A 144,179-nucleotide genomic window follows, 5' to 3' on the forward strand; every position below is an offset into this window, starting at 1 on the left:
ATAGTTGAACATTAAAGTCAAGAACACCTGCCACTCCAAATGATTATACTCAATCTATGCCATGGAGAAGCCAAGGCTCTTCACAATACTCCTAAGCTCCTTCTAAGCCTAAGCCTAGCCAAAAGATTGGCTCCCAAAATCCCTTTTACATGAGTTATGAGGTCCTATTTATAACAAGAGGGAGTGACTCTTCAACTCCCCTTTGTGACCTTTGGACTACCCTCATGTTGAAGCCTCAGAATTCTACTACTCCAACATGGGGGATAACCACCCTGTCTGGACCTTGAAGGAAGCTCCTTTTCCGTTTGATGTGGTGGCTCTAACTGAGGATGATGGGACCAGTTTCCCACAATGGGTTTGAAAATGAGAATTGGTGGTTTTCAAAGGATTGAAATAAGAATAATGATAACTAAATGACCTATTATGATATGTAAATATCTAATTAACGTAATCTAATATAAACCTGGGGTATTTTGTGTGATATGCGATCTAAAAATATATATGTTTGGTATGTGATAATAAAGATCATTCACATGTTAAACAAAGATGAAAATGTCTAAAGATAAATTCTTTGACTAGATAGTTAGTTAAAGAAATGCGTAAATTATATCACATATATTTAATGATCATATATGAAAATAAATGCTTTCAGCTAAGTATCATACAATAGTGCAATTAACACGTAACAGAAAGAACATAATCCATATATAATTCATGAAACGAAATGTCATCACTAATTTGATAAAACAGAGTTGATCATACAAGATAAAAGTACCATATGTGTGAGGTTCTGCTCATTTGACTACTGACATAGATCAACTCCTTTCTTCAACCAAATTATTCTCCAAGCATACAGTAGTGCATCAACAAAGGAAAGTAGTTTGATATTCAAAAGTAATGACCATGTTCCATAATTTCACCAAGGCATTCAAAAACTTACAAAAGTGCATTCTTTGCAAATTTTTTTAATAAAATCATGGACCCTTCTCTAAATGGATGAGAAGGGTATCAATACTATCAAACTAAAGTTCAAAAATAGATTATACAAAATATTTGAGGAGGTTTCAAACAACCTTCATCTTAACTAGAAGCTAACTCTAAAAATAAAAGTGATTTGATGACTAGAGGTTATGAAGATGTCTTGATGTCTTCCAGCTTTTCCTTGAGGTCACACATGTCGGACATTGGTTTTACTTGAGGAGGTGCCCCGAATTGCGTTCTGACTTGTCCTGTGAAGACATAATCTATAAGAGGTGGAAACATCCTTTGCATTGAATTGAGTAAACAATTCGTCGTCATGATTTGGCTGTGAGGTTTGACAAGAAATTTCCAATATGCCTATGAGTCGTTCTTTGATAATTTTGTGATCACCTCCCTTTGTATTTTCATCTTTTCTTTCCAGTTTTTATCCAAGTCATTCAAATCTGGTAGTGACTTTAGATTACCTTCTTTTATCGAGTTGGTGGTGAGCAAAGTGTGACTGACTGCTTTTATTATATTCTTTGCCACTCCCACTGCTCTTGCTACTGCCAATTCTGCTTGCTTGATACGTGCATCCCAATCCGTGAATAATATGTCTTTGTGTGTTTCTTCAATATTTGGTAGATTAGCGTTTCTTCCTTCTACATATTCTTTCCATTCAATATAGTTAGATATCTTAGTATTTAAGTCATTAAACTCAGTTCTCTAATCAATTGCCTTATCTGTTAATTGATCACAAGTATTCAAATAAGGGGTGATATGGAACATTTTCTGGCAGAATAGATTTTTTTGTTTTGATAGAGTGGAGTTTAGCTCCAATGCCTCTTTGATGAACTCATCAATAGTGGGGACATCTTTATATTTCATCATAGCCTCTTGCAACTCTTGGATTTGCATATTATTTGCAGAGATTTCTTTTTCGTGGCTTATCCTAAGTAATTCCATACTTTGCTGCAATTGGACTATTTGTTCTATGGCTTGCTTGTTCACATTTGATTTCTCAATTTCCATTTGTTGCTCAAGTTTTGATATACTTTCTTCCCTTTCCCTTAACAAAACAGATAATTCAGTGGCTTTGTCCATGATGGCAGTAGCATATGCCCCCTTAAATTGTGAAATCCTGGTTAAATTTTCAGCTGGATTTGAAGGAATATCCCTCCAGAGTATATCCATTGGTTCACTCCCTGGTGGAATTTCAAGTGTTTCTACTATCCTTATTTTCCTCTATCTTCTTACTACATCCTTATGAAGTGGGTTGAAGAATACATCTAAAGGAGGTATTTCTGTAACCTTTACTCAGATGTCAGAAATGTAGTAATGATTTATGTATTCTGTGAACTTGTCCCTTGCTCATTCATTGGCTCTGACTTTGAAATTTTCTGAGTTTGTTGTGGAGTATGATATCCTGTAGTTTCTTGGACATCTGTTGGTTTGGGAGTATCTTGGATTTTTTTATTAAAATGGTCCCATTCCTTCTCTAAATCATTGCTTTTGCCTTTGGGATTGATATTCTCAGTTAGATCACTTTTGACCTATTTCTCAGCTAACCCTCTACTAGATTCCACTATAGCCTCTGTTTCATGTGTCTTCCCTATGTTCTGGGTTGTATTCACCTGAGATTCTATGTGATAATTTGGTCCTTCGCTGTTAATAGTTACATTGGGCGTATGTTTATCATCAGTTCCTAACAAATGCAATGGGATTGTTTTGAGCCTCTGATTTCTAAATTCCTAAAACCTTTTGAAATAATTAGGATTCAAATTCACCTATGCCTAATCGAATGCTTGTTTGAATGATTCAACTGATTGTAAAAAATATTCAAATTCATGAGCTTCATGGATAAAGGGTTTGACCTTTAGTGTCGTAGTAACATTTTGTGCTACTTTCTCTGGGTCGAATTGCCTTTTTGGTAGAATATGCAGCTTGAGGCTCTATATGTTTAGTAATCCTTTATTTGCATGGTTGAAGTTTGCCAATGAAAAATAAGCACACCAGATGGGAAAGGGTGGCCATAGTGATTTTTTGCTATCTTTCAAGGTCTTGGTTAAGCCTTTTCCAATAGTTTGGTGAGATATTTCTCTCGCTAACAGCTTGTCAAAGACATACAAAGGGAGCACATGTGGTTCTCTTGTATTGCCGTAAACTCCAATATATTAATAGTACAAAATGGCTAATTAGTTACTAAAAAAATGACTAAAATTTGCATATAAATGACCAATTTTCATTTGGTGACCAACAATAGCTAATTTACAGTATCTTATAACGCGACCAACTTTTAGTCGTTTTTAGCTTAGTCATTAATTGGTTATCTCAATTTTATTATCTAGTAGTATATTTAGTCATTAATTTGGTCATTGATTTAGTCATTGATTTAGTCATTATGTTGCAATTAATGACCAGATATACAAAAAAATATATTACCATATGATTACCCGACAAAACCAATTAATGAACAAAGAAATATGACCAAAATGTTGGTCGTGTTATAAGATACTGTAAATTAGCTACTAATAGTCATATATAAGCAAATTTTAGTCATGAAACCACTTAACGACCAAAGAAATATGACTGAATTTTAGTCATCCTTTGAAACCAATTAACGACCAAAGAAATATGAATTAATTTTAGTCGTGTTATAAGATATTGTAAATTAACTACTAATAGTCGCATATATGCAAATTTTAGTCATCATTTGTAATAAAAAAAATTCATTGGCAATAGTCATTTATATTTTTTTGGTAGTTTCATATTCATTATATAAACGACTCATTTAGCAGTTTTTATTTATTTCATTTAACTTCAGTTATAATCATTATAAATGACTAATCTAGTCATATATTCATTTTATTTGTGTTCATCATTAATCAATATAAAATACTAATTTAGTAGTTTTAGATTGATTTTATGTGTTCATTATTAATCAACATAAATTCATTAGTATGTTTTTGCAACTAAATTAACAACAACAACAACAGCAACAAAAAATCATACAACATGCATGTTCATCATATAACACAAAGTTACATATGTTAATTACAAGACTAAATAATATCAAGTGCAAATAAAAGTGATTTCAACCACATAAATTTTATTATATAAAACATCAAGTATTACAATATGAGTTTCCAACTTAATATTGGTTGGACTAGAATTTACAAATGAAATATTGTTCCATCGGAATTTCAGAACATTATCACTGTGTTAACAAGGCATTGCAAGTGAATTCACCAACTCTAAAGATTTAACCATTAGTCTTTATGTGTGTGTCTTATGCAAGATATATTTGGCTCTAAGGGTATCACTAGACCAGTTCTATTCTCTCTCTCATTTTTCATTTGTCACTCCAATGTTATTGTTCTCCTCCTTATTCAATTCCTGCTTCTTACCATCAATATTGAGTTCCTCCCTTGAAAATGAAAGAAGTTACAATGCAAAGTATAAGACATGAAAGACAATGAATACTTGAATATAAACTAAAGTAGACTATAAAATATCTATACGACATATACCTCAACATCGACAATGTTAATGCCATTTTCCTCGATAAAAGAAAGAAAATCAAACAAGTTATGTTCAGTTTGGGATAGTGGCCATTATGTAGCCATATGACCTGTATAAACAAAGAAAATAAAACATCACGATAGAAACTAACACCTTAGTAACTTAGTTATATTCAACCTTCAGAGAAGGATTAGGCACAATCATGGAAACTAAATTACATGGTAAAAAGCCCAGATTGTAGATAACTTGTTAAAACAAATAATATGAGGTGTGATGTTTAACCCTTGTCTTTTCATTCACAACAACATTTCATTCTCTAACAAGTGAACTTGGTCAAGTATATAGACAACATGTGCTCAAATAACAACATCAAAGTAAAATTTTTTAATAGTCATGAAAATATTTTAACACAAAACAACTAGAAAGTTTTCAATTAATTCATGTAATACTAAACTCAACTTCAAGATTTGGATGTTTTTTAAATGGACATGATACCAAGTATTTTCAATTTCATAGTTAAAAGACAACAAAATCAAAATACACATTCAAAATACAAGAAAACGATAAAGAAAGGATGTCATGGAATGAACATTGCAATTATAAGAAATTTGTTTACCTATCCACCAGTGTCTTGTCTAACATTCCTAAAACATTTGCTTGCCCAAAATAACCATGAAGAATTAATCATAACATTAAAAATCATAGGAATCCCCACTAGAAACATTTGCAAATTCGATGGCTTAGGTTCCTGAAGGATCTCCAACAATAAATGAATTATATCCAAGACAAGATCTACATTATCTCCTCGTACTTTTTCCAATCCCATTTCCTGTAACCTGCCCACACCAGAGTCAAGTAACAAACAAGCAGAGGCATTGACAATTTTTTTTATATCGTTTATATCTATAAAACTTGAATCTGATTTGTTTCGGGAACATATTAATTCACATTTAAAGCCTTCCTCTCATGAGAAGGTGTTAATCTTGAAATAGGACATAAGAAAAATTGACCTTAATGAGGTCCTCAAACAATTCCTATAATATCAATATTTTTCTTATTATGATATCTTGGGTAGAAAAAATAACATATCTACAAAAGATAAATCCATATATTACTTGTATTCAAACTTTATATATGGTGTATTTGTAGGCATCTTTTTAAGATGTTATTCTACGTTTACCAAATCAGACTGTAGCTTGGTTAAACTCTATATCCTTTAATTCAATTTTTGCAAGATAAATGTCACACATTTATCTTTTCCATTTCTCACCATGCTAGAAATAATAAATTGAAAGCCGCATAAAACCAAGAGCAAACCCATTCTCTAACCAAAAAATACAAACAAATAGTTTCTCTAATAAAACTTCACACTTGGTAAAATATAATCTTTTTAAGGGATCTACATTGGCATACAGATAAAATAAGAAATGCAATTTAGATGGATGGAGAATGACATGGTATTGACTCTCTCTAGGAAAATTTATACTAACCACTACAGACTATAAAACCTCCTTCAATATACATTGTAGAATAATAAATTGTGCTGCATATCATATAACAATGGGCAATACAAATTCCTTTTGTATGTATCTTCTATCTTGCTAAGGAGCTATGGTGGTTAAAATAGAGTTTTATGTCTCCCTATCAATTGTAACAGTGAAAGAAATACATGAGATCATGTTGATGTGTTTTTAAGGCATTATTAAGAAAATGCACACAAAGGGGTCCAAAACATCTGCATGTATCTACTCTAAATCAAGAACTCATCACTATGATGAATAGATCACAATACTGGGCAATCTGGTGTCCTCTATGGAATCCCACAAAACCTCAAAATAGAATGATATGTCATCTACCTTTGTTGTACAATGACCTAGCTTCAAGAAGTATAGTGTCACACCTCAAATTATATGTGCAATTTGAGACAATTATGCCAATGGTAAAATGCTGAAGATGTGCATTCTTCTAAACTCAGTATTTAATCTATATGGAGTAGTTATTATTTCAACATAGGAGGTGATGCTACAAATCTGATTGGTCATTCCCATTGAGAAAGAATTCAAAGGTTCATTTAGCATATGAAACAAAAAAAAAACAAAAAACTGTCATCATTAAATTCCAACGTGAGAAGCTTCTAGCAGCTAAATCAGGATGGTTGATGAGGTGGGGAGCATGTTGTTTTCACGTAGAGTTGGTATGAGAGGAAGATATGTTTGTGTCAACGATTCAATCTTGTGGCTTGTTGCAAATTATATGAATGTCCATGCTATTCAACCTAGCCATCCCAATATTAATTATCACTATTTTGTTGCAAGTAGAGATGTTATTGTTGTGAAATGTGAACCAAACTTGAGTAATGATCAGAAAATATCTCTTCAATGCCTTCTAATAATGAGCAATAGTAGATTGGGCATGAATTGCTACTTGAATTCTAGGTTTAGTAGTAAGTGTTTTTCAAGGCATTGTAAAATTTTCAAAGGATTTTTTGGACCTAATTGGTGCTATAGATGCAACTGGTCAAGATGAAGGTATGAAGTGTGGGCATGTGATTAAAAATGAGGAAAAGTATAAGCAAAGTCATGTTGTTTCTTTCTGAACATGCACACTAAAACATACAAATTTGCAAGGCATGGAGGTTAATTATGAGTTTTTTATGAGTTAATATGAAAAAGGGAATTTTTAGTTCAAAACTGTTAATAATCCTGAATTGAATCCAAAACTAATGATTTAAAAACCTATTTTTGAGTGAAAAACTTAAATAAAGGTTTGCAGCTCAAGAGATTTGATTCTCATTTGGTAGATCCATAGTTAATATGGATCTATGTTGGTTTTATATCAGTTTACGCATGTGAATGTCTCCTTCAACAAAGTTCGACACTAAGAATACTAAGATGTCCATTTTTTTAATCAAAAACTTCACAATCTTATGTTTGGTTATGAGTCATCAAAAGCTTCAGTTATGCCCCAAGTTGAAGGCTCTAGTGTAGGTGAAGGGGGCTCTTCTTGTGACATAAATATAATGAAAAACAAGGTCTTTAAATTAATAATAATAACATAAATCTATAATGTGCAAACCAAGGAACATGTAGAGGATGTAACTAGGGTGTATCATGTGGCTAATGGCATTGCTTCCAATGCCACCCATTCTTCTTCAAGCTTATTATATTAAGATGTTTAGAAAATTAATAATTTTTGACCCCATATTTTTACCCCCAAGTGACCCCAAACTAAGGACCCTGATACTTGACGGAGAGGTGTCCAAGATGGGGAAGATGGTACAAATTTTAGGAAAACTTAAATAAGGACAAAAGGCCTCATTATTATGTGATGGACTATGATGTATGGGGATCACCAAATTTACCTAGGAAGGGTGTTGAATCATCTAACCATTTCAGAATCACCATTTTGGGATTTTTTTTTAAATATTGGAACTATTTCCTTCTACAAACGAATATTTTGGAAACATTTATAGCATAGGAAAATGGTTTGGCATGTGATGGATTTGTTTCCAAGAAGACGAAATGAATATTTTGTCAAAAAATGCCAATAAGAATGTATAAAAACAAAGCCACATGGTAAAATTAAGGGCTATGATGAAAAATAGGATGCGTGAGGAGCTCACAACCACATGAAGTGAACCTAAACTCTATAAAACCAAAACCTCCACAACATGAGTTCCCACTTTCATTTGGGAACTCTAAGAGGTTGAAACCTAAGAGAACAAAGAGTAATAGGTGATTGGAGAGCATTAGCACAACCCCAGAGACAACATAGAAACATTTGAAGAGAAAATTTGGCACAACAACACTCTCATTTCGTGAGTTTGGAGTGCATCATCACAAAAATCTTCCCTTTTCAGGAAGAAATCCCTCCCTTGTATGATTATGATTATTATTTATGAACCTATGATGTAATTTCCCAGTGTTAGTTTTGATATATCTAAAATGAAAAACTAAAATTATAATTTGAAAAAGAGAAAATTGTTTCTATATGGAATCTATATTTTTGTTAACAGTTTTAAAATTTATTATTCAGAAACCAAAAATATTAAATCAGAATTTTTTATGTATTATTCTATGATTGTTTACCCAAATATCAAGACCTGATTACGAAAACAATAAAAATGATGATAAAATATCATAATTGATGATGGTTTTGGTTTCTTCTTGAAAGTGGGGGAAACATTCACTTTCTTTATAAGACCAAAAACTTCTCTTGAAGTTTCATCATCTATTGGACTTAGAAATACTTCTTGCTGCTCCTAATTCAAATGTGTAAGAGAAAAATCTGCTTTCAGTAAAATCAGACATGGAATTTGAATCGTTAAATTGCAGTTTCAAAGCAATAAATTCACTAGATTGGAGAGGAGGAAGATTTGTGAAAGTTAAGTCTTAAATTTACCAATTATTGAGACAAAAAAGCTTAGGATGTTGTCCATACATTGAGGCATGAGAAGTTACTACAGATTCCTTAAGCACTCGCTAACGCATGAGTCTTTCTTCCAATTCTTCATCATATGATGACTCATAAACATAATCCTCCTCTATAGTTGGTTTCATAGGTTTTGCTTCCATGTTAGAGTCATCATCACCATGTTCAGACTCCTGAGAAACAAGGCTATGGAGGTCTAGCTTATCATCACATTCAACAATGTCATCTTCATCATCATCAAAAGCAACATCATCTTCCTCACCATGGAGTGTTGGCTTCCTAGCCGCTTTTTGTCTCTAACCATATCCAAGCCTTTGCAAAATATCACTAGTTTTGGTAGCATCTTGTTCTTCAAGCCATTTCCGATGAATTTTATCTCATTTCCATTGATCTACTGGTTGTTCTTCTTCAGCAGTTGCCACAAAATCCTTTAAGTCTTCATTTTCATCTTCCTCATCATGCCTCACTAGAATATCCCCATCTTCATCTTCAGCTTCATCATCAACATATGCCTTTACAAAAGCACCTTTACTATATACAGATGTTTCACCTGACTTGCTTGAGGAAGGATCAACATTTCCCTTGTTTTCATCTTCTCAAACAATCTGTTAAGTAAAAAAATATAAATCAAGTTACATTATCCCAAAAAAAAAAAGTGCCTAAAAAGTTTTCAACATGATTTTCAAAATTCCATGACAGGAATAAAGGCATAAAGGTCAAATTTTCTCCTTTCACCATAAGAAAATCATACATAAGCATGCTTGTGATGGTTGCATCTCTTATTAGGAACAATTCTGAAATATATTGATCACTTGAGTTTTATATTCTTCAAAATTCCATGACATGTATAAACGGAGAAGTCAAATATGCTCCCATTTACTATCAGAGAAAAGCATATAGAAGCATGTTTCTGACAAGTTACTTTTATTGAGGATTGTTAACTTTCAAATTTTATTCCAAAAGTGTTTATCCCATGTTTGGGGGTACTTCATTAGACTTGGGGTGCATGGTGTGTGGCTGATCCCTGGTGTTGCATGATGGCATACTTGACTTTTTGAGTTGCAGACCTTGTATGGATGCTTGTATGACATTCTTCCTTGGAGTGTAGGAGACCTATGGAGCTTGGTCACTTCATGTAAGCAACATATGAAGGGAGATTGCTTTCCTTTGAGGACACCTTGCATTGGAGGACTATTAGGCATTCCAAAGGAGAGAATTGAGCCTTAAAAAGCTTGGGGTTGCATGGTTGCTTGCATGGAGGCTTATGTTGAAAATGTAACTGGTATCGGTCTTAATAATATAAAAATAATTATTTATGTATTTATTATTATTTTATTTTTTATCATGCATGTTCTTCATGCTCAATAAGAGTCATATAAATTTGTATTCAAGACATGTCCTATTTGGACATTTGTAAAAGAAAGAAAATCATTTTTCTTGTTGAAGTCTTAAGTATACAAGAAATTGACCAAGACAGCCTTCAAGTCGGCCTCAATGATAGTTGTTCAACCTCCAGTCAGGTATATATATGAAGATGGTTCGACCTCCTTAAGATTCAATTCGTCCATCGAATAGAGTGATCTGAAACTAGTAAAAGGAGTTGAAATTAAAAGAAAAACGAAGCAACAAACTACAAGTATACTTCAAAAGGTTGAGTGAAATATATTTAAAGCAAAGCTCACATTTTTCTATGTATAAGATCGTGTAATGTTCCAAACATAAATAAACAATGACATGCAAAGCAAAAACGATTTACAGGACATAAATTTTAAACAACCAGAAAATGCTCATAAAAACTCCAGAACTAATAACTAGCCAAGCCATTTTATTAATCAATGGAGCAAGTACAATAGTATGGACGAATGAACCTAGGCTTGCCTCAATGCCAAGAATGACAGAACCCAGGTGATAATACAATGATCTCAAATGATGGAAATCACTACTCCTCTAATGTTATGCGCTACATAGAAAACTAAATTGTTGGCTGAAAAGGGAGTTCAAGAAATTGTTGAAAATAATACTGACAGGGGGGGTGAATCATTATTTACAAATCAATAAGTTTTTCATCTCCATAATCAGATTTATATATGCTACTTCAGTGAAACGAACTCGTGTGTGCACGCAACTGTTCTTAAGGTAACCAATGTATATCCAATGAACTTATGATTCAATTAATTCATCATATTTTGATCTTTAATCAGTTTATCAATACTTTATTAAACATTAAATAGTAACCATGTGCAGTAGTCATAGAATAAACCATCACACATAAGCAACACACATGAACACCAAGATTTAACGTGGAAACCCAATGTGGGTGAAAACTACCTGCTACTGTCATCTCTGTCTTCTTTTAATAATAAGAAAATCTATTTACAATCTTGTACTGGTGTAGACTCATACCAATACACAGGCTTCTATCTACAGAATGTTACAACCTTCTCTCATTCTCCAGCTTCTACTAGAAGGGAGCTACAACCCCCTAGATCTTGTACTAGCCAATATGTTTACTAGTACGTAGGTGCTAGCCTACAGAAAACTCCACTCTTCCACCAGGGACCAGGTTTCATGAATTTTCATACTGGATGCTCCTGGGACATATCAAGACATATGAAGACCTTGACTCATCAATAACCCATCAGAAATTTAGAAACTCAAACTTCATCAACCAACATGCAGTTAATATGAAATAATCAAATCACTGTCATCAAAACAATGTGTTGAACCCAAAAACTTGTATCAACATTCAGAACCAACTGAAACCTCAAAAATTCATGAGTCAGACTATATACACTACTTCAATGAAGAAAACCTGCATGTATACACTACTTCCTTTAGCCCAACCTGCGTATACCTCTAAATATTCTGAATCCTAAAATTTCTGAATCACAAACAATACCAGCAGTGTACTGAACATCTACTATCAATTTACAAAACTTTACACAGGAAAGCAATAGAAAACACTTCTTCTCATTTATACAATCACTCAAATATCAACCTCCTTATGCATTCAGATTTACATTCAAATCTAAGAGACTTCATTGAAAGACAACAATAAAATAATAGCAACAATAAATCAACAATATTGATCTGATAGATTATTCATCTCTGAACATCAAGCCTTTCTTTTGTATACACTACTTGAAAGAACAGAACCTACGTGTATACGCTCTTTTGCCTAGACAAACCTGCATACAGATTTGCAAATATGACTTAGAACTTTACTGCAATTCCAGACTTCAGACAAACCCAGATCATGATAGATAACGAATAAAACAGATGCAAAACATCAGATCTAGCCTCAACCAATATCAAATCATTCAAGAATAAGTCATTTCAGGTCTCATGATCCTGATCCAATATTGAAATCAAGGTGCACATAAATATTTTAGATCTAGTCCCAAAAATAACCCTACAATATAAAATATACTTCAGATAGAAGTATTCCTTAGAATCTTATTCACTTGCCCATCTGGCCTTATGACCCTCTCTTCTTTATATATTTTTTGGCCTTTCTCAATACCATGGACCGAATCCACTTAGGACCAACACCTTGGATCAAATACCACAGACCGAATACCTCGGACTAAATACCTAGGGTCAATATCATGGTCCAAAGATACCTCAGACGAAATACCTCGGACCAAAACCATGGTTTTCAACATGTACATGATTTTCCTTCTTTGGGTGTGTGTGTGTACGTTGTATGCTATTTCTATTCTGAGTACCTGCGTGTATACACTGCTTGGACTAAGTGAACTTGCGCATATCTCTTAAACTGCTCTTAGATCATATTCTTCCTTCAACTTATTTATTTTGATCAATAGACCTTAGTTCCATCTTCCTGATCCTCTGTACCACTGCCCTATTGCCTTTGAATATTCCTGTTAGCCTCTTATCAAAACTGAGTTAACCTGTAGAGTTGCCATCAAGGACAATACTTGTATCATAATGCCAACAATCTGCCCCTTTGGACTTGATGGCAGCCATGATGGTGTTGACTACTGCAAGTTGTAAATACTGTTAGAGATACCATACAACACCAAAATGCCAAAATACTCTCCCCTTTTGATATCAAGGGAAAAGGGTGGACCACTCTACTCTCCTCCTTTGCATGATGCTATCCATACTCCCCCTGAGTACATGCTGAGTCTGCAGAGAGATGATTCAATATAATAACATGACACTATAACTCAACAAAGTGAGTATGACCTCCCTATGACCACGAACTGATACATACATCAACCACCCAACCTAGTGGGGATACACCATATTTGACTCATTTGCCCAACCAAGTGGGGATATACCAAAGTTTATAAATACAACAATTATTACATCATATGACCAATAGAAATCATTAAAATATATATCATGACAGAAGAAGTTATATCGCACTAATGACTGATGCAACTAAGAAATAGTTGAGTTTAGCAACCATAATTCCAACAATGTGGAATGTGAATGCTCCCCCTGAACCTTTGCTACCACTGGTTTTTTTTTTTTTTTTTTTTTTTTTTTTTTAGAAAAAACATATATGCGCTTTCAGCCAAGGCAACCCGCGTGTACTCGTGCATATACTTCATGAAACCATCGTGTAGTAAACTTCCTCTGAAAAACTGGATTTAACAGCACGATGATGCAACAACAACTCACAACTTTTGTCTGAGATATTCAAATGTTTCTCTGGGCAGTGGGTTTAGTGAATATACCATCAACCTATTCTTTGGAGGGGACATACTCCAATTTGACCTTTTTTTCAAGCACGTGTTCTCGTAGAAAATGGTACTTGATGGGTATGTGCTTGGTCTTGGAGTGCATGACTATATTCCTTGAAATACTGATGGCACTTGTATTATCACATAGAATGGAGATGGGTGGAGTACATGTGATCTGAATGTCTTGCAAAGTTTGCATCATCCAAAGTAGTTGTGTGCAGTAAGATGCAACAGCCACATATTCTGCTTCATCTGTAGATAAAGCAATTGAACTTCATTTCTTGTTGAACCAAGACACTAACCTGGAACCCATATAGAATGCACCACCACTAGTGCTTTTTCTATCATCAACACTTCCTTCCCAATCTACATCTGTATATGCATGAAGAGTAAGATCTGCATCTCTAGGATACCATAGTCCAAAGTCCTAAGTTCCTTGACGATATTTGAAAATTCTTTTGACTGCCTGAAGGTGTGATTCCTTTGGATTTGCTTGGAATCTTCCAACTATTCCTACTGCATGCATGATGTCAGGTTGGGTACCTATTAGATAAAGTAGATTGCTAATCATGGATCTATAAGTTGGTTGATGTACTGCTGTTGATTCATCATTTGAGCTGAGACTGAATCCTGTTACCATTGGAGTACATATAGGTTTAGAATTTTCCATTCTGTACTTTTTCAAGATCTGCAAGAGATATTTGGTTTGTGAATGACAAATACCATCTTTAGTTTTCTGAACTTGTAGACCAAGAAAATAGGTAAGTTCACCAAGCAAGGACATTTCAAATTCTTGCTGCATCACTGAAGCAAAATTCTGACTCATATATTCTTCATTGCTACCAACAATGATATCATCAACATAAACAATAATAGTTAGCAATTTATCTTTTTCAATCTTTGTATATAAATTTCTATCTGCAGAACCTTTTGTAAAACCTTGTTGATGTAGATATTTGTTAGGGCAGTAATACCAAGCCCTTGGAGCCTATTTTAGACCATAGAGAGCCTTTTTGAGTCTGCATACAAATTTTGCATCATTTCCAAGATTGGATCCTTCTGGCTGTTCAATATAAACTTCTTCTTCTAAATATCCATTAAGGAAGGTTGATTTTACATCCATTTGGTATACTTTGAATGTCCAAAAACTGGAAAGAGCAAGAAAAATTCTTATGGCTTCAAGTCTAGCAACAGGTGCAAAATTTTCTTCAAAATCTATACATTCTTGTTGAGCATACCCTTTACAAACAAGTCTGGCCTTGTTTCTAGTGACTTCTCCATTTTCATTCAGCTTGTTCTTGAATATCCATTTAGTTCCTATAATATTTTTATCATGAGGACTAGGAACTAATTCCCAAGTGTCATTCTTTTCAATTTGCTCAAGTTCTTCATACATGGCCTTGACCCAACATTCATATTTGCATGCTTCATTTACATTTTGAGGTTTGGTGGAGGATAGTAATGCTAGATAGCTTGAGGTCCCTGTAATAGTTCTTCTTGTCTGTACACCAGCCTCCCTTTCTCCTAAAATTTGAGTTTCGGGATGATTTTTCTGAACATACCTGGACGAAGTCTTTTCTTCTACCATTATATATTCTTCTGGTGATTCATTGGTTTGTTCTTCAATATAATTTTGATTTTATGTGGGAAAGTAATCCCCATATTCCTCATTGTCATAATCTTCTGTTGATTTTATCTATTTTGGATTTCTGCATGCTTCATCAACTACAACATCAATGCTTTCAACAATTTTCCCAAGTCTTTTATTATAACATTTATATCCTTTACTTCTGGAAGAATAACCAAGAAGAATCCCTTCATCTACTCTGGGTTCAAATTTACCAAGTTTTTCATCAATCCTTTTGATAAAACATTTTCTTCCAAAAATTTTAAAGTATTTAACAGTAGGAATCTTACCATACCAAAGTTCTTGTGGAGATTGAGTGCTATTTACCCGAACATTTGCTTTGTTGAGAATATTCACGACAGTGAATGCAGCTTCACGCCAGAAGGTTGCAGGAGTTCCAGATTCATCCAGCATACTCGAGCGATTTGTTGAACTATTATGTTCATCCTTTCTATTACACCATTTTGCTGAGGTGTTCTTGCAGTGGAGAATTCCCTTTTTATTCCATGTTGTTGACAAAAGTCAAAGAATTCATCCGATATAAATTCCCCTCCTCGATCAGATCTAAGCCATTTGATTTTTCGATCTAATTCATTTTCAAACAAAGCTTTGAAGGCTTAGAACTTTTCAAAATCTTGATCTTTATGCTTTAGAAGACCTATCCAACACATTTTGGAAAAATCATCAATGAAAAAAATAAAGTATTCTTCTCCACGAGGTGACTTTTTCCTTGTTGGTCCACATAAATCAGTATGGATAAGTTCAAGAGGCTTACTAGCTGACCCTTCTTTTTCCATGAAGTGAACTCTGGTTTGCTTACCGATTTGACATGGTTTAGATATTGTATTTTATGGGATGCTGATATCTGGAAGGTCACGAACAACCTTGAGTCTGCATGCTTTTCTTATTTCAGAAAAGCTTAGATGTCCCAATCTTCTATGCCACAGCCAGTTTTCATCATTTTTTCTTAGATAACACTGTTGTTGTCCTCCTTTGAGTATGTATAAGTTGTTTCGAGTTATTTTACCTTTGACCATGGTCTCTCCTGTATCAAGCTCACGAACAACACATCTGTTTGATCGAAACACCACTTCATTTCCTTGATCACACTTTTGACTGACACTGAACAGGTTATGCTTTAAACCATCTACATACATAACATTTCTTGCTTTAACCTTTTTTTTCAAGAAAATAGAACCTTTACCTTTTATTACACCTAGAGTGTCATTTCCAAATGAGACATTCTTTTCCCTTTCTAAGGCATTATATGAGTGAAGTTTCTCTTTGTCACCTGTCATATGTTTGGAACATCCATTGTTGATGTACCACTGATTTTCTTGTCGTTCTACATAGAAGGCTATACCACATCTTTCTGTTTGAGATTCTTTCCTTCTCCATATCTTGGGATTTAATGGCGTTTGCTCCTTTTGAGGTGTTTTCCAAAATTTGCTCCTGCATTCAAATTATTCATGACCAAAGTTGTTACAAATTGAGCATTCTATTTCATTTTCAAGAGGAGAAAAGTTATTATAGGAACTTCTCTTGATCCCTGTTACATTCCTTTGATTTCGTGCTTCTCTATTCATGATGGTTTTGTAAGCAACACATTGAGCAGCTTTGTGCCCAAAGTTATGACATGAAAAACATTGCCCATTAAAGAAGTTTATGTGACTATCAAATCTATTTACCTGTTGATTGTAGCTTCTATTGATATTCATATTTGGAGCAAATTGAGTATGATTTTCCTAAGTTTGGTTGTGTCTTCTATTGATATTCATCCTTGGAGAAAATTGAGTATGATTTACCTGGTGATCATCTTTATGCCTTTGCTAACAATTGTCATACTTTTCGCTAGGCTTTGCTGCATCAAGATAGCTTTTGGTGGAGGTTGATGACTTTTGTGATTGAGATGCTTCTTCAGTATATCCAAGACCTGTCTTTATCAGAGGAGAAAGTTGAACTTGATAATTTCATTTAAAGTTTATGTTCCTTTAGAAAATCTAATATTGAGAGATTTTGTTTTCTCAAGATGTTTTCTTAGACCCACAATTTCACATTCTAGTTTTTCATTGTGTTTTTCTTTTTCGGCAAGTTGGCATGTCAAGGTATCTATGATCATATTGTTTTCTTCTAAACAGATTTTGATTTTAGAGATTTCTTCATGAAAGTTTTCCTCTTCTAAAGCATCCCAAAAATCATCATTGTCATAAGCCATGAGAAGTCTATAATCATCACTATTAGATAAACCATCACTATCCTCTTCTAAACTATCCCAAAAATCATCGCTATCATAAGCCATGAGAAGTTCGTAATCTTGACCAGTTTCATCTCCATCACTATTAGATGAACCATCACTATCCTCATGAGTATAGTAACTCCTTCTATTCACAACTTGTTTCATATTCCGTTTTGCATATTCCTTTCCTTTTTCATATTTATCTTTATGAGGACATCTGGCAGCATAATGACAGACTCTACCACAAGCAAAGCATTTGAAAGGTAGCTTACCTTTGAACCTTCTACAACCCCGTTGAAGCTTCTTGACAAAATTTACCTCATCTTCTTCTTCTTAAATGTGTCCTGATTCATTGTGTTCTTCCTTTTCTTTTCCTTTTGCTGAAGCTTTAAATGTGGCTTCTCTCATATCTAATGGACCTCCTTTTATCATATCAAAAGCAGTTAGGATTCCGTGAAGCTGTGGGATAGTGATATTCTGCAGATCCTGTTTTTCTTCTATGGCAGACACTTTTGATTCAAATTTAGCAGACAAAGATCTCAAAATTTTCTCAACTAAGGTAACTTCCTTTATTTCTTCACCCAGATTCTTCATACAATTAATAAGCTCATCTATACATAAGAAGTAACTAGATATACTCTCATCACTATGCATCTTAAGATTTTCATACTAAATTCTGAGAGTTTGAAGGTTAGCAGATTTTACCTGAGAGTCTCCTTCGTAGCTCTAAATGATTTTGTCCCATATCTCTTTGGATGATTTGAGCTGCATGACTTTGACAAACTCTGATTATGACAAACTTCCCAATAAAGTATTGACAAATTTGGCATTGGTTTCATATTGCCTTTTACCTGCCGTGTCTGTAGGAATTGTTGTTGGAAATTTATCCTCCTTCCACAATTTGTGAGACATCTATTCCAAGAGATTGTAGATAGAATGTGGTTCTTATTTTCCAATAAAAAAAGTTGCTCCCATCGAAGATTGGTTGTCTGATGGATCACATGCTTTCGTGATTATTCATCTTGATGGATCTTCCTTCAAGTGACCAAGATTCTTCTGAAGGACTTGCTCTGATACCAATTTTTGGAAATAATAGTGAGAGGGGGGTGAATTAGTGTTTACAAATCAATAACTTTTTCATTTCCATAATCAGATTTATATACGCTACTTCAGTGAAGGGAACTCGCGTGTGCATGCAACTGTTCTTAAGGCAACCAACATATATCTAATGAATTTATGATTCAGTTAATTCATCATATGTTGATCTTTAATCAGTGCATCAGTAGTTTATTAAACATTAAATAGTAACCATGTGCAGTAATAATAGAATAAACCATCACACATAAGCAACACACATGAATGCCAAGATTTAAGGTGGAAACCCAATGTGGCTGAAAACAACCTATTGTTGTCGTCTCTGTCTTCTTTTAATAATAAGAAAATCTATTTATAATCTTGTACTGGTCCAGACTCATACTAGTATGTAGGCTTCTACCCGCAAAAGGTTACAACCTTCTCTCATTCTCCAGCTTCTACTGGAAGGGAGCTACAACCCCCTAGCTCTTGTACTAGCCAATATGTTTACTAGTACGTAGGTGCCAACCTATAAAAAACTCCACTCTTCCACCAGGGACTAGGTTTCATGAATTTTTAGACTGGATGCTCCTGAGACATATCAATACATATGAAGACCTTGACTCATCAATAACCCATCAGAAATTTAGAAACTCAAACTTCATCAACCAACATGCAGTTAATCTGAAACAATCAGATCATTATCATCAAAACACTGTGCTGAAACTAGAAACCTGTATCAACATTCACAACCAACTGAAACCTCAAAAATTCATGTGTTAGATTGTATACACTACTTCAATGAAGAAAACCTGCATGTATACGCTACTTCCTTCAGCCCAAACTGCGTATACCTCTAAAGATTCTGAATCATAAAATCTCTTAATCACAACCTGTACCAACTAGAAGTGTACTGAACATCTACTGTCAACTTACAAAACTTTACACAGACAGACAACAAAAAACACTTCTTCTTACTTATACAATCAATCAAATATCAACCTCCTTATGCATTCAGATTTACATTCAGATCTAAGAATACTTAATTGACAGACAACAGTAAAAAATCAACAATACTGATCTGATAGATTAGTCATCTTTGAACATCAAGCCTTTATTTTGTATACACTACTTGAAAGAACAAAACCTACACGTATATGCTCTTTTGCCGAGACGAACCTGCATACAGATCTGCAAATATTGACTCAAAACTTTGCTGCAATTCCAGACTTGAAACAAACCCAGATCATGATAGATAATGAATAAAACGAATGCAAAACATCACATCTAGCCTTACCCAATATCAGATCATTCAAGAATAAGTCATTTAAGGTCTTGCGATCCTGATCCAATATTGAAGTCAAGGTGCACATAAATATTTCAGATCTAGTCCCAAACATAACCCTACAACATAAAATATACTTCAGATAGAAGTATTCCTTAGAATATTATTCACTTTCCCATCTGGCCTTATGATCCTCTCTTCTTTATATAGTTTTTGGCCTTTCTCAATAACATGGACCGAATCCACTTAGGACCAATACCTTGGATCAAATACCACTGACCGAATACCTTGGACTAAATACCTAGGGTCAATATCATGGTCCAAAGATGCCTTGGACCAAATACCTCAGACCAAAACCATGGTTTTCAACAAGTACGCGCTTTGCCTTCTGTGGAAGTGCGTGTGTATGTTATACGTTATTTTTATTCTGAGTACTTGCGTGTATACGCTACTTGGACTAAGTGAACCTGCGTGTATCTCTTAAACGTCTCTTACATCATCTTCTTCCTTCAAATTCTTTATTCTGATCAATAGACCTTAGTTCCATCTTCCTGATCCTCTATACCACTGCCCTATTGCCCCTGAATATTCCTGTTAGCCTCTTATAAAACTGAGTTGACCTATAGAGTTGCCATTAATGACAATACTTGTTTCATAATGCCAACAGAAACTCCACCTTCGATGCTCAAAAAATGTTGCATATTGGACCTCAAGCGCCTTGACCAAAACACACAAAAACCCAGAAAGGGTTTGGCCTATCTCCGAGCCAAAGTTGAACCCACAAAATGGTGTGAATTCCCTACCTAACTGGTAATTCGCCCTATTATAAGAATTAGGATTTCAATCCCGAATAGCATCTAAAAAATTCTGAAACTTTAACCACATACTCCTCTTAGAAAACCCAGAAAAAACGCAAAGGAATTTGGCTAGTTTAGACTTTTGAAATTCAACCCCCTTGGAGCCTAGCTTCAGCTACAACTGCAAAACTCGGCCTGTTGGAATCTGCCTGTAAATCCTCCCAGAAATAGACCCAAAGTGCTGGTTTGACCTCTATTATCAATCCACTGACTTCCTGGATGGGCTTCCGGCCCATGGCACTTACTACTTAGCTCCACGAAATTGTTGGAATGGCCCTCTGTGCTATCCGCAAGCCCAGTAATTCGAACTGTTGGGATGCTGGCTCTCCTAGATCCAAAACTCACAAGAAAGGCTGGCACTTTGCTACCCTCCCAATCCTCTAACTGTCCTGGCAATTCCTTGATCACTGATAGCTCCAAATGCCCCCTTGTGTATTCTACATCTAGCAAGAAATACAAACTCCCTGTTGTGGTTGAATGGTAGTGCTGTAACGCACTCCTGGAACTCATAAAATACTTATGGAATTGCCTCTCTAGGGTGGGTACAAATGGTCCCCCGAAGTAGAGGTTGAATCTCTCGTTTGAGAGATTCATAGCTAAACAACTAGTTGACTCAGCTAAATAGCAAAGCGGACAGTCAAGTAATTTTGATTGCAAGCACTTCAAATTCCCTCCAAGCCATTTGAATGGCCTAGTTCAAATTCCCACGTAGGTGGCCCCCACCTTCCACTAGCAACCAAATTAAGTCGAATTTAATCCTAATTCCCTAAGTCGAAAATGTTGGGTTCTTTCCCTTAGCCAAAATTGTGCAAAAACGTGTGGAAAAACCATATTACAAATGTGTTCGGGAAGGGACATGACAGTCCTCCCATCCAAATGTTGTTTTACCTCAAGCGACCTCAAATTTGGGTGATCCAAAATGTGCTCACCCTCCCAGGTGGTACCCTCATCTAACAATCTCCTCCAACGCACCAAAAATGGCTTGTCCTCAAGCAATGCATATGCAAGCATCCTCTCTAATTGTTGGTCGCCACTGTCATTGCAAAATGTGCCAGGGTCCCAGATGTGCCACTTGATCGTGCCTGGACTTTGCACTGTCCTGATATGAAATAATCCTTCAATACCGGGATCCCAGGCAATCCTGTCCAACATGAAGCTCCCCTCACTCCACTCACTATCCAGCCCGGTGAAAGTTCCAGAAGTCTCATGCTCCATTAGTGACTCGCTAAAGCCCAATGGAAGATTTGTATGATCTCCCCTTGTAGTAGCCAACGCATCCCTAAAGGTTATTGAGTTGTGAAGAGCTGTGATGCTCCAATTCCCTGGTAGTCCCAAGGTGGTTCCACCATTCTGATGCTGCGCTACTCTGACTATGTCATACTCCCCATCGTGCGCAATCAGTATCCTCTTCTCCTAGAACTCGATGGTGGAATACTAAAAGTGGCGAGACACATCCTGCCTGGGCATCTCCATGGCACGAAGGCATACCCATCCAAATCTAACTATGAACTTGTGCAAAAACAAACAATATTTGCCTCCCCATATGATGAAACCCTCTGTGAACATCCATGTATCATCCCAAGAGAAAAGTATATCACTCTCTGCCACGACTCCGCTCATCACGAGTGATCTATCGATCAACTGAATCCTTGCATCCCATCACAGACCTGTTGTGACTTAGCCTTGTCAACCGATGGAAGCTCTCTGTCCCTCGTCTCTAGTCCCTGCATGTGATCACTATATAGGCTCCATATATCATGGGCCAATCTGATGCATGCTAATCTACCATGTGACTACCACTGTATAGTACTGATGATCGCTGGAAGCCACGTGTGCCAAAGAGCTACCCCCTGAATGCAAGCAAAATATGGGCATCTGATACTCGTAATCGACTCAGGGTATGTGAATCCCTCATGTCCCGGCCAACCATCTCCCCTAGTTGCCATCTGTCCTCTCGATAATGTGCCAATATAAGGTCTGGAGCCCAGACACATACTGGGAAACTACCTCAGTCATACCTGCTATCCTTTACTCATGCTTGACCTGGACATGCCTAAGAAAAGAGTGACACATGTCTCCCTTGGGACTAGCTCCCTAGACGTAGGCTAGTGATGAATAATATGCTACCCTTGCAGATGATCACCTCATTCCCCAACCTGTGGCTGTCAACTGACGCACCAATCCAATGTTACTGCTGAAAAGTCTCCCCCTAGTGCACTGAGTGTCACCCAAATATCTCGGGTGAGCTCCTCATCCCTCGATGCTCATGCCCAGAGTGCAAAAAATTGACAGCAAAATCAACTGCACCTGGGAGGGATGTAGAAGAGATTCAAGCATGTGAGTCCTCGCGGATACCATCAAGTGTCACTCATCTCTATCCCCGTTGATGATGGGTGAACTATCCCCAAAGGTATGCCTGGTGTTTTCATCCAAGGGTCTTCCTGGAGGCAACACTCCAAGACCTCATTGTACAGTACTATACATCCATGCATACTCTCGATCATCCCTAGTACTCCTGGACATGCCACTGTACACCAGGGCCTACCCCTGTACACTCTTGGATACCCTCGACTACGGCTATGCCATTCTGTACCATTGTGTCTCATGCCTATGTCATTGTAGTTGTCACCCCCCACGTGTAGTCAATGCGATGTGAGGCACTCCCACTCCACAGCGTAGTCCAACATACTACGGCACACCCTGTTGGCTTGAGGGGGCTTGACCTAGGTTCGAAGTTAATTAGCCAAAAAAATCCCTACACTACTGTCCCTTTCGACAACGGCCCATGAAGTGCGGACTGAGGTCTTACCTGAAGCAGTATGGGTGGATGCTGGAACCAATGTTCCGAACCCTTGAGATGTCTGAGGGGTCGGTTTAGTCCAATTGTGAATACCTTTGAGTAGGTTACTTCGTGCACTACCCTGACCTACGAGACCTCTGTGATCTGTTATAATCACCTTCGTGCAGCCCTAACCAGGGGCTGAGATGCTTCCGCACTGCTAAGGCAATGATCTGCACTATTTCCTCAAGTTACCGAAGATCTTACTTATCTTCTTCTAACAGTTAGTTATCTTCGCGTAAACAAATACTTTGTCTTATATTCACTTTATCAACACATTCATATAAGTTCACGCATCATATAAACAATAGAAATGGAAACTATATCTGATACATTCAATGCACAAAATAGGAAAAAGATACACATAAATGATATGGAACTTCTTCTTTATTACTTCTTCAATCGGTTACAGACTCGACTCACCTTGCGCACTCAGCTGCAGGGGTCTGCGCACTCAGCTGCGGATTACTAGGCCTCTGCACACTCAACTGTAGAGCCTTCTCCTACTTTATGACCCAAGACTCAACTCTACACTTAGATAAGACTCAATTATTCATCATTCATTCATTGATTCCTTCTTTGATTGATTTACAACTTAGAGCCTCGCTCTATTTATACAATCCCATGGTCCGTGGACCATGGGTGGATCTCTAAAGCTCACATTACATTTACAAAACTGAGGGCGGAAAACCATATGACTCATTTACAAGTTCACGCTCCATGCCCATAAAACGTGGAGTCTTTACATCAGACTTGGTCAAAATTTGGGCTTTAAGCCCCACAACTTCCCTTGGGGGATCTGGCGCCCAAAAGGCACCCAACATAAACATCATGACTCACGCTCGAGTCTTTCTGTCAGTGCGGATATCTTTGCGCGAAGAACTCCCAACTCTACCTGAACTACTGCAAGGTTGGAAGCGCACTGAGCAGCTGCCTGTTGTACCTCTTGCATGTGTTGTTCATAGACCGCGGTATCTAAACTACTTCCTTGCATCTAATCTTCCATTCCCTGCATCTGCACGAGCTTGGCTTCGATTGAGGCTATAATGATGAATGCCTCATCGATCGAAGGTTGGATGTGTGCCTTCAATACCACTCCTTTGTGTCGCGCCGCGTCTACCTGCTCCTTAAGCACTTTTGCTTGTTGTATCCACGCGAGCCTCTGTGTATGGGCCACCATCTGCACTATCCCTTTTATATCATCATATTGTTGATGCATCTCACACGCCTCTATTTCTAGGCATTGTATGTTCGGGTCCTCCTACAGAGTCATGAGGACCTCGAACGACTCTTCCAACATTTTGGTGGAGTCCTTCACTGCACTGCTGATCTCCTCCATCCCCGATGTAATGGTGTTGGCATGCTATTCCCTCACCTCTAGAGGAGTTGAAGGTTGCACCTTCAATCACAGCTTTGCTATCTAAAGGTTCAGCTCCAGCTGAACCTTAACAATTTCTTCTCGTGCTTCGCGCACCCCTGCTGCTAACCTTTGGATGCACGCCTACGTTGGTGCCTCTGCTGTGATGGCCAACTCAGGGATCATCTGGCAGGCCTCCTCTACCACCTGCATCATCTGTCGGTTCTGTGCCACTACCTCATTGCGCTCCAGGCTCAGTTGTTCCATATTAATTTTCTTCTCTCTCAACAACTATAGAGCACAACCCTCCCTAGCATGTAGCTCTGCAGTCACTCCATCCTGCAGGACATAGAGTGTCTCCCGAGGGAGCGCAACCATGCTGATGACTACTCCTTTCAACACACTAACCTTAGTCCTATTGGCCCCATTCTATGTAACCAGTGCCCCCTCTGGTAGCACTATGGTGTCGGTCATGTGGGCGCGCAGTATTTCCTCAGCTGCGGCTGTTCCTACTGCAAGGTTGGTCGAGAGAGTACCAACCTGAGGAGTGCGCACTTGCAACTCTTGTATCTGTGCCCGAAGGGCCCCCAACAAAATTTGATTCTCCTCCGCGAACTACTAGAGGGCCTCCACGGTGACGTCACACACCATCTCCCCTATATCATGGAGATATCCTTCTGTGAGGATGATCAGGTTGAAAGAAGTCTTAGAAGCTTTTGACTTATTTTGTGGCCCCACCTGCTCTCTCAGCGCTGGAGCTTCAACTGTGTATATGCTATTTCTGGGTCCGCGCCACCTTCATCTATCTCGGGCTCATCCTTAGGTTAGGGCAACTTATGGCCTTCGCGCTCCTCTGCTACCTATTGCTATTGCTTTCTGCTATTCTGCTCCTACCTTCGTGGCGTTCTGTGCCTCCTGTTCCTTTGCTGTTGCTGCCTCTTTTCTTCTTTTCTCTGCTAACTACACCATTAGTAGTTTTGCCTCCTCCTTCTTCCATTATGTAGCAGACTTTTTTGTTTCCAACGTGGAAATGGCTGGAGTGTGCCACTCTGGTGGCCACGACTCAAGTACGATGAATATGACATCGTCTGTGGCCAGGTACGGGAGCTCATTCCACTTCTTCGTGGGGTCCTTGCATGCCCTGACATACACGTGGTGGAAGTCCGCCTTGAACTCTGTGAAGCTTTGTAGACTATTATAGACAGTGGGCGATCACCGCAGCTTGTGGTTAATCCCCATCCTGATGTTCATCTCCATGAACATCCATAATATCTTACTGTCTCGGATCCTCTTTGCATCTTTAGTGGCCCACACTGAAGCATGCTTTGCTACCTCCAGAAGATCCCATGCAATTGTGGGGAACTTGCTATCCTTAGGCAATTCCCAAGCCACCAACATTATGGATACCAGAAGCCATGCATAGTGGAAGGTCTTCCCCTGTTCATGCGCCTCACGGAAATTCTCCAGGAACTCCTTGCACCAGTACTCAGACCAGTTAAACTGGACCCCCTTCGTGCACTGCGTGACAAGTGCTATCACTAGTGCAGGCACCTCATCCACGTGACGCTTTTCCATAACCTTGCCAGCCTGTATCTGGGTGGAAACTCTAACTTCCTTATTGGTTATACTAGAGATCGCATACACTCTCTTCTTTTTCTCCAAATTGAATTTTTCCTTCATGGCCTCCGTGATGGCGAAATCGTTGCTCTTACCCTCCAAAATGTCCAATGGGTCCTCCCCTTTACAAGGAAGTCAGGTAATTCTATGAATTAGGTGGTGCATGATGGGGATGGGCTCCTCTAGCCACAAACACCCATCATGCAACAGGAAAAGCAGCTGCCTGATGACAAAGATAGTTACTGGGGCACGATGGTAATGCGGCACCCAGAGCAGGTTTAACAATCCTTATTTCTCGACTCAGCGCAACCACTTGTGTGAATCCAACTCTATGAGTCCCGCCAAAGTGTTTTTCTTCGGCCTCATGAGCTGTGAGGTTTCCAAGTATGGGAATTTCTCGTGGTCCACCAGATCCCAATATTCAAACTTTAGACTCAGTACCCGTCCCAAGTGCACTCCCTCAAAAATGATATCGTCAGGTAGTAACGGAGTCTGCAGAGAGCTCTTGCTCTCGTCTAGGTCCTTATGTACCCTTTCTTTCCCTTTTCATGGAGGAAAATACGCTAGCAGCCTGGTCAGAGGGTCCACCTTGCGTTTCTTCCTCCATTTCTTCATCCTCCATCTCTTTGACCAAGATTTCCTCAAGGTCTTCCTCCTCCTCATCGGTTTCCATATTAACCACTTTCCCCTTTTCTTCCATGGTCAATTTAGTTCGTAGTGGGTTTCTATGGGACATGCTTACCAGGACCATGGACTGCTTATCTTTCTTGGGTCTCGACGTGCGTGATGATTTAGGGATTTCCATGACTATCCCGGTGCTCTCAGGGGCATCTCCTATTGTCATGGCCTGCGCGGCCTCTTCAACGGTCATTTCACCGATATCCATGGCTTCCTCTGGTGTGGTCATACTGTTGTTCCACAAATCTCTCAACAGTTGAGGAAAGTGCTCAAACAACGCCTTTGACTTCAAAAAAATCAAACATATTTGGGTTCATAGATCTCTGGGCGCGCAATAGCTCAATTCTCAAATGGCCAAGTGTTGTTTATTGGGCAACCCTTTATAATTTATAGCACCTTTTGAATTTGAATTCTACCGTTCCCCCGAATTTCGGTTCATTAATGCTCCCTTTGTGGCAGATTTTCCCAAATCTACCCCATAAATCCCACCTTAAATGCCTGTCGCCCACTCCATTTGGTCTCAAACCAAGCATCACATCGTGAATAGTGACTATAAAGGTCACTTTCCAGCCAACTCGCATGGAATCGCAACCACCCTTGTGCTGCTGCGGGCCTTGTGATACTTCACTCCTACGCGCAGTCTCGTCATCGCGCGGCTCTTGAGCAGGGTAGTTTATAGTCCCCCGCCTCCTTTCAACTACCTAGAGTGCTAAGACTGTGCTTCCTACGGCTAGTCAGGTGGCTGGGCCACCTGTATACGACTTCAACCAACCATCACTTACTTTTCCTGGGAAAAGTCCACCTTTTAACTTTACTATATGCATCGCGCGCTTTACCATCTGCATCATTCCACCATCTATGATCCCCTTAGTAACATATGGTCCAATCTAAGGCATTAAAGTGATCAACTGTCAGTGGTAGTCCCCAAATTTGTCAACGTAATCATGCGCATCCTGTTTTATCACCATGGTTTTCTTATCAAGGAAGTCCTTCTGTATCCCTTCCTCAAGCTTCTTGACATCTGCTTCCGCCATGGCGGTTTTCTCCCTCAACCGAACTCCTTCATTCATGAGTTCTTGGAGCCTATGATTACCCTATTGGATCTCTTCCTCAGGTCCCCAGTGTTCTTCTTTGAGCTCTTCCAAATGCACAATCCCTTCTTCTAAGGCTCCGCGAACCGTCATATCCGGAGGTGCTGATATGCGCGCACTAGGTATGATATACTCCATCAGCATTACAGTGTTCTCTCCATAGGTTAGCCTAGAAGGCGTTTGTTCCATCAGTTTCTTGCACGTTGTCCTATAAGCCCATAAGACTATGGATTACATACCTTGTTCAGTGCTTCACACACTTCGTTAAATGCTTCCACATGGATAACCTTCTGTGCGCTCATTCTCTCCATAGTCTGTTGTTCCAACTTGAGGATCCGTTTGCACATTCCCCCCCCCCAGCACATGCTTATTGACTGTATTTCCCAATGTGCAGTTCATGTGTATCCACGTAGGTTGTTTACCATATGCCTGTACCCACCTACACAAATGCGCGCGTGAACCATCCCGTCCATTGTATTTATCTGCAAATCGCACTGTAGGTTTCCCAAACCATGTGCGCAACATTTTTCTACATGCACGCCAGTATTCAAATCTTCCTTTGTGTTTACCCCATCACCCTGCGAGCGTAGCGCGCTGGAAATGTTGCTTTTTTGGCACCTCCCTTTCGAATATGTCCAAGAAAGCATCTACCTCACCTAATCCATCATAAGTAGGGATATCTCCCACTTCTATTGATACGTAGCACAGTGACCTTGTCATCATGGTACAATTAAGCATGGTTACCTCGTGTAACTAGTTCTTCCATTGTTCTATCTCCTCATCCGAATCTGAAGTGCAGGAGCTTTCGCACTCCCATGATATTTGTCCATTTGGGGTGGGATTTACCCAATATTTCTCTCATATGGTTATCTTGTAGATGCATTTGAAATCGTCGTCGCTTTCATAGTCACGCACCAGCTCTGTATAGCACGATCCCTCAGCAGGGTCCAAGGGTATAACTACACGAAGAGACTTCTTCTCAAAAATCATCTTGTGCTTCTTCAGATTAATCACCCCATTCATGTCAGTGTCCCAATCAATTCCTAAGAGCACAGGGTAGGGATTGTTGTCATCAAAAATCTCTATCACCTCAAAGTGTTGGAAATAATACTAAGAGGGGGGGTGAATTAGTATTATCAGATCAATAATTTAATTTTCAAAACTGATTTATATATGCTACTTTAGCTTAGTGAACTAGCATGTATATGCAACTGTACTTAATGCAACCAACATATATGCAGAGATCTTTTGATTTACCCAAATTATCATACATTGAACTTTAACCAGTATATCAGGAATTCATTAGATAGTGCAGTAAAAGCAGAATAAAGCATCACACACAAGCAACACACATGAACACCAAGATTTAAGGTGGAAACCCAATGTGGGTGAAAACCACCTGCTGTTGTCATCTCTATCTTCTTTTAATAATAAGAAAATTCTATTTACAACTTTGTATTGGTGCAGTCTTATACCAGTACGTAAGATTCTACCTGCAAAAGGCTATAACCTTCTCTCATTCTCCATCTTCTACTGGAAGGGAGCTACTACCCCTTAGCTCTTGTACTAGCCGATATATTTACTTGTACATAGGTGCCGACCTACAGAAGGCTACGACCTTCCTTCATCCAGGGACCACGTTTCATAAATTTTCAGACTGGATCCATCAACAACGTCATTCAATCATCAAATAAATTTGCCTCAACCAATCACCTTTTGAACCAAACACAACCGAATCAATCATTCACTTAGACAACCCATCAATCTGATCATTCAGAACACTATCACTAGAATAGAGTAATCAGAACCCAAACCAGAACCCAGAAATCTGCAACAGTGAAGAGAAATAACTTAAGCATATTTTATATGGTATACGCTATTTCCATGTGTCGAACCTGCGTGTACACACACTTTTCTCAAAGCCAACCAGCATATACATCTGCAAATATAAATTAAGAGTTCTGCAGCTATTCCAGACTGTAGTTATACCCAGATCATATCATTTTTATAATAATATATGCGTCAGTATTCAGGTCTAGAATATACATAAAATATAATTCATTTTACACCTTAAGATCCCAATTCATCATTAGATCTGATTCCTCATCGTCAGCTAAGGTTCATCCTTGGTTCAGATCTAGCTATGGACCATATCCCAATAGGTTGCATACTAGATCTCACACTTCATCAAATTTTCGATACTTGCACACCTTAGCCTAATGATCTTCTCCTCCTTTTATAGTTTGTAGGTATTTCTCAATACCATGGACCAAAACCACTTAGGACTTATAACTTGGACCAAATACCTAGGGTCCATACCTTGGACCCAATACCTTGGACCAATACCATGGATCAGAATACCATAGACCAAATACTTCGGACCAAAAACCTAGTTTTCCAAGGCATACATGCTTTTCCTTTTGTGAAAGTGTGTGTGTACGTATACGCGACTTGTATACAGTGAACCTGTGTCTATACGTAGCTTGGTCAATGATGAACATGTGTATACCTCTCTTTCTTCATTTTGTGAAGACTAATATGTAATTCTTTGTTGTTTTCCTGCTATACTTTGATATTTCATCTGAGTGAGTTGCCATCAAGGACAACACCTGAATCATAATACCAACAATCTCCCCCTTCGGACTTGATGGCAACACCAAGTCACTCTCCCACTTTGACATCAAGAGCAAAGGGTCATGATCCCCCTGAGTACATGCTAAAATCTCTGATATGTTGGACTGTGTTGATTAAGCTCCCATGATCGAGTCCATGCTCCCCCTGAGCACAAGCAAAGTCTGCAAAAAGATGTTCTAAAATAATAACATGACTTTATACATACATCTCCAATGGCCTTCCTATCACCAACGACTCATACATACATCCATCTCCCAACCAAGTGGGGATATACCGAATTTTACTCATCCACCCAACCAAGTGGGGATATACCAATTGTTTACACATGATAAAAATAAGAAACATTACATCATCCATCCCATGCATAGTGGGGTTACAAATTAGGTCTTTTCATGACCTTTACATTAAATGATATACATGACATATATAATAGAGACCCAATATCTAAAACAAGACCATGATAGTCATCAACAACTATCATACACCATGTATGATCTGTTCCAACAACATCCAGACCAACAACCTGTATATGTCCATCAAAAGAATCACTTGAATAAAAAAAAACTATGTGGATACCAAATGCCAACAATGCATTATTAGAAGCATATGCTCCCCCTGAACCTGTGCCAGATGTTCACTGTCAGATCTGATCATTGCATATATCAGAAGAGTTATCAAGGCATCATCATCAATTAGATATACATCAAGTTATTAACAACTTATGAGAGCCAACATATTTCCACATGTCATCAATAGATATTAACCATCATCAAGCAGAGCAGATAATTCAGTGAACCATATCATACTCCTTACTCCTGAGTCTGGCCCACTTCTTTTCTTCAAACCAACATATACGTGACTGTACCCACAAAAACCAACATATGTACGCGACTACGCTTCATGAAACTCATGTATAACCACCTTTCTTTGAAGAAAGTAGGATTTAACAGTAGGATGATGCAACAACTACTCCCAGCTTTTGTCTGAGATATTCAAATGTTTCTCTGGGCAGTGATTTAGTGAATATATCAGCAACCTATTCTTTGGAGGGAACATACTCAAATTTGACCTTTTGTTCAAGCACTTTTTCACATAGAAAATGAAATTTGATGGGTATGTGCTTGGTCTTGGAGTGCATGACTGGATTCTTTGAAATACTAATGGCACTTGTATTATCACATAGTATGGAGATGGGTGGAGTACATGTAATATGAATGTCTTGCAAGGTTTGCATCATCCAAAGCAGTTGTGTGCAACATGATGCAGCAGCCACGTATTCTGCTTCAGCTGTAGATAATGCAATTGAACTTTGTTTCTTGCTGAACCAAGACACTAACCTGGAACCCATATAGAATGCACCACCACTAGTGCTTTTTCTATCATCAACACTTCCTACTCAATCTGCATCTATATAAGCATGAAGTGTAAGTTCTCTATCTCTAGGATACCATAAACCAAAGTTTTGTGTTCCTTGAAGGTATTTGAAAATCCTTTTGACTGCCTGAATGTGTGATTCCTTTGGATTTGCATGGAATCTTCCAACTATTCCTACTACATGCATGATGTCAGGTTGGGTACCTGTTAGATAAAGCATACTGCCAATCATGGATTTGTAAGTTGGTTGATGTACTGCTATTGATTCATCATTTGAGCTAAGACTGCATCCTGTTACCATTGGGGTACACACTGGTTTAGAATCTTCCGTGTACTTTTTTAGGATCTGTTTGAGATATTTGGTTTGTGAGAGAAAAATACCATTTTTATTTTGCTGAACTTGTAGGTAATCTCACCAAGCAAGGACATTTCAAATTCTTGTTGCATTACTAAAGCAAAATTCTGACTCATGGATTCTTCATTGCTGCCAAAAATGATATCATCAACATAAACAACAATTATTAGAAATTTACCAATGTCAATGTTTGTATATAGATTGCTATCTACTGACCGCTTTGAAAAACCATGTTGGTGGAGATATTTGTCAAGACGGTAATACCAGGCCCTTGGAGCCTGTTTTAGACCAGAGAGAGCGTTTCTGAGTTTGCATACAAGTTTTGCATCATTTCCAAGAATGAATCCTTCTAGTTGTTCAATATAGACTTCTTCTTCTAAGTCTCCATTAAGAAAGGCATATTTTACATCCATTTGTTATACTTTGAATTTCTGAAAACTAGAAAGAGCAAGAAACATTCTTATGGCTTGAAGTCTAGCAACAAGTGCAAAGGTTTCTTCAAAATCTATACCTTCTTGTTGAGCGTATCCTTTGCAAACAAGTCTGGCATTTTTTCTAATAACTTCTCCATTTTCATTCAGCTTGTTTCTAAATATCCATTTAGTTCCTATGATATTCTTATCATGAGGTCTAGGAACTAATTCCCAAGTATTATTCTTTTCAACTTTCTCAAGTTCTTCATTCGTGGCCTTGACCTAACATTCATCTCTGCATGGTTCATTTACATTTTGAGGTTCAGTGGAAGATAGTAATGCTAGATAGATTGAGGCTTCGGCAATAGTTCTTCTTGTCTGCACACCTGCCCCTTTTCCCCTAAAATTTGAGTTTCTGGATGATTTTTATGAACATACCTGGACAGAGTCTTTTCTTCTATCGTTATCTCTTCTTTTGTGCTTCATTGGTTTCTTCTTCAAAATTAGTGTGATTTGATGTGGGAAAATGATCCTCATCTTCTTCATTGTCATAATCTTCGGTTTTTATCTGTTTTGGATTTTTTCATGCTTCATCAATCAAAACATCAATACTTTCAGTAATTTTCCAAAGTCTTTTATTATAACATTTATATCCTTTACTTCGGGAAGAGTAACCAAGAAGAATACCTTCATCTGCTCTGGGTTCAAACTTACCAAGTTTTTCATCAGTCCTTTTGATGTAACATTTTCTTCCAAAAACTTTGAAGTACTTTACAGTAGGAGCCTTACCATACCAAAGTTCATGTTGATCAAGTGATCATGTTCTAAGTGAAGAAAATGCTCAAAATTTGAACTGATCAGAATTGGTTGAAACTAGAATGACCAGATAGATCTCGTCGTCCTGGTTTTGGCACCGTGAACGGTTTGAAAAACTGACACCATATGGAGGAGTTATCGCATTTTAAAAATTCCCAGTTAACTGCAAATTTTTGAATTTTGGAAAAATTAAAAAAAAAATATTTCAAGGAATATTCCTTGGAATATTCCCTGGAATATTCTCCAAAATATTCACTGGAATATTCTGTTTGGTTGGACCAATCAGAGGTCGACACGTGGCAAGCCTGGAGGCTGCCACATGGCCCTAAATTGGCATTGTAAAAATTTTATGGGGTCGACTGGGATCGAACCTGTGACCTCACGCGAGCAAACCTACAGTCTTGAGCATCCGTGCTACACATTAGTTCTTAACAAATTATGCACGCAAGTAATATTTATTATGTAACAATTTTTGGTTTGGGGGCAACCGCCAGCGGTCCCGGAGAGTGATCACATGTCGATAAAACTGTAGCGGAAACAGTCAATCGCCCATAAACGTTAATAAACCTTACCCGCCCAGATTAACTGCTCACATGCGTGCGGTTTAAGCCAATGGCTACAAACAGCTATCTGGCGATCAGCCTGGTGGAACTCCAAATTTAGCGCCAATTTCCAAAATTAATGCTAGTTAACTCCAGTTTCCGGATTTGGTGGAGTTTCCTTAGGCCAACTTGGACAAAACTTCAGTTGGTCATAACTTTCACTAGACAGAATGTTTTGGGGTGAAATGTTTTTTTATTTCGAGTATTTTGAGCATTCCAGAGCCAATGGTATAGGTTGCAGAGTCAACAGCACTGATCTTTAGGTAATTTTTCAGCAGAGAAGCTTGGAGAGCCATGAGGGCCTAGGGAGTGTTGGAGCTGTATTGGGCTATGGTTAACCATTGGAGGTGAAACAAAAGCCAATCTTTACTTTTTTCTTTGTTCTGAACTCATTTCCACAGCTTATTTTGCCTGTTTAGTCTTTCTTATCACTGTATAACCAATTTGAGCATCTAATAAGAGCAAGGACATACCCATTTGGGGACCTTGGGCCCGATAGATGTAGCCCAGGAAGGGTGAACTGCCTCATCAGCTGCTGTGTTATATTATGTGACTTTATCTTGCTGTGTTTTTTCAGATTTATTATGCTAAGAAGTAAAATGAAATAATACTCCTTCACACATAGGATTAAGAAATTTACCAAAAACACTTTGTTTCAATTGCAAGACATGAGTAACAGTTTGTACATGTAATTTGATGGAAATGAATACCTTGAACAGAAAATACAAGTAGTTTCATTTTCAGATCAGATGGTATCGGAGCTCAAGTTTTGAGTATTAGTTTTGTGCAAAGATATTTGACTGTTTTGCAAGTTTTAATGCTTACTAGGCTTAAACTTCAAAGAGGGAAAGGACAATTGGTTAGAGCACAAGATAATCCTTAACCAAGGAGGGCCAGGGTGCCATTATCTCCACCTTCTACTTCACCGTCAATAGCCTTAGAAGAAGCTTCAAGTATGTCTTAAAGGGAAGGAGAAGTTCCTCAAGAGATGGATCCAAAAGAAGAAGAACGGGTATTCAGAAAAGCTTTTTTGGACATGACTAAGATGGTAAGAATATTATACCAGGAAAGGAATGATAGGTTGGTTGGAGAAGGGTCTAAACATCAGAAAGAAGGAGAGGTCTCTTCAGGAGGAAAGAAAGGTGATGATAATTCAAAGAAAGGACATCGAGGAAATGGTGATCCACCATCCCCATCGTCATCTTCTTCCTCTACATCGTCATCCTCTACCTCGGTAAATCAATCTCATAGGCTTAAATCTTCTAGAAAAAGTCCATTTTTAAAGCTAGATGTTAAATTTGAATTACCCATGTTTAATAGTGAAGTCAATGCAAAGAAACTTGACAACTAGATAAGACAGTTGGAAGTTTATTTAAGGATACAGAACTTACAGGATGACGACACCAAGATTCAGTTAGCCTCTTTAATAATGGATGGAGCAGCATTGGTATGGTGGGAAGCCAAGAACAAGGATGAAATTAAGAAACTTGGTAAGATTAATTTAACATGGGTTGAATTTATTTCCGCAATTAAGAAGCAATTTTATCCTCTTGCACATTTACAAAAGGCTATAATGAACTGGCAAAACTTTAGACAACTAAAGGGACAAAATGTTCAAGAATACTCCCAAGGGTTTAGGAGAAGATCACTCTTATTAGGGGTATACTTACAAATTCAAGACACTTTGCTGAAATATATAGGTGGTTTGCACAGCTACCTTAAACATACTATCCTTATGTTCAATCCTACTAGTCTAGACGAAGTTTGTGTACAAGCTACGCATTTAGAGACTAGAGGGAAAAACACTTTTGATGAGGGTAGAAACAAGCCTTTTAAGGGGAAAAACAAAGAGAAAACCTTTAAGGGAAAAGGCAAAAAGAATGCATCTGTCAAAAAGGAGGGTGAGAAAGTGATATGTAAACATTGTTCAAGAGAAGGCCATGAAGAGAAAAATTGTTGGAAACTTTATCTTGAAAAAAGAAATCAGTTTAACAAAAACAAAGGAAAGAAGAAAACTACAACTACTACAACTACACCTCAAGATTTAGGTGATGATTCAGGGGATGAAACCAAAATTGCAGCCATGGGTTTGAAAAGTATGAAGGGAAAGGAAACTGAAACTAAAGCAAGCACTAGTACTTCAAACTGTCATGTACAAGCTCCTAATGAGGAAGAAACAATTGAATTGTTCCATGAGAGGGTAGTCTCAAAACATACAAAAATTGACACACTGTTTGACAGTGGTGTTGGCATTATGGTTCAGGAATGGCTATATGTTACAGGTGTTGTCCTTGATGGCAACCCATTCAGGTGATAGATCACTGTACTTCAAGTCAGCAGCAGAGGTTGATGATCAGCTATCAATTATTAAAGAAAATAAGGGGTACGCAGGTACAACTTACAGAAAGTGCGTACCCGCAGGTAAACCATGCAGCAACCGCGTCCCGAGATGCAGGCCAGCCGTTCAGGAGGTGCGTCCACCCAGTGCACACATTTCAAGGCAGAGAAAAGCACACGTGGGGGTTTCTTGTGTTTTACTCCTGGTATCTAGCCGACGGTATTGTGTTATTATGGTGTCGGCTCGTGGTATTGTTCCATGATTTGAGGAGGAGCTTGCCTATATAAAGCAAAGGAGATCACTTGGCTAAGTATCTTTTGCAATTGAATATCTTTAGATCTGAAATATTGGGTTATGGTCTTAAAAGCTTGATCTATATGAAAAGGAAGTTGAAGGCGAATCTGTGAAGGGTGATCTTTCGAGCGCATGATCAGATCTGAGTATCTGTGCCACTCTAGTGGACTGTCTATTCAGCCCTAATCAGAAGGTCGCAGGTGTTTAACAGGAGATCTGCGTGGGGACGCAGTGCAGTAACTGGAGACCTGCGTGGGGACGCAGTACAGTAACAGGAGACCTGCGTGGGGGACGCAGTGCAGTAACAGGAGACCGGCGTGGGGACGCAGAGCGACTAAGGTTTAGGTGCGTCCCTGCAGCAAAAGGACGCGGCGCGATAGTATTTCTGGGTGCGTCCCTGCAGCAAAGTACGCGGCGCGATAGTACTTTTGGGTGCGTCCCTGAAGCAACAGTACGCAGTGCAGTTGAAGGAACAGTGCGTGGGCACGCAGTGCAGCAGAAGGATCTCTGCGGGTGTACGCAGGAAAGCAGAAGGTGAACTGCGTCACGACGCAGGCCACAGAAGGGAAAACTGTGTCTCTGTCTTAAGAAGTTCTGTTGATTGAATTTTTCTATTGATAAGGTGTTCTGGGTTAGTTCTGTTATTGCTGATCTGATAACTGTAGTGGTCTGTAACTTTCATGTACTTGATGTTCAATTGATGCTTTATGAAAAGAAGTAGGGGGTTGTAGCTCCCTTCCAGGAGAGACTGGAAAATGAGAGAGAGAGAGTTGTAGCTCTCTGCAGGTTGCAGCCTGCGTACTGGTAAAGGACTGCACCAGTACAAAACCATTGTAAAAGAAGTTTCTAATTTGAAAGAAGATAGAGACATATTGCAGCAGGTGGTTTCCACCCACATTGGGTTTCCACCTTACATCTTGTGTTCTTTGGTGTGACTATCTATTTTCTTTGTTCATGCTCATTATTTTATGGTACTGACATGCAAAAATAATTCAAGGATCAAATAAGGAAGAATTGTTTTAAAAGACTTAGATAATACTGATTCACCCCCCCTCTCAGTATTATTTCCAACAATTGGTATCAGAGCAGGTCCTTCAGAGAAGCTTGATCGCTTGAAGGTAGATCGTTCATCATGAGCAACTACGAGAGAGAAGCATCAATCAGGCCACCGGTTTTTGATGGGACAAACTTCAATTATTGGAAGGTAAGAGTTACTGCCTATCTTCAATCTCTTGGTACAGAAGTTTGGGACATTGTAGAAACAGGCTACGCTTTTCCTTCAGCTACTCCTACAGATGCAGCTGAGAAAAAGAAGTATGAAACAAATGTGAAAGCAGTCAGTACTCTATTGGGATGTATATCCCAAACGGAATTCATGAAGGTAATGCACTACAAATCCGCAAAAGAGATATGGGACAAAATTGTCACGAGCTATGAAGGAGATGAACAGGTAAAGCGTGCTAAACTTCAAACTCTCAGGATTCAGTATGAGACTCTCAAGATGTATAATGATGAAAGTGTGGCTAACTATTTTCTTCGGGTAGATGAGATTGTTAATTGTATGAAAAATTTGGGTGAAGAAATAAAAGAGGCTATAGTAGTTGAAAAGGTTCTAAGATCATTGTCCACCAAGTTTGAATCTAAAGTATCTGCAATAGAAGAAAAGGAAAATCTACGAATTCTCACTATGTCTCAGCTACATGGAATTCTAACTGCTTATGAAATGAGAAAGGGAGGTCCATCAGACAGAAGGGAAGCTGCTTTCAAGGCATCAGGTAAAGAAAGTTATTATGAAGCAAGTCACGTCCCAGAAGAAGAGGAAGAAGAATCAAATTTTGTCAGAAATCTTCAAAGGGGTTCTGGAAGGTTTAGAGGTAAGTTACCTTTTAAATGCTTTGCTTGTGGAAGAGTAGGTCATTATGCTGCAAAATGTGCTTATAAGGATAAAGGAAAGGAACCTGCTAGATGGAACAAGAAACAAAGTGCAAATAAGAAAAGCTACTACACCCATGAAGATAGTGATGGTCTATCGAACAGTGATGAAGATGAACGAGGTAATGAATATAAGTTGTTAATGGCATTTGAAGATGATGATTATATGGATGCTGTAGATGTGGATAACCTTTATGAGGAAATTACTAGACTCAAGAGATGTATAGAAGAAAAGAATGTGATCATTGATACTCTACAATTTCAAATTGATGAAAAAGAAAAACATCTTGAAAAACTAGAAGGTGAAATTGTTGGTCTTAGAAAAGAGATTGAGAAAACAAAAGCTATTAATCTTAAGTTTGTCAAAGGATCTGAAACTTTGGATGAGATTATCAATGTGCAGCGGTCTCCTCTAAATAAGACAGGTCTGGGCTATAATGGAGAAACCTCTCAAGCATCCACCTCAAAGAGTTATCTTGATGCGGCAAGAAGAAATGGGCAAAAGAACAATGAAGATCATCAGTTAAAGCAGGGACGAATTACAAACAGAAACTATCAGGGGCAATCCATCTTAAGGGTGAACAAAAGCTACAACCAGCCACAGGTAAAATCTTCTCAATTTGGTTCAAAAATAGATGAAAATAGAAATTACAATCAGTTGGCTGGTAGATTCGATAACCGCAGAAGTTTCTTCAATGGACAATGCTTTTCTTGCCATAACTTTGGTCACAAAGCAGCTCAATGTGTTGCATATAAAACGATCATGACTAGGGAAGCTCAAAAACAAAGAAGTATGACAGGGATTACAAAAAGGACCTATAACAACTTTTCGGTTCTTGAAAATGAAGTTGAATGTTCTATTAGCAATAATTTTGGTCATGAAGACTCTGAATGCAGGAGCAGGTTTCAGCAGAAAAAGGAACAAGCCTCAAGCACCAAAACATGGAGAATAAAGGAACCTCAAACAGAAAGATGCGGGATAGCTTTTTATGCGGAGGGACAGGAAAATCTATGGTACATTGACAGTGGATGTTCGAAGCATATGACAGGTGATAAAGAAAAACTTGAATCTTATTCTGCTCTAGAAAAGGGAAAGAAAGTCTCTTTTGGAAATGATACTCCTGCAACTATAAAAGGAAAAGGCATTGCTCAGTTAAAAGAAAAGGTCAAGGCTGGAAATGTCTTGTATGTTGATGGATTGAAGCATAATCTTCTAAGTGTCAGCCAGATGTGTGATCAAAGAACCGAGGTTATATTCAGATCGAATGGATGTCTTGTTCGTGATCTTGATACAGGTAAAACAGTGCTCAAAGGCAAAAGAACTCCAAATAATCTGTACATATTTGAAGAAGGACAACAACAATGCTATCTGAGCAAGGATGAAGAGCATTGGTTATGGCATCGAAGGTTGGGACATCTAAGCTTCTCACAAATAAGGAAAGCATGCAAATATCAGGCAGTTCGCGATCTTCCAGATATCAAAATTCCTGACAACACCATATGCAAATCATGTCAGTTTGGAAAACAAACCAGAACTAACTTTCCAGAGAAAGAAGGATCAGCTAGCATGCCTCTTGAGCTAGTACATACAGATACATGCGGTCCCTTCAGAAAAAGAACACCTCGAGGAGAAGAATACTTGATATTATTTATTGACGATTTCTCCAGGTTTGTCTGGTTAGGACTTATGAAGCACAAAGATGAAGCATTCGAAAAATTCAAATCCTTCAAAGCCTTGGTTGAAAATGAATCAGGTCACAAAATTAAGTGCCTCAGATCCGACAGAGGTGGGGAATTTACTTCAAATGAATTTTTCGATTTCTGTGAAGAACATGGAATAAGAAGAGAACTCTCTATAGCAAGAACTCCCCAGCAAAATGGAGTTGTGGAAAGAATGAACAGAACAATCCAACAAATGGCTCGTGCTATGCTTGATGAATCAGGAACTCCCGCAACTTTCTGGGGTGAAGCTGCACATGCTGCGGTTGTTATTCTCAACAAAACAAATGTCCGGGTGAACAACACTCAAACTCCTCATGATCTTTGGAGTGGTAGGACTCCTTCGGTAAAGCACTTCAAAATCTTTGGGAGCAAATGCTATATCAAGAATACTGATGAGCAGCTTGGCAAACTTGAACCTAGAGCAGATGAAGGCATTCTTCTTGGTTACTCTCCATATAGCAAAGCATACAAATGCTACAATAAAAGACTTGGCAGAATTGTTGACAGCATTGATGTAGTGGTTGATGAGAAGGGATACATTCCTATGCAAGTACATCGTGAAGACATCGAAGAAGATGAAGGCTACCCTCAAAGACAGAATGATGAAGAAGAAGAATCTCAAGAAGAACCTCAAGAAGAACCAGAGGAGCAAACAAGAATAGAAGAAAAGACTCCATCCAGATATGTTCAGAAGAACCATCCAGAATCTCAGATTATGGGACAAAAAGAAGCAGGTGTACAAACTAGAAGAACAGTTGCAGAAGCTTCAAGCTATTTGGCATTACTCTCCTCAACGGAACCACAAAATGTGAAAGAGGCATGCAAAGATGAATGTTGGGTGAAAGCAATGGATGAAGAACTTGAGCAGATCGAAAAGAACAACACTTGGGAGCTGGTTCCTAGACCAAAAGATAAGAATGTTATCGGGACAAAATGGGTCTTCAAAAACAAATTGAATGAAAATGGAGAAGTAATTAGAAACAAAGCCAGACTTGTTTGTAAAGGGTATGCGCAGCAAGAAGGAATAGACTTCGAAGAAACCTTTGCTCCTGTTGCAAGACTTGAGGCCATCCGAATGTTTCTTGCTCTCTCAAGTTTTCAAAACTTCAAAGTATTTCAAATGGACGTGAAATCAGCCTTTCTGAATGGAGACTTGGAAGAAGAAGTATACATTGAACAGCCAGATGGGTTCATTCTTGGAAATGATCCAAACCTCGTATGCAGATTGAAAAAGGCCCTCTATGGTCTCAAACAAGCTCCAAGGGCTTGGTACTACCGCTTGGACAAATATATTCATCAACAAGGTTTCTCAAAAGGTTCAGCAGATAGCAATCTTTATATAAAAGTTGAAAATGACAAATTGCTAATACTTGTTGTGTATGTAGATGACATTATTTTTGGGAGCAATGAAGAAGCTATGAGTCAAAATTTTGCCTTAGTCATGCAGAAAGAATTTGAAATGTCCTTGCTAGGAGAACTGACATATTTCCTTGGTTTGCAAATCCAACAAAAAGAAGGTGGAATCTTTCTATCTCAAACCAAGTATCTCAAACAGATTTTGAAGAAATATGGTATGGAAGATGCAAAACCAGTATGTACACCCATGGTCACAGGATGTAGCCTCAGTGCAAATGATGAATCTGCAGCAGTACATCAACCAACCTACAGATCTATGATTGGAAGTTTACTTTATTTGACAGGTACCCGACCGGACATCATGCATGCAGTTGGAATAGTTGGAAGATTTCAGGCAAATCCGAAGGAGACTCATCTTCAGGCAGTAAAGAGAATTTTCAAATATCTTCAAGGGACTCAAAATTATGGCTTATGGTATCCTAGAGATACAGATCTTACACTTCATGCTTATACAGATGCAGATTGGGCCGGAAGCGTGGATGACAGGAAAAGCACAAGTGGTGGTGCGTTCTTTATGGGTTCCAGACTGGTATCTTGGTTCAGCAAGAAACAGAGTTCAATTGCCTTGTCTACAGCTGAAGCGGAATATGTTACTGCTGCATCTTGTTGCACCCAACTCCTTTGGATGATGCAGACTTTGCAGGATTTTCAAATCACTTGTACTCCACCAATACCCATCTTATGTGATAACACAAGTGCAATCAGCATCTCCAAGAATCCTGTTATGCATTCAAAAACCAAGCACATACCAATCAAGTACCATTTTCTCCGGGAACAAGTACTTGAACAGAAGGTCAAGTTGGAGTATGTTCCTTCTAAAGAACAAGTTGCGGATATTCTCACCAAACCATTGCCCAGGGACACTTTTGAGTACCTCAGGCAAAAGCTGGGGGTTGTTGATGCATCATCTTATTGTTGAACCTTTTCTGATTGATGGTACAGGTTCAGGGGGAGCATATAATGCATTGTTGGCATTATGGAGGATGGTGAGAAGAAGATCTTGGAAATTAGCTGCAATATGTCTCTATCTCTTTCATGGTGGATTATGGTTCTTTGTTGCAGATCTGGGGGAGCATGAGCTTAGGGGGAGCATACCCCTTTGCCCTTGATGTCAAAGGGGGAGAATGAAGCTGAAGTTTGTGAGGTTGCCATCAAGTCCAAAGGGGGAGATTGTTGGCATTATGGTTCAGGAATGGCTATATGTTACAGGTGTTGTCCTTGATGGCAACCCATTCAGGTGATAGATCACTGTACTTCAAGTCAGCAGCAGAGGTTGATGATCAGCTATCAATTATTGAAGAAAATAAGGGGTACGCAGGTACAACTTACAGAAAGTGCGTACCCGCAGGTAAACCATGCAGCAACCGCGTCCCGAGACGCAGGCCAGCCGTTCAGGAGGTGCGTCCACCCAGTGCACACATTTCAAGGCAGAGAAAAGCACACGTGGGGGTTTCTTGTGTTTTACTCCTGGTATCTAGCCGACGGTATTGTGTTATTATGGTGTCAGCTCGTGGTATTGTTCCATGATTTAAGGAGGAGCTTGCCTATATAAAGCAAAGGAGATCACTTGGCTAAGTATCTTTTGCAAAATTGAATATCTTTAGATATGAAATATTGGGTTATGGTCTTAAAAGCTTGATCTATATGAAAAGGAAGTTGAAGGCGAATCTGTGAAGGGTGATCTTTCGAGCGCATGATCAGATCTGAGTATCTGTGCCACTCTAGTGGACTGTCTATTCAGCCCTAATCAGAAGGTCGCAGGCGTTTAACAGGAGATCTGCGTGGGGACGCAGTGCAGTAACTGGAGACCTGTGTGGGGACGCAGTACAGTAACATGAGACCTGCGTGGGGGACACAGTGCAGTAACAGGAGACCTGCATGGGGACGCAGAGCGACTAAGGTTTAGGTGCGTCCCTGCAGCAAAAGGACGCGGCGCGATAGTATTTATGGGTGCGTCCCTGCAGCAAAGTACGCAGCGTGATAGTAATTTTGGGTGCGTCCCTGAAGCAACAGTACGCAGTGCAGTTGAAGGAACAGTGCGTGGGCACGCAGTGCAGCAGAAGGATCTCTGCGGGTGTATGCAGGAAAGCAGAAGGTGAACTGCGTCGCGACGCAGGCCACAGAAGGGAAAACTGCGTCTCTATCTTAAGAAGTTCTGTTGATTGAATTTTTCTGTTGATAAGGTGTTCTGGGTTAGTTCTGTTATTGCTGATCTGATAACTGTAGTGGTCTGTAACTTTCATGTACTTGATGTTCAATTGATGCTTTATGAAAAGAAGTAGGGGGTTGTAGCTCCCTTCCAGGAGAGACTGGAAAATGAGAGAGAGAGAGTTGTAGCTCTCTGCAGGTTGCAGCCTGCGTACTGGTAAAGGACTGCACCAGTACAAAACCATTGTAAAAGAAGTTTCTAAGTTGAAAGAAGATAGAGACATATTGCAGCAGGTGGTTTTCACCCACATTGGGTTTCCACCTTACATCTTGTGTTCTTTGGTGTGACTATCTATTTTCTTTGTTCATGCTCATTATTTTATGGTACTGACATGCAAAAATAATTCAAGGATCAAATAAGGAAGAATTGTTTTAAAAGACTTAGATAATACTGATTAACCCCCCCTCTCAGTATTATTTCCAACAAGTGGGTCATGAGAAAATCTCATATTAGAAGACTTGGTCAAACAGCTTAAACTTGAGACCATTCCACATCCAAAGACTTATCCACTTGGGTGGATATGCAAGGATGCAAACTTACAAGTCTCAAGAAAGTGCATATTGTGCTTTGCAATTACTGCACACTTTATTGACACAGTTGAACTTGATGTAGTACCGCTTGATATATCAGTAATTGTTTTGGGAAGTCCTTACATATTTGACAGGAAAGAAATCTTCCATCGCCATGAAAATAAATATCATATTTTCAAATATTGCAAGGAGTACATTGTCAGGGCACATCAGAAGAAGGCAAATATAGCGATGGTAAATGCGGGATAGGTAAAAAGGCTAGTTAATTCAAGTAAGAGTTGTGTACTTATTATGATCAAGCCTAAGGTTGACGTGAATCATGAGTCATTTGAAAATTGTGATTCCACCCTTAAATTATATTTATATGATGTAGTTGATGCACATCATGAGATGTTTCAAGAACCAACAGGTTTGCCTCCTAAAAGGGAGATTCAACATGAAATCATTTGCATCCAGATTGTCCTCTTCCTAACATAGGCATGTACCGCATGTCTATCATGGAGAATGCTGAAATAAAGAAGAAAATTAAAGACTTGTTGGAAAAAGGTTTCATAAGACCAAGCACTTTGCCATGTGGGTCACTGATAGTGTTGATTCCAAAGAAAGATGGAACTTGGCGCATGTGTGTGGACTTCAGGGCATTGAACAAAATAACGGTAAAGAATCGTTACCCACTCCCAAGGATAGATGATTTGTTAGGTTAGATGAAAGATGCCAAATATTTCACTAAGTTAGACTTACGTAGTGGTTATCATCAAGTTAGAATTGAAGAAAGTGAAATTTGGAAGACGGCTTTTAAAACCAAACAAGGACTCTTTGAGTGGTTTGTTATGCCGTTTGGTTAATGCAATGCACTTGCAACTTTCATGCAGGTAATGGATGATGTCTTACATCTTTTTCTTGATGATTTTGTTATTTTCTACTTAGATGACATCTTAATTTTCAGCAAGACTAGAGAATAGCATGTCATGCAAGTTAAGAAAGTACTTGATATTTTGAAGAAAAATTAGTTATTTCTTAAAATGTCAAAGTGTGAATTTGGAAAGACTTCTTTGGTTTATTTGGGACACATAGTAGGAGGAGGTGCTTTGAGAATTGATCATTCTAAGGTAAAAGCTATTGTGAATTGGCCTACTCCCAAATCCATTACAGAGGTAAGAAGTTTTTTGGGTGCAGCTCAGTATTGGAGGAAGTTTATTTCTAACTTCTCTGCCATAGCAGCTCCTATGCATCGTGAAGCATGCTTTCCAATGGGGAGGAAAGCAACAGAAACCTTTCGAGTCTTTGAAAGAAAAGATAGGTTCAGCTCCAGTTCTTGCATTACCGAACTTGAGATAGCCATTCGAGATTCAGACCAATGCTAGTGATTACACCATGGGTGCAGTTCTCTTACAGCATGGTAAGCCTATCGCATTTCATTCTGATACATTTAATGGTGCTGTTGTGAATTATCCTACATATGATAAGGATTGTATGTGTTGGTACAAAGCATCAAAAAGTGGAAACACTATTTGATGGGCAAAGAAACAGTTGTCCATATTGACCATCAACCTTTACAGTACTTGCAGTCACAAAGTAAATTGCAGCAGTCACGACATTTTAGATGGATGGGCTTCCTACAACAATTTCACTTGGTAATAAGGTACAAGAAAGGTATTTTCAATAAATTTGCTGATATGCTTTCAAGGCCTATTATTAGTGCTACTACTTTACTTAAGAAAGATTCTATTGTACATGAGAGCTATATAGAACAGTATGCATCAGATGTTGATTTTAAGGATGTGTATGCTAACTTGAGTGAAGGGAATCGTGTTGAAGAGAATGATTATCATTTGCATAATAATTTGCTATTTCATATGGGCAAGTTATGTATACCACAGGGAGAGAGACTAAGTATCATGAGAGAAGCTAGCGGTCCTCAAGAGTGGTCTACCTGCCAGGGTCCCGAAGAGTGCTCACATGCCGATAAAACTACAGCGAAAACAGTCAACCACCCATTAAACGTTAACAAACCTTACCCGCCCGGATTAACCACTCAGATGCGCATGGTTTAAGCCAATGGTTTCGGATAGCTATTCGGTGGTCAGCCTGGCAGAGCTCCAAATTTAGCGCCAAGCCAAAATTAATGCCAGTTAACTCCAGTTTCCGGATTTGGTGGAGTTTCCTTAGGCCAACTTGGACAAAACTTCAGTTGGTCATAAGTTTCACTAGACATAACCTTTTGGGGTGAAATTTTGTTTGATTTCGAGTATTCTGAGAATTCCAGAGCCAATGGTATAAGTTTTAGAGTCAATAAATCTGATCTTCAGGTACTTTTTCAGAAGATAAACTTGGAGAGCCATCAGGGCCTAGGGAGTGTTGGAGCTGTATTGGGCTATGGTTAACCATTGGAGGTGAAACAAAAACCAATCTTTACTGTTTATTGTGTTCTAAATTCATTTCCACAACTTATTTTGCATATTTAGGCTTTCTTATCACTGTATAACCAATTTGAGCATCTAATAAGAGCAAGGACATGCCCATTTGGGGGCCTTGGACCCGACAGATGTAGCCCAAGAGGGGTGAACTACCTCATCAATTGCTATGTTATATTATGTAATTATATCTTGCTATGCTTTTTCAGATTTATTATGCTAAGCAGTAAAATGAAATAATACTCCTTCACACATAAGGCTCAGAAATTTACCAAAGACACTTTGTTTCAATTGCAAGACATGAGTAACAGTTTGCACATGTAATTTAATGGAAATTAATACCTTGAATAGAAAATACAAGTAGTTTCATTTTCAGATCACAAGTGGAGTTTGAGTGTTGTTTACCCGAACATTTTCTTGGTTGAGAATAGTGACGGCGACGAATGCGGCTTGACCCCAGAAGGTTGCAGGAGTTCCAGATTCATCTAGCATAGCTCGAGCCATTTGTTGAATAGTTATGTTCATCCTTTCTACCACTCCATTTTGCTGAGGAGTCCTTGCGATGGAGAATTGCCTTTTTATTCCATGTTGTTAACAAAAGTCAAAGAATTCATCCGAGGTAAATTCCCCTCCTCAATCAGATCTGATGCATTTGATTTTGCGATCTGATTCATTTTCAACCAAAGCCTTGAAGGCTTTGAACTTTTCAAATGCTTCATCTTTATGCTTTAGAATACCTATCCAACACATTCTGGAAAAATCATCAATGAACAACATAAAGTATTCTTCTCCATGAGGTGACTTTTTCCTTGATGGTCCACATAAATTAGTATGAACAAGTTCAAGAGGCTTACTAGCTTACCCTTCCTTTTCGATGAATTGAGATCTGGTTTGCTTACCGAATTGACATGATTTTCATATAGTATTTTCAGGAATGTTGATATCTGGAAGATCATGAACAGCCTGGAATCTGCATGCTTTTCTTATTTGAGAAAAGCTTAGATGTCCCAATCTTCTGTGCCATAGCTAGTTTTCATCATTTTTGCTTAGATAGCACTATTGTTGTCCTCCCTTGAGTATGTATAGGTTGTTTGGAGTTCTTGTACCTTTAATCGTGGTTTCTCTTGTATCAAGCTCACGAACAACACATCCATTTGATCGAAACACTACTTCATTTCCTTGATGACACATTTGACTCACACTCAACAAGTTATGCTTTAAGCCATCAACATACATAACATTCCCAGCTTTAACATTTTCTTTCAAGAAAATAGATACTTTACCTTTTATGATAGCAGGAGTTTCATTTCCAAATGAGACACTCTTTTCCTTTTCTAAGGCATTATATTAGTGTAGCTTTTCTTTGTCACCTGTCATATGTTTTGAGCATCCACTGTCGATCTACCACTAGTTTTCTTGTCCTTCTACATACAAGGCTATACCACATCCTTCTATTTTCGGTTCTTTCTTTCTCCATATTTTGGGATTTAATGGAGTTTTCTCCTTTTGAGATATTTGCTGAAATTTACTCCTGCATTCAGATTCTTCATCGCCAAAGTTGTTACAGATTGAGCATTCTATTTCATTTTGAAGAGGAGAAAAGTTATTATAGGAACTTTTCTTGATCCCTATCATATTCCTTTGATTTCATGTTTCTGTAGTCATGATGATTTTGTAAGCAACACATTGAGTAGCTTTGTGTTCAAAATTATGACATGAGAAACATTGACCATTAAAGAAGTTTCTGCGATTATCAAATCTACTGACCTAGTGATTGTAGTTTCTATTGATATTCATCTTTGAAACAAATTGAGTACGATTTACCTGAGGTTGGTTGTGGCTTATGTTCATCCTTGAAGTAAATTGAGCCTGATTTACCTAGTGATCTGCTTTACGCCTTTGCTGATGATTGTCAAACTGTTCACTGCTCTTTGCTGCATCAAGATAGCTTTTAGTGGAGGTTGACAACTTCTGTGCTTGAGATGCTTCTTCAGTATATCCAAGACCTATCTTTATCAGAGGAGAACGTTACACTTTGATAATTTCATTTAAGGTTTTTGATCCTTTAGCAAATCTAAGATTGAGAACTTTTGTTTGCTCGGATCCTTTCTTAGACCCACAATTTCACATTGTAGATTTTCATTGTGTTTTTCTCTTTCAGCAAGTTGGTATGTCAAGGTCTCTATAATCATATTCTTTTCTTCTAAATAGATTTGAGTTTAGAGATTTCTTCATAAAGGTCATCTTCATTTAAAGCATCCAAAAAATCATCATCTTCATAAGCCATTAGAAGTCTATATTCATTACTATTTTCATCTTCATCACTATTTGATAAACCATCGCTATCTTCAGGAGTATAGTAGCTCTTTTTACTTACACTTTGTTTTATATTCCATTTTGTAGATTCCTTCCCTTTATCATATTTATCTTTATGAGGACATTTTGCAGCATAATGACCAACTCTACCATAGGAAAAACCTTTGAAAGGTAGTTTACCTCTGAATCTTCCAAAACCGTGTTGAAGCTTCTTGACAAAGTTTACTTCCTCTTCTTCTTCTGAAAGATGTCCTGATTCATTGAGTTCTTCTTTTCCTTTTGCTGAAGATTTAAATACATCTTCTCTCATATCTGATGGACCTCCTTTTCTCATCTCAAAGGCAGTTAAGAGTCCGTGCAGCTGTGTCATAGTAATAGTCTGTAGATCCTGCTTTTCTTCTATGGCAGATACTTTTGATTCAAACTTAGCAGACAAGGATCTTAAAACTTTTTCAACTAAGGTAACTTCCTTTATCTCTTCACCCAGATTCTTCATGCAATTAACAACCTCATCTATACGTAAGAAGTAACTAGCTATACTTTCATCATTATGCATTTTGAGAGTTTCATATTGAATCCTGAGAGTTTGCAGTTTAGCACGTTTTTCCTGAGAGTCTCCTTCGTAGCTTAGAATAATTTTGTCCCATATTTCTTTGGTGGATTTGAGCTGCATAACTTTGACAAACTCTAATTGTGATAGACTTCCCAATAATGTATTGATAGCCTTGGCATTGGTTTCATATTGCTTTTTACTGGTCGTATCGGTAGGAATTGCTGATGGAAATGTATATCCTCCTTCCACGATTTCCCAGACATCTGTTCCAAGTGATTGAAGATAGGTTGTGGTTCTTACCTTCCAATAAAAAATGTTTCTCCCATCAATGATTGGCGGTCTGATGGATCCCCCACTTTCTTGATTACTCATGATGATGGATCTTCCTTCAAGCAATCAAGCTTCTTCTGAAGGACCTGCTCTGATACCAATTGTTCAAAATAATACTGAGAGGGGGGTGAATCAGTATTATCATATCAATAATTTGATTTTCAAAACTTATTTGTTTACGCTACTTCCGCTTAGTGAACTAGCATGTATACACAACTATACTTAATGCATCCAGCATATATGCAGAGATCTTTTGATTTACCCAAATTATCATACATTGAACTTTAACCAATATATCATGAATTCATTAGATAGTGCAGTAAAAGAAGAATAAATCATGACACACAAGCAACACACATTAACACCAAGATATAAGGTGGAAACCTAATGTGGGTGAAAACCACCTGCTGCTGTCGTCTCTGTCTTCGTTTAATAATAAGAAAATTTTGTTTACAATTTTGTACTGGTGTAGTCTTATACCAGTATGCAGGATTCTACCTGCAGAAGGCTACAACCTTCTCTTGTTCTCTAGCTTCTACTAGAAGGGAGCTACTACACCCTAGCTCTTGTACTAGCTGATACATTTACTAGTACGTAGGTTCCGACCTACAGAAGGCTACAACCTTATTTCTTCCTCTAGGGACCACGTTTCATAAATTTTCAGACTGGATCCATCAACAACATCATTCAATCATCAAATACATCTACATCAACCAATCACCTTTTGAACCAACCACAACCGAATCAATCATTCACTTAGACAACCCATCAGTCTGATCATTCAGAATACTGTCACCAGAATACAATAATCAGAACCCAAACCAGAACCTAGAACTCTGCAACAGTGAAGAGAAACAACTTAAGCATATTTTATAGGGTATACGCTATTTCCATGTGTCAAACCTGCGTGTACACGCGATTTTCTCAAAGCCAACCAGCGTATACATGTGCAAATATAAATTCAGAGTTCTGCAGCTATTCCAGACTTTAGTTATACCCAAATCATATCATTTATAGAATCATATATGTGTCAGTATTCATATCTACAATATACATGATATTCAACATAAAAGATAATCCATTTTACACCTTAAGATCTTGATTCATCGTTAGATTTGATTCCTCATCATCAGCTAAGGTTCATCCTTGGTTCAGATCTAGCTATGCACCGTAATCCAATAGCCTGCATACTAGATCTCACACTTCATCAAATATTCGATACTTGCACACCTTGGCCTAATGATCTTCTCCTCCTTTTATAGTTTGTAGGCCTTTCTCAATACCATGGACCAAAACCACTTAGGACTAATACCTTCGACCAAATACCTAGGGTCAATACTTGGACCAATACCATGGATCAAAATACCATCGACCAAATACTTCAGACCTAAAACTTAGTTTTCCAAGGTATACGGATTTTTCCTTTTGTGAAAGTGTGTGTGTACGTATATGCGACTTGTATACAGTGAACCTGCATGTATACGTAGCTTGGCTAATGATGAACCCGTGTATGCCTCTCTTTCTTCATTCTGTGAAGACTGATCTGTAATTCTTTGTTGTTTTCCTACTATACTTTGATCTTTCATCTGAGTGAGTTGCCATCAAGGACATCACCTGAATCATAATGCCAACACAAAGTCTGCTAGCACGCTCGCTCCCTCTATATCCACAGTGATTCCCTGCAATCACCCCAGAGGTATTATCTTCTGTTGGTTCGCTATTCACAGCGGAATAGGATACCACTACAACTTAGGCCTCCCCATGCACTCCCATGTCTGCTTTGGTAGAACGTTCGCGTCCGATCCTAAGTCCAGAATTACTTGGTCCATATCATATTCCCCAATCTATGCGGTTAGCCTCATTTATCTCCTTGTCCTTGTCTTATGTTTTCCAAACTTTCAGACTACGCACGGTTCTCCTGCCGCGGTCCTAGCACATCTGCTAATGAGTTCTTGCAATCCCTTTCACAGCCTTGTTGTGGCGCAGTAGCTTCATGCATGTTTCCAAGAATGTCGTTAGCATATATGGGTCCATTTTCAGCTCTGGACTATCTTTGCTTCCTGAAGTGGAGGCATCAATGAAGTTCTTCTTAGCTTCCATGAAGTTTTCCTTAGTGTGCTCCAAATACAACTCTGCTTCCTTCGCTAGAGCTTTGCGAACCCAAGTGCTATCTTCGGGTTGTTTTCCTTTATCATCTCCCATCATAATTCTAATTTGAAGCACAATATTCACATTTGGATCTTCCCCCTGTGGCTCAGACCTCACCATCTATAGGTTTCAAGTTGGGGGAGGCGGTAGCACTCCCTTGTCGCATATCCTAGCTATCAGCGTAGGACAATCCTCCATCTCATGATCAAACAAGGTACAACACAAACATGATGAGCATGTTGGATTCGTACAATCATGAGCATAATGTCCTGACCCTCTGCAATTGTAGCATATCAGTTGTCCGTGACCTCTTCCAGGTCGTCCTCCACCTCGGCCTTGTCCACGCCCCTGAAATCCAGTTCGCGCCATCCCTGCACTCGGGTCTAGGGTCCGCAATTCGGCCTGAACTCTATAGGTGGGAGTTCTATCCATCATTAAATCATAGCTCCTACAAGTGCACTCATCGTGTCCTACTAAGCTACAAAATTTACAGAACAATTGCTGCAAATTTTGTGTATACTTATATAACAAATGGCAGTTGTCCGTAGCATGTTTCCCTCCTATTTGACAAATCGTGCACCATAAAGTAGACACCGCACTAGGTCTCATTTGTGCTTCTGGCCTTAATGGCATCGATCCTCCTCCTATGAGGTAATTCACAAACAGCAGGCAGTGGTCCTTGTCATGACCTTGACCCTTACATTTAATGCACCATACCTCTTCGCGCACTTATGGTCGAGTTGTACTATCCTATTTCAGACTCTGCATTTCAAGGCATAAGTTTTTCAACTCCACATGGATCTACTAAACTCTCAAGTTAGGATCTAGTATTTTGGTCTCATGTAGCCTCATTGCGATCTCCAAGGCCTCTGCCTGAGTCATTAACCTCTGTTGCGACAACGCGTTCCTCAAATACGACGTTAGAGATGCTACAAACCATTCGCGGTGTTGTCCATCCATCAAAGTCATATTAGCTTCATGAATTGTGGACTTCAGCCTCTGATCCAACTCCCAGAGTGTCTCACCTAATAGCGTTGTGATCTCTTTGAGCCCAATGATCGATTGTGCTTCTGACTTCGGTCTACTAAATTCCTTATTTAGCGTAGTTTGGATATTCGTGATTCCCGCGTTCGGATTGTCATTAGAATGCTTAATGTACCAGGTCAGTGCACGGTCCTGCAGGGCACTAACTATTGTCTATTTATTTATATTTTCATCTAGAACTACCTATACTTCCCATACGGCTCTTATCACGAACCAAAACTGGTCCAGATCCTCATTTCCTACTCCCTTGAACACATGCAACTTTATCGCGCTTGCCATGTTGACTCGCAGTGGTGGCGGAGGTGGTACGGGTGAAGATGGAGGTGAAGGCAGTGAAACTGGTGGTGGTGTGGGTGGGGGTGGTATGCATGGTATCCTCTTCCTTATCAAATGGATCACACTTCATGGAGAGACCTTTGCGAGCTCTTCCTCGTCCCCTCGTGGAGGTGAAATCAAAGGGCTATTCTTTGGTCCCTTACTTCCTTTGTTTCTGTAGTTTTTGCACTTCGTGTACCTCTGAACATCAACGTAATCTCATAGCCCTCTTTTCACACAATAGCATTTTAATCCAAGTATTCAGAGACTTTATGTACTTACCTCACAGTGATTTGAGGAAGCGTTGCTCTACCTCACTATAACTGATTGAAGTATCTACTGCGAACTCAGTAATGAGTCCTCCTATAATCTGATCGAGTCAGTGATCAATAACATGCGCGATCTTATGTTCCAATGCTTCCAATCTACGCACCAACTCTGGGGTCCACACAATAGGACCGTCAAGCTTCCACCTTCCTTAGATATCTGCTAGCTTCACAATCCACTTGTACAACTCGGTAGGGAAAGATGTGAAGAATATTTCGTGGATCTCTACGTATTGGTAGTAGTCTAACCAATCTTCCTTTGATAGTCGGGGATTCATGTTCTCCTGCACTGCGAATTCGTGAATTCTCTTGTCCAACCAACCTTAAACTTCCTTCTTAGTTGGATTCGAATGATACGACATCAGACATCTCTTTGCAGATTCCGGTCCCAACAACGGAACCATTTGTTGGCTTGAGGGGGCCTGACCTAGGTTCGAAGTTAATTAGCCAAACAAATCCCTACCTACTGGCCCTTTCAGCAACAGCCTGTGAAGCACGGACTTAGGTCTCACCTAAAGCAATATGGGGGGATGCTGGAATCAATTTTCCACACCCTTGAGATGTCTGAGGGGCTTTTTAGTCCAATTGTGAATACCTTCACGCAGGTTACTTCGCACACTACCGTGACCTGCGAGACCTCCGCAATCTGTTATAATCACCTTCACGCAGTCCTAACTAGGGGCTAACATGCTTCTGCGCTGCTAAGGCAACGATCTGTGCTATTTCCCAAGTTACCGTGGATCTTACTTATCTTCTCCTAATAGTTAGTCATCTTCGCGTAAATAGATACTTTATCTTATATTCACTTTATCAACACATTCATATAAGTTTGTGCATCATATAAACAATAGAAATGAAAATTATATTTGATACATTCAATGCACAAAACAGGAAAAAGATACACAGAAATGATATGGAACTTCTTCTTTATTACTTCTTCAATTGATTACAGACTTGACTCACCCTGCGCACTCAGCTGTGGGCTACTAGGCCTCTGCACACTCAGCTGTAAAGCCTTCTCCTACTCTATGACCCAAGACTCGACTCTACACTTAGATAAGACTCAATTATTCATCATTCATTCATTGATTCCTTCTTCCGTTAATTTACAACTTAGAGCCTCGCTCTATTTATACAATCCCATGGTCCGTGGACCATGGGTGGATCTCTAAAGCTGACATTGCATTTACAAAACTAAGGGCAGACAACCCTATGACTCATTTACAAGTTCGAGCTTCGTTCCCATAAAGCGCAGAGTCTTTACATCGAACTTGGTCAAAATATGGGCTTTATGCCCCAAAACTTCCCTTGGGGGATCCCGTGTCCAACACACCCCCATGCATCTCCATGCCCATCTGCAAACCACTACTCCACGTTAGATGCTCCTACCCATCCCTGAATGAGGTGGCCTAAAGTTGTGTCCATATGCGTCAAGTAACATCCAACCTGGATCGTCACCTCCACTATCACATCATCATGCTCTCTTATGAGGCGATCTACCCTCCAAGTCCTCCCTAAGGGACCCAAGAAGGGAATCTCCCCATGTCTCAGCAGCGATGCCACCACTGCTCTGTTCCTCTGTGTCTCACAAAAATTTGAAGAATCCCCAGCTCCATACAAGGCACTGTCTGGTGGCTTGCTAATGACACCTCCTCTGACAAACTCTTGCCAGAGTATGCTGATCATTCTCAGACCCCATGTACAATTTTCATACATAGACAATCCAAGGAGTCTGCCCAAGAACTGGTTGGCCACTGGTGCTCACCGAAACTCTCCTAGCAGAGGTACACGCTCGACTGCTAGGTCAACTGTACCCTCTAGGTCATAGTCAACTAGTATACCTGGGAAAAGATAGGCGGTCCCTCCCAGATCCCAATGCCATTCGGGGCTTCCAGCATCCCCAATGTCTCCTTTTTGAGATGTATATACATACCCTTGTACCATGGACAATAAGACACCAACATATGTCAACAACATAAATCATCTAAGCAAGACAAGCACAACAAGAAAGTTCATGCACTCTACACTCTCTATGGAAACATGTGCATGAATCTAAGAGACACTATAGTGAAGTTAATGGTGAAAGATAAAAGCATGTCATAATGATCATTGTGACTACTACAAGAAAAAGTTATAGACCCTCAAGAAGCCAAGTTAGCTGGGAGAGGAAGATACGTTTAGTTTCTTTGTCTCAGGTTCTAAATGGGAAAGTTTGTAGGTCTATTGGGGGTGTCTTTTGTGGTTTTGGGCATATGGTTGTGTGTAAATCTCCATGTACAGGGCCGAAAAAGTCTGAGCTATGAAGAAGGGTTGAGACCCTAATTTTAGTGGACGGTAATACCGTGTAGGTTGTGATGAAGGCTGGAATAAGGTTTGCACTTCTTCAAGTTAATTTGCAGAAGTTAGAGATCTAAAAGAAGAGGTTTACACTATTTTGTAGAGGTTGTTACTACCGAGTTTAGGACACACCTGTAGCTAGTACAGGAGCCCTATAAGGGGCCGAAAATAACAAGGAAAGTGCACATAAAGGTTACCTTATGACAATGAAACAAACATCTAAGATAAGGTACATTTACTTGGTTATCATGTTGATTGATTGCTAGGAGATGGAGGTTTGTACAAAGGTTTTGGACAGAGGGTTGATGCCCTAGTGTAGCACTGGTTCAGTACATCGATAGTCACCAAGATTCTTCCCTAGTCTATCCAAAAATAGAGAAACTCACCCTTATTTATGAGAAGGTTGTGAAGAGATGTGACCCTAAGAAAGGTGACAAAAGGATTGTTTTGTCACTGTATTGAGGGCCATAAAATCTCAGTAATGTGCTAACTGCTTCAGGAGTCTAGAGTAAGGCTGAAGTATGCCTTTTGGTGTGAACTAAGGCATGATCTAGAGTAGATGTATATGGCTATCATTAAGTACTGAAAATGATGTAATGGGATTGTTTATAGGTGGTGAACAATAGTGTATTAGATGCCCTAGTTCAGTCATCTAAGTAGAGTTAGAGGATTGATAAGAGGGCAGATTTGTCAAGCCCTAGATCAGTCAAGGTTTGATTGTAGTTGGGTAGATCCAAAATCCCTAAGGAGCAGTCTTTCAATGAAGGACGTTTAGAGGTCTAGTTGTGCCAACCCTAGTGTTATAGACATTTTTGTGCCTTACAGCATAGAGCATGAAATGTCAATAATCTAAGGGATCCAAAGTCCCTAAACAAGTTGTTCTTACCATTAGAGGAACAAGGTCAGCAAACCACAGCACTGCAAATCAGTTCTCCACTGAAAAACACTCAAAAACAGGTCAGTTTTGGATCATTGCAGCTGCTCCACTAGGCATCTGCGCTGCATAGCAGGTACAACAAAGGCTACCTGCGTTGCATAGCAAGTAGAACAAAGGCTACCTGCGTTGGGCGTACTTGGACATGTGGAGGAATCTTTTTCTCAAAGTGCCAGTGCCCAGGAAGCTTCTAAAAAGACACTTGATGATAAGATTCGCCTAATGATGAGTTAAGAGCTTCTAAAACTCCAAGTGGAAGACAGAAACTCCGAGTGAAGAACTGAAGAACAACTGGAGTTGAAGAGGACAACAAGTCACACATCAAGCTGACTTATCTTCACTCCAAAACTCTATATAAGGGTCTCATCCCATGGGATCTGAAGGGCGGAATTTAGTGCAAAGAATTGTTGTTGGTTTACAGTTGTGAGCATTAGGTGATTGCTTGAGGGAGGTGAAGAAGAGATTTCTCTCCGTCGGGAAGGTGATGCTGGATTGGAACTCTCATGGTTTTATCACCGCCTGAACCTTACTTCCATATATTAATAAAGCATTTGAGGTTCTTCTATTCGCATGTGTTTCAATGATGTATTGTCTTACTTGCGTATTTGATTTATGCTAATCCTTGAATCAGTTATGCATGCATGCTTCTTGTAGTCTCCTTTCTTGTCTTATTTGCAGGATCTCGTGTAGCTGGGCCCATGAAAAGACTTGGAGCTGGGAGCAAGCGGCAATCAAAGGAGATTGGATCGACCATTTGCGCAAGACATCGGTAAGTGGATCTCTTCCTTTTATCTCTTGCATTTCATAAAGAAGAAACTTTAGATAGCTTTGCTTTCAGCTGTTGCTAAGGAACTGTCACCCTTAGAGTGGGTTAGGGTCATTCCGAGTTGGATACTTTCCCCCAAAACAGACTGGCGACTCCGCCGGGGAGCGTGTCTTGTTGGTAGCTTGTGTTTCTTGCTATTCATTTCTTAAACAAAAGGGTACCGAATCGAACTGCATGCGAGTCCATCGAATGCAAAGTAGAGGGCAGCTACTCTAGCCCAGTGCTGGGCCTGTTTATGATTTGAAAAGCAAATCCACAAGGACTCTTTTTAGCTCTTTGTGATAGTGTTCATCTTCCCTTAATCATCCTCTAGTGTATACTTGACTGACAGCCTCTGATTTGGCCAAAAACCGCTCATTTTTTAGCAAACTGTGACCCGGAATCTGAGAGACACGTGACTTGTCTCATCAGTGCAGCTGCCACAAAGGCTACCTGCACTGCAACGCAGGTCCCGAAGGGGCTACCTGCGCTGCATCTCAGATCCAGAGTGCAGCACCTGCACTGATCCAGTTTTGCCTTGTGCAACTTGGATTCTCCACTGTCTGTTGCCCAGTTTTCAGTATTGTTTTTGCAGCCAGTTGTCAACCTGTATACCCAGCTGAAACCACTTCTCTTTGCCTTCATTCCGCCTCAGTTGTATGAAGAAACTGTGATTGTTCTTATTGTATTTCTTGCTGTCATTCACAGTTTCCCATAGCGAAAGTGAACTAGTCTTGCTATGACCTCTTGGATCTAGACCTGTGAGAAAGTGTCGTTGTGATTCTAAGAGCTAGTTTATTGATGTTCATAGCTGCTTGAGCATTTACTTTCGTTATATGGTTTGAATTTCAGTATTTCTTGTGTTGAAACGAGTGAATCTTAAGGTGTTCTTTTGATTATTGGACAAAACTTGTTTTCTTTCGCTTGAAATTGAATTCGAAATTATACAACAGCTTTCTTTTTGTAATACATCAACATTAAGGAAGAAGAAAAGAAATACTTGCATTGTGCATGTGCATTTTGACAGTTTGCATGTCGATTTAGGAAAAGTGCATCAGTGTGTGCTCTATGATCTGTTTGAAAAGATGATGTCTTTCTTTTCCTTCAGTAGTTAAGGTTTTCATAAGTTGAAAGAATTGAAAAAAGCTTGCTTATCATTCTTAGACTGCATTTAGGAGTTGTCTCATACATCACGTGGTGATCCATAAAGGCAAACTGCTAAGCAAGATCAACCTAAAAAGAACTGAATTTATCTAACAACGCTTTGAAACATAACGAAACACAGTAGAGGTCTAGGTAGAGACGTGAACCGGTGTCGTTAAACATAGTGACTGTCGATCTCTACGAAGGTGGGTGATTCCTCCTGAGGGACGATAGCACTAATACGGACTTGTGCCCCCGCGTACCATCGCGTATATTGGGGGACCCCTATAGGAACAAAGCCTTTATCCATAGGAAGCCGTGTCGGCCGCCCTACTGATCGCGATGCAGTGAACACAGCATTCACGAAGATCGACCACTCGTACCGTAAAACGTATTATGTGGTTTCGCGAAAGGTTTGGCACACCCTTGCCTAGAACTCCAGAGTAGTTTCTTTTGGCCTTTTTCAAACTCTATAACTGAAAAAGTCCATCCAAGCATTTGTCACTTCGGGCTCGTTAATACATCAAAGGAGACTAGAGTCATCTTTAGCTTTTTCTTGACTCTTAAAAAGTGAAAAAGCAAGTTGTGTCTTAAAAAGCGTCGTCATATAAAATTCATTCTAAACGGAACATAATCACCCCTTATTCCTACGTTGATCTTAAGGTTGAGAACATGGAACACACCAACCAAGGGATTCCACAGCATGGGACCCCTAGCCCTTTCTCCTCTTGGGGAGAAGTTGGTGCGCCCCACATGGCCACATTGTCGCTTCCAGGACTGACAATTGGCCTGCCAATTTGGCTATTCTCAACCGCTGTAGTTCAGACCACCACGGTTCCTGAACAGTCGAGTCAACAGTTAGACCAGTCTAGAGCTACTCTCCAGCCTTCCACTTCTTATGAGCCTTCCTCCGATCCTTCTTCTTCGAAAGGTCAAGCCGCCAAAAGCGGAGCTCCCATGGAAAAGAAGAAGGAAAAGAAGAAGAAAGAAAAGAAGCAGAAGGAGCCAAAGGCGCCTGGGGGCAAGCAAAAGGCATCTAACGAAAACCCACACACAGCACGGACCGGGCCCAAATCGCCATGTGTCATATGTAGAGGAGACCACCTCCACCGTGATTGTCCCAGTATTCCCCGGATACTAAGGGACTGGTCCCCTCGTTTGCACGATTCGGAAGCGTCAACCTCTGACGACCAGGTTGAATGCTTACCGTCGACCAACGAAAGTGAAGGTCGCAGGCGACGAAGAGGGATGAGATTCCCCTGCGAACTGTGTGAAGGCGATCACACCCTTCACCGTTGTCCCTTTTTAGACGAGGCAAAGAGAGTTTTGGAAGATCAACCGGTGGCACCGGTGCTACTTCCTCCTGGATATCAAAAACTCGCGCCAGGTCCTTCGTTGGTCGAAAATACAACTGTCTTGCTCAGAGGGCCAGCTGAAGTGTCAGTCACTGAAAGTGAACCTACTGAATCCGGACCGGACGAAAGTCCAAAGGTCGAAACGGCAGTTGACCCGGTTCTCCCTTCAGAAGTTTCATCTTCAAACACCACAGTCACTGAGGATTCATCTTCAGTTGACACCCCCGCCGAAGAGAATAAGGACGACACCGTCCATATTCTTTTCGTCAACTCCGATTCTGATGAGCATTTTGGCAAAGCGCCCACTCCTTTATCGTAGAAAGGAGCATCGTCAGGATCATATCCGGCCGTATATTCGGTCCCACCACCAAGCAACCTAGTTGCGTCCTTTGATTGGAACCAACTAGGCGGACCCCGGTTACCAGCCAGTATACCATTTAGAATTATAGTCCAAATATACAAAATGGTGATGGCTGGAACTATCATTGATGAAGGGGCGTCTGTGAGTATCCTGTCCTCTATTGCTTGGAAAGCACTGGGTGGCCCGACGCTTTTGCCCGAGACAAGGCGTCTCTCGGGTTTTGACAGGGGAACCAGTCGACCATTAGGGATTCTACCTAATGTGCCTATTACCTTGAAAGGGAAGGTCGTCAAGATGAATTTGATGGTCGTCCAAGGACCCTTGGATTATAACCTACTCCTTGGATGGGACTACATATATTGAATGGAAGCAATAGTCTCCTCACTCTTTCGAATAATGTGTTTTCCACACGAAGGAAGAATGGTCAAGCTCGTAGACCAACTTTCATTTCCAGGATCACGCATCGCAAATAGTCACATACCTATCCTCAATGGTCTTTTCGATCAAGAAAGGTCTCTTCCCCCGGTTCTTCTTCCTGATGAATGTGAGTGATTCGGGAAAGGAACGCAGGAGCCCAGGGGGCATGCATCCTGGTCTGCTCTGGAGGCAGAAAAAACCTTGGGTGTAAAGTAGAATTTCCACGGGAGAATATGACTAGTCCGTACCCCGTCCCCTCCTTCATCTTTGTGAATCTTCCTCTGAGCCATCTTCGTGGAGAAGAAGGACAAGAAGACGAAGAGAGACTGGGAATCTCAGAAGGGGCTGTTAGGAATGGGGTTGTTCTAGAATAACATTCTCTTGTTAAAGTTAAGTGCGTGGCGGAGCGTCGTCATTCACCTTTGTCTAAATAGGTAGGCTCTGCCAAAGAAGGGGATCAATTTGCAGCAGCAAGTAGTAACCATCTTTGGATAAAAGGCAAGCCTCACCCATTAAAACAAATGTTTTAGAGGATAAGTAGGGGCAGCCTCCAAAGAAAGAGATTCTATTGCTGCAACAAATTGTAACCGTCTTTGGATAACCTAATGATAGACATCGCCGAAGAAAGTTTCTGTTTAAAATAATTAACGGGACAATCTTTGGGTAACCAGAAAGAAGTAGGCCTCTCCCGGTAAAACAAATGTTTTACCTGCAAATTGAGGGGTAACCTTGAAATTAGACTCACACCTAGGGGCATGCAAACCTCTTCGAATGCAAGCTCGGGCGGCTTTTTAGTTTTAGGTAGGACTAACCCCGCTAACCCTTAGATTAGCCGATACCCAGCTTGCACAAAGAGAGGATATGGAGCATAGCTTCGTGAGATAAAGCTCCATAAAAAATAGCTATCTCACACGAGACCTTCCTACTTTATGACTGGTAAAAACGAGCAGTTTTGGCAAAGTTCATGCTCGTTAAAAAATAAACGCAAGATACGAGCAGTTTTGGCAAAGTTCATGCTCGTTAAAAAATAAACGCAAAACCGAGCAGTTTTCGCAAGAGTTCATGCTCGTTAAAAAATAAACACACATGTGAGCAAGCTTCCCCCCAGTGTTCAAGCTCATTCAGAAAAATGAACCGGTAAATAACCATTTGAGACCGTAAATTCATCAGCCATAAAAGCCTTGGTCGTGTTTGTGTACCGTCACCTCCACTTTTCATTTGGCCGATCATTCACATCCACTTGATTGTTTACCTATTTTGAGGAACAACTGCGAAGAGTGATTTCACCTAGCCATCCTTGTAATACTGCCGTGATTGGAAAATTCCAACCTGTACCTGGAATCTGCTGCTACCCCTGTTTATCACTCGTTCCTCAAAAGACGAGTCTTCTTTGAGCTCTTTTCACCGACTCGTAAAAAATGAAAAGTTTGCTGAGTTTTGGCCTTCCAGCTCGTTAAAAGGACCGGAAGAGCTATCCCTCCTCTAGATTTTAATATTTTGGACCTGAGGGATTAGTGCACGAAAAGATCGAGCGCTTGTCTAGTTCGGCTCGATAAAGATATCGAACATTCATCCCTTCTGTATTGTTTTATACTTTTTCGGACTTAAGGGATTAGATGACGAAAAAGGACCCCTGGAGTCCACTTTATGTACCCTTTTCAGACTCTCTAAAAATGAAAAGGACCGAGTTGTCATTATCGTTGGGCTCGTTAAAAATATTAGATAGCGACAAACTTGTCTTTAGACAAGAACGAGTTTCCCTATCGCTAGGCTCGTTAAAACATAGCGATGGGCTTGCCCAAAGGGCAGGTTATAGATCAAGCATATGTTATCCTCCTCAAGCTTGACAAAAATAAAGAGGTACTGGTCAGAAATGACTGGGGAAAAATTGGGAAGAGCCTCAAAGCTTAATGGTAGCAAGTCGCTCTTGAACATGACACTTTTGCCTCCGTAAATATCGGGTTGGGTTATTATCATTCACCAGTCCCTTCACCATGGTCTCGCCATACCATCCATACATGGGGTAATGCTACTGATCCATCACATCAGTGTCGTTATATGTTCAAGAGATGTCATTCAGAAAGTGTCAACCGGGTCCCATCCACTACCATACATCATCTTTCATCCTTCCATGACCGCCACCCTGAATCATATTTCATAGATCGTTTTCACCATCATCACTAGCTCCGTTCCGTGTCACTGATGTTGGATTCATTAAGGCCCTCCTTTGACGGATCACTTCTTGTCAACATCAGCTCATTATCCAAGAAGTTGATCTAGGAACACCCCCTCAGTACTTTGAAGCTTGCATGCCTCAATGGAAAGTTTCTCACTTCCGGCGATAGGTATACATTAATGACCTTCGACCGGGAGACTTTGCGTGGTGTTCGACGTCAGATCCTATATTCACGCCACGTGAATTGTGCTGCAGTACCTTGAGGGTCATCATCATTATCGGTGATTCCTCTCGCGCTTGTTAACAGTTTACATTATTGACTGGTAATCAAGCGATGTCTTTCCATGTTCGACTTCGAGAAATTCTCACATGGATCGACTTGTACTAGAGTGAAGATCGGACAAGTTTGAAGACCCCGGATCTAGTCTCATCCATCCGGGCTGAGATATATATTCAGGAGATAAAAACATAGACATGTGCAGCAGATGAGCATCCTACCAAAAGGATGATAATTAAAAGCAGAGAATTATCCGTCTCTTATCAGACGATCGTCTGTTTATGTACGGCAAATGTATTTATAAAGCTGATCATGGGAAATGCCCACATCAGCTAGATCATGAAAAGAAAGTATGAAAAGATAATGTATTGTATTGTATTTTGTTACAGGTCACCTCCCGGCGATTGAATGAACTTCGGATCCTCCTAATAAAGCATTTTACCCGATAAACGACCTCATACTTTAGGGGGCAACTGTTATAGACATTTTTGTGCCTTACAGCATAGAGCATGAAATGTCAATAATCTAAGGGATCCAAAGTCCCTAAACAAGTTGTTCTTACCCTTAGAGGAACAAGGTCAGCAAACCACAGCACTGCAAATCAGTTCTCCACTGAAAAACACTCAAAAACAGGTCAGTTTTGGATCATTGCAGCTGCTCCACTAGGCATCTGCGCTGCATAGCAGGTACAACAAAGGCTACCTGCGTTGCATAGCAAGTAGAACAAAGGCTACCTGTGTTGGGCGTACTTGGACATGTGGAGGAATCTTTTTCTCAAAGTGCCAGTGCCCAGGAAGCTTCTAAAAAGACACTTGATGATAAGATTCGCCTAATGATGAGTTAAGAGCTTCTAAAACTCCAAGTGGAAGACAGAAACTCCGAGTGAAGAACTGAAGAACAACTGGAGTTGAAGAGGACAACAAGTCACACATCAAGCTGACTTATCTTCACTCCAAAACTCTATATAAGGATCTCATCCCATGGGATCTGAAGGGCGGAATTTAGTGCAAAGAATTGTTGTTGGTTTACAGTTGTGAGCATTGGGTGATTGCTTGAGGGAGGTGAAGAAGAGATTTCTCTCCGTCGGGAAGGTGATGCTGGATTGGACCTCTCATGGTTGTATCACCGCCTGAACCTTACTTCCATATATTAATAAAGCATTTTAGGTTCTTCTATTCGCATGTGTTTCAATGATGTATTGTCTTACTTGCGTATTTGATTTATGCTAATCCTTGAATCAGTTATGCATGCATGCTTCTTGTAGTTTCCTTTCTTGTCTTATTTGCAGGATCTCGTGTAGCTGGGCCCGTGAAAAGACTTGGAGCTGGGAGCAAGCGGCAATCAAAGGAGATTGGATCGACCATTTGCGCAAGACATCGGTAAGTGGATCTCTTCCTTTTATCTCTTGCATGTCATAAAGAAGAAACTTTAGATAGCTTTACTTTCAGCTGTTGCTAAGGAACTGTCACCCTTAGAGTGGGTTAGGGTCATTCCGAGTTGGATACTTTCCCCCACAACACCTAGATGCAGCATTCTGGAATAGTCAGATTGTTGACAAGATGGGAAGATTTGTAAACCCTATGGAGAGTGACAAGAGAAGTTGATTTGTCATAGAGTTAGTGAAGTTTTGGTAGCTCTACAAACAAAGTTCTAAAGTGACGAAAGAAGTCAAATATGCTCCCATTTACTATTAGAGAAAAGCATATAGAAGCATGTTTCTAACAGGCTACTTTTATAGAGGATTGTTAACTTTCAGAGTTTACAAGAAAAGTGTTTATACCATGTTTGGGGGTACTTAATTAGATTTGGGGTGCATGGTGTGTGGTTGATCCTTGGTGTTGCATGATGGCATACTGGACATTTTAAGTTATAGACCTTGTATGGATGCTTGTATGACATTGTTCCATGTAGTGTAGGAGACCTATGGAGCTTGGTCACTTCATGTAAGTAGCACATGAATGAAGATTTCTTCCTTTGGAGGACACCCAACATTGGAGGACTGTTAGGCATTCCAACGGAGAGAATTGAGCCTTAAAAATCTTGGGGTTGCATGTTTTCTTGCATGAAGGCTTATGTTGAAAATGTAACTTGCATTTGTCTTCATAATATAAAAATAATTATTTATGCATTTATTATTATTTTATTTTTTACCATGCATGTTCTTCATGCCCAATAAGAGTCATAGAAATTTGTATTCAAGACATGTCCTATTTGGACATTTGTAAAAGAAATAAAATGATTTTTCTTGTTGAAGTCTTAAGTATACAGGAAATTTACCAAGATACCCTTCAAGTCGGCCTCAATGACAGTTGTTCCACCTTGAGTCGGGTTTGACCTCCTTGAGATTCGATTCATCCATCGAATAGAGTGATCTGAGCTAGTAAAAGGAGCTGAAAATTAAAAGAAGAACAGAGTAAGAAAGTACAAGTATACTCCAAAAGGTGTACTTAATTATATCTAAAGCAAAGCTTACATTTTTCGGCGTATGTGATCGAACCTCTGAAGTGTTGACAGACCTGTTTTCGGCCTCCTCATCACAGACCCAAAATTTTAAAATTTGAATAGTTTGAAGGCGGATTTGTTTAGTGTTTACTTTGACTTGAAGGCATTGATTTGCACTACTTAAGAGCACTTGAAAGTTGAAGGAAAGTTTGACTTGGTCAATTGGTGGCAGACTTGTCTTGTTGCTGGTTTTGGATATCTCATTTTGACTGGATCCAATAACAATATTTTTGGGTTTTCTCCTTTGAGAGGTTTTCCCATGGCTTGGAAGCCTAAATTTTTGTGTCTCTTGTTTCTTTGTGATCTTGGAAGACTAATATTGTGTAATTTCTTGATGAAGAAGAAATAATAAGTAAAAATAATAAATTTAACTTTCACAAGTAATTACCAAGCAGAAGAATCAATCATCATCTGCATTATATTTGATTTTCAAACATGAAATCAGCACTAAGGTCATAAATAGGAAAGTTACTTCGTGTTGGCACATCTCTACTACAGTGATGCAAATTCCCTGAAGCCATCGTCCTAAAGAAGATTAGAGCTTCTATGAGATAGATGATTTCAATAGTTTGAGTATGAATATTTGATATAAAAATAAAAGAAATGCAAAGTTCTAATGAATGATGAATAACTTTGGTTAGCAAAAATGGAGTTTCTGAGGTGGTGCTGCACTACACTTCACAGTCAGGGCTAACCTCTAAGGCTCGCCTGACTCCGTTCTGCCTACCTCCTTCCCATGGGTTCCTAGGCATTCCGTCACTTTGGTCCTCCCACTTTCCACACAGACCGTAACCTCCATTGACCTTCTCCTTGTCAGTTAGAAATGGACCTAGACGCGGTTGATTATTCTGAGGACCCCAATCCCCATGAGGTTATATGGACTCACCATCATGCTGTGTCGGGTTCTGGCTGCTTTGGCTCATCCCTGTGACCTCTGTCTGCACTTTGCACTACACCAAACTGACCTAGGCCATCTGTGACCCATCCACCACCCTCTATCAATCTTGAAGATGCCTCCGGCTTGGACTAGCCTTGGCTCTCCCCAGCTACCTTGAACCTCCTCGGCACCAGCCTACAACCATCCCCTATATTAAATGCGTCGTTGTCCCATCTACCGCACATCTCCACCCCGCCCTACAACCATTCCTCCTCTAGCATCACTCAACTAGGGGTTGATACCCACCCTTTTCTTGCTCAGTGTGGAAGCACCCTTAATCCCAACGGCCCTACACCGTGCACCCCTATCTGTTCTCGCTGCTTCAGCACACCAATCCCAAATACTAAATATTCCTGTTCTACCCTGCAGATGGTTAACCAAGCCTTTAGGGGTCTCATACGGGATTACCCGACTACCCGCAGGTCAGAAAAAGTTAAGAAAGGGAGGTGTCTAAAGGCTATTGACAAGGATATCAACCTCTCTTTAGGGGAAGACCTCTCGATGGGGGAAGTTCCTGATACAGCCAAAAACATCCTAGTGGGCCGCATTTGGGGCCAACATTATACTTTGGAGAGACTTTGTCTCTGGACCTTAGAGATTTGGGGCACTTTACTCGAAGAAATGCGCACCATTAGGGTGCTCGCGCGAGGTTGGTTCGCCCTTCGATTTCATAGGGAAGAGTATACAGATTGGATACTCTCTAGGTTCTAGCATATTGAATTAGCACCACTATTGCTGAAAAGATGGGATCCATTATTTGACCCTGAGAGGGAACAATAGGGAGCTAGGTAGATCTGGGTTCATTTACTAGGGCTACCTATGCAATACTGGTCTCTGATTGTATTCAAGCACATTGGCAATGCGTTGGGCACCTATTTGGAACATGACCAACCCTATGAAACATTGGGGAATATGACCATGGCTCGCATTCTGGTACATCTGTATACCAGAGAAGGCCTAGAGGAGAAGATAACCCTATATTGGAGGCACTTCTCATGCAGATAAAATATTGACTATGAAGGTGTTCCATTCAGGTGTTGGAGATGCCATAACGTTGGACATCTTTATAAAGATTGCCCACTACTCTCGCCGTCTGCTACTCCAGCATCAAAGGGAATGAAGCATCGCTATAAAGAAGACCCAATTATCGACGAGTATCCCACGGGTCCAGATAGTCTAAAGGAAGTGGCCGGGGACACTGTTCAACCATCCTGTGCTTCCCAAATGCCACCTATTTCCCCTCCTATGACTAGATCCCGGTCTGCTGCGGTGGCTTCTCCTACAACAAGTACAATTTATTTTCCCTTTTCCTCTACACTGAATGTTAATCATTTTTATTTCTATTTGGCATCATCTACATATACACCTTGTATGGTTACCTCCCCCATTACCTATTTTTTCCACCACCCCCCCCCCCAACTATACGAACACAGGGGCTCCAAGACATTCCTATTTCCCCTTCTGCTTTGCGATCTCATCCATACAACCTCTGCTCCCACCACGAGCCTCCAAATTCGTTTGGATTAGGCACCACTCCCTCTCAAGTTGAGCACAAACCCTCCCGGGGAGGCCTTCCAAGATGTCCAAAGCCATCAAGATTGTTGGGGCAAATGTTGCTCAGGGCACACATAACACCATTGAAAGGGTACCTAGGGCACAAGACACCCTTGGAAATGTCCCCCCATGATGTGGCTCTCCTTCAACTGAAGGGCTTTAGCTAGCCCCTCTAAAAAAATAGCTCTCAAGAGACTCTTGGGTAGTGAACCTTGTGATATTATTTTTCTACGATAAACCCTGGGTAGATCTGAGATGATTGTTAGGACCCTCCAAAATATCAAGCCAGGATGGAAATTCCAAGCTCTGGATGTTGTTGTGAGATCGGGGAGTTTAGCGCTTGGGATAAAACCTCAGTCCATCAAGGTCACCTCTGCTTGGGGAGGTCATGGGTTCCTCGGTATGGATATTTTTTCAGCTGAATTGAGCAGAAATCTACGTATTATGAACATTTATGCACCCAATCTTAGTAGACTGGAATTTTGGCAGAAGATTCTAGAGAACCCTTTGATAGACCATTCCACTATTATAGGGGGAGATCTTAACTTCACCATCGGTCATGAAGAATCCTGGGGACACCACTCATAGCTGGATCCACTCTCGGATTAGCTGGGATTACTTCTGGAGCAACACAGTATTATTGACATCCCTATGAACAAGAATATGCCAACTTGGCACACCAGAAGGACTGGAGAAGCAACACTGGGTCAAAGACTTGACAGGTGTCTTATTCATGAATACCTGATCACTTCCCTCACTAATTATAGACAGTGGTGGGAACTGGAGGGATCTCAGATCATTCCCCCATTTATCTAGAAGTGGCAAACTCCTTTAAAAAACCTAGGGCTCCTTTCAAGTTTAACTCGACCTAGTTAAAGGACCCTGAATATCTCAGGTTAATTTCAAATTTTTGGAACGCCCATCCCCTACCAAATGATCAGAGGAAGGCCGTTGGTTTCTGTCGCAACCTGGTCAATCTCAAGAGATTATCCATTGATTAGGCCAAGGGGGAACATACCCTCTGTGACATTGAAAATCAGCTGGCCTCACTAACAGATGAACAAGGTAGAGGGTACACCTCTATCAAAGAAAAACTACACCCTGTGGACTTGGAAGCCCAGAAATCCAAGATTTTGCTAGAACGGGAAGAAACATGGAGACTCGGATGGCAACACTAAATTCTTTCATAAATTTTCCAATGAAAGGAAAGCCAACAATATTATCTAGCAGATGCCTACTAAAGAGGGCCTGATTTCTAATACATTTAATCAGCTTGCTAGGCTGGGGAACACTCACTTTAAGCAACTTTTCAAAGCCCCATTAGGCACAACCCTTGCTGATATTATTCGCATTGCGGGGCATTATCCCAGATTTGTGGAACCAGACTCGGAGGAGGACCTCATCAAACCTGTAACTATGGGGGAACTGGAGGGCACCCTGAAGTGGTTTAAGAAGGACAAAAGTCTGGGGCCAGACGGTTGGTCCGTGGAATTCTATCATACCTTCTTGGAAATTATTGGCCTGGACCTACTCAGTGTGATCAAGGAATTCCGCTCATCAGGTAGAATGTATGAACCTATAAATTCCACCTATATAGCCCTCATACCCAAGACGGACTCCCCGCTATCCTTCAATGACTTCCGGCCCATTTCCCTCTGTAACTACCTATATAAAATTATTACAAAGATCATTGTTAATCACATCAAGTCAATTTTATCTGATAAGATTTCCTCTGAACAGTTTGCCTTCCTACATAATCAAAAAATACATGAGGCCATCAGTATTGCACAAGAGGCCTTACACTCCATCAAACAAAAGAAGCTTAAAGGGGTTATGCTCAAAATTGACCTCTCGAAGGCCTTTGATAGGGTCAGCTGGCTATTTATTAAGATGATCCTTACTCACTTGGGCTTTCCACTAGCCTTCATCAGATGGATCATGTGTTGTATCACTACTGTATCCTTTGGAACCTTAATCAATGGATCAACCTCCCACTCCTTTCAGGTGGAGTGAGGAATTAGGCAGGGATGCCCACTCTCTCCATTACTTTTCTTTATTGTAATGGAAGGTCTAAGCAGACTAATTGCTTTGTAAAAAAGAGTAAAGAGGCTCAAGGGCCTTAAGATCAAGGAGCAATGCACACTTACACATTTGCTTTTTGTGGATGATATTATGATATTCTTAGATGGAGGCATTTAGGACAACAATACTCCCTCTGAAGTGCTCCAACTATTTTGTGTCGCAACAGGGATGGACATAAATGTGGCCAAATCCACTATTTCTTTATCAGCTTATTCTCAACAAGAGACATGTCAAGCACATCATAACTTCCCCTTCCAAAACCTGATAATGGGGGATGGGTTGAAGTACTTTGGTTTCAGGATCAAAGAATATGGATACAAAATTACAGATTGGCCCTGGTTGATCACTAAGGTGGAAAAAATATTAAGCAATTGGAGCCATCGGTTACTGTCCAAAGCTAGTAGACTGGTGCTCATTAAATCTATTCTGGAAGCAACTCCGGTCTTCTGGATGTCTCTGGCATGGATCCCCCAAGGTATATTACAAAGGATTCAATGAGTATGTTTCAATTTCTTATGGAAGGGACACAAGGATGGGAAACCCTATGCATGGGTCAAATGGAACAGAATTATAGCTCCCAAATAATGGGGAGGTTGGGGCCTCAAAAACATTTCTTCATTTGCTCAAGCACTAGTGGCTAAACTAGGATGGCTTCTCCTGAAGCACAAGAGCCTCTGGACGGAGGTGGTTACCTATAAATATATCTGGCCTCGCACAGTTATGGACTAGATATGGTAACCTTCTAGGAACAAGAAAGGAATATCAGTGATTTGGAGATCTGTTATACACACCCTTCCCATCATAAGAAGTGGTCTAACTTAGTGGATAGGAAATGGCATGTCTGCTCCGATTGGGACTGATCCATGGATTCGATGTAGTAACTTACACGATCTCTTTCCTGGTTTGATTGATTTCCTTAATCATAGCGTAGTGGAAACCATCACACAAATTGGGGACTTATTGAACACATCTATATATCAGCAAGTGTGGCTATCAGTAGAGGCCCTTGATATACTAGACTAGTGGAATATGGAGTGGAGGATATACACTACAGATTTAATTGAATCCCATGTGTGACTGGACATAGATGATGAACTGATTTGCGGCCACACTCAGAAGGGGATTTATACACCAAAGGAGGGATATCCTATTATCCATGTAAGCCATAAACCAAACTCATTAGAAAGATGGTGGAGCTGGATATGGAAGCTAAAACGCCCGCCACGTACTCATCACTTGATGTGGAACAAAATTATGGATAAGACCCCATCCGGAACAAATCTTAGGAAATGCTTATTTCAGGGACCTTCATGATGTGTTTTATGTTGTGGGGAGGAGGAATCAAATCACCATGTTTTTCTCTCATGCCCTATAACTCAGCACGTCTGGGAGTAGGTGATACATACTCTAAATTTATCTCTGCATTGGGATGGCGATTGTATACTAAATGCTCGGAACTGCTGGTGGTCCGAAGCCCCTAATCCAAAAACCCGAAATCTCCCATTAATGGTGTGCTGGCACATTTGGATGAGCAGGAACAACAACATATTTTGGGGAAAGAAAATATTTTGGCCACTCATTATACCTAAGATATGCAATAGTTACATGGAAATTCTGGATGATGAACTGGTAGCCACGGCTCGAACCATCATACCGAAGGTCATAGATAAATCGCACCCTTGGGACTACTTCGACAGTTCAGCACAAGATCACGGTTGTGGCGGTGGCATTATCCTACATTTTTATGAGACACATATCTTCCATATTTGCATGGGGTTGGGGTATGGCACAAATAATTTTACGAAGCTCCTTACACTTCATCATCTTTTATACTTTGCATTAAACAAAAACTGCAGGCATTTACAAGTATTTGGGGACTCCAAGATTGTTATTAACTAGTTCAATTGCATTTCTATATGCCATGCTTATACTCTCAGAACCATATTGGATGATGTTTTTTTTTTTTAAACTCATTTTGATCATATTTCATGTGCTCATATCTATAGGGAGCGCAACGAACTCACAAACTGGCTTTCAAAAGTGGCAACGCATCATCCTAGAGGGGAATGGTTGATCAGTGAGCATAGACCAGAGCAGATCTACCAGTACTTCCATAGACCATACATTGGTCAAGGTCTACAAAGGGATGACAAGCCCTAACTTATTTTTTAGTTTTGATCTATTGACTACAGAATAGTAATCACCATGGGTGATATTTTGAAAATTTTTGAATATATGTATATATAATGTATATGATTAGATACAGGCACCATACCCTCTTCTAGGTTTTTTGTATAGACTCCTTCATATCTAAACAAACCACAAATGACTACGGTCACTTACTCTGCATATTCCTATGGAATTTACAATATGTAATTTTCCTTAATAATGAAAATTACGATACTTTTCCTCAGGAAAACAGAAAATAATGATGCATAACTTTTGACACTACCTATTATTTCCTTCATGCAATTTTAAGGCTACCTCAACAATGGTACTTAACATAGTAATATGAACTCCTGGTGGCCTAAACAAATCGGAGCTTTGAAAGAAGCTATATTGCAAAATTGATACGAGTCCCTTGAGAAACTAATCTATAATCTGTTGCGAAGCGATGGGAGATTATATATCTTTGTGGATCAAATATAGTTGAGATTCCTTCTTGATAGTGATTTGGAATTCTGATGCAAGGCCTATTAGTGAAGAATTATACAGATTCCCTTCCTAATCATAACCATGACGCAAGTATTTCCTAAAGGATGATGCAAGTAATGCTTAATAACTAAAAGCAAGTCCGAAATTCTGGAGCAAGCATGGTGACAATAGTAAGAACAAATATCCTTTTTGAGATGTATATACATACCCCTGTACCATGGAAAGTAAGACATCAAAGTATGTCAACAACATAAATCATCTGAGAAAGAGAAGAAGAAAAAGAAAGTTCCTACACTTTACACTCTCTGTGGAAACATGTGTGTGAATCTAAGAGACACTACAGTGAAGTTAATGGTGAAAGATAGAAGCATGTCATAAATATCATTGTGACTACTACAAGAAAATGTTGCAGACCCTTAAGAAGCTGAGTCAGCTAGGGGAGGAAGAAATATTTAGTTTCTTTATCTCAGGTTCTGAATGGGCAAGTTTGTAGGTCTATCGGTAGAGTCTTTTGTGGTTATGGGCATATGGCTGTGTGTACATCTCCATGTACAGGGCTGAAAAAGTCTAAGATGTGAAGAAGGGACGAGACCCTAATTTTAGTGGGCAGTAATAACATGTAGGTTGTGATGAAGGCTGGAATAAGGTCCACACTTCCTCAAGTAAATGTGCATAAGTTGGAGATCTAAAAGAAGAGGTTTACACTATTTTGTAGAGATTGTTAGGTCCGAGTTTAAGACACACCTTTAGCTGGTACAAGAACCCTATAAAGGGCCTAAAATCTCAAGGAAAGTGCACATAAAAGTTACCTTATGACAATGAAGCAGAAATCTAAGATAAGGTACATTGACTTGGTTCTCATGTTGATTGATTGCTAGGAGATGGAAGTTTGTACAAAGGTTTTGGACAGAGGGTTGATGCCCTAGTTTAGCACTGGTTCAATACATAGACAATCACCAAGATTCTACCCTAGTCTATCCAAAAAATAGACAAACTCACCTTTATTTCTGAGCAGGTTGTGAAGAGACGTGATCCTAAGAAAGGTGACAAAAGGATTGTTTTGTCACTGTATTGAGGGCCACAAAATCTCAGTATTGTGCTAGCTACTTCAAGAGTCTAAACTAAGGCTAAAGTATGTATTTTGGTGTGAACTGAGGCATGATCTAGAGTACACATGAATGGCTTTCATTAAGTACTGAAAATGTTGTAATGGTTTTGTTTATAAGTGATGAACAACAGTGTGTTGGATGCTCTAGTTCAGTCATCTAAATAGAGTTAGAGGACTGATAAGAGGGCATATTTGTCAAGCCCTAGATCAGTCAAGCTTTGAATGTAGTTGGGTAGATCCGAAGCCCTAAGAAGCAGTCTTTTAGTGAAGGATGTTTAGAGGTTTGGCTGTGAAACCCTAGATGCAGCATTCTGGAACAATCAGATTGTTGACAAGATGGGAAGATTTGTAAAACCTATGGAGAGTGACAAGAGTAGTTGAGTTGTCACAGAGTTAGGGAAGTTTTGGTAGCCCTACGAACAGACTTCTAAAGTGAAAAAAGAAGTCAAATATGCTCCCATTTACTATCAAAGAAAAGCGTATAGAAGCATGTTCCTTACAAGTTACCTTTTATAGAGGATTGCTAACTTTCAGAGTTTACTCCAAAAGTGTTTATACCATGTTTTAGGGTACTTCATTACATGTGGGCTTCATGGTGTGTGGTTGATCCTTGGTGTTGGATGATGCCCTGGAATACTAGACTTTTTTAGTTCTATACCTTGTATGGATGCTTGTATGACATTCTTCCTTGGAGTGTAGGAGACCTATGGAGCTCGGTCACATCATGTAAGGAGAACATGAAGGGAGATTGATTTCCTTAGAGGACACCTTGCATTGAAGGACTGTTAGGCATTCCAAAGGAGAGAATTGAGCCTTGAAAAACTTAGGGTTGCATGGTGGCTTGCATGGAGGATTATGTTGAAAATGTAACTAGTATCGGTCTTCATAATATAAGAATAATTATTTATGTATTTATAATTATTTTATTTTTTATCATGCATGTTCTTCATGCTCAATAAGAGTCATAGAAATTTGTATTGAATACATGTCCTATTTGGACATTTGTAAAAGAAAGAAAATCACTTTTTTTAAGTCTCAAGTATACAAGAAATTGACCAAGACAACCTTCAAGTTGGCCTCAATGGCAATTGTTCAACCTCCAATCAGGTATATATATGAAGATGGTTCGACGTCCTTGAGATTCAATTCATCCATCGAATAGAGTGATCTAAAACTACTAAAAGGAGTTGAAAATTAAAAGAATAATGGAGCAAGAAACTACAAGTATACTCCAAAAGGTTGACTAAATTATATCTAAAGAAAATCTCACATTTTTCTGTGTATAATATCGAAGTTTTGAAGTGTTGACAGACCTATTTTCGACCTCCTCATCATAGACCCGAAATTTCTGAAATTTGAATAGTTTGAAGACAAATTTGTTTAGCTTTGACTTTGACTTGAATGTGTTGATTTCGACTACTTAAGGTCACTTGAAGGAAATTTTGACTTGGTCAATTGGTGGCAGACTTGTCTTGTCTCTCATTTTAGATATCAAATTTTGACTAGATTCAATAAGAGGATTGTTGGGTTTTCTTCTTTGAGGGGTTTTGCCATTTCTGGAAGCCTAAATCTTTGTGTCTCTTATTTCTTTGTGATCTTGGAAGACTAATATTGTGTAATTTCTTGATGAAGAAGAAATAATAAGTTAAAATAATACATTTAACCTTCACAAGTAATTACCAAGCAGGAGAATTAATCATCATCTGCATTATATTTGATTTTCCAACATGGGATCATATATAAGGTTAGAAAGAGGAAGGTTACTTCGTGTTGGCACATATCTACCGTAGTGATGCAAGTTTCCTGAAACCATCGTCCTAAAGTAGATTTGATTTTCTCTGAGATAGATGCTTCTGGCAGTCTGAGTATGAAGATTTGATATAAAAATAAAAGAAATGTGAAGTTATGTTAAATTGGAAACAAGGGCCAAACTCCATGTGGGTTAGCTTATTTATGGCAGCTGATATTTTTATTGGATCCCTCTCGTCGAGAGGTGTAGGATTGATCCAAAGATCATCCAATTCCAATAAGTATTTATGGAGATATGAATTTATTTTGTTTATGTAATTATTATCAAGCCGACTAGCTCTTATGTAGGCTCTAGAAGCCCAACTGACGTGTCTATTCATCATCCTCATTTTCGTATAAATAGATGAGGATTTAATATCATTTGCACACATCTCTTGTGATCTCTCTCCACGTGTTTGGGTTTTGTGGACAGAGAGATATAAAGGAGAATACGTTTCTCTAAAGGCTGATCTAGCCTTACCCTAGCTGCAGTCAAAGAAGGCATACCTCATAGTCATATAATAACACCACAACGCAGGGAAGACGAAGGAACGTTGTTTCTGTTATTCTTTCGGTTTTAAAGCAAGCAGTGGTTAGAGGTGTTGGAAATTGAAACTTTGAGCCATGGCAGCCTCGACAATGGCCACCTTGCATATTCCACATTTACTATTGACGAGTCCGTCTTCAGTTGAGACCTCCATGAGTGCCTCTGGACGAAGCGCCGAGAAGCTGAGTCTCCCATCGCTGCAATCTAACATGAAATGCGATCTGCAAGGATATGAGAGTGAGCTTTTATTGCTGATTCATGCTTGGTGGTCTTTCAACAGCACACCGCTCTCAAATCAGCTTCCATGGGCAGTGACCCCGCTGCGGCCAAGGATCTTGGAGATTTAACTATGTTTTTGGCTCATGTCGTGCCTTCTTATCCACAAGATCTTGCTCACTATTCTAAACAGCTTACTGAATTATTGCAGACGAGCGGGCATTCGCTTCCTTCATCTTTAAGAAGACAAATCACGCAGGCTCTTATTCTGCTAATGAACAGACAGGTGGATACGCTGGTCATTAAATGATATACGTTGTTCTTATACCCTGTTCTAGAAGCAGGGCAAAGAGACTCCCTACACACAATGACCCTCATACGGAAGGCACGATCATAACCATAGTCACGAGGAGGTGAAGCTGCAATTAACGTGGAGCTGCAGTCACGAAGAAAGTCGCAGTCTTGGTAAGGGAAGCCGCTGTCATGAAGGCCTCAGTTAAGCCGCAGCGATGAAGAGTCTAGGCGCAGAAAGCCACAGTGATGGAGAGGGAAGACGCAGTAGCAGCCGTAGTCAAGTGTAAGGATGCCACAGTCATGGTAACCCGCAATAGCAATCTGGCAAATCAAGTCTCAGATAAGGACGTTGTATTTATATGAGTTCTGGGCTATTTATAGTCTCGGACATTACCATGGTGAGCCGCTATCTTTATGAAGCCCTCTCGGTGGTCTCAACAATAATGGGTAGAAGAATTCATGAGTGCGATCATTCTATATGCAGTCCCCTACTTGATGATCACTACCTTTGTCACGACTAGAGTCTAGACATGGTGTGAGGAGAAGGGTCAAAACAATACCATCTGGGCATAGCTACATATATCATTGGTGAGAGAGAAAACAATACTCTCAGCGGTTCTGTCCTAGAAGATTGAGGAGACCTTAATCTCAGTCCACTGCTGAGCTAGGCCGCTGGCCATAACCAGCAGTTGGAGGCCCTTTCTAATAGTTGCGTTGAAGAAAAGCAGCACTATAAGGCAGCATTATGAACAGTATGATGGGCATCATAATGGGCAGCATTATGAGCAGCATGATGGGTAGCATAAGTGCATGATGACTTGGAGCATGGTCAATAAACATGATATATTGTAGATGGGCTGTGAAACAAATACATGGAGCATGGGCAGTAGCATGATGGGAAGCAAGATGAAATCATGTGCATGAGCAGCACAATGATACATTAGCATGGGCAACACTATGAGATCATGTGCATGGGCAACACAATGATACATTAGCAGGGGCAGCAACATGATGATGATGCACATTAGTTTGAGCAAGATCATGGACATGGACAGCCGCATGATGTAGTATGCAGTGGTGCAACTTGAGAACCAGATGCAGCATGATGATAGGAGATGATCTATGCTTAGATCTAGATAAAGTCAAAGTGTTGACTTCTGTTGTCAATGTACTCTCTCTCTTTTTCTGCTGAACTTTGAAGATAAAAGAAGATTTGATCAAAGGGTTTCCCCACATGTTGTGGGGTTTGTCCCTGGCTTGTGCCACATCCTGTGTCCTCTTGTCTTGGCTTGTCTTCTGCATTTTATATTTATGTTCTATCTGTAGTTTATCGTAATGCTAATGTGATTGCTAACTGTGAAAATTTAAATAAATTGCTCTAGCATAGAACATACCAAAAATTAACATGGTATCAGAGCTGAGGTGAAGACAATGCCCAAGCAAGAGTGAAAGAGCAATCACCGAAGACAGTTGGGACAAGATAGAAGGATCAATGGGTTCCTTATAATTCACCTAGGGTGAAGTCAAAGCAGAGAATGTTATCAGAATGGCACAACGGAAGATTCTGATGGTCCATCTTAAGATCACTTCATTGGGAATTTCGGATCTAAGGGTGGAAGGAAAGGCAGATGCCTTGTTGAAATAAGTTCAGTCGTTATGCGAAGGAGTGTCCGAATGGCAGAGACACATCTCTTGATGAAGATAACAATCATTCCTAGGACATCTACAATGATCAAAAGAATGACTAGTAATGCAGGTCATCAAGGAAATGGTAGACTCTTCCACGAAAGCAAGGAACCCCAAAATCTCTTCTATGTACCTGATCAAACCTGATGTCCAACTTGGAAATGGAAGTCAAAGGTTACAGGGTGGCACTTATCGATGGAAAGGTACGTGTTTGAAAATAGATCTTTTAAAGATGTTTTTGAGTTCAGGGTTGTATCAAGTTGCAGGAAGTCCACTAGGGACCATGTCCATTGACACAACACCGGAGGCCTGTAAGTCAAATGGTGACTAGGATGCCTGAATTCAAAAAGAAGCATGAAGGTACATGTTTGAAATGTACCAAAGGAAAATATTATGAGGGGACCATTTCCCTCATGCAGCAGGTTCACAGGTTTAACCCGAGGAGTTTAAGAATCATGATCAAGGAATCTCATGTATACAAGTGGAAGAAAGCCCTCTATGGCTTGAAGAAAAACACCTCGGGCATAGTATGAGAGGATTGATAGCTATCTAATGCAGCTGAGATTCACTAGGAGTGAAACCGATCCAAACCATTACTCGAAGGTTGTGGATGATAAACCTCTCGTACCGGGACCTATGTCTGACAGGTGCAGACCGTCTCATTTATAGGAGACAGAGGGAGTTGGATTCTGAATGTGGGAAGATAAGCTGCAAGCTTGTGACTGCCTCGAGGATCTTAACTTTCAGAAGTTATGTGGTAATGATGTAGGACCAGATTTGGGAAACGCCTCTGAGTTTCATAAACTCATTCGTGTTGATGTTCTTGGAGAACCTCCGTCCAGACATATGTGTTGCAGTTAGCATGGTGAGCTCATTGTCATGCGGAAAGAGTCGTTAGTGCGGACACAACCGACCTCCCTAGAAGCAAAAGCTTTCTAGTGACAAACAAAACAAATAAACCCTACCTTTCTCTAAACATGCATTGCAAATACAAGTAATCAGGGGATCTTTAACATACCTTTAGTCCAATGCTTTGTAGTAGTCTAGCCTCGCCGATCCGGATGAGCTCCTCCTTCTCTTCGAAACCTGCATTCACTAACAAGCCAAAAGATTAAATAGCACCTGATAAACTCATAAAACAATACATATCTATCATATAGACCAAGGAGTATATGAAACAAACCATGAATAACAATCTGTTGAGAAAAATAAGTTCATTTGTATTAAGAGGTAACAAAAGGAACCATTACAACCTGAGCCTTGGTGTTGTGCAAGTCCCTCCTAGGGTCCAGCAAGAGTTTTCCTTTACTTTGACCAGCTCACCCACTCTCAAATAAGGCTAGGAAAGGATGGGAATCTCTCCTCTCAAGCTTTACAAGGGAGTCCTAATTCCAGCAGCATCTACCCTTAGGAATGTTCAGCTTTCAACCTCCCCTCCCTCTGGCCCAATGCTTGTATTTATAGTGCTTTAGAGGAAGTTAATCAGGTCCACCATCAATGGGATAAGCCCCTCTTTGAATGGGATAGCTCCCCTCTTGATGGGATAAGTTCCTCTTTCATAGGGATACATGAACCATCTGGAGGCGCTCCATACACGTCAAACAAGCTTATAGAATGCTCTAGAAATGACCACAAGTAACTCTTTTGGAGTGAAACTTGCGCCTTTTGACCTTTACAGGAGTACGCACCCACCCCTTTACAGACAGAGCGTACAAGTACGCAGGTATTGTGAACTTGGGGTGCGTACGCGCAGGTAAGGCTAAGAGAAACTGTGTACCCAGAGATATATAGATTTTTAAAGACTTTCTCTCTTTCTTGGAGTTTGACATGAAGAGCAGAGGTATGAGACTTGCCAAGGAGGATAGTATGACAGTTGATAGAGCCATACTAACTGTAAATAGTCATGGTGACAAATTTTAGTGTAACAGATTGCCCCCTAAAGTGCGAAGCCTATAGTAGATTAGGGTTTCATATCATCTAGGAAGGGTGAATTACTTTATCATTTCAACGATTATCTTGTGGAGAGCCCAGTCGGAACATGCAAGTATTCAACACAAAATACATATATAAGATCATATCGTCGTTGAGGTAGGCATTCCCATACTCAGAGTGAAAACTTTAACTAACAAACTAACTACTGCTCTGATACAGGAATGATTTTGCAGTACATCATAATCATAGACTTTGTAGACACAGTATGGGTGCAGCCATCTGTTTATGATTAGTCTACTGTATAATGAATACAAAACTCCTCGCAGCCTGGATGGTGGAAACTAGATCCAGGGTCTTCATTTCTACTTCCCGAAAAGGTACGATTCTATCCATGCGAATAAATGAGTTGATGTCGAACATGGTAGAAACCACTTGATTACCAGTCGATGATGTAAACTGTTAACAAGTGTGAGAGAGACCACCAGTGATGTCAATGGTTCTCAAAGTACCCAGTACAATCCATGAGATGTGAATGAATGAGTTGATGTCGAACATTTCACGGAATCCTTCGATCGAAAGTCAATGATGTAAACTGTCGTCAAAGGCGAGAAACCTGCCATTGATGCATGCAGACTTCAAGGTACTGACAATTTCTAGGTCATCTTTCTAGATAATGTGCTGATGTTGATAGAAAGCGACCCGTTGCAGGCAAGCCCACAACACGAAATCATAGATCAAGTTGAAGAAATGTAGCTGTAAGGACTGACTCAGGGATGGTCGAGATGGATGATGGGTATTTTGCAGATGAATGGTTTATTGCAGAGACCTCTTGAACACATAACGACACAACAGATGGCTTGGTGACATTTGACCCAAAGTTAATACCCGGCTGAAAGCTTTCAATGTGGTTTGATCAACTGTGAGGCAAAGGATTTCCCAACCCAGGTGAATGCAAAGTGTCGTGTTCAAGAGTGGTAATAAGGCTTCTTCTGAGACAAAGGATAACAAATGGGCTCATTTTTCTCTCTTTTCCCCCACCATTTCTGGTAAGTACCTCTTTATTTTTTTACAAGCTTGAGGAGGATAACATATGCTTGATTATAATCTCATCCTTCGGATGAGTCCAACTTAGTTTTGATTCGAACCCTAAGAAGGAGTGGTCCGTTCCTGTTTGTAATCGAACAGGTCCTTTATTGCGAAATTTTAACGAGTCCAGTATAAGAGAAACTCGGCGTTTTTCATTTTTAGAGAGTCTGAAAAAATTTAAGAAGACTCCAGGTTGAACTTTTTCGTAAAGTTGTGTCTCCCAAGCCCGAAAAAGTATAAAATAATACTTGAGAGAACCGCTTGATCTTTACGACCAAGGAGTACTTTCATGATTAGTGCCTTTGACCTGAAAAGTAAAAAGCGATCAAGGACACGTCGTTTTATTTCCAGTATCGAATTTGAAACGACAAAAATCCGGCAATCTTTTCCTGTTTTTACGGTCAGAAAAGGGCTATAAGGGGACCGTCTTTTAATTCCGTTTTAACGAGTGTAAAAAGAAAAAACTCAGCAATCTTTTCATGTTTTAGGAGTCTGAAAAGGGCTTAAAAGAGAACTCCAAGGTTTCACTTTTTCTTAAGTTTTAACGAGTTCGAAAAAATGATAAAAATGTACTCATGGTTTTCACCTTTTCGTAAGTTTTAACGAGTTCGAAAAAATGATAAAAATGTACTGATATGTCCGACTTTCAATTTAACTTACGAGCAGGAAAAGACGGAAAGAACTCGAGATTTTCATTTGTTTTACGAGAATGAAAGATAGCAAAATAATCTCGGGATTTTCATGAGTTTAACGAGTCTTGAAAATAACTGAAATTGACTCGAGATAGGTTTCATTTTTACAAAAGCTTGAAATAGATAAAAACTATGCTTCAAAGTAGTTTCATTTTTACACAAGCTTGAAACAGAGAGAAAACTATGCTTTATGCCCCCTAAGCATAACTACTAGAGCGCATGCCCCCCAGCTTCATTTCATTCAACCAGTTGGATGAAATGAAGGTTCAAGACGAGATCATTTGAAAGACTCGACCTAAAACTGTAAGAAAATTATGCAAAAAACTAACCTAAATATACAACTTAACATTTATGAGATCTATTCAAACTCTCGACTTAATTAGAGGAGGATTTGTTTCATTTTTTAGCGAGCTTGACACAGGAAAAGAACTATGCTCGGATTCGGTTTCATGTTTACCCAAGCTTGAAATGAAAAACTATGCTTGTTATAAGTTCACATGCCCCCAGCATGTAAGAAAATTATGCAAAAAACTAACCTAAATATACAACTAACGAGCTTAACACAAGACAAGGAACTATGCTCAAGACTCCTTGTTTCATTTTTTAACGAGCTTGACACAAGACAAGGAACTATGCTCAAGAAGTTCGCATGCCCCCAGTTTAATGATGCAAAATGAGATACATGCCCCCCAGGCTTCATTACATTCAACCAGATGGATGGAATGAAGGTTTACTTTCAATATTTAACTTGAAAAGGGAGTTGTTTCATTTTTAAGGAGGTTGACACAAGAAAAGAACTATCCTCATACCTGATTCATTTTTTAATGAGGTTGACTCAGTAACAGGAACTATCCTCAAAATCCTACTTTCTACAATCTACCTACATATCCTAAAATCTAGCTGATTCATTTTTTAATGAGGTTGACTCAGTAAAAGAACTATCCTCATGCTAGCCTGTTTCATTTTTTAACGAGGTTGATACAAGAAAAAACTATCCTCGTTCACACTGATTCATTTTTTAATGAGGTTGACACAGGGAAAGAACTATCCTCATTCACACTGATTCATTTTTTAACGAGGTTGACACAGGAAAAGAACTATCCTCATTCACACTGATTCATTTTTTAATGAGGTTGACACAGGAAAAGAACTATCCTCATACTAGCCTGTTTCATTTTTTAACGAGGTTGACACAGGAAAAACTATCCTTGCTACATCCAGTTTCATTTTTTAACGAGGTTGAGACGGGAACAAACTATCCTCGCACCATTGATCATGGCTTCCAACTGGAAGAAAGACATGTCAATGGACACACCTTGATCATGGCTTCCAAAAGGTCTTCATCAGAAGGAAGAATAGTTCTCTGGAAGGAACACATGTCAAGGGACTCAAAAGGGATAAGAACATCGTGTTCAAGTAATCCCATAGAGTTTTCCATGTCAATTACCAGATCTAAATCAAAGGAAGATGAGCAAACAGTGAGAGGTTCACTTACATCGGTAACTGAAAACATGGGACCAGTTGCCACATAATTAACCCGTGGCAGGGTAGATACCACTTTAGAATCAGGAACATTTAGGGGTGTCATATTATTGGTAGTTGAAACAAGACTAGGGAACGAAAGCTGGTCTACAGTCACAATACTGCCATTGTGAGGGAAAGACATCACGCGAAAGAGTGTCGATACGACAGCTTTCATTGCATAAACATAGTCTCTCCCAAGGAGTAAATTGAAATCCAAGGGACCTCGAACTACCATAAGATCAATACAGACTATTTTACCTTCCAAGGTAATGGAAAAATTAGGAAGGATCCCTAAAGGTTCACTAATGGTTCTGTTAAAAGCTTTCAGATTCTGCGTAATAGGCGCAAGCTAAGGGGAACCCAAAGCTTTCAAAACAGTTGAGGATAAAATACTAACAGAAGCACCTTCATCTACCTGTGTGCGATGTATGTCCCTACCACCAGCCTTGACAATGATTTGGAAAGGGATGGAGGAAGGAAGACGAGGTTCTGTCAGTCTATTCCAATCAAAGGAAAAGACCTCAGTGCTTGGAGGGGGTTCTGTAGAAACAGGTGAAATGCCCCCCGGCATAGAAGAATCTGATGTAACAAGAAGAACCTGAGCGGTATGAAGTTCACTCTCCAAAGGGAAAGTGGGATCGACCGAATGTGAAATTGAATCGACCACTTGATCAACTAACGGATCATCAACCTGAGTGACATGAGTTTCACTCTTCAATGGGAGAGTGTGATCGACTGTACTTGAATTTAGATCAATCACTCTGTCAGTTGACGGTAGGTTGGGAGAAAGTTTACGGTAACCAGTTGGAAATTCTTGCTGTGAAACAGGAAGGTTTTCCAACAATGTTGAGGCTTCATCCATGTGAGGGCAAATGTGAGTTTGATGACTCCCTTTGCATAAATTACAAGGAAACCTAAATTTACCCTTTTTCCCAGGAACCTGACTATCATTGGTTGATGGATCAATGGAAAGTTGATGTGATTTTTCTGACCATACTTCCAAGACCTTTGGAATACCAGGACAATTAACAAGTAAGTGGTCACCCTTACATAGCCTGCAAGGGTATTTGGGTTTACGATGCATGTTGGAGTTTTCCTCAACACAACTAACACTTACAGTCGTGGTTGGTTGGTTGACTTCTTTCTTATCTTGCTTCTTCTTCTTCTTCTTCTTAGCCTCCTGGTTACTAGCATCAAGGCTTTTACCAGGTGAAGAGGAAGAAATGGAGGAAGAAAAATTAGGCGAAGAAGGTAAAGGGTCAACAGAAGGTTGGTGATGTTGAGATGGTGAACTCTGTTGAGGTGAAGCATCCGGTTGAGGTGGAACAATTGGAGTACTTTGGGCCAACGAAGTTGAAAATAACCATATCGGTAATCCTATTGTAAATCCAGGTAATGACAAAGTAGCCATATAAGGAGGACCAACATTTCCAAAGTAAGGAAAAGTACTAGGATTCTCGTTAGGAGGGGTTCCTAGGTTGGTAAATTCCGGAACGTTTGCCATTATATTCAACTTCAGTGATTTTTATTAACAATTTATAACTAAAATTAACAATTCACAATTCACACCTAACAATTAAAATTCGCAATTCACACCTATGGTCTCTAAAAGTAAAAACAAACAAATTAACACGCGCTATCAAATCTAGGAGTCAAACCACACACAAATAGTAACTTTCCGGACCGAAAACACTAGTTGGGGATGAAATCCAACATCGCAGAATTCAGTACAGAAGTGGCGGGTGGAACAGTTACCCAGGCAACCTGCTTAATGAATAGACTGGACCAAGTTCCTCCACTTTAACCGTCTCGAGTGAACTAAACCCCCCCAGAAAATCCAAGTGAGTCTAGCCGACGTCTGCTCCAGGTACAGTGGGATCTTCCCTCCACCGTCACCTTGGGTAGAACCCTAAAGATAATGGTCACTAAGATCACCAACAGAAACAAATACACCTGGGGGAACAGTCTACGACCCGATAGCACGCAAGGGCAGAGTAACAAGCTCAATCCCCTTACCAGCTCCTTGATAATAATCCAAGGTTTACCGACAAGTGACCCCAGGCTCCTCGATAATAATCCGAGGTTTACCGTTTGTAGTACGTGCGTATCTGGCATCTTTCCCAATGAAGGAGGATTGATCCCCTCACTGGTTCGGACACGGTCTCATGCTTCTCCTTTAAGAGGAGCTTTCCCAGAGCATAAATGTAACAGTTGGATTTATCCTACCACAAGATGAGCTACTTGTTTGGTTTTTCTGTCTTGGAGAGTTAACTACTCTCCTACTCCAAGACACTAGCCTGATCTATATTGGTGTTTCAGAGCCCTAGAAATGTAAAAATTACTAGATGAATTTTAATTAAGCGCTGTGTTATTAAGGCTGTTATTACTCAAATGGGTAAATGGATATGAAACCAATGGTGTTATGACCCGACTCAACTGAATGCAATCGAATATGATAATGTAATCTTTTCAATTCGATGAATCCTAACTAAAGTAAGGAGAGAGTTTCCATTGACTTCCAACAATGCAAAAAATTGATCACTAAGAGAAAATATAACAAATTCTCTAATGCACTAATTTTATCAAGAAAAACTAATGCAAATCAATTCCCCAAACAATTTTTTATTTTATAATTTTGTGTAAATTCAAATCAAAGACAACTGATATAAATCTACGATTGATTTTCCAGAATTTAAACTATGCAATTGTAATCGATGCACAATTCACTTGAAAAGTATGCAAATGTAATCTATGCACATTTTTCATTCATATTCTGAAAATGAGAATTCTAATTATGCAAATGTGATCTATGCAAGAGAATTCTCAAACACAAGACGATTCTAATGTAATCTAAGAACCAATCAAGTGCAAGTTGAGAAAATTGGGTGAGAGTTCCAAAGATCAAAAAATAAAAACACTCAAAGGCGATTAACACTCATACACAATTTAGCCCCCCCCGACGAATGAGGGGGAAATTTTTTTGCAAAAACAAAAGCAAAAAGATGCAAAATTGTGAAAAGACTGAGACAAACCTCCAAGTAATGACCAAAGGAAATCAAATCAAGAATTTCTCAAAAAGAGACTCAAAACACCCAATTGATGAAAGCTTAAAGCAGGAATGCCAATGAAACAAGCTTAGATGAAGATTTATGACAGGTAACCAGTGGATCTGGGCAGTAAAAAAAAATTAAAAACAAAATCTAAAAGGCAAAAAGAAGAAAATTGAAATTTTCTTAATTTTGACAGGGTACGCAGGCAACATGTTTGCACAGGTGCGGGTACGCTCTGTGCACAAAGCTACAGTGCGTACAGGTACGCACTGTGCTCAACGCAGAGGCTGCGTACTTCTAGCAAAACAAAGAAAAACTAAAATCTAATTTAACCCTAAGCTAGCCCACCCAAATACACAGTCAGACAGCCAAAAACCAGAAAACAAATGACTTTTCTCAGACCAAAGTTTCATACAAAGGAAAAAACATTCACATCAATGGAGTCCCCAGTGGAGTCGCCATTTTGTCATGCGGAAAGAGTCGTTAGTGCGGACACAACCGACCTACCTAGAAGCAAAAGCTTTCTAGTGACAAACAAAACAAATAAACCCTACCTTTCTCTAAACATGCATTGCAAATACAAGTAATCAGGGGATCTTTAACATACCTTTAGTCCAACGCTTTGTAGTAGTCCAGCCTCGCCGATCCGGATGAGCTCCTCCTTCTCTTCGAAACCTGCATTCACTAACAAGCCAAAAGATTAAATAGCACCTGATAAACTCATAAAACAATACATATCTATCATATAGACCAAGGAGTATATGAAACAAACCATGAATAACAATCTGTTGAGAAAAATAAGTTCATTTGTATTAAGAGGTAACAAAAGGAACCATTACAACCTGAGCCTTGGTGTTGTGCAAGTCCCTCCTAGGGTCCAGCAAGAGTTTTCCTTTACTTTGACCAGCTCACCCACTCTCAAATAAGGCTAGGAAAGGATGGGAATCTCTCCTCTCAAGCTTTACAAGGGAGTCCTAATTCCAGCAGCATCTACCCTTAGGAATGTTCAGCTTTCAACCTCCCCTCCCTCTGGCCCAATTCCTGTATTTATAGTGCTTTAGAGGAAGTTAATCAGGTCCACCATCAATGGGATAAGCCCCTCTTTGAATGGGATAGCTCCCCTCTTGATGGGATAAGTTCCTCTTTCATAGGGATACATGAACCATCTGGAGGCGCTCCATACACGTCAAACAAGCTTCTAGAATGCTCTAGAAATGACCACAAGTAACTTTTTCGGAGTGAAACTTGCGCCTTTTGACCTTTACAGGAGTACGCACCGACCACTTTACAGACAGAGCGTACAAGTACGCAGGTATTGTGAACTTGGGGTGCGTACACGCAGGTAAGGCTAAGAGAAACTGCGTACCCAGAGATATATAGATTTTTAAAGACTTTCTCTCTTTCTTGGAGTTTGACATGAAAAGCAGAGGTATGAGACTTGCCAAGGAGGATAGTATGACAGTTGATAGAGCCATACTAACTGTAAATAGTCATGGTGACAAATTTTAGTGTAACACTCATATTTGGTTGAGCCTCTCTAGATTGGTGCCAAGAATCTTCTGAGATATCTTCAGGGTACAATCTCTCATGAATTGAGATACACTGCCGGAAATATGAAACCACATGATTATTCGAATGATGAGTGGGCAGGCAGTATGGAGGATCACTAGAGCACTTCTCAGTGCTGTTTCTCTTTGGAATCTGCCTCGATATCCTGGATGAGTAGGAAGTAGAAGTCAATGACTCTGAGCACCACCAAGGCAGAATACATTCCTGATAGTATGGACTTCTGTGAGGCAGTCTGGTTGCTGAAGCTCTTCAGTGAGCTGTTGGTACACATGATGCATACCACTGTGAATCTCTGTGACAACCAGAGATGGGATTCGATTATTGAGGAATATCGTATTTCACAATTGCTCTAGCAGATAGACATCAATTACTGCCTTATCTGGGATATGGTAAGTCGATGATCAAGGAGGCTCCATCACACTAAGATGATGTACAGGACAGAGCCCTGAGGAAAGATCAAATTTGTGATGTTCCCGAACGACTTGGAGTCATCGAGAGACCTTTGTAAAAGGGTCCTGCATGCTGCATACATTGAGCTCTAGGAGCTTTGGGGGGCTTGCAGTTCTATTGGAGCAACATACGACCATAGGGTGACTCACCCTCCCCTGGTGGTGCGCACTGAAACAAGATGATTCGCTCTCTTGTGGGACAAGATGATTCGCTCTCTTGTGGGACAAGATGATTCGCTCTCTTGTGTAGCAGGATGATTAGTTCTCCTGTGAGGCCTGGATTGATGTGTTCTCCATGGCGATTGTAGCAGGATTGATGTGTTCTCCTGTGAGGCCTGGATTGATGTGTTCTCCATGGCGATTGTAGCAGGATTGATGTGTTCTCCTGTGAGGCCTGGATTGATGTGTTCTCCATGACAGCCTGGATTGATGTGTTCTCCATGGCAATTGTAGCAGGATTGATGTGTTCTCCTGTGAGGACAGGATTGATTAAGTTCTCCTGTCGAGGCATCCTACCCATGCAGTCTGGGACTCATGGGAAGTACCTCTCATCTGATCAATGAGCAGGGAAATGAATTTAGGGACCATAGTAGTACCGATGGACGCATCGTTGTATCTACCGTACTCCCTACGCTAGGATGTCCTCCATTCATTTGGGATCAATGATACTGGTCTGGGACCAGTGGTAGGAGTTGTACATACTATGACGCTGACTTCGGGTCGGCTGAGACTGGTCTGGGACCAGTGGTACATACTCCGAGAATGACTTCGTGTCAGTGCAGGACTGGTCTGGGACCAGTGAGAGTCGTACATACTATGACGCTGACTTTGGGTTAGTTGAGATTGGTCTGGGACCAGTGGTACGCACTCTGAGTCTGACTTCGGGTCAGTGGATAATGGTATGAGACATTCTCGATCAATTCTTCTTCTTCATAGTTCAGCAGAGCTGAGTAGAGCAAAGCTAGTAGATCCAACAAAGCTGAGCAGAGTAGAGGAGAGCTAGTAGAGCCAACAGAGCTGAGCAAAGCAAAGCCAGCAGAGCTGAGTAGAGTAGAGCAGAGCCAGCAGAGCTGAGCAAAGATGGGTAGAGCAGTGCAGGGCACTGATGGCAGAGATAGTACAGTTAGACTTATGGATCAATGGATGGAGTTCTCCCTAGTTGAGAGGGAGTGTTAAATTGGCAACTAGGGCCAAACTCCATGTGGGTCAGCTTATTTATGGCAGCTGATATTTTTATTAGATCCCTCTTGTCGAGAGGTGTAGGATTGATCCAAAGATCATCCGATTCTGATAAGTATTTATGGAGATATGAATTTATTTTGTTTATGTAATTATTATCAAGCCAGCCAGTTCTTATGTAGGCTCTAGAAGCCCAACTGACATGTCTATTCATCATCCTCGTTTTAGTATAAATAGATGATAATTTAATATCATTTTCACACATCTCTTGTGATCTCTCTCCATGTGTTTGGGTTTTGTGGACAGAGAGATCTAAAGGAGAATACGTTTCTCTAAAGGCTGATCTAGTCTTACCCTAGCTGCAGTCAAAGAAGGCATACCTCGCAGTCATATAATAACACCACAACGTAGGGAAGAAGAAGGAACGTTGTTTCTGTTATTCTTTCGGTTTTAAAGCAAGCAGTGGTTAGAGGTGTTGGAAATTGAAACTTTGAGCCATGGCAGCCTTGACAATGGCCGCCTTGCATATTCCACATTTACCCTTGATGAGTCCGTCTTCAGCCGAGACCTCCATGAGAGCCTCTGGACAAAGCGCCGAGAAGCTGAGTATCCCATCGCTGCAATCTCGCATGAAATGTGATCCGCAAGGATACGAGAGCGAGCTTTTATTGCTGATTCATGCCTCGCGGTCTTTCAACAGCACGTTGCTCTCAAATCAGCTTCCATGGGAAGTGACCCCGCTGCGGCCAAGGAGCTTGGAGATTTAACTATGTTTTTGGCTCATGTCGCTCCTTCTTATCCACAACATCTTGCTCACTATTCTAAACAGCTTATTGAATTATTGAGACGAGCGAGCATTCGCTTCCTTCGGCTTTAAGAAGTCAAATCACGCAGGCTCTTATTTTGCTAACGAATAGACAGGTGGATACGCTGGTCATTAAATGATATACACTGTTCTTATACCCTGTTCTGGAAGCAGGGCAGAGAGACTCCCTACACACAATGACTCTCATATGGAAGGCACGATCATAACCGTAGTCACGAGGACATGAAGTTGCAATTAACGTGGAGCTGCAGTCACGAAGAAAGTCGCAGTCTTGGTAAGGGAAGCCGCTGTCATAAAGGCCTCAGTTAAGCCGCAGTGATGAAGAGTCTAGCCACAGAAAGCCGCAGTGATGGAGAGGGAAGACGCAGTAGCAGCCGCAGTCAAGTGTAAGGATGCCACAGTTATGGTAACCCGCAATAGCAATCTGGCAAATCAAGTCTCAGATAAGGACGTTGTATTTATATGAGTTCTGTGCTCTTTATAGTCTCAGACATTACCATGGTGAGCTGCTATCTTGATGAAGCCCTCTAGGTGGTCTCAACAATAATGGGTAGAAGACTGTGATCATTCTATACGCAGTCCCCTACTTGATGATCACTACCTTTGTCACGACTAGAGTCTAGACATGGTGTGAGGAGAAGGGTCAGAACAATACCATCTGGGCATAGCTACATATATCGTTGGCGAGAGAGAAAACAATACTCTCAGCGGTTCTATCCTAGAAGATTGAGGAGACCTTAATCTCAGTCCACTGCTGGGGTAGGCCGCAGGCCATAGCCAGCAGTTGGAGGCCCTTTCTAATAGTTGCGTTGAAGAAAAGCAGCACTATAAGGCAGCATTATGAACAGTATGATGGGCAGCATAATGGGCAGCATTATGAGCAGCATGATGGGTAGCATAAGTGCATGATGACTTGGAACATGGTCAGCAACATGATATATTGTAGATGGGCTATGAAATGAATACATGGAGCATGGGCAGCAGCATGATGGGAAGCAAGATGAAATCATGTGCATGAGCAGCACAATGATACATTAGCATGGGCAACACTATGAGATCATGTGCATGGGCAGCACAATGATACATTAGCAGGGGCAGCAACACGATGATGATGCACATTAGTTTGAGCAAGATCATGGACATGGACAGCCGCATGATGTAGTATGAAGTGGTGCAACTAGAGAACCAGATGCAGCATGATGATAGGAGATGATCTATGCTTAGATCTAGATAAAGTCAAAGTGTTGACTTCAGTTGTCAATGTACTCTCTCTCTTTCTCTGCTGAACTTTGAATATAAAAGAAGATTTGATCAAAGGGTTTCCCCACATGTTGTGGGGTTTGTCCCTGGCTTGCGCCACATCCTGTGTCCTCTTGTCTTGGCTTGTCTTCTGCGTTTTATATTTATGTTCTATCTGCAGTTTATCGTAATGCTGATGTGATTGCTAACTGTGAAAATTTAAATAAATTTCTCTGGCATAGAATATACCAAAAATTAACAAGTTCTAATGAATGATTCATAACTTTTGACACTTACTTTTATAACCTTCATGCAAGTTTAAGGCTACCTCAACAATGATACTTAACACACTAAGAAGATCTCTCGATGACGTATACTAAACAGAGCTTTGAACAAAGCTAGATTGTTAAATTGATACAAGTCTCTTGAGAAACTAATCTGTAATCTGTTGTGAGGCGATGTGAGATTATACTCCTCTATGGATCACATATAGTTGAGAGTCCTTCTTGACAGTGATTTGAAATTCTGATGCAAGGCCTATCAGTTAAGAATGATATAGATTCCCTTCCTAATCATAACCATGATGCAAGTCTTTCCTAAAAGATGACGCAAGTAATGCTTAACAATTCGAAATAAGTTGGAAATTCTAGAGCAAGCCTGGTGACAACCGTAAAAACAAGTCTCCTTTTACCATGGACAGTAAGACATCAAAGTATGTCAACAGCATAAAGGATTTGAGCATGAGAAGGACAACAAGAAATTTCCTACACTCTAAACTCTATGTGGAAACATGTGTGTGAATCTAAGAGACACTACAGTGAAGTTAATGGTGAAAGATAGAAGCATGTCGTAAAGATCATTGTGACTACTACAAGAAAACGTTGCATACCCTCAAGAAGCCGAGTCAGCTGGGAGAGGAAGATACATTTAGTTTCTTTGTCTTAGGTTCTGAATGGGCAAGCTTGTAGGTCTAATTTTAGTGGACAGTAATAACGTGTAGGTTGTGATGAAGCTTGGAATATGGTCCACACTTCCTCAAGTAAAGGTGCAGAAGTTGGAGATCTAAAAGAAGAGATTTACACTGTTTTGACGAGGTTGTTAGGGTTAAGTTTAGGACACACCTGTAGCTAGTATAGGAACCCTATAAAGGGCCGAAAGTATCAAGGAAATTGCACATAAAAGTTACCTTATGACAATGGAGTAGAAATCTAAGATAAGGTACATTGATTTGGTTCTCATGTTGATTGATTGCTAGGAGATCAAGGTCTGTCCAAAGGTTTTGGACAGAGGGTTGATGTCCTATTTTAGCATTAGTTTAGTACATAGACAGTCACCAATATTATGCCCTAAAGTCTGTCCAAAAGATAGAGAAACTCACCTTGATTTCTGAGCAAGTTGTGAAGAGATGTGATACTAAGAAAGGTGACAAAAGGACTGTCTTGTCACTGTATTGAGGGCCACAAAATCTCAGTAATTTTCTAGCTGCTTCAGGAGCCTAGAAGGCTAAAGTATGTCTTTTGGTGTGAACTGAGGCATGATCTAGAGTAGATGTGAATGGCTTTCCTTAAGTACTAAAAATGATGTAATGGGTTTGTTTATAGGTGATGAACAACATTGTGTTGGATTCCCTAGTTGAGTCATCTAAGTAGAGTTAGAGGACTGATAAGAGGGAAGATTGGTCAAGCCCTAAATTAGTCATGCTTTGACTGTAGTTGGTTAGATCTGGAAGCCCTAAGAAGCAAGAAAATAACATATACATGAAAGATGATATTCAACATCATCTAGATGTGAATCAAACTTCAAATTCACATTTGATAATGTTGGAACAAAAATATCATTCTCTTGGGTGCTATCATCAAGATTTTCCTCTTTATCATCTCTAGAACTCAATTCAGAATTGCAAAAAAGACCCTACAGGCTGTGGCAACTATATCAATGGCTGAGTATTACAAACATTCACTAGTATAACATATAAATATATTCTTAAGAAAAAAATATATAAATACATTCATTCAAACCTAACTGTCCTCAATTGGTGCTCGAAATACACCATTGGTCTTGGAATTATCTTGCCTTGTACCCTACATAGGTAATAAATAAGATCCAATTTCCAAGTAAGCTAATTCTAGTGAAAATCTTTCATTTTCCACTGATCAAGCAGGAAATTAGTTATTCTTCTAGCATAAGTAGACACTTCCTTTTGCAGATTTCCTGGTTAAATGCTCAAGAGACTAGAATACCTAGCACAAAAATCCAATATTTAAGTGGAAATTGACGTACAGATTATGCTTGCTTATTTTCCCAAAATTTAACACCACATGTATCTTCTTAGAGAGTGTACAACATATCCAATCATGGATACAAAAAACAAGGGAAAGATTTGGTGTGACATGAATAGATGTGAGATTATACTCAATATTAGGTACCTCCCAAGAAGAAAAGGAAAGAAGCCCTATGAACTTGGCTTAAATTATCTAGATCAAGCACTTACCTCCTCACATAGGCTTGTTTCACCATGGCTGTTTGGGATTTGAAGAATACCACTTTCATTGGCAAGGCAATCCCTAAAATTGTCGTCTTCTAAATCTCCTTCTTCATTCTGAAAGCAAAGTTAATTCCCAAATGCAATCATTAGACCATCCTATCAAGGTATAACCAAAGAAAAAATATCGAGGAATTTATTGTTCCATTTATTGTTTTATGTGTTTATTTTACAAACTTCACCTCCATTTCAGGAATCTCCTTCAAAAGTTCATCTTCTTCCTCATCACCATCCAAAAGGCTTTTATGATGACTTTCCTATGGAAGCTCCTCAGAAGATATACCATCTTCAAAACTTTGCAACACTACAATGGATCCCTTCCCAACCTTGCTTCAAGTCATCAATAAAAAATGTTGTCAAAAACAAACCCTTTAATCTAATTACCCACTGAATCCTCTTTCCTATCAACAAACATATAACAGTTGAAGTTTTGAAAGATAAAATGTGAACATACAAGTCCCACTTTTTCTCAAGCTGGAGCTTTCGAAGATGGATCTTCTCCAATACAGATGAAATTGATTTCCCAATAGTTGGCTATGGTTTGAAAGAAGCATTTGGTGTTTCTAAACACAAAACAAATACAAGTTACACATAGGAATTTCAAAAATGTTGCTAATTACTGCAACCTGAAAGAGTATCTAGGACAAAAGAGGAAAAAAATGACAACAATCAAGAAAACCTCGTAAAAGCCATTAGGATTTTGCATGTATATCCTCAAGGTTCAATTTGTTTTTCTCCAAAGAAAATGGGAACCCACATTGAAATAATATGTGAATCAAAGCCTATCAAACTATTCATGCAATGATCTACCTTTTCGTCACTTTCTTTTCCACTGTATTCAAAGATTCAAAAGATGTTTTGGATTTGCCTTGTGAACCCTCCTCCTTCCTCTTCCTCTCCTCCTCCCCCTTCTCAAGGGAGAATGAAGCTGCTATGAGCAAGACATCTGATGAATTTGCTATGAATTCATCTTTGCTAACTTGGTTCTTCTTTAGCTTCTTACTTTGTTTGTTTTCTTCATGAATGTTTTTCCTGGATTTGTTTTTGGCTATGATTGATTCCATTTCTATGTAGTTATTAGAAACTTGATTATCTTATGTTGTTTCAATTGTATGCTCATTTATAGAAGCATGAAATTTCAAGTTTTCATAATCTTTGCCACTTTTAGAAGCAGAGTATTTCATGGATGTGTTTATGGTTTTAAAAATCTTAGTTCTAGTGTGGACATTATCAACTTGATGATCTTTTTTATCATCCTCCTTGTCTGCTTCACCTAGGATATTGCAAAAACTTGTTTTTGTAAATGCATTGTTCCTCTGCATGTTGTATTTGCTCCAAACTAGTAGTAAACCCTTGACCATTACTCACGAACTCACTAGCATTCACATAGTCCATGAGATCACTGTCATCAACAATCTTATTTTAATAAGTAGGAGGAAATTTCCTTCTATCATTACCAAGGGCTTGCCCTACTCTCTTCAACCTTTTCAGCTTTCCCTGTGGAATTGGAGAAGCATCTTCGGAAACTAGGAGATCTTCATCGTCAATCTCCAAATGGGTCACTCACCTTTGGCTCATTTCCACTTCCATGATAAACCTTTCAATTATAAAGGGACCTACATTTCACAAACAACATTCAATTTACCCAATCATTGTTCCCCTTAAACTTCACACATGTTTTTACTTCGAATAAAGAGCACAAATCAAACCTTCTGTAGTGGTAGATATATGAAAACCTAAATGTCAGTTGATCAAAGCCAGAGTTGGAACAGTGGAAATACATTTAAAATTTACAGGCTTCTCTTCAGCCTCACATAAATCTACTTCAACTCAAGAGTGAAAAACGAAGCCCGGACATTGATGTAGAAGAATTATTATTTAGAAACATATGAAATAAGCATAGCCAAGCCCTGTTTTTTGATAGTTCATGTGGTACGTCATAAATACAGATAAAAAAATAAAAGAAAAACAACAACCAAAGACAGTTAAGCACTTTATATCAAACTGCAAGGTCACCAAAACTTTTGCAGAATTGGTTTTTGTTGAGTATATGGCTCATTCTGTTATCCTTCTTTGTAGAAAATGAAACCCATTTTAGGATAAAAGGTTGGACCAACAAGTAGAAAAGAGTGTGTTATATCAAGATGCAATCAGAATGATACATCTCCTTATGCAAGAGATGGTGTGAAGCAACCTTTTATAATCTAACAATCCATTCATTTTTTAGATCTTGTAATTTTTAGATCAGAGATGGCTCAGATCTCATGCATGATGTATATTTTTCAGGAAAGATGTACATCCTCGTGAAATCAGACACAAAGAATATTAGAAAATTGGCCAGTGCGACAATTGTAATTGAAAATATATATTGGAGAAGATAATAGAAATCCACTAAGGAAAGATAAGATAAGATAAGATAATTATATTTATGTCCAACTAATGACCACAAAGTAGGTCAAAGGGATTGTTGAGTACAATGATGTCCATAAAATGCGGGAGAATCAAATGATCTCCTATAAAAAATACAATGCTTGAATATATAAGGTACAATGCAGGAACATAAAAGATACAATGTATGGAATGCCCTGACGGAGAAGATCTAGGGGCTAATGGGTCTGAGGGTTAGATCCATCTCTCCTAACATCCGAGGGTGGCTAAAGAACACTTAAATTTTTTTCACAAAGTTTGCTAGGTTGATGAAGGGTCAGTGGGAGGTGCAGACTGTCAATTAACTCGTTGTCTAGGGGAGTTTGCGCACTGCTCAAGTCTGGAGGACCTATTCCATCTCCCAGGGACAAATCTGAGAAAGTTTCATTATTGAGGTCTCATGTGGCAAGGTGAGGTCCCACAGATCCTTATTAGTTTAGAGTCTAGATATGAAACAGTATCAATCGTTTATTTGTGCCCCTGTCTAAAGGTAGTACCCTAAAAAATGTCGTGATCCTCTGTGTGGGATCTGGTCTGATGGGAGGCTGAAGAATATGTGCTTGGAACCTAAGAGCCTCCTGCATATATAGGTCTAGACATCTTTGATCAGGATACATGAAAAAGTCTCCCAGGGTCTGAGAGTCACTAAACAAGCAATGGAACCTTCCTTTGATCTCTTATTAGATAGGGCATCGAAAAACGAAGTGCACCTCGGTCTCTACTTCTTGTAAATGACATACCTGGCAGATTCTATCTTGTTTATCAATCTGGTGGTCCGTCTCTACCCGATGTCTATGAGAAGCTACTCTAAACTGGCCTAGAGGAATTTGAAGAGCATGCATCCAGTGGTGAAATGTACACTAGGGTTGATTAATGAGCCTGTCTCTCGGTTCCAAGAAGTGCTCAACATAGAAGCCCGTATTTGGGCACAACCCTCCAGAGGATTGACCCAAGTGACTTGGATGGACTACCTATATATGTCCTCCCTGATGATCTTTTTCAACTCTTGTCTAGTAGGTAGAAGGTGACTAGGAGCATCCAAGGAATATCGGAAAGGAGGGAGACCATCCAACTGAATGCCCACTAACTCTAAGAGATCTAAAACTCCTGTAAGCCAACATCTAGCCCAGCCTGACGGAGTAGAATGAGCAATAGTCTTAGAAGAGAAATATGCCAAGGGTAATGGTCCCTACTCTTTATCGAGTCTGCAAATCTCCAGACATGATGCAAGAATGAGACCAAACTGAAGATTGTTTCAAGCCGAAAGGGTTGAGCTCCAAAATCTGCAAGGATGATGTGCTGAGGTATAGTCTGTTTGCATCTAATGATGTAGCAGAGAAGAAGAGTCTGGAATCTCTCAACTAAAGCCCAATCTAACTCAAGTAAAGACGGTTCCCAAACCTCTGAGCCATATAGAATAGTGGGATGGATCAAGGTGTCCAAGAGGATCATCTTGGACGAGAAGTCCTGGAAGTTATGTTGAAAGAACTGCCTCTTGAGAATGGCTAAGGAGACATATCCTTTGTTGATCCGAGGATGAAGCACTGGTCGTAAACTGAAGCGGGGACCTGAGAATTTCACCCCCAAGTACGTATACATGCTAGTGATCTCAACGTCCTCTCCTCTCAAGGTCTAAAGTTTTCTTCACCGCATTCAAGATCATAACCCTGGTTCTACCTAGGTTGACTGTCAACTGTCGAAGATCACAAAAAAAGCTAATAAATCCAACTGCCTCTGTAATCCTTCTAGAGATGAGTTGAGGAGGACCATGTCATCAACAAAGAGTAGAATAAATATCATGACCTGGTGAAGAAGGAAACCATGAGTGTCTTGTATATGCTCATGTAGAAAATCCTCCAACTCATCAAAATAGATCCCAAATAGGGTAGGAGACAATGGACAACCCTGTTTAACCCCAATAGTGCTTCAGATGAAATCAAACATCCCATGAGCCATGTGAAGACGACCAAGAATGGACTCATATAGGTGCATAATAGTTGTCAATAGGGTCTTCGTGATGTCAATATCTCTGAGTCGCTGGTGTAAGGCTTCCCTCAGAACAGAGTCAAAAAATTTTCGAAAATCTACGAAACAACAATAGACTTTTGAAGAGTGATGTCATGCCTCCTTAATCACAGTGCAGAGGTTGAAGATGTGGTCAATGGTCTAATGAGTTGGTCAAAAACATACCTGTCCCCTAGCTCTAATTTTTCTCTGCTCAATGTCACTGGAGAGCTTCCTATGTAGAACAATAACATACAACTTCGAGAACGTGCGGCCCACCATGATCGTTATGTAGTTATTGGGATTTGAGATGGGGCCTGATTTGTGGATCAGATGGATGATGTGGTGTGACCATGCCATTGGAAAACCTTCACGGAATACATGGTTTAAGAGATCAACCAAATAACTAACAAAAACACGGAAACTATGTTTAACGAACTCTGCTTGGTAGCCTTCCTCATCGGCTGCATTGTTGCTTCTCATCACCCAAATGGCCTCTTTAATATCTTTGTCTGAGAATAGTTAATACGAAGGGGGTGGGGAGGTAACATGAATTTGGCTCTGCCCTAGAATATCATAAAGGTTGGAAGTGTTAGAAAACATGGATGTAGGGTTGAGGTAAGATAGAAGAGGGGAGCGTCGTGGAAGGATGGTATGCCAAAATTTTTTAAGGGAGTGGGCAAGGAGAGTAGAAAGTTCCCATCTTCTATGAGAGACAAGGATTCATTTCTTGCGATGAAGGAGACGATGGTAAGAAGCTTTGAGGTAAGGGTAGAAGGGTTGAGAGTGGGTGAAAGCATATCGAAGTTCTCAATGTAGAGTCTTGCATTCATCATCGTACCATTTGTTCATGGGGCAAGATCCAACTTTTCGGGAGGTGGAAGTGGAACAAGTGGAGTGAGGGAAGGATTTCAATGCTGCTTCCCAAATGGAAAATGAAAGATGGGTTTATTTACTGGAAGAAGAATCAACTTAGCCAAGAGAACTAGGTCTCTAATGGGAGCATCTTGTGTATTTTAGAGGAGAAGATGTCAGGGTCACCTTCGTCAAATTGAAAGGTGGTTCGAGGTGGGCCCCGAGGGGAAGGATTGGGTGGAAGGGGAGGGTCAAACCGGAGAGAGAAGGAAAGAAGTGAATGATCAGCAAGGGATATGGGGGAGACCGAGAGATGGAGAATAAAATGGAGCAAGTTCTGGCTAGCAAGGACATAATCATTTAAACTCGCACCCTCGCCATATGGATGGCATGTGAAAAAGTGAGAGTCTGGGAAACAGGGAAGACCATTTAGAATTAACAACTCCTGTGATTCCCCCAACTGCAATAAATGCTTACAATAAATTGTTGTGGGCCCAAAGCATCATCTAACATCCATTGAAGCCCAACTGAATGTGGATCTATCCCCTGGGTACAAAACACATCCTCTGATAAATCGTGGAGAGGGATGTGGAGATCTCTAGTACAAACATTGAAGTAACCTAGGAGGATGGCTTACCCAACATTAGAGTATAGGGTGATTCCAGTGTACAAGTCTATAAAGGAGTCCCCATTTGAGCTATTATGAATGGAAAATGGTGAATAGGTTGGGGGAAATTAACATATTGCAATGTAGATGTCCCTCAGATGAGAGACTCCGACGCTAATCTGAATCCACATAAACCTGGGAAACTCATCTTCGGCTACCATAGATACCCTGTTATGGAGTGAGTCACTATCTGTTATAGACATTTTTTGGCACTGCAACCCCAATCATACATGTCCATAAACCAAGGGCTCCTAAGTCCCTAAAAGTGTTGTTTAATAACCTAAAGGAACAAGGTCAGCTGATTACATCATCTCCCAGAAGTTCTCCACAGAAAAATACTCAGAATTGGTCAAAACTATACCATACAGACTACCCAGTGCAGAAAGTGAGATGCATCCCACCTGCCCAGAGTAAAAGGTGCGATGCATACTGGGTAGCCCTTCTGTAGGGTGCGATGAGTGAGAGTGGACAAATGGTAGAGACAGTTTGCAAAGTGGATCGACATGGAATCTTCTAGAAACTTCTCCTATGACACTTGCCTCTCTGAATTCACCCAGCGATGAGTAAGAGATCATCAATCTCCAAGTGGAATCAAGAACTATCAGAGAGAGGACACTAATCACAAACCCAGCAGCTGACTCACCCCCCTGCAAACATCTATATATGGATCCCTCATCCCAGAGATCCAGAAGGCTGGAATTTTGTATCTTGTAAGGAAACGTAGTTGGTTTCTTGTTGGAACATCATAGTGTTGGGTGATCTAAGCTTTTCATGAGGTGAAAGAAGGGCTTTCATGTTGGAGGATGACGCTGGGTCAAAAAAATTGGTTGTAATCCTCTTTGCTATTCTTGATATTATAAAGCTATTCGAGTTTTCCTCCACATCCTTGCATGTTTTATGTTATATCCATTTGTGTGGTCAATATATATCTGGTCCTATATTGTTTATGATTGTAAATCTCTGTTCTTCGATAGTATTATGCTGCTTTGATTCCATAGGTGATATTTGAAGCTGTGTTGACGAGAGGGGAGCGGTAAGGATCTGTCAGAAGAAGGGAGAGGAACCGAGCTAGGAACCAAGCGCAAGATTGAGGTTGGTGTCCTTCATTCCACTCTTATCTATTTATCATAAAGGAAAACGAAAGTAGTTTTAGTTTGTTTGTTTCTAAGATAGCTACTAGTCTTAGTGGGACTAGCAGTTCTGAGTAGACACTAGATTTCTCGATAACAAAATGGCGACTCCATTGGGGAGCGAATAGGTTGTTTGCTTGTCTATACTTTTTTATGTTATAAACTTACAGACAGAGCCTGAAGTTAAGCCAGCTAGCCTTCGAACTGCATTTGTTATGCAAGTGCAAAGTAGATCAATGCTGCTTCAGTCTATCTCCGAGTTTTTTTTATAAACTGAACAATCGATTTGAAAAAATCCTGATTGCCCTAGTGATGGCTCTAGTAACCTCTTTAGATCAGCCCCTATTATTTGTATTTACTGATTATCACTTGCTCGGCCTAAATCCTTGAACTGTGCTGCAAACTGTGATCAAGAACTAGATCAAAAGTCTCACACTGTACCATCGCACCCTCTCTTCAAGGATATCAATATGCATCACACTTCCCATGTGTAGTAGGTGGGATGCATACTAAATTCCCTGTGTTATAGGTGCGCTGATCAGAAAAGGCTAATTTTGCCTCTAGACATTGGTTTTTCTTCACTCTTTTCAGCTCTATTCAGGAGTTTTGCTGTTTGTAGTCAGTATACCTCTATGTAAACCCCCTTCTTGTCCATTATTCCGCCTCTATTGTGAGAAGAAATGTGAATGTTTTTGTGTATTTTCCACCATTCTTAGTTCTCTTTTACAAAGTAGTAGCATAACTGGACTGTCGTTTCTTAATTTGGAAGTGTCGCAAGTGTCGTTTTCAGTCAAAGAAAAGAATTCTATTGTTCTTGATAGTCGATTATATAGTTACTCTTGTATTTGATTTGAATTAGTAGTTTTCCAATCATTGGTAGCAGTTTTTAATTCAAAATAGCAAAGTGTCGTCATTATCATCCTTTCATTTTCGAAGAAAAACTTGTTAGTATTGTCGCTTTGAAAAGATAATTTAGATTTGTACTTAGCTTTCTTCTTGTCATTCACACATTAAGAAGGCTGAAAACAAATACATGCATGTGCATTTGCATTTAGATTGCTTGTTGGTTTGATTTAGGATGGTGCATCTAGTGTGTGCTCTATGCCCTATCTTGAAAGAATGTCATCTCTCTTTCTCTAGTAGCTAGGATTTTCATTACAAAAGGAAGATTAAACGATTGTTTATCATCTTAGATTGCATTTTAGGAATTGTATATCTACATCACGCGGTGAACCTGAAAGGAAAATTTCTTAAGAAAGATCAACTGTAAAATAAATTTAATGAACCTAAAAATGCTTTGGAACCTAATGCACAACATCTAGAAGTCTAGGCTAGAGACGTATTCCGGCGTCGTAAAGCCTGGTAACTATCGCTCTCACTGTTGGTTGGGTGATTCCTCCTCTTTGAGACGACAAGTGCCAGTACGGACTTGTGCTCCCACGTACCGTCGAGTATATATTGGGAGACCACAATAGGCTATATCCTTTATCCATAGGAAGCCATGTCTGCTGCCCTATCGATCGCAATGCACTAAACACACAATTCAGGAAGATTGACTGCCGTACCGTAAAAAGTATTCTGCAATTTTTTTATTGGTTTGGTAATCCCTCTGTCTAGATTTCCAGAGTAGTCTCTTTCATTCCTTTTCAGACTCCTTAAAGGAAAAGTTCCATCTGAGCACTTGTCACTTTAGGCTCATTAAAAATTGAAGGCGACTAGAGTCATATTTTGTTTTTTCTCGACTCTTAAAAATCGAAAAAACAAGTTGTGTCAAAGCGTCTAAAATTCATTTAATTCGGAAACATTTTCCCCTTTATTTTTAGTTGATCATGTAATCCGCAATCGTGGAAGAAATTCAATTGAAACCGCGTCATTCGTGGAGGCTTACGAGTCAACCGTCTTTGTCTCCAGAATCGAAACTATTCCAGACAAAGTGAACTCGTTTAACCGGTTCAAAGTCCCTTGGTAAAGTTAGAACAAGTGTTCTGATACCCTCAGAGACTCCGGTTACTCCAAACATTTCTGGTACCCCTGCCTTTACAGAAGAAGTTCCGCAGCCACCAGAGGATAGTAGAACTGATCCTAGTGTGAAGCTCAACACTTTTATTCCTGAACCGGCTTCATCTACAGCTGATTCGAAAGGTGTTGTTCCCCAAACATCTGTCGCTGCAAAATCTATACCTTCTTCGGCACCAAAAGTATTTTACGGACCTGACGGTCTACCTCTTCCACCTGGATTGATTGCTATAGAAGAGATTGTGGAGGATCCCCCGTCTAGTACTCCATCGCATTCTGGATTTGGGATCGCCCTATATCCTTCTTCAATAGAAATTAGTCTACCACTATCGGAAGCTCCTGTAGAATTGCTAGGAAATATTTTGGATAGACTAGATATGTCTGGAAAATCGTCGACATCTAGGACTATGTCATCTGACACAACGACGGAAGAACTTCCTGCCATCACTCCAACAATGTTCGTCGGCGTACCATCTGCCCCTACTAGCTCTCAATCGATGGATGGATCCCATCCAGCGGTCGTTTCGACAGTATGGTCTGTTCCCATTTGTTCAACCGGAATAATATATGGAATCTCTTATGTTGAGTCTCATCAAATTGATCCTCCGCAGTGTCAATTTGGGCAATCCAGTCCTCAAGGGCAAGTCATTCCTTTAAGTACCAGATTACCACTGTATGGGGGGCAATATACCCTTTCATTGTCTCCTCCAGGAGAACAAACATACGAGAGTTCACAACAGAATTCAGGTTATGCTGGAATTACATCCAGTGGTTGGATGCCAATATTGCCTCAACAACCAAGGGTTGTATACTCAATGCAACAAAATCTGCCTATGTCGAATATCCCCACTACACCGGCTATTGTGACAATGTCGCAAGTACAAGCATTGCCTGTTGTATGCCAACCTCCTCAGGTTGCAATCTAATAGCCCCTTGTCCCTGTGACACCACCACAATCATCGATTAGTGGCTCCTTAACTGGAGCGACCCAGGCTCAAACAAGTATCATTACCCCTCATCTTGGTGAAACAGCCAGTATTGGGCAACAACAAATGGTTTCACAATCATGGCTGGTGCAATATCAACAACCACGATTCCAACAAGTTTACCAAGGATCTGAGCACCAAGTCTCTGCAAGTAATGGGCAGTCGTATATTCAACACGGTCAACAACCTTACCATAATGGTTATGCCCATCAACCTTACCAAAGTTATCAGCATCAAATGCGTTATGCTGGTATGCAAAGACCCACTACTCAGGCAATCCCATCTTATTCGGGGTATGCTTCGCCGAACCTAAATCAACAGTTGCCCTTCGTGGCAACTTTAGAGTTACCAAATCTAAATAGGCTAACAAACGATCCAATCACTCACACCCCATGGTGGCCAGTGATTCCTCATAAACTTCCGTCAGATATCCCTAAATTTAATGGAAATACGGGCGAAGACCCGTCGAATCATGTGATGACTTTTCATCTATGGTGTTCATCCAACACCCTAAATGATGATTCGATTAGGCTTCGCCCTTTTCAGCGAACGTTAACTGGTCTGGCAACAAAATGGTATATCGAGTTGCCTAGAGCTTCGTTTGATAACTTTAGTACCCTAGCCACAACCTTTTTAACCCATTTTCAATTACCCATAAGGTACGAAACGGGAACAAAACTTCTTACCAATTTCAAGCAAACAACCGCCACTCACATATCCGATCATATTCATGAGTGGCGACGATGGCATAGAATGGTAAAAACATATGTTCCTAATCAGTTTTTAGCTGAATGGTTTATTAATTCATTATTGCCTTCCATTACAGAAGATGTGACAAAGGGAGGAGTCGTCACTGAAGAGCAAGTCATTGCTCGTGCGCAATATCTAGACTTGATTTATACTTAGTCTGGCATGCTCTATGATAAAATCCTCGACGCTCCCAGACCGGAATTTTCCATTCCTCCCCCTCCTAAATCAAACAAAGACTCTCATGCCGATGATGGTGCGATAGGTACGACTAGCATGAAAACCATAAAGGCTACGTCAAAGAAGGACCGCACGGTTTCAAGTCAAAATGAAAATGAAGAACTTCTTACCTCGGAAGTAAATGCCATGTCTACTGACAAAGGAAAAGAAACCAAGCAACCAGGAGGCAAGAAGAAAAAGAAAGGGAAGAAGAAAAAATGGGAAGAGTCGTCTCCTAAAAAATCTCCTGCAAACCCCTCCGGAAATAGGAAAATGAGTCATCCATACTTTATATGTGATGACGATCATTGGACGAGTGATTGTCAACATAAATCTGAGCTTAATAAATTCTTCAAGAGTTCAAAAACCTCGGCGGTATTGACAGATCCATTTCCGAATCCAGGAACAAATCTGGTTGCTAGTAATAATGCATACCCATCCCAAGTGCTAATGTTGTCTGTTTAGAAGCAGCAAAACGATGCTTTGATATCGACAAGGAATAAAGATTACGAGAATCCACAGATGTCGAACAGCAAGGATAATAATCAACCTAGTAGTTCGACAACAACTTCGATAGTAGTTGTGCCACCCATCATCCCTGAGCTAACGATAAAGCCACCAAAGGGAGTAGTACACAAATCGACATTTAATCCTCGTGCCAGAGCAGGACAGCATTATAATATAGTGGAAGATCTAGCCCAATCGCCATGCTCTATGTTGACACTTGAGGTACTACAAAATTTCCCCTCCCAAAAGCAGTCTTTATTATCGGCGATAGGTGGGATTGACCCAATGGATTCCAATCTTGTGTCCTTTAATCACAAAGGATATGACCCTCAGTTACCAGCTCAACTAGCTTTCCTCATTCAAGTGAAAGCCCTCAACAAGACTGTTCATCGAACAATTATTGATGAGGGGGCATCTACATGTGTTATGTCGATGAGTTGCTGGAAAAATTTACGGTCTCCAACCTTGTCGCGATCTTCGACAACATTAAAAGCATTTTATGGATGAACATACACCCCATACGGGATTTTAAGTAACTTGCAAGTCGAACTGGGGGGCAAAACAATAGAAATAGATGTTGAAGTAATTGACAGAAACCTCGATTACAACATCCTACTGGGAAGGCCCTGGATATATGCCATGGTTGCCGTTGTGTCGACCTACTTCAGGAAGATTACATTTCCCTTCCAAGGAGGAATTACAATTGTCGACCAAAAAACATTTCTCCCCAACAGTTCACAAGTTACGAGAAGCATTTCAATGATCCACGGAAACCCTCATTTGCTTCAAAATATCGTAGTAGGCCTACTGAAAGACCCTACATTGATAGGGACTTTTTCCCTACTGCCTCCAAACAATCTGGCGGAAGTGGCCATGGTGGGAACCTGCAACATGATATCTTCTAGATTCAGAAGTTTCCTGAACATTTTGACAGCATGGATCATCGCGCTAATAGAAATATTGTAGCAACCAATTTTCTTAGCCTGGGGGACAAACCCAAATCAACGCTCATCAAGTGTTTGGATAGAAAGGTCTAAGGAATATGGCACCTCTTCAGATCCTTGGTTGTATGTACATTCTACAGAAAAAGGAATCATTCAGTCAAAGATGATAGGAGAGGCACCATGGGAAGATTACCACCATTGTTCCCATCTTCCGGATTACCACGAAGATTATTCTAGCAACCTTAATCATCCTTCAGGTTTTGATTTTCTATCAAATACTATAAATATGGTCGATTCAGAGGATGGTTCTTGTCTTCTGTCAACCTCTTTAAAAACTGAAACAAGGAGTACTGAGGACAATTCCTATCTTGTGTCAACCTCATTAAAAAATGAAACAACTCCCTTTCCAAATCGAGTCTTTGATTACAATCTCGTAAAATCCAAGTCGAGTATTTCAAAGATCTCGAAGGTAAACCTTCATTCCAACCATCGTGTTGAATTCAATGAAGCTTGGGGGGCATGCACCTTGATTTGCGTTATTATGCTGGGGGCATGCGAACTTATCACGAGCAGTGTTACCGCAGGGTTCAAGCTCATTAAAAAATAAACCCGCCACGAGAAATGTTTCCGCAAAGTTCAAGCTCATTAAAAAATAAACCTAGCCACGAGCAATGTTACCACAAGGTTCAAGCTCGTTAAAAAATAAACCTGCCACGAGCAGTTTTTATGTGGAGTTCAAGCTCGTTAAAAATTAAACACAAGCAATGAGAAAATGTTTCGCCCAGAGTTTAAGCTCATTAAAAAATGAACCAATTTCTGGTAAATAACCATTGTGAATGCATTATCATCAGCTTTTACACCTTGGTCGTGTTCTCATCATCACCTCCACTCTGTTTTGGCCGATCATTCACCTCCATTTGATTGTTTACCCCTTTTGAGGAACAACTGCGAAAAGTGATACAGTTAGCCATCCTTGTGACACTGCCGTGATTGGAAAATTCCAAACCTTACCTAGAATCAGCTGCTACCTGAAATTATCACTCGTTCCTCAAAAACGAGTCTCCTTTAAGCTCTTTTCACCTGACTCGTAAAAAATGAAAATATTGCCGAGCAATTGGCCTCTCCAACTCGTTAAAGCGATAGGAAGTGCTATCCCTCCTCTAGATTTTAATCTTTTTGGACTTGAGGGATTATTACACAAAAAGATCGAGCACTTGTTTTGTTTGGCTCGTTAAAATTACCGAAAATTCATCCCTTTCGTATTATTTTATACTTTTTCTGACTTGAGGGATTATATGACGAAAAAGGATTATTGGATTTTCCTTTACATCCCTTTTCAGACTCTCTAAAAATGAAAAGGATCGAGTTATCTTTGTCGTCAAACTCGTTAAAACCGAATAGCGACAAACTTGTCCATACAGATAAGAACGAGTTTCACTGTCACTAGGCTCGTTAAAATATAGCGACGGTTTTGCCCGAAGGGAAAATTATAGAACAAGCATATGTTATCCTCCTCAAGCTTGACAAAAATAAAGAGGTACTGGTCAGTAATGACTGGGGAAAAATTGGGAATAAAACTTGAAGAAACTTTGTTGGTAGCAAGGTCGCTCTTGAACATGACACTTTCACTCCGCATCCGAGTCGGGTTGGGTTGTTCCGTTCACCGGTCATATCACCATTGGTCCGTCACACCATCCATATTTGGGGTTAATGCTACTGATCCATGTCAGTGTCGCCGGTATGTTCAAGAGAAGTCACTCAGAGAATTCACCTGTGTCTCATCCACTATAGTACATTCACGCTCCATTTTTCATGACTGCCACCCTAAACTTTGTATCATCAGATCGTTTTCACCTCCACCAAATCATTTGCTCCGTTCCATGTTGTAGATGTGGGATTCACTAAGGCCCTCCTACGACGGGTCACTTCTTGTCGACATCAGCTCATTATCCAAGAAGTTGACCTAGGAACAACCCTTTCAATACTTTGAAGCTTGCATGCCTCAATGGCAAGTTTCTCACTTCCGGCGACAGGTTTACATCAATGGCCTTCGATTAAGAGATTTTACGTGGTATTCGACGCCAAGTTCCTTTTTCACACCACGTGAATTGTACTGTCATACCTTGAGGGTCATCATCATTATCGGTGATTCCTCTCGCTCCTGTTAACAGCTTACATCATTGGCTGGTAATCAGGCGACGTCTTTCCATGTTCGACTCCAGAACATTTTTCACATGGATCAACTTGTACTCCGAGTAAGGATTGGACGAGTTTGAAGACCCCGGATCTAGTTTCATCCATCTGAGCTGCGATATATTCAGGAAAATAAAGACATCAAATGTACATCATTGCCAAACAGATGATCATCCGAATCAAGGGATGATGGCTCTACCAGAATCATCAGTCTGCACACAGACGATCGTCTGTCTTATGTACATGAAAATGAACTTATAAAGCTGAGCATGGGAATGCCCGCCTCAGTTAGATCATGAAAATATTATGAAGATAATGTATTGTATTGTATCTTATTACAGGTCGCCTTCCAGCTCGAAAAAGCTTCGGATCCTCATGATAAAGCATTTCACCCGACATCAAAAGATTAACGACCTCATGCTTTAGGGGGCAACTGTTATAGACATTTTTGGGCACTGCAACCCCAATCATACATGTCCATAAACCAAGGGCTCCTAAGTCCCTAAAAGTGTTGTTTAATACCCTAAAGGAACAAGGTCAGCTGATTACATCATCTCCTAGAAGTTCTCCACAGAAAATTGCTCATAAATGGTCAAAACTGGACCATACAGACTGCCCAGTGCAGAAAGTGCGATGCATCCCACCTGCCCAGAGTAAAAGGTGCGATGCATACTGGGTAGCCCTTTTGTAGGGTGCGATGAGTGAGAGTGGACAAATGGCAGAGGCAATTTGCAAAGTGGATCGACATGGAATCTTCTAGAAACTTCTCCTATGACACTTGCCTCTCTGAATTCGCCCAGGGATGAGTAAGAGATCATCAATCTCCAAGTGGAATCAAGAACTATCAGAGAGAGGACACTAATCACAAACACGGCAGCCGACTCACCCCCCTGCAAACATCTATATATGGATCCCTCATCCCAGAGATCCAGAAGGCTGGAATTTTGTATCTTGTAAGGAAGTGCTGTTGGTTTCTTGTTGGAACATCATAGTGTTGGGTGATCTAAGCTTTTCATGAGGTGAAAGAAGGGCTCTCATGCTGGAGGATGATGCTGGGCAGAACAATTGGTTGTAATCCTCTTTGCTATTCTTGATATTAATAAAGCTATTCGAGTTTTCCTCCACATTCTTGCATGTTTGATGTTATATGCATTTGTGTGGTCAATATATATCTGGTCCTATATTGTTTATGATTGTAGATCTCTGTTCTTCGATAGTATTATGCTTCTTTGATTCCACAGGTGATATTTGAAGCTGTGTTGACGAGAGGGGAGCGGCAAGGATCTGTCAGAAGAAGGGAGAGGAACCGAGCTAGGAACCAAGCGCAAGACTGAGGTTGGTGTCCTTCATTCCACTCTTATCTATTTATCATAAAGGAAAATGAAAGTAGTTTTAGTTTGTTTGTTTCTAAGACAGCTACCAGTCTTAGTGGGACTAGTAGTTCTGAGTAGACACTAGATTTCACGATAACACTATCCGAACAAGTAACTCCACCCAATCCTCTGACCCCTCCCAATCTCGTCATTTCCTTCCTACAACTGAGAACCAACAGTAACCTACGATATCTGGGAGAGGTCGAACAGGCTTGCATGAGTCTTAATCATGAAGAGGATGTCCGTTGATTCGAGAGTGTCATGAAAAAGTCCCAGTGATGAGCAGAAAGATCCATTTCCATTCCAACAATGGATAGAGATGCCTATACCCTGTCGTCTCCCCAAGCGGGCCCATTAGTTGGAACCTCCAGTTCGGGGTTCCCACCTAGGTGGGAAGGAGTCCCGAATGACTGCTCGAAGATTCCTGATAACTGCCGATTTCCCTTCCTATCGTGCTGACATAACATGTTCTCTAGATTGCTTAAGTTCTGCAACCTGTGCTTGAGTGATATCCTTATCCAAGAAAATCCTGTTGAAGAGAGAAAACAACTTCCGTTCAGCCCTGAGGGCATGGAGTCAATCAGATGCAGTATAAAACCTAAGGAAGATAGTGGAGTAGTAACCCAACCAAGCTCTATCCATAGCTATATCAGGGAGGCTAAGGGTATCTTGAAGGAACCTAGCCCCCACTTCCATAGGATCCAGAGAAGAGTGAGTTAAGGGGAGACCTCTCACCTTGAGATTCATTTCTCTCACTCGTCTGGTGTGTTCTTCCATAGTTTTTGCTTGCACCACCTCCTCAACTGCCGGAACATGGGTAGGAGTTTTATCCTTTTCCTGAACCACCTGTGCCTAAGACTTGATGTGTGTCTCAGTTTATTGTTTGACAGTGGCATGTTGGGATCAGATTTCTTCCTGCTTGCATTTAAGGTCGAGAATTTCTGCGTGCAACGTATCATTTTGAGGATGGATATTTTCCTGCTCTTTTCGTTCATGTAACATCTTCTTAAGGGATAAATTATCCCCTTCCACCTCTGAAACTCTGGTAGAGAGGGTGTGTATTTTAGAACAGAGCTTGTTGTTTTCAGTTTCCAGAAATTCCATTTTCTGTAAAATTTATTTTACTTGGATTTTCCAAAATGAAAAATTTGTCTCCATGGTATTTTCATGGACACCAGCTTCAAGCTGTAACCCTTGACCTTCAGCCACTATTACTGCGGGTTCAGGCGAAGTTGGAGGCTCTGACAAGATTTCAAGGAATTGGTTAACATCCATGTGTAGGTCCATCATAAGTCCTGCAAAAATAATGCACAGCTAGGGACTGTAACTTCAGTTGATTCGTCAAACACTTAGTTTGCATCCTCTCTTCCTTTCCTAGTTTGCGCCTATTTTGTTCCTCTCTGCCATCGGTGCCTAGAACTGGGCTCAGGTCGGATGGAGAGAGCTCTGATGTTATCACATATGCCTCCGATCAAGCCCCCTATCATGCTACAGGACTATCCATCATAAGACTATGACTTGGGAATGGATGTGCGTGCTGTTATTGGATTTATTCTGCTCCAGTATCAACAGAGTGAATACGTTCAACTTCTTGTGCCGAAGCGATTGCCATCTGTACTTCCTTGAGCTACCTGATGGAAAAAAAATGGAAAAACCCATAAAAAAATACCTATAAACTTGTGAAATAGTACACCGTTGGCTAGGAAATACCGAATCGACCACCGGAAAAAGTACGAATTAAAACTCACAGCAGCAGCCCGTTATACGCCATTCCTGCATACCACCGAAGAGAGAAAACTGGAACTAACTTCACCACCCTCGCATACAACCGTAAAAGCATTTTACAGTCGAAGATTCATGCTACCTTAAATTCATTGCCGAAAATAAGGTTGGTTCCAAGGATGAATGAGAGTGTTGTATGGTTTACAATACTATTTGTAGAGATATCCTGAATGAGTGTGAGGGTTTTCACTGTCTCGGAATAGAGAAATCAGTATTGAAGAAATTCAAAAGATGGATTGGGAAAGTTGGAAAGGAATATCAAAAAATGGAATCAGGCTATAAAAATTGTAGTCTGGGTTCTTCAAGGCAGTGAAAAACACCTCTATGTTTGGATCTTTGAGCAACTGTGTTCTATTTAGGGCACTTATTTTATTGAGGCTGCAAAAGGTGCTATCATGAATTTTTTCAATTTTGTTGAGGTGATTGTGACAATTTATTAGTCTCTGAAAAGGCTCTTTAGGATTATCAACATGTATGAGAGCCTCTTGAATCTTCTACTAGCCATTAAGTCAATATTTTCAGATGAGTCTTATGCCAACATCAGAGTAGAGGAAATGGAATTTTGACATGATTAGGGGAGGCTGCAAAGAGAACAAGAGCCTTGCAGAAGTGGAGGGTAATTGCAAGGTCTTCCTGACATACATCTAAGATTAATCTCAAGGTAAAAGGAGATAACCAACGAAAAAATACAGGACATTCACTGCTGAAAAGGGGAACGACATCGCAGATGCATTTGAAGAACGTTATCAATAAGGAGTGAAATAAACGAACGCTATAAGAAAATATGGTAAAAGAATCAGAGGCACGGTTCGAAAAATGCCATGAAATTGGGGCAAGCAATAGGCACCCGTTAGGGAAACTAATGTTATGTATATCAAGGTGATATCCCTGTCAGATTTAAATAAGTTTAGCTCGAATATTCTACACTAGGACATAGAGAGCATTAAAAACCCTTATTTCTCCCATTTCATTGACAGTTCCGAATCTTATTGGAAATGTGGAAACTGAATGGAAAAATAATAAAAATGACACTCGCACTAATTAACCAATGTAAAGAGAAAAGTGAAAAACCTAGATGCAATCAGAAGACACGGAAGAAACCCATCACTGGTGTGGATCCACATCCGAGCAGCAAGAGAAGTTCGGAAAATTAGGATATCATGTAGAAAGAGATAAATGCAAATCTACGGATACCAAAACATTTTCAGTAATAGATGATTTGAAACAATGTATTTAATAGGAAAAAGAACAAATCAATTAGCTTTGCGCCCATAATCTATACCATTACAGTACAAAAATTTCGAAGAAATAATGGAATGAAAGGTCCATACATTTACAAGTTATTGGTGGACTCTATGTCTCCAGAGATGATTGAGCGTGAGATGGGAGTGTTGAAGAACCAAAATGGTGGGATACGGTAATCCATAAATTGATTTTGAGGACCGAAAGCTTTGAATGTGTTGCAGGGTCCAGTAGTCGCATCCCAAGCTGACCGATGCTATGGGCATCCAAAGATGCCTCTGGGAAATTGTGGCACCTAAATTTTGTCCAAAGACATTGATTTGGTTTAAATGTGGATAATTTACCACAACATGGGCCAATTTAGTGGTATGTGTGGGCTCCCGCCAAAGTCTCAATGTTGGAAATCAAATTATACGTCCCATTCCAATCCCATAACGTTGTAAAGTGAGAGTTAAATTAGGCACAAAACATAACTTCGTAAAGCGATGGTTAAAGTAGGCATAAAACAATTATGGTAATTTAGAACACTAAGAATGAGTGGGATCCTTCAAATAGCCTATGTGTTATGTGAGCTTATCCTCGGAGGTCCAATGGTTAATTACCTCATGAATGATGTAGAAACCATTGAACTAACAAAATGCTTATATTCATGGCTTTTTGGAAATCGCACTAGATGATTATGTTTATATTCATCGCCTTTTGGAAATCGCATTAGATGATTAGGATGATGAGGGTGGTAATTTGTTTTAAATAAAAAGTATATTAATTATATGAATATAAGTGTTAATATAATTATTTTTTTGGTTTATTAAATATGTGATTTTTGTGTTAAGAGTTATTTTCTAATTTTGTAGGATAGAGATGTTGTAATCTAATGTTCTGTAAAGATTTTGGCTTAGTCAAATTATATAGAAATAAAATAATAAACATAAAATTTATAATTATAATTATTAATAAAACATTTTGACTAGGTTAAATTACATTAAAATATGTAAAAATATTTTAGAGTTAAAATAGATTCGATCCCTCCGTGCACCAGGTAGATCCGGTGTTAAGATGGCTCTAGGTTGGTTATATAAGGTATGATATTTTTTATTTGAATAATTTAGTATGATTATGATAAGTTTATGTTTCAATTTAAATGTTGTGCACTTTTTAAAATAGTGGTATTGTGTTTTCTAACTCAAAACATGAAGTAGTGATCTTTCTTTTTTTCTCATTCTTTTAAATGTGTTTCCATTTACCTAGTGATCTATGACTATTGGAGAAGACACTAGCTCTAGATGCCTTAATATTCCTTGTTGAATGGAGACCTTAGATACTATTTTATGATATTCCTATTATTGATGTCAGAAATGTGGATCTGAGGGATGTCAGAACACAGTAGATAAACATGAAAATATATGACATGTAAAAATGCATGAAGATAGGAAAGATATAAACCCAACTAACCTGGGATGTCAACTCCAAAGTTGCAGACTTCAACTACGAATTAGTTGGTGCCTTCCTCTTCAAGCTTTGTCTCTAAATTTAACATTACAGATGGATTCAAAGAAGGGGGTCTGTGAATCCATCTACAGTTTTAAACTTAATTTAGAGACAAAAGGGTATTCAGAATTTTAACATTGTAGATGGATTCAGAGACCCTTTTGTCTCTAAATTTTAACACTACAAATGGATTCAAAGACCCCTGCAGTGAAATGTAACACTTCGGTATCAAAATTGTAATTTTTCATTTCTGGAGTGACATAATTAAAAATTACTAACATAAATGACTAATTAATATACTTGTTGTACTTGCTATTTGGTCATATTTTTATTCTTGGACTATAATAGTCATTTACATTAATCACTATTAATTCTGTCAGTTATTATCTAGTCATATATTTTAATCCTGAACGAAATTAGTCATTTAAGTTAGTCGCTTTTAGTTTAGTCACTTATTATCTAGATGTATATTTTATCCCTGGACTAACTTAGTCATTTAAGTTAGTCATTTTTAGTTCGGTCACTTAAAATTGGTCAAATTTAGTAGTAACTCACTTGAAATAATTGTGGTGACTAACTTTTTTAGTCACGTAGTCATTAATTTTATCATTTTCTACTAGTGTATGTGAACCATTGTTCAGCAAAGTACTTTCTGAATACGAAAAGGTCTGTAGCGGCTTCCTTAGAAAATTTGGGGGCCTTTTTATCAAAAATCATTTTATGTAATGGTAGAATAACACCATGACATATCTTGTAAAAATGTGGTGTAAAATGGGATTCCCACATCTGTTTGTGACTGAGATGGATGGGGTATGGGTCTTGCAAGGTCCATTTCCAACCCATAATTGGAAACTTAGTTTAAAAATAGATAGAATCCATGATATAGGCACTCATATAAAATGGAGGAAGGTTCTCTATGGAGTTGGCTCTCTTTTAGTGATATTCAGAAATAACAGTAGCTAAGTTATCGGATAGGATAGTAGCCCAATTAATTATATGAGAATTGACACACGCATCGATTAGAGGGACCAATTCTATAGAGAACTTGGTATTATTAGGCATTCCATACAATCTACATAACATAGAGGCTACATAGTTATGGGGATTTTCTAAACAAGCTATGGGGTACATACCCATCTTATCATATTTGAATTTGTTTTCTAGGACTCTCCATCCCCGAATCATCTTGAAGGGTTCTTCATTGTGCTTTGCGAACTTTTCCAGGAATAGTTTTTCATATATATCCAGAGGGTCTCGAAGATGATACATTCGTTTCAAATCTTTAGCTTTGAATGATCCCATCAGCTCCATCTTTGAGTTCTTGAATTATATGTCTTCAATATTGACATTCTCCACCACCCATCTAACCATATCCATGTATGGTAGTATCTTGGCTCTTTCTCCTATTCTGTGAAGAAAAGAGAAAGCAACATCTTTGAACTGAACTCTGAGGGTTTTATTGAATCCGTTGTTGCCTTGATAACAATAATTTTAGAACGCTCATCTTCAAGTCTATTTAGATGACTTCCCACGCCGTTGCCCCTCCATCAGCACAACAAACAATATCAGCAAATATGGGTGACATCTCTGTAACCTCAGACTCTGAAACACTCTGTTGCTTCTATTTTTGCATTACTTTCTGTAAGGACATCTCTTCTGAATCTTCCCTAAAATGGAAGAGAGATGTATCTGCGTACACAGTAGAGGGAAATTAAGGCTGAGATCTCTTTGAAATGACTTGAATCGTGGGAATATTTTGAATTCAATCTCTATGTTAACTAGCCATAACTTGAAAACATGAACTTGTCTCGTCAAGCTTCTAAACAATAATTTCTCTGTCAACCCACTTAATATTTCATTAAAACTCAGTAACCTCCCATGCTTCACGCCTAATTTGCCACATCACGATTTTCAAATGTTGCAATAGAGCGTTGCTCGAAGATAATGCGAAATGTGATTGTGAAACATCGCAATATCGCATTTCACAATTTTTTAAGGATAACATAATGGCATGCTTTATTAAATTACGACTTGAGAAGTGCGATCACATATCCTTAAATTGTCGCGATTAAAAAATCGCAGTGGGGGATTTATCGTATATCGCATTTCGGGATTTTCTTTAGGATGCTTATAATTGTCATATGGAAAACTACGAAATGTGATTTGCGATAAATGTTTTAGCTATGGGTTGCATTCTAAAGGTTTAAGGAAAATTTGTAGAGTTAGCATTTATTTTCAAAAGCTAAAAATTTAAAAGGGTCCCCATTTATATGTCAAATATTTACTATTACTCCTTATAAATGGGGGGTTGTTACATAGCACAACAATTGGCGATTCACTTGGGAGAACTCGTTGTCTCTGATTGGTCCTTTGAAATCTCTAAAACTTTCAAAATTAGAAGAGTTATATGAATAATAGGTAACATGAGTTACAATCTAAAAAACATTTCTCTGAAATCATAATTACTCACTTGATTTAATTATTCAACTACTTTACTCTTGTAGTGATAAAAATACAAATGTTTGCATCAGTCAGTTGTAGGAGTTAAAGAGATATAGTAGGTGTCTTCTACATATTAGGTTTTATTGTTTACTCATCTATCATAGATAGAGACTCTACTACCAGCAAGAGTTAATAGCCTCGGCAGGGTTATCTTGTAACCAACAATGATTCGTTTTCTGATCCAAAGAAATTTTTAGAATTCAAAATGATATTCATTTGCTTTCTTTCTCATTTAGATCTTGTTTTTTCCTTTCATGTAATTTTTCTTTTTAAGTTTCTTAAAAGACATTGTCTAGGCTTGGTAACCCAATAATGACAATGCCATTCATTAGTTGTAACTAAATTGAACAAGCTGGCTCTTAATGAGACCCCTTGTCCTTTGATTGATTAGATTATTGGCTATTACCCTGTTTTGATATGCAATATTGGTAATATTAGTTTAATTATTCCCTTATGATCATGGTAAAGAAGCTCATGATGAGACTTATTATCTTTTAAGTTTCACATATTTTAGAATTACACTCTAAAAAAAGAAAATTTTATCAGATGGGGTGAATCATTGGCCCTTTTTAAGAGATTTGGATGATAATAGTAGAGTTTTGAGATACTCATCTGTAGAAAGTCCTTACTAGGTTAACGACTATTTTCTTGATTGATAACAAAACATCTATACTTTATAAAGATAAGAGGTTGTTCATAGAATAAGTGTTTTTACCAAGGTCAGGTTTTTCAAAAGAAATAGGGTTCATTTTGATACTCAAATGCTCTAATTATTTCTTTAACTTTTCCTATTTATAGAAGCGAAAAATCAAAATATTGTCAGAGAATTTATTTTGTGAAGTCAAAACTAAATACTACTTAACTTTTATTTTCCTAAGAATCTTAAAGACAATATGATACAAAATTAGAAGAGGTTTTCTTCTAGGAAATGTATTTTTTCAAAATTTACCCATTAACAGGTAAGGAATCTACTCTACCTTACAATTCTTGTAAAAGAAATGTTGATGGACAATTTTTCTCAATGATTTGGAATGGTCCAAGCCACATTGTTTCGAATTTGGTGTGTTTTCCATTTTCCTCATGTGCTTTGTCCCATTTCAAAACCAAATTACCTACTTCAAAGGTTTTATGAATGGCAGAGGTTGTATCAAAAGAGGCTTTGACTAACTGCTGATGATGGGAATGGGTGGCTTTAGCTTTTTGTCTTTCTTCTTCGAGCTTAAGGATTTGAAATTGTCTTGCTTGAAGAGAAGAGGAAGAATTTTCATTAATAAATTGCACTAGGGCGAGAGATGGGATTGCTATGTTTGTGGGGAGAACTACTTCTTTTCCATAAACTAAAGAAAAAGGAGAAGAACCATTTGAGGCCTTCTATGATATTCTATCTTCCCAAAGAGAAAATGTCAATGCTTTGTGCCAATTCCTATGATTTTGGTCTATATCCCGCTTGATGATTATGATAAGATTTTTGTTTGTTGATTCGGCTAACCCATTATCTTGTGGATAATAGTTGGATGAATAATTCAATTTGAAACCTCTTTTTAAGGCAAATTCTACCATAGTATTTCCAGAAAATAAGATGCATTATCAAACATTAAAGTTGTAGTTAAGCCAAACCTAGTGATTATGTACTGATCAATAAAGTTTGTAAAAGTTTCTATGTTAGCTACCTTTAGTGGGATAGATTCTACCCATTTTGTGAAATAATCAGTAGATGTAAGTATGTACTTGTGTGGCTTAGAAGAGTTAGGAACAATCTCTCCAATTATATCTAATCCCCATTGTTCAAATGGTTGTTGGATATTCACTGGTTGTAAAGGGAATGTTGGCTTCTTTTCTCTTCCAACTGCAGTTTGACAAGTTTTTCATTTTCTTACATAGTCATGTGCATCCTTGAATAGTGTTGGCCAATAATAACCTGCATGCAAGATTTTATGAGCTGTGGTGTTTCCTCTGAAATGACCTCCAACTAGTCCATCATGTAACTCCTACATAACCTTTTCAGCTTCAGGTTTTTCTAGGCATCTTAATAATATTGAATCATATTTTTTTCTAAATAATACATCATTAATTAATTCATACTGATTTGATTTCAACCTTAAAGCACACTTTGTTTTGTAATTGAGATGCATAGGAGCATATCCATTCTTTAAATAAAACTTCAAATCAGCATACTGTGATTGTGCATCGTTGAGGCTTACCTTTGATATTTTCACTTAATTACCTTGGTCTGCTTCTGTTGATAAATGGGAAGCTCTAGCTAGCATCCCGCAAAAACCTTGGCCCCTAAAAATTTTAGCTAGTCAGATTCTACATCGTACTCTTGAAGTGCAGTGACCAAATTGGCTCTTTTCTCCCCCACTTCTCTTTGAATCAATAATTGCCTTACCACATGGTAAGGTAATACTATTTCTGTATGAGTTTTGAGGAGAAAACGTCTGAAATGTTTCAGAGTTTTAAAGACAGCAAAAGATTGTTTCTCAATAGCTGAGTAGTTTAGCTCGGCACCCTGTAAATTGGAACTGAAAAAAGAGATAGGTGCCTCGATGTTTGGATTGTTCAACTGTGTTAGAACTATTGCATATGATGTATCAAATGAATATGTGTACAATACAAAAGGTTTGAGAAAGTCTGGAGTTTTTAAAGAAGGAGCATTGATAATGGATTTTTTGATTAACTCAAATGAATCTCTTTCATATTTACCCCATTTGAAGACTACATTCTTTCTTATCATTGATTGAAGGGGTAGAACAATCTGTGAAAAATCAGGAACAAATATTTTTACAAAATGAATCTGGCCTAGGAAAGATTGCATGGCCTTTTTGTTATGTGGGAGAGGAATCTTTTCAATTTCTTGGATTCTATCAGGATCAATATAAATTCCTTTCTTGGACACTATGAATCCAAGGAGTTTTCCTTCTTCTAAAAAAAAGTATGACTTTTCGCAATTTAGAGAAATACCATATTTCTTGCATCTTTCAAAAATATGCTTTAGGTCATTCAAATGATCGTTTCTGTTCCTATAGTAGACTATGATGTCATCTAGGTAAATAACAATTGATTTATTAATCATACCTTTAAAATAAATATCCATGGCGCATTGAAATGTAGCACCTACATTGATAAGTCCAAAAGGCATCTTTTGATAAGCATATGTCCCCCACTTGGTCCTGAATGTTATCTTCAGCCTGTCATCAGGATGTACAAGAATCTGATTGTACCCTGAAAATCCATCTAGAAAAGACATTATCTCAGATCCTGCAATTGATTGGAATATTTTCTCCATGGTAGTCAGAGGAAATTTATCCTTTTGACAAGCTCTATTTATGTTCCTAAAATCAATACAAATCCTAATATCTCCATTCTTTTTCCTAACAGGAACCATATTTGATACCCATTTTGAGTGTCTAACAGGAAAGATTATCTTTTCTTTCAGAAGTTTGTTCAATTCAAATTTGATTTGGCTTTCAAGGTTTGGATGAATCTTTCTAAGCTTCTATTGAACTGGTTTCTCATTAGAGGTCATCGGTATAGTATGTTGAATTACAGAGGTATCATAGGCCTTGAGATCTGAATAATCCCAAACAAAGACACCTTTATAGCTTTTCAATAATTTGATGAATGATATCCTTTCTTTGGATGATAAATCAAGACCTAGGTTGATGTTTTGAGGCTTTTCGGTTATGCCTAAGTTTACCACTTCAAATCTCAAAGTAGAACTCTCAGTCTTGAAGTTGGTAATATTTTTAAATTTGTCTTTCAAATCATAGAGATCTTCCATTTTGACTACAGACTTTGGAATTGGATTTTGATCTTGTTTATGGTTGATTTACAAGTCATGTTCATGTTCATCTATGATTTGTTCCTCATAAGATCCTTCTGATGTAAGGAAATCGATTATATCAACATCATTATTAAACACTCTCCAATTTGTTACATTATCAGGGATGGATGGTCTAAAAATTAACTCTATAGAAAATCTATCTAGACTAAATTCCTCTGAAGGTATAAGCTTAGATGCTACATTTGCAAGTAAATCAACACTTTCATTTTGTAGTCTGGGGACTGAAGAAATGTTAGAAGCCAGTGAAGTGAGAAGTAATATTTTGGGCTAGGGATTGATAATGTTTGAGATGCCCACACACACAATGGATTGTGTTTCTTACATGTTTAATAAATATTTCAGAGTCTCCATATAATTACAAATACTTGACATCGAGGCCAATGGCTTTGTACAACCCTTGAATCAATGCTTCATATTCTGCAATATTGTTAGTGCATTGAAATTCAAGCCTGCGGGCTAACATGGCTTTCTCTCCTTGTGGACTAATTAAGACACATCGAGCACCTGCACCATCTTTAGACTTGGAGCCATCAAAATAAAGAGTCCAAAATAATGAATTATCTACAAGTTTATCAAGTACATCTATACACTTGGAAGCATCTGTTTGCGAAAAAATTTCTACCTGAGATACTATAGCATTATATGGAAAGGGAGATATTTGTGCATTAAAGGATCCCAATAATGACTCAGCTGAGTAATTTATGATGATATTATTGGTGAAAGCTACAACTTAATTGCTTCCCTCGAGATTAGTGACTGTATACTTCATAAATTTCTCACAGTCTACTCTGATTTTGTTAGGCTTACCATTGTATGGTAACCACATATGAGACCAATCAGTTTCAAAGTATCTGTGTAACTTTTCAAACCAATCCCTACTCAAAATTAAACCATAAAATTCAGGGATATCAACCACTAGAATATCGATTATCTGTGAAACTTTTGGGTTGGAGGAAAACTTGATTGAACTGATATCATTTCTCCAAGTACCTCTACTTTTGTCTTGTCCAGTTGAACTATGTGTACAATATATTTTTCAGGTGTAATATTTAATTTAGTGCAAAAAGTTCTTGGCGATGTTTGAAGAGGCCCCTGAATCAACAAGGCAATTATGGACATTTTTGTTGAAAATCTCATAAGTAAGAAGAAATGGAGGAGTGTGAGAGATAGATCTATCACCTATTAGAACCAGGTTTATGGGATTTACTTTGTTTGAAGATGAAGGAGGCTTTCCCATATCTTTAGCAGCTTGAGTAACTACAACAGATGGTAAAGGAGCTACAGGAACTGTTTTTAATTCTCTAAGTAAGATTTTTTGTTGTTGTTTGAGTTTAGTCAATTCATATAATGAAATATTTGCTCTTGTCTTTTTCATATCTTCGACTATATTATATTCCACTGTATCCGAGATTACTAAATTTTTAGAAGCAATTGGAGGATCTGATGGAATAGGATCAGTTTGAGTAGTCTTAGATTTCTTGCTTACGGTTTTCTCCTTTACAAGTGTAGAAGCTTTATGTTTTTGATTTGTTGTAGACGTATCAATATAGATTTTACTCCTTGTAGTTACTGGCATAACTTCTTCTTCCTCTTTAGTTGATAGAATAAATTCCCGCATTCCATTTAGCTCAAGTTCTTCTGTGGTTTCTACTTCTTCTTCAGTTTCTGAGTCTTCTTCCGATTCTTGATCAGATTCAGTGTTTGAAATAGTATTTGGGGGCTAGGATGTAGAAGAAGGATTTCTTTTGAATGGGCGAAAAGCTTTCTTGGGAGCAGATGATTCTGTGACCTGTTTCTTGATCTCGACCATTTCATTTGACATGGTCTTTAGCACTTTTTGAAGTTCCTCAAGGTTGAAACGGTCCTTTAGAGCTTTGTTTTTTGAATCTTCCTTAAATGTCACTTTCTTTGATTTCCTTTCTTCTATCCGTGACCTATGTTCTAAGGCAATAATTCTCCTTTATACTAACAATGCTTCTTTCATGTTTTCTACAAGGGTAGCCTTATTGGCTCTATCTACAAAAATTGCGATATTAGAGAGAAGGGAGGATATGTACCACTCTATTTGTACATCTACTATAGGTCTAGAGGCAGCTAGGATTTTGTTCAACCACTTGTTAAATATGGAGTTGAAGTCTTTGATCCTTTCATCTGAAGTTGATTTTAGGTTGGAAAGATCATTGATTATAGATGCCACGTTCTATCACCACCAAATTTTGTGAGAAATATTTCTTCAAAAGTGTCCCAGTTTCTTATTGATCCTACTAGAAGGGAGAAATACCAGGATACTACAGATCCCTAGAAAGTATAAATAAAAAATATGATAACAACACCTTCATGTGCAACTCCATTAAGGTTCATGGCAAACATAAAGTTATTTAGATGTTCTTCAGCAGGAAGACGATCATCAAGATTATACTTAGGTAACCATTTTTCTGGGTTTGTTGGGAGAGAATTTGGATTAGCAACCAATACAGCACCATGGTTTGTCCAAGGTTGAGCAGGCTGATTGGCCATAACTTGTGTTGAAGGTTGCAAATATGAGGAAGGAGATACAAAAGTAGATATGGAAGGTGAAGAAATTACTAGTGGACTAGTACTATTGGTAGCAACACTAATTGGTTGAGTCGAAAAATGGATTGCTGAGAAGAGGCAGATTGAGTAGAAGTGAATGGGAAAGTAAATGAAGGGTAAGGTGATGTGATCTCACTGGTATCTGATTTAGATTTTGATGTGGTAGCTTTCTTATGTCGTGAATGAATGGGAAACTCAAAACGGGTTACTCCAACCTTTTCACTTTGTAGTCGTGTTAATACACCAGTATCTCGTAATAGGGAAGTGACACTTTCTTCAGAAGCTTCGGGCTTTTCAGGTTTCTCAGCAGAAATGGATATCTATTCCAATTTATGTATTAAGGAGTGAACTTCAGGAGACTCAGGAATGTAATCTGAAGAAGGTGGTTGTCTTAATACTTTAGGAGACGAGAGAGAGGTTTCTACAACTTCATATTTCTAATCTGAAGATTTTGAACGACATCTAGAAGAAGTAGAAGTTGTGGAGTGGTTTTGACTCTTATGAATGTTTTTCAATTGATCTTTAGATTTATATGCTATTCATAGTTAGATGGCCCTCCTTATAGTGCCAAAATGTTGAAACCTCAGAATTTTTCTGCTCCAACATGGGGGATAACCAACCGGTCTGAACCTTGAAGGCAGCTCCTTTTCTATTTGATGTAGTGGATCTAACTAGGGATGATGGGACCAGTTTCCCAAAATGGGTTTGAAAATGAGAATGGGTGGTTTTCAAGCGATTGCAATAAGAATAACGATAAGTAAATGACCTATTCTGACATGCAAAACTCTAATTAACTTAATCTAATATAAACCAGAGGTATTATGTGCGATATGCGATCTAAAAAGATATCTATTTGGTATGTGATAATAAAGATCATTCACGTGTTAAACAAAGATGATAACATGTAAAGATAATTTCTTTGACTAAATAGTTAGTCAAAGAAATGTGTAAATTATATCGCATATATTTAATGATCATATATGAAAATAAACGCTTTCAGCTAAGTATCATACAATAGTGCAATTAACACGTAACAAAAAGAACATACTCCATATATAATTCATGAAATGAAATGTTATCACTAATTTGATAAAACAGAACTGATCATACAAGATAAAAGTACCATATGTGTGAGGTTCTGCTCATTTGACTAGTGACATAGATCAACTCCTTTCTTCAACCAAATTATTCTCCAAGCATACAGTAGTGCATCAACAAAGGAAAGTAGTTTGATATTCAAAAGTAATGACCATGTTCCATAATTTCATCAAGGCATTCACAAACTTACAAAAGTGCATTATTTGCAAATGTTTTTGATAAAATCGTTGACCCTTCTCCAAATGCATGAGAAGGGTATAAATACTATAAGACTAAAATTCAAAAATAGATTATACAAAATATCTGAGAAGGTTTCAAAACACCTTCCTCTTAACTAGCAACTAACTCTAAAAATAAAAGTGATTCGATGACGAGAGGTTATGAAGATGTCTTGCTGTCTGCCAGCTTTTCCTTGAGGTCGCATATGTCGGACATTGGTTTTACTTGAGGAGGTGCCCCGAATTGCGTTCTGACCTATCCTGTGAAGATGACATCTATAAGAGGTGGCAACATCCTTTGCGTTGAATTGACTGAACAATTCAGTGTCATAATTTGGCTGCGAGGTTTGACAAGAAATTTCCAATATGCCTCCTAGTCAGTCTTTGATAATTTTGTGATCGCCTCCCTTTGGATTTTCATATTTGCTTTCCAGTTTTTATCCAAGTTATTCAAATCTAGTAGTGACTTTGGATTACCTTCTTTTATCAAGTTGGTGGTGTGAAAAGTGTGATTGACTGATTTTATTATATCCTTTTCCACTCCTGCTACTCTTGCTACTACCAATTCTTCCTGCTTGATACACACATCCCAATCTGTGAATAATATGTCTTTGTGTGTTTCTTCAATCTCTGGTATATTATCACTTCTTCCTTCTGCAGATTCTTTCCATTCAATGTAGTCAGAGATATAGTATTGAAGTCACTAAATTTAGTTCTCTGGTCAATTTTCTTATCTGTTAATTGATCAATGGTATTCAAATAAGGGGTGATATGGGACATATTCTCGTAGAATAGATTTTGTTGTTTTGACAAAATGGAGTTTAGCTCCAATGCCTCTTTGATGAACTCATGAATAGTGGGGACATATTTATATTTCGCCATAGCCTCTTGCAACTCTTGTATTTGCATATTCTTTGTAGAGATGTCTACTTTGTTGCTTATCCTAAGTACTTCCATACTTTGTTGCAATTAGACTATTTGTTCTACGACTTGCTTGTCCACATATGATTTCTCAATTTCTAGCTATTGCTGAAGTTGCGCTATCCTTTCTTCCCTTTCCCTTAACAAAACATATACTTCAATGGATTTATCCATGGTGGCAGTTGTATATGCTGCTATAAATTGTGACAGCCTGGTTAAATTTTCAGCTGGATTTGAAGGAATATCCCTCTAGACAATATCCGTTGTTTCATTCCCTTGTGGGATTTGAGGTGTTTCCACTCTCCTTCTTTTCCTCTTTCTTCTTACTACAACCTTATGAAGTAGGTTGTAGAATAAATATAAAGGAGGTATTTTTGTAACCTTTAGGATAATCTCAGATATCGGAAATGTAGGAATGATTTTTGTATTCTGTGAACTTGTCCCATGCTCATTCATTGGCTCAAACTCTGAAACTTTTCTGATTTTGTTGTGGAGTATGATATCATATAGTTTCTTGGACATCTATTGGTTTGGGAGTATCTTGGAGTTTTTTATTAAACTGGTCCCATTCCTTCTCTAAATCGTTGCTTTTGCCTTTGGGACCAGTATTATGAGTTAGGTCACTTTTGACATGTTTCTCAACTAACCCTTTGTTGGATTCCACTATAGCCTCTGTTTCTAGTGTCTTCCATGTGTTCTGGGTTGTATTCACCTGAGATTCTGAGAGAGAATTTGGCCCTTCGTTGTTAATAGTTACACTGGGTGTAGGTTTGTCATTAGTTCTTAACAAATGAAATGGGATTGTTTCAAGCTTTTGATCTTTAAATTCCTAAAACCTTTTGAAGTCATTAGGATTCAAATTCACCTTCACCCAATCAAAAGCTTGTTCGAATGATTCAGCTGATTGTAAAAAATCTTCAAATTCATGAGCTTCATGGATAAAGGGTTTGACCTTTAGTGTCGTAGTAACATTTTGTGCTACTTTCTTCGAGTCGTATTGCCTCTTTGGCAGAGTATGTACCCTTAGGCTCTCTATGTTTAGTAATTCTTTGTTTGCATGGTTGAAGTTCGCCAATGAAAAAGAACCACACTAGATGGGAAAGGTTGGCCATAATGCTTTTTTTTTTATCTTTCAAGCTCTTGGTTAAGCCTTTTCCAATAGTTTGGTGAGCTATTTCTCTGGATAACGGCTTGTCAGAGACATACAAAGGGAGCACATGTGGTTCTGTTGTACTGTCGTAAACTCTGATATATGTGAACCATTTTTCAGCAAAGTACTTTCCCACTACAAGAAGGTCTGTAGCAGCTTCTTTAGAAAATCTCGGGGCCTTTTTATCAAAAATAATTTGATGTAATGGTAGAATAACACCATGACATATCTTGTAAAAATGGGGTATAAGATAGGATTCCCACATCTTTTTGTGACTGAGATGGATGGGGTATGGTTCTTTCAAGGTTCATTTCCAACCCATATTTGGAAACTTAGTACAGAAACAGATAGATAGTACAGAAACAGATAGAGTCCATGATATAGACACTCATATAAAATGGAGGAAGGTTCTCTATGGAGGTGGATCTCTTTTTACAATATTCAGAAATAGAAGTAGCTAAGTTATCAGATAGGATAGTAGCCCAATTCATTATATGAGAATTGACACATGCATCGATTAAAGGGACCCATTCTATAGAGAACTTGGTATTATCAAGCATTACATACAATCTACTTAACATAGATGTTGCATAGTTATGGGGGTTTTCTAAACAAAATATGGGGTGCATACCTGTCTTATCATATTTTAATTTGTTTTCTGGGACTCTCCATACCTTAATCATCTTGAAGGGTTCTTCATTCTTGTTTGCGAGTTTGGCCAGGAATGATTTTCCATATATATCCTGAGGGTCAGGAAGATGATACATTTGTTTCAAATCTTCAGCTTTGAATGATCCCATCAGCTCCATATTTGAGTTCTTGAATTGTTTTTCTTCAATATTGACATTCTCCACCACCCATCTAACAATATTTGTGTATGGTAGTATCTTGGCTCTTTCTCTTATTCTGTGAAGAAAATAGCAAGTGACATCTTTGAATTGAACTCACGAGGGTTTTATTGAATCTAATGTTGCCTTGGTAACAGTAATTTTAGGCCACTCATCTTCAAGTCTATTGTAGATGACTTCCCACGTCGTTGCTCCTCCATTAGCACTGCAAATAGTATCAGCAAATATGGGCAACATCTCTATAACCTCAGACTCTTAAACAAGTTTTTGCTTCTATTTTTGTATTACATTCCATAAGGATATCTCTTTTGAAGCTTCCCTAAAATGAAAGAGAGATGTATCAGCGTACACAGTAGAGGGAAATTAAGGCTGAGAGCTCTTTGAAATGACTTGAATCACGGGAAGATTTTGAATGAAATCTCTATGTTAACTAGCCATAACTTGAAAACATTAACTTGTCTCCTCAAGATGCTAAAGAATAATTGCTCTGTGAACCCACTTAATATTTCATTAAAACTCAGTAACGCTTCACGCCTAATTTGCTGCATCGCGACTTTCAAACATTGCAATATAGCGCTGCTCGGAGATAATGTGAAATGTGACTGCGAAACATCTCAATGTCACATTTCAGAGTTTTTTAAGGATAACACAATGGAATTCTTTATTAAATTGCGACTTGCAAAGTGCGATCGCATATCCTTAAAATGTCGCGATCGGAAAATCGTAGTGGGGTCTTGATCTCATATCACATTTTAGGATTTTCTTTAGGATGCTTATAATTGTCATATGGAAAACTGCGAAATGCGATTTGCGATAAAAGTTTTAGCTATGGGTTGAATTCTAAAGGTTTAGAGTTAGCATTTATTTTCAAAGGCTAAAAATTTAAAAGGTTCCCCATTTATATGTCAAATATTAACTATTACTCCTTATAAGTTGGGGGGGGGGGTGTTGTTACATAGCACAACACCTCATGACCCTTAAACTTATTTAAAAAATGACACATTACATTACATGATGAATCTTCCTATTCAAATATTAGCACTTGGAATTTCACTTACAAAATAATTACAAATAGTATTACATTTTACACTTGTACCCATATAAGAAAAAATGGGGTAGAGACAACTTGACAAGCTAACAAGACATGACACTATGATGCTTGAGATTGGGAGAAGTCTAGCTCAGGCAACCTCCACTTGCTTCTTCTCAGTCACATATTGGTGCCAAGACTAATACAGTGTAATAATGTCCCCAAACTACATGATGGTGTCTAGTTGGAAGCAGATTCTAGCCTCCATGACATCTGGGTACAATGTCTTGGAACCTGTTTCAAGTTTGTTCTGAATAATGAGCAATTTTTTTTTAACTTAGATAGGACCACCAACATGATTTTGCATGTTCTATCTGTTTAGCTCCAAGTATTCCCTGGTGACATTTTGTCTCAGCTACTCCATGTACTCTTCGATCTCCTGCCAGCCTTATTTCTTAAGTTTGGCTTTGGTGAGTGAACCGAATGATGGGATCTGGTGTTTTCTGACCATGACATCCAAAATACTGAACAAGCATACATATGAGGCATGAATACTACCAATGAGTGAGGAAATTTGCTTGTTGTTCTAAATCAACAATAGAACTTTCAATTTCTCCAGCTCCTTCTATAGTTTCATTTCCTTCACTAAGTTAGGCGGTGCCCCTTTGTATCACATTGTCCACTCTTGCACATAGGCAATGGAAGTTTGTAGTTTCTTTAGGATTTTACCAAAATATTTTCTTTGTTGCTGTAAGTCATGCAAACAGAGAACTGCTTTATGTACAGTGACAAACCCCTCATAGGGCTTCCACATGGTTTCTCCAAGTGTTGATACTTCAACAAGTATTGTTTCTCTTATCTCCTCCAAGTAAACCTATGTGGAAACTTCATTTTTTGTTGTTGCGTGGAGTTGTTCTACCTCTTTCCAGGAATCTTGCAAGTTCTATGCCAATTGCTCATTCTCATTCATTAAATACTGAATATTTGATCTTATTTCTCTTGCATAGGCCAAGTTGGATTCAGTAATGAAATTTGGATGCTTCCTCGTGTTTGATGCTATCACCCTTTCTCTAACAAATGTAAGTGATATGTGATCATCCGGAAAGTTATTTATCTATGGTTTTACAATCCTCCTTTGGAACTCATTGAATTATAGATTTTACACATCCATTATCGGATCATCATAAAGGGGAAAAATACCCCCTTTGTCTCTCTTGGTCAGATCTGCTATTGGAGGTGGTGAAGACTGAGGGATGACCTATGGTACACTCAGAATCAGATCAAAAATTCATTCTACATCTCCTATTCCATCTCCATGTCTATGAATTGAATCAATTTCCCAATCTACAGAGCAAGTACCCAATCCTGCATCTGTTTGCCTTCCTCCTCGGCTAGGTTGGTTTTTCCCCTGCTCTTCAACTTGTATCAATGTTGTTTCCTCTGTCATTGTGCCTTCCTCTTCTCTTCTCATTCTGTCCTCCTCAACTCCTGTTCTTCCTTCAACTTTTGTTATGTCTTCTACAACTTTAGTTCTGCTTCCTGGAACATCTACTTTTCTCTCTTCCTATGCTCTATGCTCTATATCCTATGCTTTTTCTTTGCTTCTACTGCCAAAGTTTCTTTCATGAGAATAGGATTTTTCTTGAACTTGCAGCTTAGTTCTCCATATTCCTCTTTCCCTTGTCCTATATGGGAATTCTTCCTTTTGCTGCTGTTCATTCCAAGGTTGCTACTATCTGTGGAGAAACCTATGAAGTCCCTGCTAAGCTGACCAACTCATGGAGTCTAGAGGTACTATAGCAGTACCTCCATGGATCCTCCTCTAGTGAATGGAATTCCCTACCAATCCACATAAAATAAACTCTCTTATAATGGTCTTTAGAAATCCGCAGGGATCATAGAGATTAAAGTACCAAGTGTCAAATGCAAACCTCACTACCTCCTTTACCTTGAAATCCATGATTTTCAAGTTCTTTATCTAGTATAATCCAATCTGTAAAGGAAGAGTGGGCCATGCTTCTTTCTTCTTCCTATGAAGTGTTGCTGATTACCCTGTGGCGAGATGGTATGATACTTATTGCATGACAAGTTTGTCAGTGGCATACCTTGGTAAAACATGTGGATATTTCTCACCGCCAAACACTCTAATGAAGGTTCTGCCTGGTGAGGCATACCAATCTGCGATGTCTGCTATCACCTCCATTTCTTCTTGTGACATGAAAGGCGGATCTTTGTCAAAGATGAGCTTGTATAGAAGGATGATGAAGTGGTTAGTTAGTTGCACCATTTCTCCTCGATAACTGCATTCCAAGAGAAACTTACAAAAGACGTTCACGGTAGGTTCTCCTACTTTCCATTCCCACTTCATGCCAAGGAACTACTGTTGTGCACAAATTTCATCTAGTAAGTATGCAAACATATAGAAATTTCCTCACTAACCCCCAGGACGATTTCGAGCCTGTGCTACATCGACATTTAACTGTCAAGCCAAAATATCTGACTAGTTAAAAAACTTCGCCTTGTTCACCACCTGGTCTAATAAGACTGCCCACCATTCAGGAAAGGTTTCCATGCTCTCCTGACCATGCATCCTGCAAGCGCAGATAACCAAGAGTTGGTAGGACTTCCTTAGGGACTTTGTCTTGTAAACATGGGTGGGTGTCTGTCAAAACTTTGATGACTCCTTCACCCAGCCTTTGACAATGTCTATTATGCTCACATAGCTATGGGTGGCATAGAAAAATGAGTCCATGCGCTCTACTAGTTAATGCAAGTGACACATTCGCTGATAGTCTTCTACCCAGAAGGTGGTAAGCTTATTCCCACTGAAACTACTCAATTTCATCATCTTCTCATTATTATGTGAGACAATCTAGCTGATGACATATGCACATGGAAAGGAAGGATACCTACATGCAACCTTATACAGACTTGACTGCCTAATGTTGAGGTACACTTGCCACTCTTCTAAGTCTACCTCAAATTCCTTTGCAAAATCATCTTTAACCTGATGACATGTCAGTGAGATTATCAACAATTGTTGTACCTGTGGGGTAGAAAAGACACACATGGAAAGAAAATATTAGTGTTAAGAAAATATACTTCTAAGCCAAGTACTTCAAGCAAGAAACTGGGCATCAGATGGGCATGATTGCACAATTCTCATTGGCAAGAGGGACTGATTTCTTATGGGAATTGTGCACTGTGCAGTCTAAACAACCAAGGTTGAAACTTGTGGCTTGAAACCATGCAATGCATAGTTCAGGCTGGCCAGAGGTCTGAGAGAGACTACGCAGATCCAAAGATGACATGCTGGCTACTGGAACTACACAATACACAGTTGGAGCCAGCCTAGAGTGGGGGCTCCACAATTCGAGAGGCTAAGCTTGTGACTTGAGCCTTAGGATTGCGTAGTGACGAATGGGGCAAAGTGAAAACTAGCTAAGGGAAGTGCATATCTACCGAAGGGAAGTGTGCAAAATGAGCAGATCTAAGAGATAACGCAAGCTTGAGTGCATATTTGACTAAGTAAAAATAAATCCATGTGAATCAAGTGCAACAATTAATCAAATAGAAGGAAAATAAAGTATGTGAGGAGAGTCACCATAACGAAAACCATAGGTGCAAAACAAGAAAACTAATGCGACACTTGGGAAAGACAATATACAAATTAAAACAACACTTATACAAGTTAAAACAACTTAAAACGCAACAACCATGAAGAGAAAAAAGTGAAACAAAACTCACACAAGGAAAATGATGAAAAGCGACAGAAAAATGACAAAAGACGACAAAAGTAAAAATCAATCAAAAAAGCGATGACGATCACACCAAAGGTTTCTTGATCTCCTCAGGAATTCTTGAGTTCCAAGATAGAGTGTTCAAATGATCTCTAGAAGTGTCGATTAAATAGATTTGAGCAAATTAGAGTTTATAACGTGCATGCCTAAAATCAAGGAAAAAAACGACACTTGGCAGAAGTTTCTAAAAATAGTTAAAGTGCATCCTTCGAGATACTAAAAATAGATCCCTATTTTTTAGGGATGTTTTTTTTTCTTTATAGTTTTTTTCTTTTTCCGGGGAAACTTTCCATGCACACTGTCGTGAAAGACTACGTAGTTCTGGGGAACTTGGCAACTTTCTGGCTCAGTGCAGTGCGTAGTTTCTGAGCTTAGTGAGGGTTGTATAATTTATGGCTCAGTGTTGGGTTTCCTTCCATGACTGTGCAATTTCTGAGCTCAAGGCTTACTGTTAGTCAAGACTACACAATTCCTATCATCAAGGTTGCTTGCCCTCAAGGATTATGTAGTTTCTGGAGGCAAGCCTAGAACTACTGTGAGACTAAGTTGGGAGATCATCATGTGACTTAGAAAGATAAGCTAAGTGAGAAAACACAAGAAAAAATGAAAAGATAGGTCTTCGTGGAAGCATGAATACCTGAATCAGTGCATGATGGACTCTTATGGATAAGAAGGGAGCCTCCAAAATCGAAGCATAGGAAAAATTTTGGAGGCTTCTTATAGCCACTACACCAATTCTATAAGATTACTTTCATTCATATCATTTGCATATTAGTTATATTAAGGCATAATTGTATTGAATTATTATCTACATACTTCAATAAGTGTTAATCTTGTGAATTTTAATAATTGTGAAATATACAAAGTGAGGTGTAGTATGGAATCATGTAGTTTCAAATTGAGAAAATCGATGAGATGAAATAAGTCATGATGCACTACAAACTTGTAGTGATGGGCCATCTAGGTGCGCTAAGTCAATCTCTAATGTGGGTGACTAGAGGGGCATGACAATGAATTTTTAGGTTAAATTAATTTTATGCAAGAGGTACTCTTCCAACCTCCTTCATAATTTATTTTTATATATCTCTATTAAGTGAGGAAGATAAATCACATAGTTGTTATTCCCTAGTTTGAAATGATATCAATTGCTAATATTACTTGGTTTCTTAATAATGCATTCATGGTTTTCTAATTACTAGATGAAAATATTTACCAAAATCTTTATACCTAAAAATAAATTAATATAAAGAAATATTAAATCGCATTTTGTATATTTTTTTAACAATATTAGTAGAAAGTTTTTTTACAATAAGAAAAAATTTAAATACTAAACTATTTGAAATATTATCTAAGAAATAAATAAATTATTGTTATTTATCTCATTGATATATTTGTTCATAGTAAAAAGAAAATTGAGATGTCAGTATAAGACATATGCAAAAATCAAATTTTGACTTTTCATTTAGAAAGAAAAAAATGAAGGTTTAAAATGCATATATTGATCAATTTGTATTTTATTTTTTTTTTGTTTTCTTTATGTATAGTTTTGAAATATATATATATATATATATATATATATATATATATATCTATCTAATTTCTTGCAAATTTAAATGAAAGCTTTAGTTGAAGAAATTTAATTTTCACATATTTATCTATTTATTTATTATATTTTTAGAATGTAATATACATATTAGTACAAAATGGCTAATTAATTACTAAAAAAGTGACTAAAATTTGCATATAAATGACTATTTTTCAGTCGGTGACCAATAGTAGCTAATTTACAGTATCTTATAACGCGATCAACTTTTAGTCGTTTTTAGCTTAGTCATTTATTGGTTGTCTCAATTTTATTTTATATTATTATATTTAGTCATAAATTTTGTCATTAATTTAGTCATTGATTTAGTCATTAATTTCCACAATTAATGACCAAATATACAACAAAATATATTACTATATGGTCACCCGAGAAAACCAATTAATGACCAAAGAAATATGACCAAAATGTTGGTGGTGTTATAAGATACTGTAAATTAGAAACTAATAGTCATATATATGCAAATTTTAGTCATTGTTTGAAAGCAATTAATGAGCGGAGAACTATGACTAAATTTTACTCACATTATAAGATACTATAAATTAGCTACTAATAGCCGTATATATGCAAAAAAAATTCCTCATTTGTAATAAAAAAATTATCATTTGCAGTAGTCATTTATCTTTTTTTGGTAGTTTCATATTCATTATAGAAACAACTAATTTAGTATTTTATAGTCATTTCATTTACTTTTATTAATAATCGTTATAAATGGCTAATTTAGTTGTATATTCATTTTATGTGTGTTCATCATTAATCAATATAAACTACTAATTTAGTAGTTTCAAATTGATTTTATGTGTTCATTATTAATAAACATAAATTAATTAGGATGCTTTTGCAACTAAATTTAAAAAATGTCATACAATGTGCATGTTCATCTTATATGAAAACGCAAAGTTGCATATGTTAATTACAATACTAAACAATATCAATTGCAACTATAAATAATTTCAACCACGTAAATTGTATTATATGAAATGTTAAAGTATTACAATATGAGTTTCCAACTTAATATTGGTTGGACTACAATTTACACATGAAATGATATTTCATCACTTCAAAACATTATCATTATGTTGCCAAGGCATTGCAGGTGAATTCACCAACTCTGGAGACTTGACCATCAGTCTCTATGTGTGTGTCTTATGTGGGATATTGAATCTAAGGGTATCACTAGATCGGTTCTCTTCTCTCTCTCTTTTTGCATTTGTCGCTCTAGTGTTATTGCTTTGAGCCTCTTTCTTCAATTCTTGCTTCTTACCATCAATACCGAGTTCCTTTTCTAAAAACAAAAGAAGGTACAATGCAGAGTGTAAGACATGAAATACAATGAACACTAGAATATAAACTAAAGTAGACTATAAATATTTTATACGACATATACCTCAACATCAGCAATGTCAAAGCCATTTTTCCCCATACAAGCAAGAAACTCGAACAAGTTTTCTTCAGTTGGGCATTAGTGGCCACTATAATATGGCCAGATGACCTGTATAAACAAAGCAAATAAAATGTCACCATATAAAATAACACCTTAATAACTTAGTATTCAACCTTCAGTGAAAGCTTAGGCACAATCATGCCAACTAAGTTACATGCTAAAAATCTCAAGTTGTAGATAACTTGTGAAAACAAATAATCTGAGGTGTGATGTTTAATCCTTGTCATTTTATTCACAACAAAATTTCATTTTCTAATGCATGAACTTGGTCAAGTATATAAACAACATGTGCTCAAATAACAACATGAAAGTAAACTTTTATGATAGTCATGAAATTTTTTGACACAAAATGGCTACAAGGCTTCCAATCAATATCATGTAATACTAATTTCATCTTCAAGCTTTGGTTGTTGTTTAAATGGACATGATACCAAGTATTTTCAATTTCATAGTTAAAAGACAAAACAAAATCAAAAGAAACGTTCAAAATACAATCAAACAATAAAGAGAGGATATAATGGAATGGACATTGCAATTATAAAAAATTTGTTTACCTGTCCACCGATGTCTTATTTGGCATTCCTAAGACATTTGATTGCCAAAAATAAACATGAGTTGGTGAAAGAATCACAACATTAAAAACCATAGGAATCCCTACTAGAAACATTTCCAAAGTCGCTTGCTTAGGTACCTGAAGGATCTCTAACAACAAATTAATCATATCCAATACATGCTATGTATTGTCTCCCCATCCTTTTTCCATTCACATTTCCTTTAACCTGCCCACAATAGAGTTAAGTAACAATCAAACAAGGGCATTGACATTTGTTTTTATCTTTATATCTATAAAATTTGAATTTTATTTGTTTCAGGAATATATTAATTCATATTTAAAGTCTTCCTGACATATGAGAAGGTATCAATCAAGCATGACATCAGAAAATCAACCTCAATGAGGTCCTCAAACAATTTCTACAATATCAATATTTTTCTTGCTATGATATTTTGGGTAAAAAAATAAACATATCTGCAAAAGAAAAATCCATATATTACTTATCTTCAAACTTTGTATATGGTGTATTCATAGTTAGATGTTTAAGATGTTCCTCCACCTTTACCAAAACGAATTGTAGCTTGGTTAAACTTTGTATCCTTTCATTTAGCATCAATTTCTACAAGATAAATGTCACACATTATTATTTCCCATTTCTCAACATGCTACATATGATAAATTTAAAGTCACATAAAACCAATATCAAACCCTTTTCTAACCAAAACAAATAAACAAATAGTGCCTCTAATAAAAATTCATTCTAATATCAGCAAATGAAAAGAGAGTGGATGATTTTTGCTGCTTGACTTTACCTGATTTTCTTATGAAAGTGCTCGGTCTTCAGGAACCAACAAATGTGAGGGAAGTTCTAAATGTGAAAAAAAATTATGTTGACCTTTGTAGACTTCTTGAAGCAGTCTCTTGCAACTTTTCACCCAGCCTTTGATCCACAGTAGGAAACTTAATATGAACATCCCCATCATTATTAAGAGTGCCATATTCGTTTAGAAGATTAGTTGATCCAACTTCCATTGCTTTGGGCTCTGAACTAGGCCTTGACAATTGGTTCATTCTTCCATATAGTTGTATTGCTTGCATGGCATCAGTAAGAATGCCTCTGACTCCCTTTTCCCCTACAGTAATAGGCAAGTTGAGTTGACAATTGTGTTGCCTCAAAAGTTTCAAGATTTTCAATTTTCGGGTAAGCTTGATAAGAATCACCCCAACCAAAAGGGAAAAATGTATTCATTTTCACTGAAAATTCTATTCCACCAAAGCTTCCAGCCAAGTTAGCATTGCAACTCCCTGAAAAATCAGTGATTTTCTTGGATTGATTTACTGATGTCCTCATAGCAAGGTAAATTTTATCGTCCTGGTCCAATGTTGTCTTTTGAACAATCCTATCTATCTCATCTAACCTCTCATTAATATGAGAATTAAGAGAAGGCTATTCATCTAAATTCTCTCGACTCACTTGTTCAACTTTATCCCCTTGCAATCCATAAAATATGGGTGGGCCTATATTGACTTAAAGAACAGTTTGACTTTTTCCATTACCCATATCTTATTGATCTTGGAATGACATAAATCTTATTTGTGATGGGTTTGATTTATAATATGAAGGCATTATCCGTAATGAAATTTATGAGCTATGACCTTGAGAAAAAATAATTCCTTCAAACATAGATTGGTTTGAATTCATGACACATGTTTGTAGCACATGAGGCGATGCCTGTTACTGAATTGAATGTTCATCAAAATCTGGAATTTGTTCTTTGGGAATGGTCTGTTCATGATAAAATGCTCCTTGAGATCAGACACCTTCTCATGAGCCAAAGTCTATTGATAAAAAACATCTAGAGGCAATTTTTCATTATAATTATGAAATTTTGAAGAGAGAAAATCTATGTTATTTAGTAAAGGCTATGAACGAATGTTAATGGTTTGGTACAAGGAAATACATGGGAAGCGAGGGGATTGGGGAGATTCCCTACAACCCTTTTCCCAAATGTGACACATGAGGATGTATTCTTATTACACATATATATTTGAGAACATGCACCAATTTGAAGGCAACACTATTTTGGATGTAGGCACAGGAAGTGGTAATTTCACAATCTAGTACGCACAAGATGATGTAAGGAAAGTTTAAGTTGTTGAAGCAACCAAAATGTTAGAACATGTATGTCCACATGTAGTCAGAAATGGTGTTAGCCACATTTTTGACGGAAATGAAGGATCTATGGAGGATGCCATGTTTCTTGAAAAGTTGATGTCATTATCTCAGAGTGGATGGTGTATTTCCGTATGCATGAATCCATGTTTCGGTGATCCATAGACATGATCGATTTTTTAGGTTGGCTATAATCATGGAATCTATGTGTACACTTAGTTTTCATTATTGTTTTTGTAGTCACATGGTGGCCTTTTCTCATGCAATAGGTACATGTTACATGTTGATGAATGAACTTAAGCATTGGCTATAGTTTAGTTATTGATTTTGGATTATGAAGTTGAGTTTGTGATTTGGAAATGTTAGAAGAGATGATTCTCAAAGCTTCAATTTATAAATTTTATACTGTGTTTCTTGTTTCACTTTTCCAATGCACTAGGGGTAAAGTTCCCCACAACCCCTAAATTGGCGACAACTATGGCCTTTAAGCTTCATTTCTTTGCCTACACTAGTTCTCCACACAGTACTATGTTCAGGGCTCTTAAGAGGAATCAATATATTGGGGAGTGTCCAAATGCTTGAAGAGAAAGTTTTTTTAGATTTACATGGAAAATATTGTACATGCTCTCTTTGATGTTCCTTCTTTGAAGCATCATACAAAGAGAGGCAACATGATCTAGGTGGATCTTCAATCACCATGGCATGGAAATGCTCAAAAATCAAAGTGATCAAAATTATGTCAAACTAGGACCAGATCGAAGAGCTCATCTTCCTGATCGTGGAAGTGCAAACAGTTCGTCAATCAGAGTTCGGATGACGAAGTTATCACAAAAAGAAGGTTAGCTTGATCCTTAAGCAAATGAGGCTTTTCCATAAAAAAATTGACTTTAAGCCTTAAGAGGAAAATCACAATCGACATAGTCCAAAGGGCGGACTTAAGACGGGCCTTTAGGACCCCCAAACAGTGATCTCTGCTATCGGAGTTGGGGGCCTGATAGATGCGATATCGGCACTTTATAGTTATGTGATCACCGATGAACGGGACTTTAGACCCTGCAATTAGCAATCACCGATATCGGCGATCGGAATGATCAGCAATCAACGTCGGCACATGCCCATGTATCGACAAAGGACCCGGGCTACAGCGATAGTGATATAGTGATTAAATCGCAGCCATCTGATCCGGAACCGATCAACAGTCTAGATCAAGTCGGCGATCAGCGATCGGTGCCTTGCCATCCCGACTTGCGATATATCCCGGACCCATTAAATTTATAAGTCTGATTTTATAAATTTTGAAATCTGAATTGTCGAATTTCTCAAAATATTTTTAGTGTTTTCTGGGTTTCTGTCATATCATTGTAAAACGATAAAAGGCCTTATTTTTACGATTGTTGCAATAGGCAATGCTTCTAAGAAAACGGCTTCTATTCTGGACAAGAATGACCCTGATTTTGATGCAACCATGTCCCAAACATGTTATAAAACATGATGGGTAACAGATAGCCGGTGGAGCATGCTAGAGGAACAAAGCCTGTGCTGGAGATCCCAAAAGCCTGTTAATGGTGCCCAGAACATGGATGCAGAGAGTCGGGGAAGGCAAAAGACTATGTAAACAATGGGCGAGGGTAATATGATGACAGGCCCGAGAGGCTGCACAAAAAGGCTACGAGTAAGAAGATGGAGAGCCTGCATGCCAGAGAGAGCTTGAAGCTAGCGCAGCACTTGAACCTCAGAAAGCCACAGAGCCATTTAAACTATAGCACAAATATCCATAGAGGCATAGCGCTTGAAATTTATGTAGATCCAGAGTGGCAACGACATAACCAGTAAGCTATGAAGCTAGATAGTCGAGAGCCAGAGCAGTTCTTCCTCTTGTTGTCATTGATTCTTCTTGATCTTCGATCAATGCCTCTTTGATTGATTCTTGTGATCATTAAACCTGTTGATTAATGCTTCTTTGATCAATTCTTCTTCGATCGCTTATTCTTCTTGCATATTGATGCTGTGAGATCAGGGTTTTAGTAAACTTCAGCACTTCGACAATTGCTTCAGAGCAGCGCTTCTTCATATGGCCATTCGTAGTGAGACCATGATAGGTTGGGCGTGGACTGTGCCTTCGCATTGATGATGTGAACAGATGTTCATTGTGGATCGTTTTATCCACTTCTTCATTCATATCTTCAGATGGTCCATGGTTGGTGTGAGGTATATGATTTATTCATATATTTCTTATTTTACATTATGCTGCAAATCCTTGATTGATATTGATGTGGGATCTTCTTTATTTTCATGTTGTCATGATTCCTTGCTTCATGTTATGAGGAATCTTCATATGATGTACTTTATGCTTTGATATCCCTTGTTGTATGTTGTTGGGATACTCTTGTTGTCGTTGTGCATGTGTTTTGCTTTGACATCCCTTTTGTGCCTTGTTGGTGGGATGCACACCATGCATGTTTTTTGTATCATACTAATAGGAGTCTTTTGATTGAGAGTTCTAGTTGTAGAGCATCTCTTAGAGCCACTCCTGCGTGAGGGCCTTGTTCCTTGTATGATCGAGACATCATATCTTGTGTACATCACTTCTTTTGATAGCACCTAATGTAGTGGCCTACACCACCTTAATTGGGGCCCGGAGACGTAGTCCCTCCTGGACGAACTCCATTAACAATGGTTTATGTTTTCATGTGCTGATGATGGTTATGTTCCTCTTCTTTATAGTCTGCAGCTGTAGTTATTAACCTTCTTTTAAAATTCAATTTTAACACATCATGGAAGTAAAAGGTCTTGGAAAGGTCCTTCTTCACACCCAGACCTGGATCAAGTGGTATCAGAGCAGGTCTTTGCGTTTATGTGAATTGCAATGTGAACAATGGAATGTGCAATGACAAAGGATGAAAGATCAATGTACGAGACCATGCTTAACATTTCCAAGAAAGTGGAAATTGTGTATGAAACTCTATAGAAAGAAACAGAGGAAAAGGAGTGGTTACAACCTCAGTTGAAAGCCACAGAAGAGGCCATGGAGGAACTGAGGAAAAACAAACATAATATTAAAACAGAGAATGATGAATTGAAGATGCATCTACATGAAGAGAAAGAGGAGAAGAAAAGTTTGCTACTACAGCTACAAGCAAAGGACAAGGCCTTGGAAAAGCTGCAGTGAGACCCATGTGAGGTAAAAAGTAGTTCTCCATCTTCATGTATGTTTCTTGATGATGATTTCGCTATTTTTGAAAATCATACCATGCGAATTGGCTCCAAACTACTGAAGAGAATGAGATATGAAGGAAAAGGCTTGGGCGTTAATGGCCAAGGCATTGTCAATCCCATCAAAGTAGAGGAATTACCCCGTCAGGCAGGACTTGGGTATGTCAGGAAAGAAGTTGGGGAATGCGATCCACCAACAACAAATGATGAGCAACCCTCATCAGTTCTTTCCAAATCGAAAGGGAAGGTAAAAGATCTTGATTTCCTTTTGATTTCATCTTCTGATAGTATGATGCCTGTTGGAGATTTGGAGATCCCGATTACAGGGACAAATATGAGGCTCCTTACAAAGACAAGGCACGAGGAGAAAGAGCTTGGTGCTAACAACCAAGGCATCACTCAACATTTGGAGATTATGCACGAACCTCGATTTGCAGGCTTGAGGTACACTAAAGGAGAGTGCTAAAAGGTGTCAGATTCGTCCAATACTTCATCGAGGAAAGAGAATGATGGGAAAACATCCCCATCATCCCATGGTAGCTTCCATTGCAGGGAAAGAGTTGAGGCAAGCCCTCATCGCCATGCTGACATCAGAAACAACAAAGGAAGATATACTCACTTTTGATCTTCGAATGTTCATTTTGATCATGTTGTTAATAATGAACGAAGACAAAGGCATCAAAAAAATTCACTTTTTGTGGTTTACCTAAGCATACCTTTTCCAAGTGATGGAAAAGAATGGCAGCACTCATGAGGCATGAAAAACCCTCTCAAGAACATGAAAATAAAAAGGTTAAGCAGGTATGGAGGAAGAAAACATACTGCAGTCATTGAGAAATAAATGGCCATCAGAGAGCCACTTGCTGGAAGCTCCCTCTAGAGTAGTACCTTAAAGACAAAACGTCGGTGCGTGAACTAGGTAAAGTAGTTGTTCGACAAGAAAAACCACCTTAAGGAGGTGACCCATTCACAAAGATAAGTGAGAAATGGTTTCTA

The 144,179-nt window shown here is 38.9% G+C and overlaps 1 long non-coding RNA gene and 1 pseudogene across 2 annotated transcripts; both read right to left on the reverse strand.

Annotated features, from left to right (window-relative positions):
* Window positions 1-8,566: 8,566 nt before the first annotated feature.
* Window positions 8,567-9,509, reverse strand: LOC149207081 (uncharacterized; annotated as a pseudogene).
* A 757-nt stretch (window positions 9,510-10,266) lies between these two features.
* Window positions 10,267-115,023, reverse strand: LOC149207082 (uncharacterized). Of its 2 annotated transcripts, none has more exons than XR_016251981.1 (6): window positions 114,814-115,023; window positions 97,090-97,248; window positions 96,087-96,195; window positions 95,815-95,962; window positions 95,582-95,689; window positions 10,267-10,494 (listed from the first exon to the last, which is right to left on the reverse strand). It is a non-coding gene; the product is annotated as an uncharacterized LOC149207082 (long non-coding RNA). The 2 variants fall into 2 exon arrangements; XR_016251980.1 differs by having other exon boundaries at window positions 10,267-10,500.
* Window positions 115,024-144,179: the final 29,156 nt, after the last annotated feature.

This window comes from Pinus tabuliformis, chromosome 1_2, assembly GCF_031772625.1.
Source record: "Pinus tabuliformis cultivar Carrire ecotype Pingquan chromosome 1_2, CPIR1, whole genome shotgun sequence".
Taxonomy (NCBI): Eukaryota; Viridiplantae; Streptophyta; class Pinopsida; order Pinales; family Pinaceae; genus Pinus; species Pinus tabuliformis.